General features: G+C 63.0%; 7 protein-coding genes and 1 long non-coding RNA gene across 16 annotated transcripts; 3 read left to right on the top strand and 5 right to left on the bottom strand.

The window, feature by feature from the left end:
- Nucleotides 1–15,072: 15,072 nt before the first annotated feature.
- Nucleotides 15,073–21,437, top strand: CALM3 (calmodulin 3). The gene is made up of 6 exons (XM_062176423.1): nucleotides 15,073–15,202; nucleotides 18,117–18,147; nucleotides 19,399–19,542; nucleotides 19,625–19,731; nucleotides 19,838–19,973; nucleotides 20,074–21,437. The coding sequence occupies exons 1-6, from the start codon at nucleotides 15,200–15,202 to the stop codon at nucleotides 20,100–20,102; spliced, it is 450 nt and encodes a 149-aa protein (XP_062032407.1). The 5' UTR covers nucleotides 15,073–15,199; the 3' UTR covers nucleotides 20,103–21,437.
- Nucleotides 21,438–24,212: 2,775 nt separating this feature from the next.
- On the bottom strand, nucleotides 24,213–27,669 carry PTGIR (prostaglandin I2 receptor). The gene is made up of 2 exons (XM_062176613.1): nucleotides 26,728–27,669; nucleotides 24,213–25,944 (listed from the first exon to the last, which is right to left on the bottom strand). Exons 1-2 carry the CDS (start codon nucleotides 27,493–27,495, stop codon nucleotides 25,579–25,581), a joined length of 1,134 nt encoding a protein of 377 aa, XP_062032597.1. The 5' UTR covers nucleotides 27,496–27,669; the 3' UTR covers nucleotides 24,213–25,578.
- A 1,869-nt stretch (nucleotides 27,670–29,538) lies between these two features.
- LOC133748326 (uncharacterized) lies at nucleotides 29,539–30,471 on the top strand. Its single transcript, XR_009864448.1, has 3 exons — nucleotides 29,539–29,714; nucleotides 29,944–30,057; nucleotides 30,360–30,471. It is a non-coding gene; the product is annotated as an uncharacterized LOC133748326 (long non-coding RNA).
- A 5,444-nt stretch (nucleotides 30,472–35,915) lies between these two features.
- Nucleotides 35,916–53,917, bottom strand: LOC133748325 (guanine nucleotide-binding protein G(I)/G(S)/G(O) subunit gamma-8). Of its 3 annotated transcripts, XM_062177050.1 has the most exons (5): nucleotides 53,653–53,917; nucleotides 49,082–49,178; nucleotides 48,822–48,974; nucleotides 36,410–36,495; nucleotides 35,916–36,075 (listed from the first exon to the last, which is right to left on the bottom strand). In XM_062177050.1, the coding sequence occupies exons 1-5, from the start codon at nucleotides 53,899–53,901 to the stop codon at nucleotides 35,947–35,949; spliced, it is 714 nt and encodes a 237-aa protein (XP_062033034.1). In that variant the 5' UTR covers nucleotides 53,902–53,917; the 3' UTR covers nucleotides 35,916–35,946. The 3 variants fall into 3 exon arrangements, with proteins under 3 accessions (XP_062033034.1, XP_062033035.1, XP_062033032.1); XM_062177048.1 differs by lacking the exons at nucleotides 35,916–36,075; nucleotides 36,410–36,495 and adding an exon at nucleotides 45,623–47,853; XM_062177051.1 differs by lacking the exons at nucleotides 48,822–48,974; nucleotides 49,082–49,178; nucleotides 53,653–53,917 and adding an exon at nucleotides 39,951–40,148.
- A 6,177-nt stretch (nucleotides 53,918–60,094) lies between these two features.
- PRKD2 (protein kinase D2) lies at nucleotides 60,095–87,528 on the bottom strand. The gene is made up of 19 exons (XM_062176813.1): nucleotides 87,497–87,528; nucleotides 86,819–87,173; nucleotides 84,967–85,105; nucleotides 81,561–81,692; nucleotides 79,325–79,479; nucleotides 79,002–79,212; nucleotides 77,412–77,489; nucleotides 77,171–77,336; nucleotides 74,498–74,615; nucleotides 74,049–74,126; nucleotides 73,207–73,465; nucleotides 72,146–72,198; nucleotides 71,988–72,060; nucleotides 70,612–70,718; nucleotides 70,235–70,396; nucleotides 66,723–66,821; nucleotides 62,836–63,103; nucleotides 60,689–60,774; nucleotides 60,095–60,432 (listed from the first exon to the last, which is right to left on the bottom strand). Exons 2-19 carry the CDS (start codon nucleotides 87,050–87,052, stop codon nucleotides 60,235–60,237), a joined length of 2,616 nt encoding a protein of 871 aa, XP_062032797.1. The 5' UTR covers nucleotides 87,053–87,173; nucleotides 87,497–87,528; the 3' UTR covers nucleotides 60,095–60,234.
- Nucleotides 87,529–88,961: 1,433 nt separating this feature from the next.
- On the bottom strand, nucleotides 88,962–110,185 carry STRN4 (striatin 4). 2 transcript variants are annotated; one of them, XM_062176549.1, is made up of 17 exons: nucleotides 109,904–110,185; nucleotides 104,712–104,815; nucleotides 104,301–104,374; nucleotides 102,796–102,874; nucleotides 98,573–98,770; nucleotides 97,173–97,314; nucleotides 95,584–95,740; nucleotides 94,971–95,084; nucleotides 94,515–94,630; nucleotides 93,028–93,203; nucleotides 92,896–92,943; nucleotides 92,509–92,630; nucleotides 91,486–91,653; nucleotides 91,269–91,409; nucleotides 90,885–90,983; nucleotides 90,689–90,775; nucleotides 88,962–90,012 (listed from the first exon to the last, which is right to left on the bottom strand). In XM_062176549.1, exons 1-17 carry the CDS (start codon nucleotides 110,183–110,185, stop codon nucleotides 89,843–89,845), a joined length of 2,277 nt encoding a protein of 758 aa, XP_062032533.1. In that variant the 3' UTR covers nucleotides 88,962–89,842. The 2 variants fall into 2 exon arrangements, with proteins under 2 accessions (XP_062032533.1, XP_062032534.1); XM_062176550.1 differs by having other exon boundaries at nucleotides 94,515–94,609.
- FKRP (fukutin related protein) lies at nucleotides 109,808–117,746 on the top strand. 5 transcript variants are annotated; one of them, XM_062176553.1, is made up of 3 exons: nucleotides 109,808–109,846; nucleotides 111,135–111,422; nucleotides 113,755–117,746. In XM_062176553.1, exon 3 carries the CDS (start codon nucleotides 113,793–113,795, stop codon nucleotides 115,278–115,280), a length of 1,488 nt encoding a protein of 495 aa, XP_062032537.1. In that variant the 5' UTR covers nucleotides 109,808–109,846; nucleotides 111,135–111,422; nucleotides 113,755–113,792; the 3' UTR covers nucleotides 115,281–117,746. The 5 variants fall into 5 exon arrangements, 4 of the variants coding, with proteins under 4 accessions (XP_062032537.1, XP_062032539.1, XP_062032536.1 ...); XM_062176555.1 differs by having other exon boundaries at nucleotides 109,824–109,846; nucleotides 111,361–111,422; XM_062176552.1 differs by lacking the exon at nucleotides 109,808–109,846 and adding an exon at nucleotides 110,364–110,693 and having other exon boundaries at nucleotides 111,361–111,422.
- Nucleotides 117,747–121,937: 4,191 nt separating this feature from the next.
- On the bottom strand, nucleotides 121,938–133,513 carry SLC1A5 (solute carrier family 1 member 5). 2 transcript variants are annotated; one of them, XM_062176557.1, is made up of 9 exons: nucleotides 132,398–133,513; nucleotides 129,512–129,554; nucleotides 129,127–129,174; nucleotides 128,333–128,499; nucleotides 125,690–125,923; nucleotides 125,223–125,417; nucleotides 124,996–125,130; nucleotides 124,194–124,470; nucleotides 121,945–122,467 (listed from the first exon to the last, which is right to left on the bottom strand). In XM_062176557.1, the coding sequence occupies exons 1-8, from the start codon at nucleotides 132,964–132,966 to the stop codon at nucleotides 124,236–124,238; spliced, it is 1,626 nt and encodes a 541-aa protein (XP_062032541.1). In that variant the 5' UTR covers nucleotides 132,967–133,513; the 3' UTR covers nucleotides 121,945–122,467; nucleotides 124,194–124,235. The 2 variants fall into 2 exon arrangements, with proteins under 2 accessions (XP_062032540.1, XP_062032541.1); XM_062176556.1 differs by having other exon boundaries at nucleotides 121,938–124,470.
- Nucleotides 133,514–134,152: the final 639 nt, after the last annotated feature.

The following is a 134,152-nucleotide window of genomic DNA, read 5'->3' as shown; positions in this document are numbered from 1 at the left end:
GCCCCCACCCCCATCTCAGCCTCCCTCTCACCTGCTCCACCCCTGGCTCTGAGAATTAACCTCATCATAGACCTGGAGCCTGCCCACCCCCGCCAGAATGAGACCTCATTCCCCGCCTCCCCCCGTCTGGAGACAGGCCCGTCCCCGTGGGCCGGGGACCATCCCAGGAAACAAACAAGATGCACTCATTGTCAGTGGGCCCCAGAAACCAGTGCTCAGCGCCTTGGCGACACGGGAAGTGGTTGCCTTGGCAACAGTGGTAGCCAATGGAGGAGGGAGGGGCCGGGCCCCGCCCCTGGTGGCTGATGCTGACAGGTGGGTGGACGACACCGTCAGGGATAAGGGGCAGAGGGTGTCCACACTGGACGAGAACAAGAGGGAGAGTTCCTCATTGAAGGGGTCCCCAGCCACTCCGCGGGAGGGGTGGGCACAGCTGCTCCTAGAAGGAGCCATTCCCGCTGGTGCTGGCCGGCTGAGTCCTCAGGCCGCAGGCACAGAGACCTCCCTAGGGACCTTGGACAGCTCCAGGGAGCGTCCCCCCACCCCCACCCCAGCCCTGCCGGGGGAAGACTGCTGCCTCCAGTGGGCCAGCCTCACCTCATCCAGAGCCCCAAGCCCTGCCAGTGTCCTGAACCTCTGGGCCCCACCGGTGGCCTCGCAGGGAGGTGTGGGTGCAGGGCACTGCAGCTGCCGCTGCTGGGTTCCCCCCTGCCCTGAGCCCAGCGCCGAGTGGGCAGCACCATGGCCACAAGCCGTAGGGAGTGGGGGGAGTGGGGGGTGGGAAGACTGGGTGGCGTGGACGTGCACGGGGCCTGGCAACCCAAGGGGGCCCTGCAGAAGCTCCCGCTCTGGAGCCCTGACCGGACTCCATGGAGGACACCTGTCAGGGTGGCCACCTGTAGGGAGACCTCTAGATAAGGACTGAGTGCCGGACACACGAGTCCCTGCTGCTGCGTAAAGACCGCGGGACACACCCACCCCTCCCGCTTCCGAGTCTCAGACCCGGGGTTCTGGGAGGAAGGCAGGGAAGACCCGATCTCCCGGGGGGGGGGGCAGCTGGTGATTCCAGGAGGGGGCATCCGGGTGGCAGAAACAGAGGGGGAGGCAGTGGGCTGACCCAGAAGGGGGCTGAGAGGGGACGGACTGTGCCCTCTTTCTCTCTCTCTAACAAAATAATAAGGGCCAGCGCTGTGGTATAGCGGGTGAAGCTGCCACCTGCAGTGCCGGCATCCCATATGGGCGCCGGTTCAAGTCCCAGCTGCTCCACTTCCGATCCAGCTCTCTGCTGTGGCCTGGGAAAGCAGTGGAAGATGGCCCAAGTCCTTGGGCCCCTACACCCATGTGGGAGACCCGGAAGAAGCTCCAGGCTTCTGGCTTCAGATTGGCTCAGCTCTGGCCATGTGGCCAACTGGGGCGTGAACTAGCGGAGGGAAGACCTCTCTCTCTCTCTTTGCCTCTCCTTCTCTCTCTGTTTAACTCTGACTTTCAAATAAATAACTAAATCTTTAAAAAATAATAACTAACTCTGGGGCCCCTGCTTCCCCAGGCCCGGTCCTTCCAGCCTGCCGTCGCCTCTCCTGCTCTGGGAGATGTTCCCTCCGCCCATTTTCCGTGACTATAACGAATGACTCAAGCCAGGCTGCTCTAAAGAAAAGGGGTTTCTCCAGCTCACAGCCCTGCAGGCCCAGGGTCCGAGCAGCCTGCCCGCCTGCCTGCATTGCTGCTCGTGCTGTGTTCCTGTCCCCCGTCCCTTTCCACATAAAGCGGCCAGAATCCGACCGACCGTGGGGACCCTCCCTCTGACCTCCTCTAACTGCGTCCCTACAGCCTCACCCCTAAACGTCACTGTCGGGTTAGGCTGCTGCCCTCCTAATACCATCCGTGCCCACCTAGGACTGAACTCCAGCCTGAGCTGGGAGCGGCACTCAAACCGCAGCCAACGTCTCCAGTCCTGGGGGCTTCTCTGCCTCTTTTATCGCCTCTGCCCAACCCTCGGTCCCCAGCCCTGGGTCCGGAAGCGTCAGACACCAGAGACACAAGTGGGAGATGGAGGCCGCCTCTCGGCCCCGTTCTGCCTTGTTTGGGGTTCCCTTTCTCAGTTCCTGGTTGCTTCTGCAACCCACCAGTGTTGAGACATAGATAGTGCTGCTTTTAACAGTTAAAAAAATAATTTGAAAAGCAGAGAGAGAGAGAGACAGAGACAGAGGCTGAGATGGAGAGATCTTCCATCCACTGGTTCACTCTCCAAATGCCCGCGAGAGCTGGGGCTGGGCCACTCCAAAGCCAGGAGATTGGAACTCAACCCGGGCCTCTCACAAAGAGGACAGGGTCCCAAATGACCGAGCCATCACCACTGCCTCCCAGGGTGCACCTCGGCAGGAAGTGGGAGCCAGCAGCAGGGCTGGGACTGGCACCTTTCTGCCCTTCCAAGCCTGGTGGCATCAACAGCTCAGCCAGGACCCCCAGTGATACGAAAATGGGCGCCTGGAACCAGGGCACTGCTCTAAGAAAAACCCCTCAACCACGCGAGCTCCCCGCTCCCTGTCAGGCCGCAGGCACGAGGCTGATGGCGGCTGTGGGAAGCCACCTCGGGGTTTTGTCCTTCCTGACAATGTGGGGCACAGCTCACGTGCTTGGGAAGTCTGTCATTTAGGGTGCTTTTCATCTGTTTTTAAGATTTATATATGGAGCCGGCACTGTGGCGTAGTGGGTAGAGCCGCTGCCTGCAGCTCCGGCATCCCATATGGGATGCCTCTCCTTCTCTCTCTGTGTAACAATGACTTTCAAATAAATAAGAGAGGGAGAGGCAGAGAGAGAGGTTCTCCATTCACTGGTTCACTCCCCAAATGGCCACAATGGACAGGGCCGGGCCAGGCCAAAGCCAGGAGCCAGGAGCTTCACCCAGGTCTCCCACATGGGTGCAGGGGCCCAAGCGCTTGTGCCAGCCTCCGCTGCTTTTCCCAGGCACATCTGCAGGGAGCTGGATCAGAAGTGGAGCAGCCGGGACTCGAACCGGACCCCTCCCCATTCATTTTTAATTTGGACTATTTGTCTTCTCATTGTTGAACTGTAAGCTATAGACAACTTTTTTTTTTTGCTATAGACAACTTTTTAATAAATTCTGATTTGAAAATATTTTCTCCCGTGCATTGTCTTTTTACTTTAAAAAAAAAAAAAAGATTTTAGGGGCCAGTGCTGTGATGTAGCAAGTAAAGCCGCCACCTGCAGTGCCGGCATCCCAAATGGGCACTGGTTTGAGTCCCATCTGCTCCACTTCCAATCCAGCTCCCTGCTATGGCCTGGGAAAGCAGTGGAAGATGGCCCAAGTCCTTGGGCCCCTGCACCCGTGTGGGAGACCAGGAAGAAGCTCCTGGCTCCTGGCTTCGGATCAGCACAGCTCCAGCTGTTGTGGCCATCTGGGGGAGTGAACCAGCGGATGGAAGACCTCTCTCTTTCTCTCTCTCTCTCTCTCTCTGCCTCTGCCTCTCTGTAACTCCGCCTTTAAAATAAATAAGATAAACCTTTAAAAGAAGAGTCACGGCTTCACAGCCCTGGCATTCATGGGCTCCCAAAGCTGCGAGCCACGGCCTACCATCCCCCTGCACATCCCTGGGCCTGTGGGTTCTCTGGACAAAGTTGATGGAGCACAGGGGCCCTCCAGGTGCTCACGAGCGGGGAAGACCACGGCCGGATGTCGCCGTGACCTAACCCGGGGAGAAGTCCTGTTAGCCCACCGAGGGCAGGTGACACCTGGGGAGCTGCTAGCGGGTCGAAGATCTCTCTGACTTTCAAATAAACGTTTGTAAGGACCGCTCAGGCTGGGATGCAGAGTGGTCTCCAGCAGAGAGAGCCCCGGGTGCTGGCCCTCGCCTGGACTGCAGACCCGTTTCACAAAGAACCCGTTACTAACCGCGCCAAAGGGCCGTCTGGATATTGAGAGGGTGCTGATAAACGGGTCCATGGCGCCCCCTGGTGGAGGCTGGGCGAAAACGCAGACGGTGACCAGCGTTCCACCTTCGCCGCTGTGTGGCCAGGCTGTTGTCGCAGGCTGCCCAGAGCTCTGTGCGACAGCCAGGCTGGGCACCAAGGCGCTCCAGCTAGGGGTGAGGACACAGAGGTGATGGAGACGAGATGTGCAGTGAGGATCAGCAAGATGTGGGGAAGGCAGGGAAACAGGGGACAGTCTTCCATTGGATGCTTCACTCCCCAGATGCCTGCAACAGCCAGGGCTGGGCCAGGTGGAGCCAGGAGCCAGGAGCTCCATCCAGGTCTGCTATGTGGCAGGCAGGGACCCAAGCACTCGAGCCAGCACCTGCTGCCTCCCAGGGTGCGCGTCAGCTGGAAGCAGAGGATCCGGCACGTAAGCCAAGCACTCTGCTACGGGACTCGGGTGTCCCGAGCACCCTCTTGACTGCTGCATGGAATTCCTACCCTCGGGTTTCCTTGAAGCCCAGAGGAAGGGGCCAGTGTCATGGTGCAGTGGGTTAAACCACTGCTTGCTATGCTGCCATCCCAGATGTGGGTGCTGGCTCCAGTCCCCGCTGCTCCACTTCCAATCAGACTCCCTGCAGTGCACCGGCAGTGGGAGATGGCTCAAGTGCTTGAGCCTTTGCTACCCACATGGGAGACCCGGATGGAGTTCCAGACTCCTGGCTTCAGCTTGGCTCCCAGACCTGGCTCTTGAGACCATACAGAGTGAACCGAGGGGTAGAAGATCCATCTCTCTCTCAAATAAATAAATCTTTAAAAAAAAAAAAAAAAGCTAGGAGCTTCCTCCAGGTCTCCCTGGTGGGTGGCAGGGACCCAGCCCTCACTGCGGCCTCCCAGGGTCAGCATCAGCGGGAGCCGGAGTCAGGAGCGGGAGCCCAGCATCGCGCCCAGGCACTCTGATGTGGGACGCAGGTGTCTCAGATGCCAAATGCATGGCCTGCGCCAGGGCTGCTGCTGGGAGCCACGAGGCTCAGGAGCGCCATGGTGACACTGGCTGCAGGGTACTGAGGGCGCGCTCAGCGGTGCTCGGCTCCACGCTTTGAAACGGTTGAGATGGTTCCATGAGAAAGGACCCCCTACCCCCATGACAAGTGGCCGGCCCTTCCCTGCAACCCCAATGCCCCCGCTCACCCACTGTCTTCTCGGCCACTTCAGATTTTTAAGAACACATTTATTGACTCTTTGAAAGGCAGAGTGACACAGAGAGAGAGAGAGAGAGATAGCACTCTTCCATCTGCTGGTTCACTCCCCAAAAGGCTGGGGCAGGGCCAGGCTGAAGCCAGGAACCAGGAGCTCCATCCGGGTCTCCCATGTGGGTGCAGGGGCCCAGGCACTTGGGCCATCTTCCGTTGCTTTCCCAGGTGCATTAGCAGGGAGCTGGATCGGAAGTGGAGCAGCCGGGACTTGAACCAGTGCTTTGACACGGGACGGTGGCAGGGCAGGCAGTGGCTTAACCCTCCACGCCACAGCGCCAGCCCCTGCAGCCTCGTTGTTTGTTACAACACAGATCCTGGTGCTTCCGTTCAATGTCAGTGTGCTGCTCTTGGTCTATCTGATCGATAAATGGGCCCCTTCAGGGAGCCCGTGGCGCTCCCAGAGGCTGGGCACGGGGGCTGCTCGGCTGCAGGAGAGCTTCCTTCTCTGATCGGTGGGATCCAGGGAGCCACAGAGGAGCCTGGCTGCCCCAGAACCTTCCCAGGTCGGCTTGCAGGAAACGTGGCCCAGGCCTTCCCCGGGCGTCCCCCGCCAGCGCCACCACCATGCAGAGCCACAGGCAGCAGCCGGGTTCCCTGTAGCCAGCAATGCTGTAAATGCTCAGTTTTAAAACTGGGAGATTTGGAGGCAGGTGTTTGGCCTCGATCTTGTTTTTTTTTTTTTTTTAAAGATTTGTTTATTTATTTGAAAGGCAGAATCACAGAGAAGCAGAGAGAGAGGCAGAGAGAGAGAGGTCTTCCATCCGCTGGTTCACTCCCCGGTGCAATGGCCAGAGCTGGGCTGATCCAAAGCCAGGAGCCAGGAGCTTCTTCCGGGTCTCCCACATGGGTGCAGGGGTCCAAGGACTTGACCATCTTCCATTGCTTTCCCAGGCCAGAGCAGAGAGCTGGATCGGAAGTGGAGCTGCTGGGACTCGAACCAGTGCCCATGTGGGATGCCGGCGCTGCAGGTGGAGACGTTACTCACTACGCCACAGTGCCAGACCCTGGCCTAGCTCTCAAGATGCCAGCCGGGGCTCCGCATCAGTTACCAGAGCGGCTGGGTTCCAGCGCTGGCTCTGCCTGCTGAGGCACACCTGGGAGGCAGCAGTGATGGTTGACGTGACCGTGACCGAGGCCCTGCCACTCGGCTGGAAGACCCAGGCTGACTTCCCAGGTCCTCGCGGCCATGCTGCCTGTGGTGACAAGCAAGGAAACTCAAAGCCAGACTATCGGTTTGGTTTGTTGTTGTTTAACCTTTGAAAGTCAGAGGGAGAGAGAGACTCCCACCCACTGGGTCACTTCCCGACTGCCTGGCGCCAGGAATTCAGTCCAGGTCTCCCAGGTGGCCGGCAGGACCCCAGCCTCTTGAGCCAGCACCCGCTGCCTCCCAGGGTGTGCATTCGCAGGAAGCTGGAGTCGGGAGCCAGCGCTGGGGTTTGAACCCAGGTCCTCTGACTGCTAGAATAAATGCCCACCCCAACACAAAACACCACTAGCAAAGACAGGATCAAAAAGAAAGGAAACGTTTCCAAAAAAAAAAAAGTTAAGGAAACTTTTAAAAAATTCAAATGTAAAACAAAGAGAGCTTCTTCCCTCCCTGCAAAGACACAGGCAGAGCTGCCGTTTTGCATACCAAAGCCGTCCAAAGAATCTGGTCCCACCAGATACCAAACAGAACATTCTCAAGGAGGTCTCCCCGGTCCCGTGAGGCCGCCAGGAGCCCGGAGCCCCTGCGTCCCCGTCCCCGGGGCAGCTCAGGACCGTCCCGGGAAGGACACTTGGGAGACCTCATCTCCAGAACACTCCCACCCCCTAGGGAAGGCGGCGCCTCTGATTGGCTGTCTTCCTTGATCCCCCGTTGCCATGGTGACAGCCATCCTCTCTCTCATCCAAAGGAGCACCGGCTCCTGCTGAATCACAAGAGGCTCTTTGGCACAGGGCTGGTGACTGCGCCGCGCGGCTCCTAATAGACGCAGAGTCCTGTGCGGTTTGCAGGAGGCAGAGAGCTCAGCCCCGCACGCAGCCGCTGGTGGGAGAAGGAGACCAGCAGGGCTCTGGGTTCCCGGAGACGGTGCTGAGGGTGGCAGGACAGACTCTGCCCGTCCCGCCCACGCTGTGGGCACCTGCTGTGTGCCAGGCCCCGCACCATGCCCCCCGTGCCCTCCACCCTCACTGCAATCCCTCAAAAAGGAATTATGACCACCACCACCCCTCTCCAAAAACAGAGGCTAAGTCTCCTTCCCAAGCCCGCACAGCCAGGGACTGGAGGAGTAACGCCTGGTTTAAACCCGCGTCTCTCTAAAGGAGGAACCGTGTGGAGGGAGTGAGCCGGGACCCGAGAGGAGCTTGAGAAATTAGTGAATGTGTACGTGAATGAAAATAAACACACAAAATGGAAATGCCAGGGATCAATGAAGCCACGCACAGAGCGACAATCGTAGCTGCAAATGGCACATATCAAAAAGGGGAAAAATCCTCAGGTCAGTCACCTAAATTTCCTTCTTAAAAAACCAGGGGATGGCTGGCGCCGTGGCTTAACAGGCTAATCCTCCGCCTCGCGGCGCCGGCACACTGGGTTCTAGTCCCGGTCAGGGCGCCGGATTCTATCCCGGTTGCCCCTCTTCCAGGTCAGCTCTCTGCTATGGCCCGGGAAGGCAGTGGAGGATGGCCCAAGTGCTTGGGCCCTGCACCCGCATGGGAGACCAGGAGAAGCACCTGGCTCCTGGCTTTGGATCGGCGCGGTGCGCTGGCCGCAGCGGCCATTGGAGGGTGAACCAACGGCAAAAGGAAGACCTTTCTCTCTGTCTCTCTCTCTCACTGTCCACTCTGCCTGTCAAAAAAACAAAACAAAACAAAACAAAACAAAAAAAACCAGGGGATAAAAAGGGCACCAACACCCAAAGGGCAATAACTAATCAGGATTAGAGTGGAAATAAGTAAAGTAGACAATAGAAAAATAATGGAGAGAAAAGCTTGGTTCTTTGAAAAGATCAACAAAGTCTACAAATCTTCAATTAGAACGACCAAGAATTTTAAAAAAAGGGAGCAACGATGTGGATAACTAAAATCAGAGACGGAAGCAGGGACGTCATTCCCAGACCTTACAGAACTAAGGGTTGAATGAAGTCCAGGCAATGAACTAGACAAGCCATGTGAAATGGGAATGTCCCTAGGAAGACATAAACTATCCAAAAGAAATAGAAAATCTAAATAGACCCATAGTAAGGACGGAGATCAAGCTAGCAAGTTTAAAGTTTCCCATACAGAGGCTGGCTTTGTGGTGCCTGCCGTGTCGGCATCCCATGAGCACCGGTTCGGGTCCTGGCTGCTCCGCTTCCGATCCAGCTCCCTGCTCGTGTGCCCAGGAGAGCAGTGGAAGATGGCCCAGGTGCTTGAACACAGGTCCTGGCTCCTGGCTTCATCCTAGCCAAGTTCTGGCTCTAGCAAGCAATTGTGAAATGAACCAGCAGGTGGGAGCTCGCTCTCGCTCTCTCTCTCTCTCTCTCTCTCTCTGCCATTCAAGTATTTTTTTTTAGACACTAACAAGTGTGGCTGAGGGTGTGAAGAAGTTATGAACTCTTGCAGTGCTGTTGGTGATACAACCACAGTTTGATGGTTCCAGAGAGGTGACCCGCACAGATACCGCACCGCCTGGCCGTTCTACTCCTGGGCACATACGCAGCCAAGGCAACCGAAAACATGTCCAACAGAAACTCGGGACCGAGTGTTCACAGCAGCGTTCATGACAGCCCAGAGCGGGAACCAGCCACTGTCTGCCAGCTGGGGAGGGGATACACAAAACGGGGCACTCCCACAGGACGGAATATTACTCAGCTAGGAAAAGGAACGAAGTCCTGACTCACGCTTCGACCTGGGTAAAAGAAGCATGAAAATACTACGCCAAGTGAAAGAAGCCAGCCACAAAAAGGCCACACGCCATACCAGCTGACTTATTTAAAGTGTCCGAAATAGAGATCAGCAGGACAGTGGATCAAAAGCCAAGGCGGGGCCGGCGCCGTGGCTCAACAGGCTAATCCTCCGCCTTGCAGCGCCAGCACACCGGGTTCTAGTTCCGGTCGGGGCACCGATCCTGTCCCGGTTGCCCCTCTTCCAGGCCAGCTCTCTGCTGTGGCCAGGGAGTGCAGTGGAAGATGGCCCAAGTGCTTGGGCCCTGCACCCCATGGGAGACCAGGAGAAGCACCTGGCTCCTGCCATCGGATCAGCGTGGTGCGCCTACTGCGGCGGCCATTGGAGGGTGAACCAATGGCAAAAGGAAGACCTTTCTCTCTGTCTCTCTCTCTCTCTCACTGTCCACTCCGCCTGTCAAAAAAAAAAAAAAAAAAAAAAAAAAAAAGCCAAGGCGGGATTCGATCCCATGTATTCCGATATGGAGTGGGCATTCTGGTGACGCCCCCACACCTCCCCATGTGCTCTGTTTTAAGTCCTTGAGTGTGGGGTCATTTGCTTCAGCAACAATAACAAAGCTATGTTCTCCAGTTTTGAAAAGCAATGTTCTTTTTAGAAAGAAAAATGTTCTTTTTAGAAAGAAAAATGTTCTTTTTAGAAAGAAAAATGTTCTTTTTGCTGTATCTTGTGTGCTTTTATCCTCAGTTATAAATTCTTCATAAAACTTCACTGGAATTGTAAAATCTTCAGATTTCTTCTTAAGCAAGACAGTCGAGGACCAGGAGTTCGGTGTAGCAGTTAAGGTACCCCTTGGGGTGTCTGCATCCCATGTGGGAGGGCCGGGGTCTGCTCAGGACCCCAGCTTCCTATGGGTCTGGCGCTGTGGCGTGGTGGGCTGGCCTCTGCCTGCAGCGCCGGCACCCCAAATGGGCACTGGTTCATGTCCCGGCTGCTCCTCTTCTGATCCAACTCCCTGCTGATGGCCTGGGAATGCAGTGGAAGATGGCCCAAGTGCTTGGGCTCCTGCACCCGTGTGGGACACCCGGGGGAGGTTCTGGGCTCCTGGCTTTGGATTGGCCTGGCTCTGGCCATTGCAGCCACTTGGGGAGTGAATCAGCAGATAGAAGACCTCTCTCTCTCTCTCTCTCTCTCTCTATCTCTCTCTCTCTCTCTCTCTCTCTCTCTCTCGTCTCTGATGATCTGCTTTTCAAATAAATAAATAAATCTTTTTTTTTTTAAATGATACCTTCACCAATTTTGTGGCTTGTTTTTCTTTGTGAAATGCAGACAGAATGCTATCAGTTTCATGACGGGTTACTGCGTAGCACTATGACCACGGACTCGGCAGCTCCACTTAACACGCACTGATGAGTTCACGGCTTCCGCGGGCCAGGAGGCCCCACACGACCTAGTGATGAGGGCCACCGCCAGGGCCACGGCATGAGAAAGCGCTGGGCCCTCAGCCAGTACTGGAGCCAGGCTCCTGCTCCCGGTGCCAGCAGCTGGTTTCCTGCCGCAGAGGGAGACGGGCGCCAATCCCCACCCTGGCCACACACACCCCCACAGGCCTCACTGCCAAACACCATCATGTCAGCATTAGCATTTCTTTAAAATACTAAAAAAAGATTTATTGTTATTCATTTGAGAGACAGAGTTGGGGGTGGGAGGGAAGCGCGCTTCCGCCTGCAGGTTCACTCCCTGGCTGCAGTCACAGGGGCTGGGCCACTAGCAGGAAGCTGGGTCAGAGGCAGAATCAGTGAGACTCCAACAGTAGTTCTGATACGGAGTGCCCGTGTCTCCGGGGGCGGCTTAACCCGCTGCCCAACAGCGCCGGCCCCCAGAGATGTATTTAAGAGCGAAATAACTCAGTCATAGCGAACGTCCATATTCAGTTTGCCTGCAGAGACTGGCAAATCCAGGGGCAGCATTTGGCACAGCTGTTACCACACCGCCCGAGACGCCTGCAGCCCACGTGGGAATGCCTAGATTTGAGTCCTGGGTGCACCTCCGATTTAGTGTCCTGATAATGTGCCCCAGGGGAGGCAGCAGGTGACTCAAGTACTTGAGTCCCTGCCGCCCACGTGGGAGACCTGGCTGCAGCCTGGCCCAAACCCAGCTGTTGCGGCCATCTGGGGAGTGAAGCAAAGGATGGACGGTCACTCTCTGCCTCTCCCTCTCTCTGTCACTTTGCCTTTTAAAATAAATAAATAAATCCTTACACACACACACACACAGGATCTAACCTCACCAAGCTTGTATTCCAGCGAAAGGATCAAGCAATCATTGTAACAAATACAATTATTTTTAAAAGCTTTTTGCTGCTATGAAAAATATCAGACCCAAGTGAAGGAAATCAGAACTGGTGACTGTAGATGGCTCCTGGCTTGGCCATCATGGAAAACGTGTCTTTTGAAGAAACACTTGATGCCAAGGAGGGGCTAAGCCACGCAGGTATTGTGGGGAGAGCCGTGGAAGAGGAAGGATGCACAGGCCCTGAGGCAGGATCTGGACGTGTTCAAAGAACAGCGAAAAGGCCAGTGAGGGAGGCTGGGACCGAGCGGGTGAGGAGTGGGCATAGGGGGAGGAGGCCCTGGAAATCACGGGGGATAGGATTGTTGTGTGGACTTGATGCTTGCGCTGCTACTGGATAGGAACTGGGCTTCCTGCTGTTCCCTGATTACAACGGGCTTAAGCGTTGGCTCACTGGAAATTCTTAGGAAGACTTACGCTATGGGGCTGGTGTGGTGGTGTAGCGGGTTAAGCCTCCACCTGCGGCTCCTGCATCCCATGTGGGTGCCGGCTCCAGTCCCAGCTACTCCACTTCCAGTTAAGCTCCCTTTTAACATGCTTGGGAAAGCAACAGAGGACGGTCCAAGTGCTCAGGACCCTGCACCCACGTGGAAGACCTGGAAGGAGCTCCTGGCTCTTGGCTTTGGCCCAGCCCAACTCCAGCTGTGGCAGCAATTTGGGGAGTAAACCAATGGATGGAAGATTTCTCTCTCTCTGTCTCTCTAACTCTGCCTTTCAAAATAAATAAATAAATCTTTTAAAGACAAGAAAAAAAGAGAAGACTTAAGGTATGACTGGGACACTCCTACAGGAGCCTAGGGAGACCCTGGGAGGTCAGTGACGGCAGGCATCTCCCAGTCCTGGAGAGGCGGGGCGTTGGGACCAGGGCACCCGGAGACAGCAAATAGAAACAAAGAATGCTCCATTGACTCTGAGCTTCAGATAAATAACCACGAAAGGTTTCAGTACAAGTATTTCCCACGCACTCTGGGTGAGAAATATTACACTGAGCAAAAGAAGCCAATCGCGTGTTCTGCGATTCCTTTTCTACAAACTTCTAGAACGTGGTAAACTACAAGGACAGAAGGCAGAACAGTAGCTGCTTGAAGGGGGACAAGTTGACTACAAAGGCGTACAGGGAGCTGACTCTCGGGGTGACGGGCATGTACATGTCCCACTGGCCTTGGACAGTGGCTACCTGGGTGGATGCATTGTCAAAACTCATGGGACTGAATACTTAAGATCTGTGGCATTTTATTTCCTGTAAATTATGCCATACCTGCTAAACTGTGGGTCACATGGCTAACTCTGAGCCAATGGCAGGCAAAGGAGGTAGGCAGGCTATGCTGATTGGCTACGCCTGAGTCCCCTCCCTAAATGGTACCAGAGTCGGGGTGGGTTCCGCAAGAGGAGACACGGACTTGTGTGCTAAGTCTATGCTTGACCCTTGCCCGAATATGACAACAGCTTAAGCAATACACATTTATATCTCTCTTTCGAGTAAAAATTTGACAGCGAAGATGGTGGGCTCTGCCTCAAGGCTCCATCAAGGTCCCAGGTGCCATCCATGTCTCATCCTCTGGGCCAGCATCCAGTCACATGACCACCACTAACCGCAAGGAAGGCTGGGAAATGTAGTTTTGCTCCTGAGTCACAATGTACCTGCAGCTAGAATTCTAATTAAAGATGGGGAGAATGCATATTGGGAGAAAAATACAGCCTCTGCCCCCACCCCCGGAAGCCATCCTAATATTTCAAGAGATTGAGAGTTCAATGTATGTTTAATGTCGTGGGGTGTGCCCACAAATTATTTGGGGTCCACTTCCAACTCAGTCTTCATTGTGCAGCCACGGGCAAGCTGCCTCTATTCTCTATGCTTGATCAAACCTCCCTACCTCCCTGGGCTCTGCGAATCCCAGTGGCAATAAGATAGTTCCGTGCCATGAAAAATTGGAGGTAACAAATCTATAGGGAGGCTGTGAGAATTCAACGAATTTGAAGGCAAGCAAAGTGCTTGGCGCGGTGACCCGGCTAAGAGCAAATGCTCATGGGTGTGAGCTGTATAGTTCTGATTACGTCACAGATTTCAGTAACAGAAGCCAAGCTCCGCCTCACAGACACTGAGACTCGAGAGGAGAGCGGGCACCTGGTGACTGGACACTGGCCGTCTCTGTTCCAGGGTCAGTGGGCAGTGCTGGTGACCAAAGCGGAGCTTGGGCCAGCCCTTATTCCATGAGGAATCCTTTGGTTGCAAGTGACAGAAATAAATTCAAACGAGCTTGAGATAACAGGGAAATTTCAGGGTCTCAGGTAACAAAAACTCCTGCCCGATGGGGTCCGGCTGGGGTCTCGCTGGGGTCCGAAGCGCCGACCCCGGGGGGACTCAATGCAGACAACTCCCCAGCGCCATTGCTCCTCGCCAGCTTCCTCCTCGCCTCCTCTAGACGTCTTCTTCCTTCAGATGCGGGCATGGTGGGAAAACAGCCTCAAACAGCCTCTGTCCTCCGCCACGGCCTTGCTCCCCCATAGAGAAAGGCTTCCAGCTCCACAGCGCCTGATCCAAAAACCCAAGGAAGCATCCTCATTGGCTCAGCCCTCCGTCCGGTCCGGATGGGGCATGCTGATTGGTCCAGCTCGATTCGCCGGCCGATACCTCAGCCAATCACCGTGGTGGGGGCGGGAACAAGTAAGAACTTGGCTCCCAGACTAACGTGAGGCGGGTGGTATAGTTTAAACTCCAGCAAACGAATACTGCAGCCTCAGGGAACCTTCAGTCGGCATTTTCAGGACTGGAACCCTGAAATGCGGAGCGCCGGACCAGATGGCAAAGGGGGTGCTTGTGCCGGGTCTCAGTGAATGAATGAACGGCTGAGTGGATGCCCTGTGCCCAGGGGCCGCCCCGGGACAACCCGCAGCTTCCGCAGGCCCTGAGTAACTCCAGGCCGAAGCGAGCGCGGGCGCCCCGCACCCCTGGGGAGCGCGCCCCAGCCCGCAGCGCCCCAGGACCGACCCTTGGGCGGTGGGCGGAGCCTCGGGGACCCCGCCCCCGCCGAGAGCCCCGCTGGGGGCGGGGCTTCGAACCCAGCACTTTGGCTTGAACCATCATCCACTTGTTAGAGGGGAGAGCCGAGAACGCCCTGCCTCTTTCGCCAGCCCTTGAACCACTCCCCGGCCACAGAAACGATGCACCTTCTTCTATCATGGCCACAGAGTTTCCCTTGTCGCTTCGCAGCCCCTCGCAGCTCCAGGCAGCCACGCATTTGAGCCTTCCCCACCACCACTACGCAGTGGCTCGACCCAGTTTGACGCATTGCAGGGAAGGCCGGACCAATCGGCGCCGCGCTCTCATTTCCGCTGTGGGGCGGGCCCAATAGCGGCGCGGCTCACAGAGGGACGCGTCACGCGCCGTCGAGCGGTGCCCCTCCGCCGGCGAGGAAAGGGAGTGGGCACAGGGGGCGGGGCGCGCGGCCACCGAAAGTAGTCCTCCGCCGGGAGCGCGCGCGCGCGCGCTCTCGACGGCCAAGCCCAGCCGCGCGCGCGCGCGCGGGGGCCGGGACGCGAGGGCCGCGGGCCCGCCGGCGCGGCGCGGGGCGCGGAGGGATCCGCGGGCGCCGCAGTGCGGCGGCGCGCGGGCCGGGCGGGGCGGGGCGCGCGGCGGCCGTTGAGGGACCGTTGGGGCGGGCGGCGGCGGCGGCGGCGGCGCGCGCTGCGGGCAGTGAGTGTGGAGGCGCGGACGCGCGGCGGAGCTCGAGCTGCTGCAGCTGCTGCCGCCGCCGGAGGAACCTTGATCCCCGCGCTCCGGACGCCCGGCCTTCGCCATGGTGAGTGCGGGGCCGAGGGGGCCGCCGCGGCTGGGCGCCGGGAAGCGGGCTCGGCGGGGCCGGACCCCCGAGAGGCCGGGCGAGCCCCGGCCGGTGCCTGCGGAGCCCTCCCTGCCCCGCTCTTGGGGACGCCGGGCCGCAGCAGGGGGCTGTGGGGCTTCCGAAGGCGACTGTGGCACCCACGGGTGTCCGGGTCCCCACGCGGGCATCGGCGCAGTGAGGAGCTGGGCTGGGCCAGGGGCGCCGTCCCGGTGAGGAGGCGGAGCCGGGCTGCTCCCGCAGGGCCGGGGTCCTCATTGGAGGGGCGCTGCACTGGGGGGGGGCGAGGTCGGAAGGTGCTCCCGACCCCCCCCCCCCCGGGACTGAGGCTGCGGCCGGCGGGGCCGGGGCCGGGGGGAGCCGGGGGCTTGTGCGTGGTGGGGGACAGCTGACGGGTTAAGGCTGTTTGGGGGCTGGGAGGAGGTTGGCTTTGCTGGGGCGGGGGTCCCCTGAGAAGATGGGTTTGAAGGTGAGCAGCGGGCAGGTGGGCTTGGGGGGCTGGCGGACTTGAAGGATGTTGAGGGGGATGTGGGGGCCGCCAGGCCCTGGCCCAGGAAGAAAGGGGATTGGGGGAAGGCCCCAGGGCAGTGGGAGCGGGTGGGCGGAGTTGTTCAAGGCCCCGATGGCGCACTGGAGGCGCGTGAAGTGGGGGTGGGGGAGTCAAAGTTTGGGGTGCAGCCGATGAAGCCCGGCAGCCGGCCCCCCGAGCGGGAGTGCGGGTTCCTCCTGGCTGCCAGCGCCAGCGCCAGCGCCAGCGCCGTCTGCAGCTCCTCGCCGGTGCCAGATGACCGTGTGGCGTCGGTGACGATCGGGAGCCCTTTCCCATGCCCTCCGGGTAGGAGCTGCAGAGCCCGGCCAGGGAGGACCCCTGGGGACCCCTTGGTCAGCCCAAGGCGTCCACCGAGCCCGGCTGTGAGAGAAAACCTGCTCCCTGCCGCCCGCGGCCCCCCCAGGCTCAGCCCGGGAGGCGTGCGCAGCCATCCTGCCTGGCACGGCTGCGGCGAGCAGGCGGCCGCCGTGTATCAGATCTCAGACCTGCTGACCCAGACCTGAAGGCTCCGCTTGCCACCACCCGGTGCTCCCCCAGCAGGGCCCCCGCCCCCACCCCAGGACCCCCGCGTTGGCCCCGCCTAGCTTCCCTTTCCCTTGTCATCAGCAAGGTGTGGTTGGGACAGGGCGCTGGGAACCGGCCTTGGACTTTGTCCTGAGCACTGTGGCTCCTGCTTGGCCCTGGTGAGGGGCCCTGGCCCTGGTTTCTGATCTCATCTAACACCGCTCTGGCATCGGCCGGGGGCCGAAATAATACCCTCTTCCCTCCCCCACCCAAGCTGGTTTTTTTTTTCCCTGTCCAGCCCCTTGCTGGAACCCAAGATGGCAGGGCAGCCGGGCTCAGGCTCTGCGGATCTGCAGGTCGAGACAGGGAAGCAGCCCTGAGGGGGACCCAGCCCTGCTCGGGGTCCAGCGAGTGCTTCTCCAGGCTCCGTTCGCGCCAGCAGCCAGGCCTGGGGGCTGCAGCACGAAGCTGGGGCCTTGGCTGGCCCCGGGGGGAGGGGGCTCCTGAGTAGGAAGGGCAGGGTCTGGCGGGCCCTCCCGCGGAGCCACGCCTTTTCTGCAGCAACCCTGGTGTACCACCAGCCCGTCTGCTCCTTGTCTTTGTGGTGGGGACGGCAGGCGCCCGCCCTCGGAGCCACGCCATGCAGCGCCAGGGTCCCTGGTCCCGTCCCCTTTCCTGTGCCAGGCCGGGGCAGCCGCGTCCCAGGCCTGCTCCTCCCTCTGTCTGAAACCAGAAGCCCATCCTGCCTTCTCACTTTCCCAGGCCGCTTCCTGAGGTGTCGGTCAGGCAGAGCGAGGGCCGCGCACAGCCTCGCCGGCCCTCCCCCCGGAGTCTGGACTCTTCCAGAACGGGCATGCGTGCTGTTTTTCCTTCTTCCCCCCCTCAGCCACCTCCCCTGTCATCACTTCGATGTCCCCTCCCATTCTGGGGGGCAGGGGGTTGGCCTCCAGTTCCTCTTCCTTTAGGTTGAAGACAGTGCGGGCCAGTGACGGTTGACAGCTGGGGGTGGTGGGACAGACCTGCGCGTGGAACCTCGGGGTAAAGACTGCAGGTCCAGGTTGGCAGCAGTCTGGGCCCGCAGGGGCGCGCCGGGCGCTGCTGTGACATGGGCCCCTGGCCCCTGTTGCGCAGTCGTCCAGCCCTCTGTGGCCAGGGCTGCTGGGGCCGCCTTGGCACAGCCACGGAAGCCAGAGAAATCTGTGGTGGCCTAAAGCTGAGTGTGGGGGTTGTGCCCCTCCTGGCTCCTCCCCCAAACCCAGGCCAGTCCTGCAGCTCCTGCCCCGCCCCCAGGCCAGCACACCAAGGGCTGCCTGCCCAGAGCTGAGCTGGGAAGGGTTAACTACTGCAGCGCTGCGAGTCTCGTGCGTGGTGCAGCCCCTCCCTGGCCTGCAGCCCCTCCCTGGCCTCCGTCCCCGGCCCCTGTCTGTGGTTGGCTCTTGCGGGCACCCAGTGTCTCGGAGCCACCCGTTTGGAGAATTTTTGCCACTTGGGTCCACCTGGGCCCAGCGCCTGCAAATAGGTGACACAGAAACTAGCAAAGATGGCCCCAGAGGCCTTCCCTCTGCCCTACCCAAGGACGGGCCTGTTTGAGCTGGAGACTTGCAGAACGGCTCGCCTCCCTCAGCCTCGGGGCCCCCAGCCTGGGGCGCCCTGTGGTGCCACCCCGGGGCAGCTGGTCTGGAGCAGGCACTCGTCCTGCCCATGGGTTTAGGCAGCGCCAAGTTTGCCAGCCACCAGGACCCAGCGTCTGAGTGCCCGGACTGCTGGCCCTGGCCCGGGGCGGAGCTGCGCGGCCGCTGACCTCTCCTCCCTCCCTTCCAGGCTGACCAGCTGACCGAGGAGCAGATCGCAGGTGAGTGCGCTGCCCACCTGCGGCCCCTCTGTCACCTCCCCCAGACCAGCTCTCAGCTCCAGCCCAATAGGCTTGGGAGGTGAGCGCCCGCCTCCTGTGGGCGGGGCTGCTGGCCCCCCTCAGGGAGGCACTCCCACCGCGGCCAGCCGAGCTTGGCCTGCTCTGCTTGGCAGTCCCCGCGGTGGCCCTCCTGCACCCCCCATCGCGCCCTCCAGCACTGAGGGCCTGTCTCCCTGTTGTACCCTGTCGCTCGGCTTGTGTTCCTTGCTTTGAGATCGGTTCTGCTGGCCGCTGCTGGGTCTGCAGTGCCTAGCGTGTGGTAGCCTGGGAGACCGGCACGAGGGGGCCGTCAGGGAGTGGGCCCCAGCTCGCCCGTCAGGTTCACCTGGCTGTGTGACAGCCGTGGCGGGGATGGCAGGAGTGCGCACACACACACACAGTCACACCTGCAGCTTCCAAACGCGGCCCAGGCGGCTGCAGTGGCCTTGTTTACCCAGCGTGAGCTCAGGGGACCCCGTGACCCACTCTTGTTCTCCCCACCCCCAGAACAGCAAGCCCTAGGCACAGGGCGGTGCCAGCATCCCTGAGGACGCTCGCCCGTTTCCCTGGGGCTCCAAGGCTCAGGGTCACAGCGGCCGGCTTTGTGTGCCCCCAACACACACACACACTCTCAGAGGCGCATGCGCGTACCCTGTCCCAGCTGCGGGCGCTGCACGTGCGCACGCACTCGTCACCCTGTCCCCATTAGCAAGCTGCCCACACCCTCGGGACGCGCTGCCAGGCGTCTGTTCTCCGAGGGCTGGGGGTAGGGGAGCTCCAGGTGCCAGAATGGGCCCGGTGGGAGGGCGGGAGCCACGTGCTCCTCTCCCGCTGCCGCGCGGCCCCAGCTGCGGCCTTCCCACTCGCACCCCCGGCTCAGCGGCCGTCCCCCACGCACCGTCCGTCAGCCGTGCTCGGCTGCCGACCACCCCCACACCTCACCACGCACAGCGGCGCAGCTCCAGGGAGCCGGCAGGACTCGGCACCTCCTCTCGCCGCTCCTCCCTGCCCGGTCCTGCCCACGCGACCTCCCGAAACCCAGGGGCCAGACGGGGCCTTGGCAGCCCTGCGGCCAGCAGTCAGCCCGCGTCTTGGGGGGCGTCATGGGCGCACGGGGGTGTTGAGTGACTGGAAGGAAGGAAGGGCTCTCCCGGCGCTGGGGTGAGGCCCGGGCTGCCCGCGCCGCCCCACCCGGCCCCTCTCTCCCCACAGAGTTCAAGGAGGCCTTTTCCCTCTTCGACAAGGACGGCGACGGCACCATCACCACTAAGGAGCTGGGGACGGTGATGCGGTCCCTGGGCCAGAACCCCACCGAAGCGGAGCTGCAAGACATGATCAACGAGGTGGACGCCGACGGTGAGCCGGGCCCTCCCCGCCGGGGCTCGGGCGCCGCATCCCAGCGCCCGGCTCAAGGCCGCTCCCCGCCCTCCCCCCACAGGAAACGGGACCATCGACTTCCCCGAGTTCCTGACCATGATGGCCAGAAAGATGAAGGACACAGACAGTGAGGAGGAGATCCGAGAGGCCTTCCGCGTCTTTGACAAGGTAGGCCGTGCTGGGGCCGCGCGAGGGGCCCCTGGCTCTGCTCGCTGCCGGGCGGGGGCGGGGGCGGGCGTGAGGGGGGGGCTGAAAGCTCGGCCCGGCCCCCCAGGACGGGAACGGCTACATCAGCGCGGCCGAGCTGCGTCACGTCATGACGAACCTGGGCGAGAAGCTGACGGACGAGGAGGTGGACGAGATGATCCGAGAGGCCGACATCGACGGGGACGGCCAGGTCAACTACGAAGGTGAGGCGGCGGGGGGGTGGGGCTCTGGCTGGCGGCGCGCGCCTGCACCTGCCTGCACCTGCCCCTGACTCGCGTGCGCTCTGCCCGCCTGTCTCTGCAGAGTTTGTACAGATGATGACCGCGAAGTGAAGGCCCGGGCAGCTGGCGATGCCCGTTCTCGAGCTCTTCCCGCGCGCGCTCTCTTCGACACTCCCCCGCCTACCCCGGTTCTAGCAAACTCCAGTTGATTGACTGAGAATCTGATAAAGCAACAAAAGATTTGTCCCAAGCTGCATGCCTGCTCTCTCCTTCCTCCCTCCACGCCCCCTCCCTCCGCGCCCTCCTGCGGCCTGGGGAGGGGGCTGTCCTCCGTCTTGGTCTGTTTCCTTTTGTTTGTCATCTTGTTTGGGGTGCTGGGGTGGCCGCCAGCCCTGTCCCGGACCTGCTGGGGAGGGGAGCGAGGCCCTCGCCCAGGCGGAAGAGCATGCCCTTGGCTGTTGCATGTGAGCAGCCTGCGTCCGGGTGTCGGGTGCGGATCCCAGCAGCTGAGGGGGCAGGGGTACCAAGAGAGGGTTCCGGAAGGCCTGGGGGAGCTGTGGCGCTGGCTGGATGTGGCCCAGGAGGGGGGCGGGCCCGCGGGAGATGGCCAGGGTGGTGAGCGGTGCTGGGCCCCCTGGCTGCTGTGTGCTGAGGTTGGGCGGTGGGGGGGGAGGGGGCTATGCTGGTGGGCCTGTGTTGGGAAGGGTCTCGGCTGTTCTGTAAATACCTGGTGCTAACATCTCGCGCGCTCCCCCTCGTGCTGCACCCACCCACCCCACCCCAGGGCCCATCCCCGGAGTGGGGGAGTGGGTGTGGGCTGGTCGCTTTGTAATGTGCTGGTCCCTCCCCACCCCCCTTTTTTTTTAATCCCCCTTGTGCCACTTAGAACTTCTATTTCGTCCCGAACCCTGCTGGGCTGGCTGGGGGCGGGGAGAGGCAGGATGCGCCCCACCGCGCTGCCCAGAACGGGCCTGCTGCCCGCTCCCTCACCCCTGTGCTGCCATGCGCCTCTGCCCTGGCCCCTGCCTGCTCCCCCTCCCCAGTGGAGAGCATGACCCCCGCCCTTGCTTCTGGGACAAGTCAGTCAAGGTGGCGCTGTGGCCGCCCGGCTCCCTCCCTCCCTCCCTCCCTCCCTCCCTCCCTCCCTCCCTCCCTCCTCCCTCCCTCCTCCGGTCCCCACCCCCCCAGGTGGATCAAGTCTTTTCCCGGGCCCTGCCCGGCTTTGAGGCCCTTCGCCGCCGCCCTTGGGCACCCAGCCTGCCAGGGCGGGGTGGACAGGGAGGCCCAGCCGAGAGCTGAGGACAAGGGCAGCCGGGCGTGGGGCTGTGGACTTCTGCGGAATGTTTTGGTTTTGTTTTTTCTTAAACCGGGCAATATCGTGTTCAGTTCAAGCTGTGAAGAAAAATATCTATCAATGTTTTCCAATAAAATACACTGACTACCTGACTCGCCTGCCGCTCAGGTCTGTGTGGGGGCCTCAGCCTGAGGGGGGTGCCCACCGTGCTGGAGAGAGGACCCCCCCGCCCTGCGAATCTGGGAACCGAGAAGGGGCGGGCCCGGGCCTGGGGTGGCAGGACTGGGCGAGGCTGTGTGTGGGAGGGAGGGGCCTGTGGGGGCCCCAAGGCAGGGTTACTAGAGGCTGGGTGCGCGCCGGGCGGTGCCAGCAGGGTGCCTGGCACCCTCCTGCCAGCAGTCTTGGCCTCAGCAGGCCAAGTCCAGGCCCAGTTGGAGCTCAGCGCAGCCCGGGAGAGGAGGCTTTGTTTGACGCTTAGCACCACAAGCCCTGAGCACGCAAAGTGCAGAGACCATTGCCTGCTCGCGGCGAGGGGGGGTGGTCTCGAACCCTGGGCGGCTCACACCTCCCAGGGCAGGGCTGGGTGAGCCGGGCAGGACGGACCTGGAGAGGCAGGGCTGCCTCTGCTCATCCTGCCCTGCCTGGGGGGTGGGGCCCGATGGAGGGGCCTCTGCCGGGCCAGGGCCAGAGCCCGGCTCGACGTGGGGAAGTGAAGGCGCTCTTCACGGCCCGGCTTCCGTGTGCACTCCTCCCCAGCCCCTTTTTTTTTTAGATTTATTTATTTGAGAGGCAGAGAGAGGTCTTCTGACTGCTGGTTCACTTCCCAGATATGGCCACAATGGCTGGGGTTGGACCAGACTGAAGCCAGGAACCAGGAGCTTCCTCCAGGTCTCCCACACAGGTGCAATGGCCCAAGGACTTGGGCCATCTTCCACTGCCTTCTCAGGCCACAGCAGAGAGCTGGATCAGAAGTGGAGCAGCCGGGACTCAAACCGGCACCCGTATGGGATGGCGGCACTGCAGGCGGCAGCTTTACCCGCTGCGCCACAGTACCGGCCCCTCCATGTGCACCGCCACCTGGATGCATTGTGGCACTTGGTGGTGCTGTGACCTGTGGTCTTTGGCCACCTGCCCACCTCCGTGTCCTGGGTGCACCCCTTCCTGCCCTCGTGGCTTCAGGCAAATAGGTGACAACATTCCTGGACCTCAGGGATGCTGGCGTAAAATGGGTGCCTCCTGGGGCTGGGTTGAGGGGTGGCCGCTTGGGAAGGTGGGAGGCGCGGTGCGCCCGTACTGCTTGGGCGTGGGGAGCCCACTCTGCAGACCGGGAAACCGGGGCCCAAAGTAGGAAGAGACAGAGCTGGAGCTGAGCCTGGCTGTGAGCCTGAGGCTCTGACGGCTGGGCTGTGCGTGAACGGACTTCTGCAGGCTGCGGCCAGCATCCCCGAGCTGGGGCCAGGGTGGCTGAGCTGAGAAGACTGCGGGACTGGCCTGGCAGCCCACAGACCCAGGCCTCGGGGCCGCCGGCCCCGCTCCCTGTCTGGAGGCACTGGCAGGACTTGGCTCAGCGTCTGCGAGGTGGAGCGTGAACTAAGCTGTAAGCGGCAGTTAAGGTCCCCTGGGCAGGTGTGCAGAGCAGGCCTTGTGCAGGGCACCCGTGGGCGCGGCTGAGGATTCCGGAGCTCTGACAGGAAGGGCCTTGGGCTGCGGGGCTCGAGGCCGCCTCGGCCGCGGCCTCCCCTCCCACCCCCCCAGCTTTTAACCACGCAGCCTGCACTTTCCTGCCGCTGGCATTATTGTCCCCCTTGGGCCCTAGACTGGCTGCCTTATTAAATAGTCATCAGTCCCCGCCTCCATCCTTGATTACCAGAGACATGGAGAGCGCTCAGCTCCCAGTGGCCACAGGGCAAGCACGGAGGGGCGCTGCCTGCACCCAGGCAGGGAAATGCTCCGTGGGACTCCTTTCCAGAGCTGCTGGTGCAGCTGGGCCTGTGACCCGGCCAACGCCCCAGACCCCTCCCTGCCCAGAGGGGAGCCCAGCTTCTGGTGTAGTCGGCTTCTCAGTGTTATTCTCAGCATCACCAGCAGGTGGGGCCGTGGTGCCAGGAGGCCCTGGCAAGCTGCCACTTCAGGTGCCAGCGTGATGGGGGGGGTGTGTGCACGCACGTGTGTTAAGTCCCCTCCCCCCCTGCAGGGGCCCACCCAGTTCTAGCAGGATGGGAATGAATCGATTTTTAAACAAGTTCTCCTTGATGACCACCGCAGGCTAGGGCGGGCGTGCCTGTGTGTGTGCTCACTGACCTGCCCTCCCCGGGCCTCCATGGTGCACAGCCCAGTGTGTAACTAACAGTGATGCGATCCTTCAGTTGTCGCCTGCCCCTTGGTGAGCAGGGAGGGACCAGGTGGTGTCAGTCACGGCTGCATCCCCAGCCTCGGCCAAACGGGCTCGGGGGATGGAGCTCAGTCCTCCCCTCCTCCAGGAAGCCCTCCCTGATGTCGGCCCTAGCCCCCAGCCTTGCCCACATTGAGCAGAAGGCTCTCTTTCCCCGCTCCCAGCTGGGCCGTGAGCCCTGGAGGGCAGGGCAGGCTGCCTGTGGTCCTGTCCGCCCTCAGCCTGTGGAGGCCAGCCCTGGCACACCGCAGGCGTCTTCACAGGCCTGAAGGGGCAGGACAGCTTTGATGGGTGGAGCGGGGGGAGGGTGAACTCCAGCGGAGGTGCAGACGGGGCCTGAGAGGGCCCGGCCTCTGGAGAAACCTCAGCTCTGCGGGCCGTGGGGCCTGGCCCTGCTTCCAGGCAGTGGCGCCCTGGAGCCCGCGCCCGCCCGGGAGAGGAGCCGCTCGGACAGCGGACAGCGTGAGCGTGCTGGGCCAGACGCGGGCCTGGCACGGCTGGGGTCTGAGATGAGCAGCCGGGAGTGAGGCCCCGATTTTTTTTCTTTATTGGGGTAAGATCCCGTGACAGAAAAGTTACCGTTTTAACCACTTCAAACCTACAGTCAGAGGCGTTTAGGATACATACACGGCTGCGCAGCCATCGCCTCTGTCTCGTTCTAGGACATTCCGTGACCTGTCCGCGGGTCTCCTGGGCCTGGGACCTGAGCGTGGTGACTGGGGGGGAGGGGAGAGCCCCAGGGCAAGGTCTGCCTGCAGAGCCATGGGGGAACAACCACAGGGCGCGGTACCAGTGACAGTGACCCTGCCGTGCGGGCTCCCCTCCTGCCCCCGGGTCGTAGGTGGCTTTCCAGAGGGAATGGCTTCACCCTCAGAGCAAGCCCGTGAACCAAGCAGGAGACCAGGCTGCGAAGGAAACCGGGGGACGGGGGTGCCAGGCCCTGCAGGTGCGCAGAAACCCAGCTGCACCACGCAGGCTGTGTGGCCTGGGGCAGGTGAGCACCCTCTCTTGACCTTGAACCCGGCCTCCCAGAACCCCTTTCCCCAGCGGTGAGTGGGAAACAGGAACTGGGGCTCCCGTCCCACTCCCCTGCCCCACCCAATGCCAGCTCACTTCCTTTCACACTGGTCAGCGCCCTCCTAAGCACCCTGGGTCCCTGGCCTCTCCAGGAGTGGGGGAGGGGCAGAGGCAGCTCCCGCTGGGTCTTTCTGTTCAGCGAATGGGTGCATGGCATCAGGAGGTCTCCTGGGACACAAGGTGCAGTCAGGACCCCCAGGGACAACCCCCGGACTTGGATCTGCGATCTGGGTGGCCCGTGTGGGGACAGCCCCCGCACTTGGATCTGCGATCTGGGTGGCCCATGTGGGGTCCGCACGCCCTCGCCCCCGCTGCTCACCTCTCAGGGCGATGTCACCTGCACTAGCTCCCCTTGAGGGGAGGCAGGCGTGCTCCCCAGAACCCCAGGCTCTGCTGGCGCAGGTGGGCCGGCCGGGGCTGCTTGGCGGCTTGGAGGAGGGCAGAGCCGACCCCTGTGGGGCCCCCTTCGTGGACGAGGAGGGGAGCTGGGACTCTGACCCCGGCAGCCCGGAGCGCACAGAAGCCACTGGGAACTCTGCTCCCTTCTAAATATTTGGACAAGCAAGATGGATGGGGCCGGAGGGCCGGAGCGGGCCGCCGGCCGCGGGTTATTTTGAGAGAACCCTTCCTTCTGCGCCAGGATAAACGCCCCCATCTCCTCCCAGAGCCCGTAGCGAGCACCCGCCCGCAACGGGCAGAAATAGCAGCTGGCCGCCCCCCAGAGCTCGGGGGCCGCGGCTCCGACATCTGCAGCCATCAGCCCTGGCCCCGGGTTCTGCCCCCGGAAGTCCAGAGGGCAGGGGACCCCGGGGCCAGCCGAGCTGTCAGCAGAGGGAGCAGGCGATGGCCGCCTCCGCTTTGGACGGCGTTCCCACGGTGCTGCCGCCCGCCGGGGCCGCCGCCCGCCCCTCGGCCGGGGCTGACAGAGGCACCCAGGTCCCCTCCGTGCCCTGGGGGGCAGCGGGGGCCCCGCTCCCGGAGGCGGGCCGGGGCAGCGGTGTTCGCGAGTGTCTGAGCACGGACCGCGGCCACAGGCAGCAAAGCCAGAATTTGAGGCGCTGGAAGACGGCTTTGCGGAACAGGATGAACACCCAGGGGTCCAGGATGGGGTTGAAGGCGTTGAAGCGGAAGGCGAGCAGGTCCCCCATCTCGCTGCTGTCGGGGGCCATGGCCTGGGTGAAGCCGCGGATCTGGGGACAAGGGGAGGGGCGTGAGGGAGCGGCCCCCTCCTCCCCGGCGCTCAGAAGGGGAAGGAAGCCAGATAAGAAAACAGCTGCTGATGCATCTGGGGTGCACAGAGGCCCGGGAGGAGGGAGACGGGCCCGGCCAGGTAAGCCCCTCCTCACTCGGCCTGCCTGCTGCTTGCCAGCCTGAGGTCTCCCCGTCCCGTCCCTGGGAGCACCCCCCCCCCAGGGCTGGGGTCACAGCTCCCAGTGAGCCATGGTAACCCCACCGAGGCTCAAGGCGAAATGCTCCGGCATTTATACAGGCAGAAATTGTAAACCAGTGCCACAGGCGCCGGGCGGGGCCCAGGGTCTCTGCAGAGAGCAGGGGTGGGGTCGGGGCAGGGGAGTGTGGACTGGGGGAAGTGGGGAGCAGTGGGGCTGGGTGGGGGGCTCAGCTCTGGAATGGGGGGACCCAGAGGGCAGCCCTGGTGAGACACGGTGCCTCTTCTGTGTCCTGACTCGGTGTGGTTCCCACAGCATGGGATCAGCTTAGAAAGGGCAGGCAAGCAACCCCTGGGCTCAGTGAGTGCTGGCCGTGGGCTCGTCACAGGGACAGGAGTGCTGGACTTGGGGGACCGGGGATTTAGAAAGGGGGGTGAGCCAGGGGATCAAATAGGGCCCGGGCCGTACTCCCGACAGGGCCCGCCTGACCTCAGCCGAGTCTCAGCCTCCCGATCTGTGAAATGGGCACACTCGGCTGCGGGCAGAGCCGGAGGCCTCCCGCCCCGCTCCCGCAGGGGGACTCACCGTGAGCGGCAGGGAGCACACGGCCATGGTGCCCGTCATGGTGGCCAGCAGGATCAGGTGGTCCACCTCGTCCTCGCGCGCCCGGGGGCCGGGGACCAGCGAGCCCTGGTGGCGCCTCTGCTGGCGGTACATGCGGCAGAGGCTGAGGGTGACGGAGCCGTTGCAGAAGACGATGGCGGCCACCAGCAGGGCCATGAGGCTGGCGTAGGCCAGGGAGAAGGCGCAGCCTCCGGGCTCGGCCGAGCGCAGGCGGATGAAGCACCAGCTGCCGGGGCAGTACTGCTGGTGCTGGCCCGCGCCCAGCAGCGGCAGCGAACAGAAGAGCGTGCAGAAGGCGTAGATGGCGGGCAGCGCCAGGCGGGCACAGCGCGGCCCGTCCAGCTGCGCGTACAGGTAGGGGTGGCTGAGCGCCAGGCAGCGCTCCACGGCCATGGCGAAGAGGATGAGCGTGGAGGCCAGGCCGAAGAAGGTCATGGCGAAGGCGAAGGCGTCGCAGAGCGCGGGGCTGCCCCGGGCCAGGCCCAGCAGCGAGCTGTTGCGGGCGTAGGCCACGAACACGGCGGGGCTCAGGAAGCTGGTGCCCAGCAGGTCGGTCACGGCCAGCCCGGTGACCAGCACGGCGAAAGCCGAGGGCCGGGAGTGCCGCCGGGCGCCCAGGATGCCCAGTGCCAGCCCGTTGCCTATCACGCCAGCCACGAACATGAGCGTGCTGGTGGCCGGCCCCACCGAGCCTCGCACGTAGGTGAGGTTCCGGCAGGAGTCCGCCATCCTGGCCGGGCTTGAGGGCCCCTGGGATGGGGAGGTGGGGGAGCAGGGGGGCCAGGCAGCCCCCGCGGCCCACCTGGACGCCCCTGGCCAGCCCCCGGCCTCACCCTCTCTCTCCGCCCCTGCCTTCTCCAGTCTCTCTCCGGCGATGTCTTCCCTTCTCTGTGTCTTGCAGTCTCACAGTCTCCGTCCCCTCCCGCCCCCGGCCTCCTCCCGGCGCCTGCCCAGCCTCTGCCTCTCCTGTTCCCCCGGCCCCGACTCGCTCCTCCCGTCCCCCTGGCTCTCGCCTCTGTGTCAGCGTCCCCCGCCTCCCGCCTCCCGCCTCATCTTGCCTGCTCACCCCGGCTTTTTCATTTCCTCTCTCTGCCCCGCCCTCCCTCCCCGTGGGCTCCCTCTGCCTCCCTCCCTGGCACACACCCCGGCCCCGCTCAGCTCATCCATCTCCAGCCTCCGCCTCCCCTCCCACCCCACGTCCCCTCTGTGATCCCTGACCGAGCCACCTGCCGCCACCCCGCTCAAGGGTGCCCCCCCTGCTTCCTCCCCAGAGGCTGGGCTCCCTCTCGGACCCTGGCTGGGAGCCTCTGAGTCCCCACCACCAGGGGTGGAGGGCGCAGCTGGCCGCTCCTCGAGGGCTGGGCCGGCCGGGACCCCGGCGGGGTGGCCTTTGGGATCTATTCTGGGCGCGGCCCGGGGTCAGCACATTACCAGGGATTGAGAAATGACCAGGAAATTCCTCCCTGATGCAGTCTTTTCCAGACAACACTGAGACTGCCGGTCCCCGGACGCACTTCATCTTTCCAAAAGGCCGAGGAAAGAGGCGGCCAGGCCAGGGAGGAGAAAGGCCGATCCTTGGAGCCTGCCCTGGGCTTGTTGCTCCCGGCTCGCAGCCGGAGAGCGGAGCCAGGAGGAGGAGCGGGGCCGGCGCCCTCTCCACTCCTCCCTAGCGCTCCCAGGCCCCGGACAAGCTCCGGTGACCTTGACTTCCAAGAGCAGTATTTTAGCCACCGATAGCCATTGTAGGCGCAGGGTGACAGCGTCGCTGCCACACCCCCTATCTTTCCAGGAGCCAGCTTGGGCGTCAAGATTACAAACTCAGGGTTCCCGTCTCGCCTCCACCACCTTCTGGCTGTGCAGGGGTGCTGCCTCAGTCTCCCCATTGCAGGCCAAGGCCGGCAGCCCACCCTAACACCGAGACAGCCTTGCGTGGGGATGCCCTCGTCCCAGGGCTGGATGGCGGGCGGCTGCTCCGCCCCCACTGCCTATCACCCGTGCCCAGCTGCCAGCCCAGTTTCCGCCGGGTGTGCACCCCCCACTGCAGCCACCCTGGGGCCCTCCCAAAGATGGCACACAGCCCCGCCCAGGGGTGCCTTTGCGTGCAGGCCCCAGCCGCCTGGCCGTGTGCCCCCCTCACACTTGCCAGTCCCCAGGAAGAACAGAGCCCAGGAAGTTGGCGCACATTAACGACGGATGGCGCCTGGCGGGCTTATGGCCTGTCCTGGTGTCAGGGGAGTTGGGAGTGGCGGGAGGTGGGGAGCTCTGGTTCCCGGAGCCTCCCTCCCTTTCCCCGCTCCCTCCATCAGCTTCCTGCCCCACCAGGACCGCTAAGCATTCAGGAAGTCCTCTGTGCGCCCAAGTCCGGGGGGGGGGGGGGGGGGGGGCCTCAGACCGGGACCCTGCCCGCCTCCAGGCCTCAGTTTCCCACTGCGTGCCACGAGAGGCCGCTGGCAGCCAGCGTCAGGAGCCCGTGGGCGGCAGGAGCTGTGACTCACTGCTAATGAGGGGACAAAGCGTCCTGGAGTCCTCCCAGCGCTCACCTCCTGGGGATGCCCGGCCTCGGGCCCAGCTGTGGCCCCAGCAGCCAGGGCCTGTGAGCCAAGCCCACAAGGCAAGGGGATCTGCTCCCATCTGGGTGCCGTGCGTGCGGTGAGGGGTTGCCCCTGCTGCTCGGTGGGAGGGGCGGCTTCCGGGGGCGATGGGGAGACGTAGAGGGAACCGCACTGGGCGAGTGAGTCAGCAGCTCTCCTCTCTCCTCTCCTGCAGGGACGGGCCTGAGTCTCCCGGAGGAGTGGGACGACAGCCCAGAGACCACTGAGGCTGTGGCGCTGACTCCGTGTGACACAGCGCCGCAGGGCTGGGGGATGGGAGCCCGGGAGAAGCTGAGTGCCGGGTGCGTGAACATGGGCTGGGAGTCTGGGATTATTGGAACCTGCATGGTGAGCAGGGTGAGCTTGTTGTATTTATTTATTTTGAACATTTATTTACTTGAGATGCAGAGTCACAGAGAGAGGGAGAGACAGCAAGGAAGGTCTCCCATCCCCTGGCTCACTCCCCAAATGGTCACAATGGCTGGAGCTGGGCCAATCCGAAGCCAGGAGCCAGGAGCTTCTTCCAGGTCTCCCACACAGGTGCAGGGGCCCAAGGACTTGGGCCATCCTCCACTGCCTTTCCCAGGCCATAGCAGAGATCGGAAGTGGGGCAGCTGGACTCGAACCAGGCTCTCCAACATGGGACGCCTCGACCTGGGGCACCGCGGTGCCCGCTCCCTGGGTTAGCACCGTTAGCAGGGTGAGTATGCATGTGAGCGCTGGTGAGAAAAGCCATCCATGCATTTCCAAATGTTTTTGCATGGAAATAAACGTAATTTTCCAGGAACTTCCAAAACACCTCCTGCATGTGATGCATGGGCGTGGCCGTGTGTGTGTGTGAGGCTGTGTGCAGCTTGGGCTCCTGGGTGTCTTTGCAGGCACAGGGGCGTCGGCATGGGGGCATTGCTAGTCTGTGTGTACGGAGGTCTCATTGTGTGTCTGTGTGTGTCAGTCACAATAGTGGGAACTCCCTTTTTGAAGATTAATTTATTTATTTGAAAGGCTGAGCTACAGAGACAGAGAGAGAAACCTTCCATCCGCCGGTTCAGGCCCCAAATGCCAGCAAGGACCAGGGCTGGGCAAGGAGCTTCTTCCCGTCTCTCACGAAGGTGCAGGGGCCCAAGCACTTGGGCCATCTTCTGCTGTTTTCCCAAGCGCATTAGCAGGGAGCTGGATCAGAAGTGGAGCAGCTGGGACTCGAACCGGCGCCCACATGGGCCCCAGTAAACGCCCTCTATGGCTGTGTCTGCCCGGATGTGCGTGCATGTGAAGCCCATCTGCACCGCTCACCACTCACTGGCCCGGGACCCTGGGAAAGGGACATCCCCAGGCCAAGCCCAGGGGCCTGGGGACAGAGCAGGGCCCAGGGGACACCACCCAATGGGCGAGTAGAGAGCAGGCGGGCCCTCGGCTGAGTCACCCCACACGGCTGGATGAGTGTCCCCGAGGGACCAGGAAGCGGAGCTGTGATGGGCTCCACACGCCCACCGCCTGCCAGCACCTCCGGCCGCCGGCCCACACGTGCATCTGGACGGCACAGGCCTCTGCTCCCACTGGCCCTGGGCCCGACCCCCACCTGGCCGCCTGGCTGCCCGGCTTCTGTCCTGGGGCGCTGGGTTGCCTCACGGCTTGTGCCCACGCCACCAGCTGCTCTCGCCTGCTTGTCCCCTGTGGCTGTGTGTCCCAGCACCTATGGCCAGAAGCCATTTTTCTCCGCCCATGATGTGGGGGCTTCGCTGGGTCTCCTCCCTCCCTGCCTGTGCCCCTCCCCTGGGGAAACCCTCACGTCCCATCCACCAGGTCCCCCAGTACTCCCAAACCTCTCCTCCACCCTCCAGACCCCCTGGCCAGGTGACTTCACCTCTCTGTAAAATGGGCACAAATGGTCCCCTTGGGGGCTATTTTGAGAATTAAGTGACCTGGAGCTTGCGAGAGGGGCCCCCAGTGAGTGATGGCCGGGATGCCGGCTTGTCCTGGCTCTGGGGTTTCCCCCGCTCGGCTTCGGCACGCAGGTGAGAGCAGACAGGTCTGCGATGGGGAACCTCAGGGCCCACAGAGTCTGGGGCACGAGTGGGAGGGGTTGCCAGGAGCCAACACGTCACCCCCACCCCCGCCACTTTGTGGCCTGGCCCTGACCCCAGCCTGGGCCTGGCCACCAGGGGCTGAACTCATAGCTGGGGGACAGCAGCTGGCGACACTGCCCGGTCCAAGGCTAATCAGATTACTCAGGTCTGTGCTCCTGCTACTCAACGCATGACAGCTGGGCCCCTGCCCTGTCCCTTCTGGCTTCTCCTCCCCACACTCAGTCCTGCAGCCTCCCTGCCCCTCCTCCTCCAGGCAGACCTCCTGCCGGTCCCCTCTGCGCCCCTCTTGCTTCTCCACAGTGCCTGACCTCCGAGACCAGGACCCCAGGGCCTCAGTTTCCCATGATTGGAAGATTCTGGACTTCCAGCCCCCAGAGACCTCCAGGGTCCCGGGTCCCCTTGCGTTCCTGCCTTTAAGCCGCGAGGACTCTGCTCTGTGGATCCTGGGCTCCTCCTGGCTCCTTGCCTTCCACATCCCTCCCCCACCACCCAGCTCCTCCCTGGCTCTCTCCCTGGCCCCCCCATCCCCAGGGGCTCCCCCAGACATAACGCAACCAGGCTGGAGCCTGCAGGGAGGGGGGAGGAGGGGGGGGATAAAATTACAGCAGCTCCTGCCTGGAGCCTCCCGAGTGGGGACCCAGGGGACCCTAATCCGATGCGAATAATGGAGCAATTGCCAGACCCAGGCACGGCGCCCTGGGGAGCTGAGCCCATATCCACCTGCAGCCAGATGCAACGGTCCAGCTTCCCTCAGGCCCAAGCTGAGGCTCCTGGAAGAGGGGTGGGGGTACAGAGAGGAGGGGCTGCCCCTCAGTGGCCCTGGGCCAACCAGGAAGACTCAATGGCCGAACCCCAGCCCTCCCTGTGTGCACCTCCCGGGGCGGGGGGCAATGACCACACAGAAGGTGTTGCTTTGTTTCATTTTGGTTTGGGGTTCTTTGGTTGTTGCGTGTGTTTTTTGTTTGGTCTTTTGGGTTTGTTTGTTTTTTATAGATTTATATTATTTTTATTTGAAAGTCAGAGTTGCAGAGAGAGAGAGATCTTCCATCTGCTGGTTCACTCCTCAAATGGTGGCAGCTGGGGCTGGGCCAGGCCTAAGCTGGGAGCCAGAAACTCCATCCCAGTCTCCCACGTGGGTGCAGGGGCCCGAGCACTTGGGCCATCTTCTGCTGCTTTCCCAGGTGCATTAGCAGGGAGCTGGATGGGAAGTGGAGCAGCCGGGTCTCAGGTGCTTCAATGGGGGACCCCGGCATCATAGGCAGTGGCTAAACCCGTTGTGCCACAACACAGGCACAGAGAAGCAGAGAGAGAGACAGATCCTGATTCCTTTCCCCCAGTACCTGCCACGGCTGGGGCTGGGGCACGGTGAGATCAGGAACCAGGAACTGAATCCAGGGCTCACCTACGTGGGTGGCAGGGAACAACTCCTGTGCCGTCCCCGCGGCCTCTCCGGGTCTGTGTTAGTGCGATGCTGGAATCCGGGGCAGAGCTGGGCCTGGAACCCGGAGCCACTGAGTCGGGGCACAGGCGTCTTCACCGGGGTTGTCACCATTGCGCCGGACGACGGGCCCTCTTTCATCTTTCTTCCTTTCTTTAAAGATTTTTTAAAATTATGGCCGGCGCTGTGGCTCAATAGGTTAATCCTCCTTGCGGCGCCGGCACACCGGGTTCTAGTCCCGGTCGGGGCACTGGATTCTGTCCCGGTTGCCCCTCTTCCAGGCCAGCTCTCTGCTATGGCCTGGGAGTGCAGTGGAGGATGGCCCAAGTGCTTGGGCCCTGCACCCCATGGGAGACCAGGAGAAGTACCTGGCTCCTGCCTTCATATCAGCACGGTGCGCCGGCCATTGGAGGGTGAACCAATGGCAAAAAGAAGACCTTTCTCGGCCGGCGCCGCGGCTCACTAGGCTAATCCTCTGCCTTGCGGCGCCGGCACACCGGGTTCTAGTCCCGGTCGGGGCACCGATCCTGTCCCGGTTGCCCCTCTTCCAGGCCAGCTCTCTGCTGTGGCCAGGGAGTGCAGTGGAGGATGGCCCAAGTCCTTGGGCCCTGCACCCCATGGGAGACCAGGAGAAGCACCTGGCTCCTGCCATCGGAACAGCGCGGTGCGCTGGCCGCAGCGCACCTACCGCGACGGCCATTGGAGGGTGAACCAACGGCAAAAAGGAAGACCTTTCTCTCTGTCTCTCTCTCACTGTCCACTCTGCCTGTCAAAAATTTAAAAAAAAAAAAAAAGAGCTTTCTCTGTCTCTCTCACTGTCCACTCTGCCTGTCAAAAAAAAAAAAAGATTTTTAAAAATTATTTTATTATTTTGAAAGGCGGAGTTGTTAGAGAAAGAGAGAGAGAGGTCTTCCATCTGCTAGGTTCACTCCCTAAATGGCCACAACAGCCAGGGCTGGGCCAGGCTGAAGCCAGGAGCTTCTTCCGGGTCTCCCACATGGGTGCAGGGGCCCCAGCACTTGGGTCATCCTCCACTGCTTTCCGGGGCCACAGCAGAGAGCTGGACAGGAAGAGGAGCCGCTGGGATGCGAATCGGCTTCCATTTGCAATGCCAGTGCTGCAGGCAGAGCCTTAGCCCACGGCACCGCAGCACCAGCCCGGACCCTCAGCTTCCTTAACTGGGAATAGGGCAAGGTGGAGACTGGTGAACTGGAATGCCCAGGTCTCTCCCCTAGCCCATGGTCACCTGTGGGTCACCTGTGGGTCTCTGGCCCTCACACCTCCAGAGAAGCCGGGAACATGGAGTTGCACGAGAAATCCTTCTGCTTTTCAGCTTGGCAACCGAGCCAAGGACATCTGTAAGCAGCACATGGGCCGAAAGCAGTCACAAAATTACAGGACAGGATCTGCGCATGCGCCGGCGGCCACCAGCAAAGCGGGCGCCTCGGCTGTCACGGGACCCCGGGACAAATGCTGCTGGGTGCAGGAATGAGCTCAGGGCCTGCCTGCTCTCTCTTCTCCGCTCGCTTCTCTCCTCTCCACGGCCTGAAGCTTTATTAATATTTTACTTATCTGAGAGACAGAGAGAGTTCCCGTCTGCCAGTTCATTCCCCAAAAGCCCGCAACAGCCGGGCCTGGGCCAAGCCAACACTGGGAGCCAAGAACTCGGCCTGGAGCCATCAGGGCTGCCTCCCAGCGTGAGCACTAGCAGGGACCTGGAATCCGGAGCCAAGCCGGGGCTTGAACCCAGGCACTTGGATACGGGATGAGTGTCCCCAGCGATGTCTTTTTTTTTTTTTTTTTTTTTGACAGGCAGAGTGGATAGTGAGAGAGAGAGACAGAGAGGAAGGTCTTCCTTTTTGCCGTTGGTTCACCCTCCAATGGCCGCTGCGGCCGTCGCATCGTGCTGATCCGAAGCCAGGAGCCAGGTGCTTCTCCTGGTCTCCCATGCGGGTGCAGGGCCCAAGGACTTGGGCCATCCTCCAGTGCCTTCCCGGGCCATAGCAGAGAGCTGGCCTGGAAGAGGGGCAACCAGGATAGAATCCGGCGCCCTAACCAGGACTAGAACCCGGTGTGCCGGCGCCGCAAGGTGGAGGATTAGCCTGTTAAGCCACTGCGCCAGCCCCCAGCGATGGCTTAACCACTACACCAAATGTCCCTAAGTTTCTTTTCTTTTCTTTTTCTTTCTTTCTTTTTTTTTTTTTTTTTTTTTTTGACAGGCAGAGTTAGACAGTGAGAGAGAGACAGAGAGAAAGGTCTTCCTTCCATTGGTTCACCCCCCAAATGGCCACTACAGCCAGCGGGTGCAGGGCCCAAGGACTTGGGCCATCCTCCACTGCCTTCCCGGGCCACAGCAGAGAGCTGGACTGGAAGAGGAGCAACCAGGATAGAATCCGGTGCCCTAACCGGGACTAGAACCCGGGGTGCCGGCGCCGCAGGCGGAGGATTAGCCTAGTGAGCTGCGTCACCGGCCTGTCCCTAGGTTTCAGGAGCGCTCCAGCTGAGCTGCCCAGCCCAGCCCTGCACGTTCGGGGTTGTCCAGATCTGTCTGTCCTGCAGGACTCTGGGCTCCCAGCAGAGCAGGGCCAGGGCTCAGCGACCCCGTGTCCACAGCATCTCCCAGAGCGGGGCTGCAGTGTGTGGAGGAACGAGTGCTGGACATGACTGAACAAAGTCCAGTGACGGAGGACAGACGTGGGCCTGTGGCGGGGGTAGCCAGATACAAAAGGGGGGGGGGTCATTCACTGGGTGTGTGTGCATTTAGAATTCCCAGGCAGCTGGGCGCAGAGGAGCGAGCTGGCGCCCACAGCCCCGCCCCACCACCTCCCACTGGCTCAGTTTCCGCATCTGTAAGAGGAGTCGTGCAAGCAGCCTCTTTCTGGGGTTGTTGGGACAGTCCAATATATTCAGGACAGGCCCTCGCACCCCGCACTCACTCGGGAGCGACGGGAAGGGACACCGCTTTCCCCACGGCGCCCACAAGCTCCACCCCTGCCTCAGTTTCCCAGAAAGCACAGGCACCAGCAGGGTCACCGACTTTATTGGATTCCGACTTGGGCGGGGGGGCTCAGAGCAGCACGCAGAAGAGCCGCTTGTCGCGGAAGGGGTTCTCGGCGGCGGGTACCGGGGTCACCAGCGGGTCGTCCTTGGCGTGGGTCTCACAGAAAGCCAGGAGCTCGGCCGCCGCCTGCGACACCTGCGGGGGCCCCAGCGGAGAAGCTGGCGCCGCGCCCCGCCCCTTGGCCCCACCCACCGAGCCCCGCCCCGCCCGGGCTCCGCCCACTGCGGCGCCTCGCCCCGCCTCCTTGGCTTCGCCCTCACCGATCCCCGCCCCTCCTCCGACCGGGCTCCCGAGGGGCTCCGCCCACTTCCCGCCCCTTGGCCCCACCCTCGCCGAGCCCCGCCCCCGACCGGGCTCCCGAGGGGATCCTCCCACCGGCGGCGCCGGGCTCCTCCCCCAGCGCGGCCCCGGGCAGACCCCAGCCCCAGAGCAGCGCCCCCGCCCCGCTCTTCCTCTCCAGACCCGGCACCTTCATGCGGTCGATGTTCACCTCCAGCTTCAGCTGCTCCACGGTCTTGCGGGCCTCGGCGATCTTGGCCATGTTGTTGGACATGGCTGCGGTGGGGAAGGGGTTAAAAGCCTGGCGGGAGTGGGGGCTGCGGACTGGGACGCGTCTGGGTCCCCAGGTAGGGGTGGTGCTGGTGGGACGCAGGTGGAAGGCCGACGCGGGGAGGGAGGATGGGCCGGGAGGAGGGACCGAGGGGTGCACAGAAGGGAGGGTACCCGAGGCAGGCGGGGGGGGGGGGGGAGCAGACAGGAGCGAGGAGGGTGCACAGATGGGAGGCTGAGAGGCAGGTGCAGGCAGAGGCCCGGCCGGAAAGACGGGGCCACAGGTGCTAGAGCAGGCTCGGGGGCAGAGCAGGAGCCAGGAGGGGGGTCCCTCCCCAGGCCAATTAGCAGAGGCTCCAGGGAGAACCGGGAATTAAGATCGCCGCGGGAGGGGCGCGGAGGGGGCCTCATTAGGGCCATGGCAGCAGCTGCCCCCTCCAGCTCCTCAGGGCTCCCCCCCCCCTTGCACTGGCCTCCTCAAAGGCTCCTCTGCTCGTTAACAGCCAGGGGAGAGGGCTGGGGAGTGTTCAACCCAGCCGCGGCCGATGGACAGAGGGACACATGGACAAGCAGGAGAGGACAAAGTGCTGAAGGAAGACACGGGCACCAGAAGATGAAAGACAGGTGAGGACAGACACGGAGAGGCTGGGGGAGGGCTGAAGGGATGGAGAGAGGAAGAGATGGAGGGGGAGATGGACGCAGAAGTAGGGGGTGGGTCAGTGGGATGGGGGAAGAGACCGAGAGAGGGGGACAGGAACAGAGCAGAGGGGGCAGGGGACAGACAGGACCATGGAGGGGCTAGGGAGAGATGGAGCAAGGTTGGAGGGTGCAGGGACAAAGGGGGAGACAGGTGAGGGAGACACAGAAGTGTAATGCCTCTCATTCATTCACTGATTCATTCATTCCCAGGCCCACAGACCGTGGCCCCAGAGCAGACTGTGGGTACCAGGATGGGAGAGTCCTACCTGTTGCTGCTCGGGGCCAGGATGGCAGGCGGGTGGCAGCGGCTGGGAGGCAGCATCTGGGTCCCCCTCCCCGCTCCGCCCCCTCCCCTGGGGCACAGCCCCCAAGGGCCCGCCTCCTCCTGCCACTGCCACCTCCCGCCACCCCCACGCCTGGGTCTGTCCCTCTACGTCCTCTCTCTGCATCTCGTCCCTTCTCTGTCCCTTGTGTCTCGGTCACTCCTGTGCTTTCCGTGTTGCCCTCGCCACAGGAAAGCCGTCTCTCCGGGTGTCCCCCGTGTCCCCCTGCACTCACTCACAGCCACGCAAACCTCCCACGCGTGTCCCCTAGGCCTCTCAGACTGTCACATGCGGTCACACACACACTCCCGTGCACAACCCCTCTGCGTCGCGCACCACGGCTGATGGCGGCTCGCATGGCATCTCCCAGGTCCCTCAAACGTCCCCTACACTTGCAGTCTACCTAAACTTCTGTTTCAACCCACCACGGTCTCACACACTTCTGGATGTCACACACAACCTCCCTTGTCAAGCACTCGAACACGATGTCGCATGGTGTGACACTGTAACGCAGCCACCGGTCCAGTGACACCCGGATCGAGCCACATGTGCTTATGCACACACCCCCTCCCAGAGGATCGCACACCACCTACCCGGCCTCTGTCTCTCTCACACACACCCGACACGGGCTGCGTCACACACGGTGTCACACACACCACTCGCTGTCTGCGTCACACATGGCTGTCACACGTGCCGTCTCATTCATTATCACGCCTGCCTGCCCCGCACACACACACACACACACATGGGGGCGTCACACAGCCCCTCAGCGTGGCTGACACACACCGTCTCACGCCTGCACACTCGGCCACACCCAGGCTGTGCCCCTGGGGGTCCCCTCCTGCTGCCTGCCCGCGCCCTCTCTCGGTGAATCTCAGCCTAGCCCCTCTGACAGGCAGCCTGCCCGTGTGACACAGCCGGACACGAGTGACACACAGCCAGGAACACTGCCTTACTCACATCCGCCATGGCAGCTTCCTCCCCCCCCACTACCAGTAGGGCTCTCTCCCACCCATTGCCACGCGGGGTCATCCGCAGTCTCGCCGCATCACCGCTGATCTGCCCATGTCACGCAGAAAACACAGTCCCACCGTCTCCTCGCACCACCCGGCGACGGCCCCACGCCAGGGCGCACCTGCACAGAACGCCTAAGGGGTGTGCTCCCCGCCTCGCGGCCGCGCGCACCCACGACGGCCCCCAAGGGTCCCCTGCCGACCCCCGCCCGGCCTCACACACACACTCAGCCTCGGGCGGCTCCCGGCCGCCCCGCCGGACACACGGGGGCGCCCGCAGCCCGCGCGCCGAGAAGCTGCGCGGGCCGGGAGCCCCCCACCGGCCTGCGGGAAGGTGCGGGGACCAGAGGAAGACGCCGGAGGAGGCGGAGACGGGTCGGAGGAGTGGCACCGAGACGCGCAGGCCGAGGGGAAGAGCGAGGCGGGGAGGCACCAGCCGCAGACAGGGACACGGACAGCAGCGGAGCGCGCTGGAGAGCGAGGGACCGAGGGGGACCGGGCCAGGAAGGGGCCTGCAGGGAGACGCGGGCGGGACACCCGGAGGCGGGGCACGGGGAACACGGGGGCGGGGAAGCGCGGACACCCAGAGAACCGGGCGCGCAGAGGGACAAAGAGACCCCGGCGCCTTCCCCTGGGACCGCACGGTGGAGGCGTGGCCCTCGGGGGCGGTCCCGGGGCGGGGCTTGCGGGGGCGTGTCCCGACGCCCCTTCGCGGGGCGTGTCCTGGCCCAGCTGCGCTCCGAGGGGCGGGTCTCGGGGCTCTGGCGCCTGGAGGCCCCGGGAGCCCGCTGCGGGCGGGGCCGAGGTGGGAGCCCCGGGAAGAGGTGGGAGTGGGGGAGGAGCGTCTCTACCGGGCGCTCGGCCCGCTTCAATTCGGTTTTTACCGCCTGAACTGGGAGGGAAGCGAGACACGCGGGGAGGGGACACCGGCCTGGGACCTGGTGGCGGTTGGATTGGGGAGGGGAGGCTACAGGCCCGCAGTGGCTCCCCTTCCCTTCCCCCGCGCGCGCCGCTGGACCAGGTGGGGGAGGGGAAGCGGTTCACATCTGGAAAGCATCAGCGCGCCGGACGTGCCAGGGCCTGGGGCCGGGCTGCGGAAGGAGGGAGGGGAGCCAAGGCACCCCCCCACCCCCGGAGCGGGGTCTGCCGGCGCCGAGGAGGGGCCTGGGCGTGCGCCGAGCCTGCGCCTCCCGCAGCTGGTTTCCATCAGCGGTTCTGGCCTGGGTAGCCCCCAAGGAGGAAACCCAGCTTGGGGTGGGGGCGGGGACAGGGTGACGACCCACTGTCCCCTCGTCTCCCCGACGGCGGCGGCCGGAGATTGGGGGTGGGGCCCGGACCGACGGACGCTGCCCCTGGCGAGCTGCAGACCCCGCCGTCCTCCCACCCCAGGACGGCCCAGGGCTCCGCGATGCTCTTCAGGTCCCACCTTATGGAACAGGAAACGGAGACCCCGGACCCGGGTTCACGTCTGGCTTCATGGTGGATGGCCACGGTGGATTCGAGGCCCAAATGCCCAGGACTGAAGTCCCCACCCAATACCTGGCGGCATCTCCAAGGAAGGCGTCCCAGAAGCTCCTGGGACACCTGACCTTCGGGGTCAGCGGGGCTCAACCCCTTCTCTCTCGCTCGGCAACCGGCCTGGCAGCGCGGCCCGCTGACGGCAGCGCGGAGGCATCTGCGCCAACCCGCGGCTCCCACCTCCCCCGCGCCCGACCTGGCCCGGCCCCCAGAGGACGGCTGCCCCGGCCTCCAAGCTGCGCTCCTCGCCTCAGCCCAGTCCCCGCAGAGCTGTGCGGGAAGGGACCACGGCTAAAACGTGGTCCCCGTAGGCGTCATAGCAAGTGTTGGCAAATACGGGGTCACAGCGGCGGGCACGCAAGTCGGTGCGGGCGGGCGTTCAGCACTGAGGCTGCCGCGTGCCGCTTGGGCTCGCGTGCCGGACGGGAGGGCCTGGGTTCGAGTCCCTGCTCCTCTGCCTGTACTGAGTTCCTGGCTCCTGGCCTCGGGCTGCCGCCCTGCCTTTTGTGCACATCCGGGGAGTGAACAGCAGTAGGAAATGGTCTCTTTCAAATAAAATGGAACGAAAGCATCTGGCCATCGGGCAATTAAACCCATGCGACCCAGCAATTCCACTCGCAGGTAAGACATTCCAGAGAAATGAAAACCCAGGTCATGTCCTCACTCAAACCTGCACCCCAGTGCTCACAGCAACAGGATTCTTCAACTCCTTCTCCTTTTTTTTAAAGATGTATTTGTTTCAAAAGCAGAGTTACAGAGAGGGAGAGGGAGAGAGATGGAGAGAGACGACTTCCACCTGCTGGCTCACTCCCCAAATAGCTGCAACAGCCTGTAAGCCAGGAACCAGAACTCCATCTGGGTCTCCCTCATGGGTGCAGGGCCCAAGTGCTTGGGCCATCTTCCACTGCTTTCCCAGGTGTGTTAGCACAGAGAGGCAGATCGGAAGTGGAGCAGCTGGGACTCGAACTCCAGGCTCTCATGGGAGCCCAGTGCTGGCCCCAGCTGTAGCATTCTTATCAGCCCCAACACGCAAACAGCCCAAGCGTCTGGCATGGGCTGGACTTGAATGGGTGGACACACTTAATCCAGTCAATGGAATATTACTTGGCAATGAAAAGAAACGGGTGGATGCTAAATCAAAGAAGCTGTCCCCAAAGCCACTGTTACGTGTTGGCTTCCATTTATATGCCGTGTCCTGGATTGTCAACGCCACAGAAGACACAAGGAGAGGAGTGGGTGCCAGGGGCGGGGGAGCACTGGAGGGAGACGGTGGGGAGGGGGGCCTAGGAAGGTTCTAAAATTGATCGTGGTGATGTTTGCACAGATCTGGGAATATACTGAAAACCATAGATCTATGCTTCACATGGGGGAATTCTCTGACCATTGAATTGTCTCGATTGAGTCATTAACCACGCCCCCTCAAAAAAATGGTAAGCGCCTCCCTGTTCATAGTTCTCCCATGGTTCCCACCGCACTGGGAGTGAACACCAAGGCTCACGAGGCCCCACACGAGAGGGGGGCCCCTCCCTTGTTCTCTGACACCCCCTCCCCTCCTCACTTGCACTGGTCCGGCCCAACCGGCCTCTTTTGTCGACAATCTGGGGATGGCTTTGGGCCTTGGCACCAGCTGGTCCTGGGATGTTCCACGAACCCCACTCCCCCTGTCTTGAAGGCTGCTCCAATGTCACCATCACTGACCTCACGCTGCTCCCTGTCGTGCCCAGGCCTCCCAGTCACCGCAGAATTTACCTGCTGAGTGATGCGCCTCCTGCCCTGGGAGCAGCTCCTTGCACCTCCCTTTAGAGACCCCGCCTCCAGCAGACAGGCTGTGCAGGGTGGCGTCAGGCACAGGGGTTCTGCAGAAACACAGCCTGAGTTCGAATCCTGGCTCTGCCACTCACCAGCTTCAGATAAGTTTCTTAACCTCTCTGTGTCTCCCGTGTCCATTGGAAAATGGGTGTAACGACCATATTCATGCTCATGAGGTTGTAATGAGGCCACAGACATGGCGTGCTGAGTGAGATGCTGGCTGGTATCCTGCAGGCACCGTGGTCCCACCCAGGAGGCGGGGTCGTGCTGGTTCTACCATGTTGACCTCCAAGTGGTCTGTGTGGCCCTGGACCTGTGTCCCTCCCCCTCCCTGGCCTCCGTGGTCCCTTTTGCAGAACAGAACTGGGGCAAATGTTCCTGGGGGTCTGACAGGCAGTGGCTTTTCCTGGCAGACCTTAACAAACAGCTTTTATTTATTGCTTTTCTAAAATACACACAGGCCTATCTCCCCACGTGCACAAGAATGGGCGCTCCACAGGGCAGGAGCTGTCTTCTGTTCCCTGCTGGGCCCCAGAAGCAGAGGGGAGCCCCACAGGCATGCCCCTCCACCACTCCACAAAGGGACAGAGAAGTGGCCCCACCCATGTGGACACAGAGGGCTAAGCAGCAACCAGGACCCCAGGCGGGGCCTGGACTCTAACTGCCTCTGCCTGGGTGACCAGGGCAAGTCACAGCCTCTCTCTCTGCGACTCCACTTATCTATCCGTGCAATGAATTGTAATGATTGAGTTTACTCACAAAAATGGACGAGGAGTGTGAACAGGCAATTCACAGAAGAGCGCCCGTGAGCACACAAAGCTGTGTGTGTCCTCAGGAAATGGGGGGCGGGGAGAGACATGCTAATTCAGAGTCCATGGACAGGCGCAGGCCTAGCAGTTAAGGTGCTGGAGGCGAGTTATGCCACTGTCTGCAACACTGGCATTCCATATGGGCACTGGTCCGAGTCCTGGCTGCTCCACTTCTGATTCAGCTCCCTGCTAATGCACCTGGGAAAGCAATGGAGGATGGCCCAAGTGCTTGGGCCCCTGCACCCACGTGGGAGACCCAGAAAAAGCTCCTGGCTCCGGACTTTGGCCTTGCTCTGTAACTCCCTCTAACTCTGGCCTTCAAATAAACAACTAAATAAATCTGGTTTGGATGCCCTCTGCATCATTGAGCCTGGGCTCACATCTGGCTCCAGCTTCCTTCTCTTCCCTGGGAGGCAGCAGCGATGGCTCCTTGCCCAGCCAGGAGGATGAGTTCCCAGCCCCTGACCAGTCCCGGCCACTGTAGGCCTTTAGGGAGTGAACCAGTGGGTTGAAGAACTCTGAACTCTCTCTCTCTCTCTTTCTCTCTCTCTCTCTCTCTCAGATCAATTGATCAATAACAATTAGAAAACAGGATACAGCTAGCTCTCTCCCATAAGACTGGCAAAGCAGAAATGATGCACAGCATGTGTTTCTTTGGTGATGGGGAAGAAAATGAGCATCTCACAAACGGCTGGCAGAGATGTGTCGGCAGGGGCCGGTGTTGGTGGGTCAGGCCACAGTCTGAGTGACACCAGCACCCCACGCGAGCACCGGTTCAAGTCCTGGCTGCTTCATTGCCAGTCCAGCTCCCTGCCAATGTGCCTGGGGGAGCATAGGAAGACGGCCCAAGTGCTTGGGACCCTGTCACCCATGTGGGAGACCCAGGTGGAGTTCCGGGCCTCTGGCTTCTGTGGCCCTTTGAGAGTGAACCAGGGGATGGGGAAGATCTCTTTCTGCCTTTCAAATTAAGGTAATACATATTTTTAAATGAGCATGCTATATAATGATCAAGAAATTCTACCTCCAGGAACAGACCCTGCAGTAACACACACATACACAAAAAAGCAAATACAGAGACGGTACTATAGCAAGGCTCATAATAGTGGAAGAATGGGAACACTGACACAATAAGGTCAAATTATGGAAATTCTGGGGCTGGTGATGTGGCTTAGTGGGTAAAGCCGCTGCCTGCAGTGCCAGCATCCCATATGGGCGCTGGTTCTAGTCCCAGCTGCTCCACTTCAGATCCAGCTCCCTGCTATGGCCTGGGAAAGCAGTAGAAGATGGCCCAAGTCCTTGGGCCCCTGCACTCCTGATGGGAGACCCTGAAGAAGCTCTTGGCTCCTGGCTTCAGATCAGCGCAGCTCCAGCCATTGTGGCCCGTTGGGGAGTGAACCAGCGGATGGAAGACCTCTCTCTCTCTCTCTCCTCTGTGTAATTCTTTCAAGTAAATAAATAAATCTTTTTTAAAAAATTATGGAAATTCCCATGATGGAGTCTTATATGCAGCTATTACTTGACAATAATCTAGTGATAGGAAAAGAAATTCTCTAAAGACAGATGAAATGGTAAAATTCCTAGATGAACAGAAATTAGCAAAACTGACAGGAGAAAAAATAGAAAACCTACACAGTGCTACAAGTATCAAAGCAGGGCAATCCTTAACCAAAACTTCCACACAAAGAGATCTCCGAGCACAGATGCGTTCACACACGCACACACACGAGGACAGGGTGCAGGCCCGTGGCCCACCTTCTGGGATGCCCCATTTCCCATCAGGTAGGGCCTGGGTTCAGGACCTGGCTGGAGGTTCCAATCACAGCTTCTCACTGTGCAGACCCTGGGAGGCTGCGGCGATGGCGCAAGTGGTCGGATCCCTGCACCCCATGTGGGAGAGCTGCACTGAGTTCCCAGCTGCCAGCTTTGGCTTGGCCCAGCCCTGTGATTGCAGGCATTTGGGGAGTGAACCAGCAAACAGGAGGAGGACTTTGCCTCTCAAATAAATACATTTTTTAGGCCGGCGCCGTAGCTTAACAGGCTAATCCTCCGCCTTGCGGCGCCGGCACACCGGGTTCTAGTCCTGGTTAGGGCACCGGATTCTATCCCGGTTGCCCCTCTTCCAGGCCAGCTCTCTGCTATGGCCCGGGAAGGCACTGGAGGATGGCCCAAGTGCTTGGGCCCTGCACCCGCATGGGAGACCAGGAGAAGCACCTGGCTCCTGGCTTTGGATCAGCGAGATGCGCCGGCTGCAGCGGCCATTGGAGGGTGAACCAATGGCAAAAAGGAAGACCTTTCTCTCTGTCTCTCTCTCTCACTATCCACTCTGCCTGTCAAAAAAAAAAAATAATAAATACATTTTTTAAAAAAGTGATATGCTACATGTATGTACTTCAGCTTATATGTAGTTTTGCATACAAATGACATACATATGCCTATACATATGAGAAGGTTTCAGAAGTTCACGGGAACATGAAAGGAAAATATGTTATGAATTTTCCACGAGCTTTTGCAAGTCACCTCATTATGTATGGGCACTTGGGGGCTGCCCTATTCCCCATACTGTTCCAACTTTTATTTATTTAGATTTTGTTAGTTATTTTCATCTTATCTGAGAGGCAGAGATCTTCCATTCACTCTGTGCAAAGGCCAGGGCTGGACCAAGTGGAAGCCAGGAGCCTGGAACTCCAGCCGGGTCTCCCGCAAGGGGCACAGGGACCCAAGCACTGGAGCCGTCACCTGCTGCCTTCCAGGGTCAGGAGCAGAGTCGCCAGGGCCAGACACGGGCTGCCAGTGTCCCAGGCAGCGTCTCAGCAGCCGTGCAATGGCCGGTGCCTGACCTCCAATGAACAAACGTGGTCAGCAGTGGGATCACGGAGCAGTGAGCCAGCGGGAGGAGAGGTGTTGAATGCCTCTAGGCACCTTTTCCTCCAAAGAAGAAACACTGTTGCGGCTTCCCCCCACAGACGCAGCCCAGCGTGTATGTAACACTGTGTATTTATTTACAAAGAGGTCAGAGAAACACAGGCAATCCGGCTCCCTGTGGACTGGGGAGTCGCCATCGTCATAATAAATACAGCCATTAAAAAAAAGGAGAAAACAGATACTGGCTTGGACCAGCCGAGGGTCCTCAGGCTCCCCCCACTCCCTCACAGGGGGAGCGCGAGATGGAGACCGTCTTCCTTCCCTCTCCTACCTCCCAAGCTGTCCAGAGAGGGAGGTAGAAGAGTCCTTTCCAGGTGTCGCCAAGTCCTGTTTGACCCTCAAAACCCCCCGGTTGGAGCTCCCGCCCTGCCCACCTGAGTCAGGGCAAGTCCCTGACCAGGATGCCAAGGGGGATCAGCCTGAGGGTCCAGGAACATGGAGGGGCACTTTGTGAATGAGCCAGGGCACAGAAAGGAGGCTGGGGGTGGGGGGGCGGTCAGTGACGGAAGTGACAGGCTAACCGACAGACTAAGCTTCTAAGGTGGGGAGATTCGACCCGAATCACCGCTTCCGCCGACGCGGACACCCATTGTACAGGTGTGGAGAGTGAGGCCTGCGGAGGAGCAATGGCATCCTCGCCCAAGGGCTTCGAAGCCAGAAGTCACCCTGGATGGGACTCTGCCCCCTCCTCCCCGCCCCGTTTCTCCCTGCAGACCCAGACCGCTGTGGCGGGGGGGGGGGGGGGGGGCAGGGGGAGTGAGGAGGGTCTTTGGGGAAAACAAAAACCCGGTGGTCTTTGGAAGGTTCACGTGGGAGGGTCGGCGATCGGGAGTGCGAGGGTGCAGAGGCCGGGAAGGGGGAGTCCCCGGAGTCACACCGTGGTCATGACCTTGAGCGAACCCGAACGGAAACGCAAGATCTTCTTCTTCAGCGCGTGGGACGCCTTGATCTTCACGAAGACTTTGGCAGGGCCCGCGGGCGCCCCGCCGCCCGCCCCGCCTCCAGCCCCGGGGGCCGCGGTGGCCGCCACCAGCTGCTGCGGCCACACGAGGCCCCCGCTGCCGTCCGAGTCGCTGGAGGCCGAGCTGAAGGCGGGCGACTCGCCCTCGCTGGCGCTCGACTCGCTCTCCCCGTAGCCGCCGCCGGCACCTCCCGGGGGCCCGCGGCGGCCGAGGGGCCCCAGGCGTCCCGCCGAGCACTCGGAGTCGCTGCCCGCGCAGCCGTAGAGCAGGCGGCGCGGAGGAACAGACGGCGAGGGGCCGGGCGCGGGGCCGCGCGGCGCGGGGACCCGGGGCCGTCCGCGGCGCCCGTCCGCCGCGTCGATCTCGGCGGTGGAGCGCCAGCGACGGCAGGAGCCGGCGGCCTGGGCCGCGAGCGTGGGCGCTGGGCCGCGGCGGGGTCGCGGCGGCCGGGGCTCCTCCCGCTCGGCCGTGGGGTACTTGGGGGCGCCCGGAGGCACCGCGGCGGCGCGGCCCAGCAGGCTGGTTTCCGACTGCGAGCGCGCGGCCTTGCGCGCCCGGGGCGAGCCCCGACGGCCCGCGGCCTCGGTCATGCGTCCGCGGCGGCCCGCGGCCCGGGGGCGCTCCCGGGGGGGCGACTGCTCCACGCTGCGGCCGCGGGTCAGCGGCGGCGCTTTGCGACGCGCCGCGCGCCCCGGGAGCCCGCGCGTGGCGGCCTGCGCGCCGGGGATGTACTGCGCCTTCACCAGGCGGCCCTCGGCGGGGCTGTCGGGCGGCGAGGGCCCTGCGGGCGGCCCGGCGGGCTCGGGCGCCGCCTCCGGCTCCCACGGAGGGGCCCAGGCGCGGCTCAGGGCGGCGGGGCTGGTGGGGCGGCCCCCGACGCGCTCCACTGGGGCCTCGGGCGCGGGACGCGCGCCTCCGGGGGGCGGGGACGCGTCGGGCGGCCGCTGGCGCACGCTGTTCTGGCGCCGCGGGCCCCCGTCCGCGCCCCCGGGGCTGGTCCGGGGCTGGCCCGCCCCCCGGCGGCGGCGCCTGCGCAGGAGCGCCGAGATGTAGCCGTCCAGGGGCCGCCCGGCGCCCGCCGCCGCGTCGGGCGAGTCGGCGGGAGGGCGGGCGCAGGGCCGCGGGCTGCGCAGCGCCACGGCGTGCAGGGGGCTGGGCGTCAGGAAGGGCCCTGCGCGGGCCCGCCGCTCCGCCGAGGAGCAGGCCTCGGGGCCCGCGGACCCCGCAGCCGTCGGGTAGGGCGCGGAGAAGGACCGCGGCACCGCGGCCCGCACGCCCACCGCCTCCGGAACGCTGGGACTGGCATCTCCTAGGGGAGGGAGGCAAAGGGGGGAAGAGAGTGGAGGGGCTCTCAAAGTCCTTCCTCCTCCGCGGCCTGCGCAGGACGGGAGCCCGCCTCCCTCCCGGCCTCCACACCTTTTGGAAACCTTGCTCTCATACGGATCCACCACACAGTCTTCAAGGGGCCTACGAGACGCTGCACCTCCCCATCTCTTGCTCCTCTCTGCAGTTCTAGGTCTGGAGCCACACTGGCCACCTGGATGCGCCTGCCAGTCGCACTCCTGCCACAGGGCCTTTGCACCTGCCATTCCTGCTTCCTGGATGGCTCTCCCCCCAGACTGCCTGCCTGACCCGCTGCCTCATTTTCTGCAGGGGCCGTGGAGCCCTCCCTGGTCGGATTTTCTAAAATCGCAATTCGAGGACACCCGCAAGTCCCTTTGTGTAGTTTATCTTGTCACAGCATGTCAACGGGGCATTGCAAGAGTTCGTGGGGAGGCGGGCCTTGTAGTGCCGCAGGTTGGCCCCCCATCGTACCCGAGTGCCTGGTTAGAGTCCTGGCTACTCCACACTTTCAACCCAGCTCCCTGCTAAGGCACCTGCAACGCAGCAGAGGATGGCCCAAGTGCTCGGGCCCCTGCCAGCCACGCAGGGGCCCAGATGGAGGTCCAGGCTCCTGGCTCTGTATGTTATCAGCTCTCGCCCAGAAACACCACTGCCAGCGGGCAGAACTTCCCGTTGGGTTCAAGGAATGTCCCTCTCTCCCAGGACAGCGCTAGAGCGGCGCACAGGAGGGCCCCAGGCTGACCGAGTTACTACCCGGGGAGACACCCAGTGCCTCTCATTAACCCGGGCTAACAGCCGGAGAGGCGGAAGCCCGAAAGGAAGAGACAGGCTCAGCAATGGCAGGGAAAGGGGCTGGCTCAGCCAGAACCCGCGTCCAGGGCTGACGCGCTGCCCTCTCCCTGGCCTCAGGGCCCCCAGCCCCACCCACCTTACCTAGGGACTTGGGCCTCTCGCTGGCATAGATGCCGCGGGGTGCAGAGGGACCCAGGCGTCCATAGGAGCCAGATCCAGAGAAGCCACTGTCCCCACAAAAGGTCGAGGACGGCGAGTCTGCACCTGCCGTGGAGCCGGGGTCTTCATAGAAGCCTGGACACCAGGGAGAAGCAGAGAGACAGTCAGGGGTCGCGGCGGGCACGGACTGGGGGCATCCCAGGCACACCCTGCCCCCCGCCCCGCCCCCTGCCCTTGCTCACCCGAGCTGCGCCCGCTCTCCTGCTCCAGGCCCCCGGACTCCAAGCTCAGGTCTCCCAGCTGCTGGCCCAGGTCCCAGATGAGCCCGGGCAGGGCCTCCTGAGGGGCGGGGACAGCAGGGCAGTCAGACCCTCCCCGGCCCTCTCTCTGCCCACCGGGCGCCTTTACCCTGAGCTCCTGGGCAGCCCTATTAGAAAGTCCCACTGGCTGTCTAACTCTGGTGGTTTATGCTGTACCGCATCTCATTCCCCCCTCTGTGCAAGGTTGGGGAGCCTCAGCCCTGCCCCATGCTACTGGCTGATTCTCCCATCTTACTCCTGACCCCCAACCACACTTAGAATGTCCCTCTCTCAGTCCGACTTCCGATTCCCTGCTCTAAGGTGGTGTCCAGGAGCCAGCCGAGCCCTGAGCCCTGGGCCTGTCTTCTCCCAGGCTCGGACCCTTCTTTCTTTGGATGCTGCCAATGCCCCCTGCCACCTCTTGGGAGGAAGTCCTTTTGCAAGTCTGCCTCAAGTCCTTCATGCTGCACACCAGCTCCATCGCTCACAGGGACAAAACGGGAAGTCTTCCTATAACTCTAGCGCTACTGGTACCGCCGCTGTGGTCTCCTGCGTTTCTCTGCTCCGGGGACCGCCTCCTCCACGGAGCCTCCTGGTTCTGTTGCCACCCGGAAGTCCACACCACTCTCTGTCCACGCCACTCACTGCCCCGAGAAAGTTCTGTGAGCCCACCTGGAATGGTTCTCGCTGCAGGAAGACGCCATTTCTTATCAGGTGTGGCAAAATGAGTGGAGTGGGCGTTTGGCACAGTAGCCAGGGCACCATCTGGGACGCCCGCATTCCCCATTGGGGCACTTGGGTTCGAGTCCCAGCTCCGCTCCGAATCCAGCTTCCTGCTGGTGGGCGCCCTGGGAGGCAGCAGGCGAGGCTCACATGCCTGGGTCCCTGCACCCACGTGGGAGACCCGGATGGAGCTCCTGGCTCCTGGCTTCTGCCTGGCCCAGCCCTGGTTATTGCAGCCATTTGGTGTGTGTGTGTGTGTGTGTACCAGCGGTTGGAAGACCTTTCTGCTTTTCAAATAAAATGAAAATAAATAAATAAATTTTAATAATGTTTATTTAAAAAAAAAGGGAGGGTAGGTGTGGGGTGGGGGAAAGAAAACCCTTTTTTGGGAAGTGGCCATGACCTTCTAGACGGTGACAGCGGGGCTGGGACACCCCAGACGCACAGATGGGGTCTCCGGGCCATAGGACAGCCCAGGGCCAGGGCCGCTGTCACGGGGGTCCGAGCGTCTGAGCCCAGCCAGAGGTAGCAGCAGCCCGAGCTGCCGGTTGACCCGCAGACAAAAGCGGCTTGTGTGGAAGGCTGCAGGAGGAGGGCGGGGCGGAGGGGCTGGCAGGGCCGGCACCAGCCCTGCCTATTTAGGGCAGAAAAAAGCCTGGCCGGTTCCCCCGCAGCCACAGCCCCCCTCCCCAGCTCCCGAGTCTCCCGGGCCCCTCCCCCCCTCCCCCAGAACAGAAGCCCCCATCTGGGCCTGTTTATACAAAGAAGGTCAACAAATCATTCCTGTTTGGGCTCCCGCCCTGGGCACGCGAAGATGTTCTGTTCTCGGCAGAGCTCAGAAAAGCCGCTCAACTCTGCGGCCTCGGGGAGTGGCTAAAAAAACCTCCCGGCTCGCCCAGATCCCCCCTGGCAGGGCCCACCGATCACAGGCGCACGCTGGCCCCTGCTCCCTGCTGGACGGGCACCCCTCGCCATGTCCTCCCCCTCCGGCGCCCTCTCTCCCTTCCTTCAGGTGTCTGGATGTGGGATCCCATCCCTGACTCGCTTCCCAAACAGCCGCCCCGCCGTTCTGCGCCCCAATGTCCTGCTTCCTCCCCCACCCCACCCCCACATAGCGGTAATGGCCTCTCATCCGGACTCAATGCGATCTCATTCCTGCAACAGAGATTTGCCCCCGTTCTGTTCTCGCCTACACTGCCCAAGGCTTAGCGCAGACACAAAGGAGTGATGTCCGTCGGGGAGTACTACACAGCCGTGAACATGGACTGAGGCAAGACCCCGCCTGGAATAGAAAGGGCTTGTGGCTCTCACTTCCACCACTCGGGAGCTGGGCCCAGGAAGGCGCACGTCTAGCAAGGTCTGTGTGAGTGCTGCCGGGCAGGGGTCCACACCTTGAGAAACCCCCGGCGTGGTCTCTGAGACCTCGCGCAAGAACCAGGCATCGTGAAAGGCCATTCTGGCCAAAAGCCGAGGAGCCCCGCCATGTGGAATGTTTCCGTGATTAATGCATTGGAAGAGAGGACTGGACAGGCTCAAACCCAAGGTGACAACAGGGGTGACCTCAGGGGTGGCTGGGCGCAGGGGCAGGAGGGGCGGCCGGGATGGTGGGGGAAGCGTGCAGGAAGGTGGAGGCCGCCTCCCCGCCGCTGGGTGTCCACTCCCCGCTGCCACGCCGGGCACGCGCTGCAGCCCCGCAGGACTCCAACCCTTTTGGGGTCTTGTGAGGTTCCGTTCCTTGGAAGCACTTAATCAGTGCTGGCTTGTTATTGCAAGAGAGCCACAGGTCGGCTACAAGGAAAATAGGAAGTCTCCTTTCGCTTGTATAGTTAGAAATAAGTGAGGGAGGCTGGATGTGGGGTTCGTTCTGCACGGCCCGTCTTCGCTCCTGCACTGCAGCGCAGGAGCTAGGGGACGGCCAGGAGGCCCACCAAGTACTTCCCCAGCCTGCACCCCGCCATGAGCAAGTCCGGCCTCATTCCTTCCTGTTGCAAAAGGCTGTGGCTATGGCTCCCTCTGCCCTCAGGACTCCTCACTCTCAGGCAGGCTTCCCAAGGGGGTGGTGGGACCCCCCCCCCAGTCCCCCAGCCCTTGCTTCTCTCCTTAAGTGCCCCTGGCTGGTGCCCTCTCAGCTCTGTTAGGAAGTCCCTCTGCAAGTCTAACTTAAGTCCTCCTTGCTGGAAGGCAACTTTTTCCTTCTTAGATGCAAACAGGACCTAGAGAGGCCCTGGCCCCCACGCTGGGGCTCCGCCCAAGGTCTTCAGCGGGCACCCCATCAATCGGATTGCAAAGTCAGTCCAAGGCTGGCTTCAACCCTGGCACCCCTGGGATGGTGGTGGGGGCAGCGGGGGTCAGGGAAGACCCCATCCCTCCTTAGAAGGACCCAAGAACCCCGACACTGGAGGGGTTTATATTTAGCGCGGCTCTGCTCCTCCCCCCGCCCCCTCCCGCCTGCCTCCGCCTCCTCCCCGAGGCTGGGGCGAGCATTGCTTGGAGACTGGGGGGCCGGGCCCCTCCGCCGCCGCCGCCGCCTCCAGCCGGCCGGGAGCGCGAGGGCCGGGAGCAGGGGCGCCGGAGGAGCCAGAAAAGAGAGCTGAGGGGTACAGGGGGTCCGACCCAGCCAGCCCGGCCTTGGCCTCCCCGCCACCCCGCCCCGCACCGTCGGGGTGGGCGGCGCCTTCGGCAGCCCGGGGGCGGGGGGAGCCGGGGAAGGCCCCCACCCTCCGTCTCTAACTGTGGGAGGGGGTGGGGCCTCCCACAGCTGTTTCTGTTTCCAAAGAATGTGCAGGGTCCCGCTGCCGGCCGGGGGAGGGGCTGGGCTGCGGCCCCGGAGTCTGGCTGCCGCCCCTCTCCCCACTCCCCATCTGGGGAGGGGGCAGCCGAGGTCAGCAGCAGAGAGAGCCCCCTCCCCCGCCACCGCGGCTCAGGTTTCCCCAAACGGGAAGCTCTGACCACACACACAGGCTCGGGGATGGGCTCTGCGGGCTGGGGGGAGGGGAGAGGAGATGGACGTGGGGCAGAGATGCGAGCAGGGCGGACCCGCGAGAGCGAGCCGGGATGGAGAGGCAGAGAGAGTGGCGCGGGGAAGACAGAGTCCCGAAGCCCCGGCAGCGGCCGGGAGAGGGAGGCCGGGTGCTGCTTTGCAATCGTGCTGCAGACCCCGCTCCTCTTCCACCGTGCGAGCCGGGCTCAGCCGGCGGCCCCGGTGGCGCCCAGGAGGGCTGGCACCTGGTAGGAAGGAGGGCAAGCGACGCCCGGGGGTCAGGATCCCCCCAGCAGGGAGCCCTCCCCCCACCGCGCCCCCTGCGGAGATCTCCAAGCGCACCCGGACTTGGGGAAGATGGAACCCCGGGAGTGCGGCCCCAGCCGGGCTTGTCAGACGCCGGCTGTGTGACCTTGGGCCAGTCGCTTCCTCTCTCTGAGCCTCAGTTCCCGGCTCCGTAAAATGGGGACTATCACCCCCCCAGCTCCCCAGCTGCACGAAGTGCTCAGACCAGGGCCTGGCACATCCCTGGCGCCCAAGGATTTTTTTTTGGGGGGGTAGTGGTGGTTGGGGAGCAGCGATTGGGGCCTAAGCAGCTCCCCAGGCCCCGGCGACGGCCGATCTGGGGGCGGGGAGGCCGGGTCCCGCCCGCCGCCCCGACTCCGGGCTCTCCAGCCCTACCCGTTGTCCTCTCTCCTCCCCACCCCCCCAACCCGGGACCGGCGTCCGAGCATCCAACCGAGACAGACAGACGGACGGACAGGCACAGACAGGGGTGGAGGCAGGGACGGACGGACAGGCGGCCCCTCACCAGCTGCTCCTCCAGGGCCGCCGCGGCCCGGCGCGCCGCCGCCGCATCTTCGTCCTCATCGGCGTCCTCCTCGTCCTCGGCCTCGGCGCCCCCCATTCCGGGCTGGGCCAGCCGCAGCGCCTGCTGCACGCGGTACTCCTGCCGCTCCCGGAGCCAATGCAACTCGCAGAGCCCGGCCAGGCTGCCCTCCAGCCAGCCCCGCAGCCGGCCCCGCTCGGGGCTCACCGGGAACGAGAAGGCCCGGATCATGGCTGCGGCCCCCCGCCCCAGCCCGGCCGGGCCCCGCGGCCACCCCTCTCCCGGTCCCACCTCCCCGCCCCAGCAGCCCGCCTGCCCGCTCGCCCGCCCGCCCGCCCGCCCGCTGGCCGGGCTGTCACCGTCTCATCTGCATAGGCGCCCGCCCATTGGGCCGCCCACCCGCGCCTTATCTACATGGCCACGCCTCTAGCGGCCGAGCAACCGCCGCCTATTGGCCGGCTCTCTTCCTTACGAGGACGGTCGGCGGTGCGTTCCGCGCCGCCCAACACGACGCATGCTCGCAGCTACCTACTCGCTCGGCCGACGAGCTGGCTCGCCACGCCCCCCTGCGCGCCGGCCTTTTGGGCCACGGCCACGCCCCCCTCGCGTCACAATGAAACAAGTCCGCCCTTGCTCCAGTGCCATTGGTCCGTGCTACCCCGGCTCCGCAGCTGGTTCCGCCCCCTTGCGGGCGAGCTCCGGCTACCATTGGGCGGTCTGGCTGGAGGGGTGTGGTGATTTATAAATAGAGACTGGGTCCACGTGACAGGTTGGCAGCTGCTGCCAGTCTTTGCTCCCTAACGAGGCTGCGCAGAGCGAGAACCGGGTGCTGATTTCGCCTCCTCTTCCAGGAAGCCTGCCCGGACCCGCGGCTGTACAACCAGACGGGCATGCTCCGATACAATGACCCCTCTGAGTGCGGCCGGCTGCGCGGGCAGGGGGCTCCCTCTGCAAGGCGCTGCCGTGGCTGGCTGGTGTATCGAGAGCCAGGGGCCCAGCAGATGGTGGCTTGCCTCTCAGAGCCCGAATCCTGGGATGGAAGGGCCGACCAGCGCCCAATGTGAGCGCCTTTTGTGCGCGGGGCTCGGCGGTCCACGCGCCCGGGGCCTTTGTCCGCGGCTGTGAGGGGCATTGTTCCCGCGGGCCCGGCGGGGATGCTCGGTTCCCGTCCCTGGGCCTCTGCGAGCTTCGCGGGGGCCGGAGCCCGGACAGAAGGCCGCCGCTCCGAACGCAGACTTGCACGCCAGCGGGCCACGTGTCAGCCGTGCGGCCCTGGCAATCGGGCCGTGCCTCAGTTTCTCCATCTGCACAGTGGGACCATGATGCTTCTGCCTCGCAGAGTCGTTCTGTCCGAGGATCACGTCGTAGGGGCAGTGTCTTTCGGGCCTAAGGATACACAGGATTTGATAAATAAGTAAACTACTACTACTGATCTAGTGAGTGCTAAGGAGAAGAACGAGGTGGACTTTAGTGGACAATGACCTTATCCGCCCCTCCCCCTGCGGACGGACCTAGAGGGTCTCTGCTGTCCACTAACAGGGAGAGAACCAGAGACGGATGACGGGGCAGTGTTGCAGGCTGGCGGGTAAAGCCGGGGCAGCTCTGTGGGCACCTGTTGGGGTCCCAGCTGCTCCACTTCCCATCCAGCTCCCTGCTACTGCGCCTGGGAAAGCAGTAGAAGATGGCGCAAGTGCTTGGGCCCCTGCACCTGCGTGGGAGACCCAGAGGAAGCTCCTGGCTCCTGGCTTCGGATTGGCCCAGCCCTGGCCTTTGCGGCCATGTGGGGAGGGACCTAGCAGGTGGAAGGTCTGTCTCTGTCTCTCCTTCTCTCTGTATATATAACATTTTCAAATAAATAAACCTTAAAAAAAAAAAACCTGTCTGTGAAAGGCAGGGCAGCAGAGAGAGAGATGATAGATATAGATACTCTTCCATCTGCACGGTCACTCCCCAAGTGGTCTCAGTGGCCAGGTTGAAGCCCAGGAGCCAGGAGCTGCATCCGGACCTCCCACTGGCTGGCAGGGGCCTGGGCACTTGGGCCATCTACCGCTGCCTTCCCAGGCGGGTGAGCAGGGTGCTGGCTGGAACGCCAGGACTGGCACAGGCGCTCCGATGTGGGGCGGCGGCATTGCAGGCGGCTGCTCCACCAGCTGCCCCAGACCTCTCTCTTCTCCCGGTGTGGAGTCCAGGTGCGGGCAGGGCTGGCTTCCTGCGAGGCCTCCCTGGCTCGGCTTGGCCAACGGCTGCCTCCCGGCCGCGTCCTCACCCCGTTTCCCCTGTGTGTGCACTCGAGGCCCTGTCCCTGAGGTCCCCTGATACCAGGGGTTAGGACTTCAACAATACAGTTGGGAGGCCAGAAGGCGGCTGTTGAGACCCCAGCAAGGGGGGCGCTGACTCGTCCCGGGGGAGGCGCAGGGCTGGGGTCTTGGGCGAGGGTAAGCTCCATTCTTCAGTGCCCTCGGCAAGCTCCCGTCTGATGTCTACTGGGTCCCCCCAGCTTTCCCTGAGGACGGCCGGCGTGGCCGATCTGTGTGAGCTGGGCGCATCCGCTGCTTGCTCTGGGTTACGGTACCTGTGTCCAGGTAGGGAAGACTCTAGCAAAATGCTGGCGGCAGCCCGTGCGCGTGGGAAAGCGTCGAATCATGGAGAAAGTATGCAGGTTGTCGTTAGTCTGCAATCCTACCCGTGGGGTTTCGGAGGCTGAATGACGTCATTTTTGCCTGTGCACAAATGGGCCTGCAGCAACCTGTCCGCTCGCTTGCCCCAGCGGCCCAGACCTGCGAGTTTGGCCGACGGAGGTCACTTGTTCAAGATAAGGGTTGAATTCCTCTCTTTTTCGATTGAGTTATTTAGGTGGAAGGCAGAGTTACAGAAAGAATGGGAGAGATCGATCTTCCATCCACTGGTTCACTCCCCAAATGTCCGAAACATCCAGTGCTGGGCCGGCCAAAGCCGGGAGCCAGGAGCTTCTTCCAGGTCTCTAATGGAGGTGCAGGGGCCCAAGCAGTTGGGCCATCTTCCACTGCTTTCCCAGAGCAGCCAGGGGGCCGGTGCTGTGGCATAGCGGGTAAAGCTGCCACCTGCAGTGCCGGCATCCCATCTGGGCGCCGGTTCGAGTCCTGGCTGCTCTTCTTCTGATCCAGCTCTCTGCTATGGCCTGGGAAAGCAGAAGATGGCCCAAGTCCTTGGGCCCCTGCACCCACGTGGGAGACCTGGAAGAAGCTCCTGGCTTCGGATCGGCTCAGCTCTGGCTGTTGCAGCCAATTGGGGAGTGAACCAGTGGGTGGAAGACCTCTCTCTCTCCCTCTTTCTCTGTGTTATCTCTGACTTTCAAATAAATAAATAAATCTTAAAAAAAAAAAAAAAGTAGAGCAGCCGGGACTCGAGTTGGCGCTCACATGGAATGCCGGTGCCATGGGCAGCTTAACCCGACGTGGCCATCTTCTGATAGGGACACCAGTCATACTGGCTGAGGGGCCACCCGATTCCAGCGGGACCCTATCTTTGCGAAGTGCATCTGCGAGGGCCCTGTTTTTATAGAAGGCCCTGAGGACATCACCGTACATTTTGGGGAGATAAAATCCAGCCAGGACCGTCCCGGCACCAGCGGAGTTGCCTGCTGGTTCTGGATGAAGGGAAGCTGGTGATGATGCCCACGCCTTCTGTGGGTAGGGTTCCGCCTGCAGGGGCATGGGCACTTCCTGAGCGGCAGACCTGGGAGCTGGCAGTGGTAACCCATCCTCAGGCCCCTGTGTCCTCCATGAGCAAGCACGTGGGGCCCTTAGTGGGCCAGTGCGTGCGTGCTGGCGTGACCCGAGCAGGAGCAGGCAGGGCCTTGCCCACCCACATCCTGGTGTGGACAGGACAGCAGGGAAAACCAAATCTCAGGACTGCCACTTGCGTCACCCCCATCCCATACAGGCGCTGGTTCGAGTCCCAGCTGCTCCTCTTCCAATCCAGCTCTCTGCTATGGCCTGGGAAAGCAGTGAAAGATGGCCCAAGTGCTTGGGCCCCTGCATCAATGTGGGAGATCCAGAGGAAGCTCCTGGCTCCTGGCTTCAGATCGGCACAGCTCCAGCTGTTGCAGCTATTTGGGGAGTGAACCAGAGGATGGAACACTTCTCCCTCTGCCTTTCATGTAGTTAAGTACATCTTTAATTTTTTAAAAAATTTAAAGTCACAGTTCAAGAGAGCGCGCTTCTATCCACTGCTGCCCACCGTGGCTGGGACAGGGTCAGGCTGAAGCCAGGAGCTCAATCTGGGTCTCCCACGTGGGTGGCAAGGGTCTGCATTAGCGCCAGGCTGGAATCGGGAGCCGAGCTGGGACTAAGACCCAGGCACTGTGATAAGGGATGCGAGTGTCCCAACTGGTGTTTTAACCACTGTGTCAATCCCTCCCCAGCACATCTTGAAGATGCGGTCTGTGGCAAGCTGGGTGTTTCAGGGAGGGGCGCATGGGCTGGGGCTGGGGTGCATTTTATACCGGCTGAGAGCTGCCGTTCCGGGTCCGACCAGCAGGGGGCCAAGCGCCCAGCAGGTGGCTTAAGGCGGCCGCAGGAGTCCGGCTTCTAGGGATGACCGAGGTGAGAGAACGGACCAGTTCAGACGCGTGCGCCCAGGCTGCTTGCTCTCAGCGCGGGCAGAGGCCGGCAGAGCGAGGCTGCCGAGCGGACAGCGGGGAGAGAGCGGGACGCGACCCCTCTGCCTGCAACCTCAGGGCCAAGAGAAGCAGAAGCGGTCAGCTCAGAGGTGCACGGCTGCTGCGCCCTGCCCTGTGCACGGCGGGTCAGCGCGGTGTGCGGAATTCATGAGCTGCGGTAACACAGCAAAACATAAACCCGTCCAGGCGGGCGCCGGCACCCCGAGCGTGGCTGGGTTCGAGGGCCAGCTCCGCTCCTGTTCCCAGCTTCCCGCGCGCGTGCATTCCGGGAGGCAGCAGACAGTGGTTGAATAACCGGGCTCCCGCCACCCACGTGGGAGACCTGCACTGCTGGCTCCTGGCTGTGGCCGGGCCCAGCACCAGCTGTTGGCGGGCACTGGGGCCAGGAACTGGGAAATGGAGGCTCTGTCTCTGTGCCTTTAAGAATAATCGTCACCATTACGAATCGTAAGACTGTTGATGGCCCCCGACTTCCTACTGCTCCACTTCCGATGGACTCCGTACTTTCAATTTTGATCTTTTCCAGGACACTCACACAAGGACCCTCTTGTGACACCGGGCAGCTGGAGTCAGCGCAGCTCCCCCTCGGGGCCACAGCCCTGACACCACAGGGTGCTCTCGCCCAGCGTCCGTGCCCAGCAGCCTTGGGACATTAAATGCATTTTTTTTTTTTGACAGGCAGAGTGGACAGTGAGAGAGAGAGACAGAGAGGAAGGTCTTCCTTTTCCGTTGGTTCACCCTCCAATGGCCGCTGCGGCTGGCGCTGCGCTGATCCGAAGCCAGGAGCCAGGTGCTTCTCCTGGTCTCCCATTGGGTGCAGGGCCCAAGGACCTGGGCCATCCTCCACTGCACTCCTTGGCCACAGCAGAGAGCTGGCCTGAAGAGGAGCAACTGGGACAGAATCTGGCGCCCCGACCGGGACTGGAACCCGGGGTGCCGGCGCCGCAGATGGAGAAATGTGTTTTTAAAACTTTGAGGGGCCAGCGCTTATCTGAATGGCACAGCAGGTTAAGCTGCCTCTTGCCACCCCGGCATCCCACATCCGAGCGACGGTTCAAGTCCTGGCCACTCTGCTTCCAACGCAGCTTCCTATTAGTGCACCTGGGGAGGCAGCCACGATGCCCGAGTGGCTGGGCCCCTGCCACCCCGTGGGAGACCCGGATGGAGCTGCAGGCTCCTGGCTTTGACCTGGCCCAGCTCTGGCTGTTGGAGGCATTTGGGGAGTGAACCAAATGGCAGATCTCTCTCTCTCTCTCTCTTGCGGTGCCTTTCAAATAAATCTAACAAATCTTGTTCCCTCCCCAAAGGCACACAGCAGCCAGCGGGGCGGGGCAGGCTGGGGGTGGGGGAGCCTGAAGCTAGGAACTGACCCAGGTCTCCCACCTGAGCGGCAGGAAACCCGATCACTAGAACCGTGGTCCGCAGCAGCAGCAGGAAGCTGGAGCCGGGATTACACCCAGGCACTGATGTGGGCGTGGCCTCCTAACAGCAGCGCCCAGTGCTTGTTTCTTAAAGGCGTCTCCAGCCTAATGATGTTGCCAACTCCCGAAGGGTTTATCAGCCCCTAACCGGCTGTCCGGCAAGGCGCATCTGTCCTCTCCCGGGTCGGGCTCCGGCTTCTCCTGGGGCCTCCCTCCGGGTCCTCACGTCAGCGCCATCACCCAGCCCTCCCACTCCCCCACCTGCCCGCCTCCTTCTCAGGCAGACGAACTCCATCTTGGAGAACAGAGCGTGGTGAGGCCGCAGACCCAGGCCAGGGGCCAGAGAGGAGTCCGTTTTAATTATCGAGGGGCCAGGAGGGGCCTCTGGGGACAGCTCGCCCCACCCCCGCGCCCTGCACGTGTCCCGTCCAGTTTAGGCAGGCGGCCGCTTCCCCGCGAGCAGTTCCCGGTGGGGACACGGCCTCAGAGGACGCTGACGCGCTCGGCCAGGCCTTGCATCTCGTGGTCCTGCGGCACACAGGCGCTGCCCAGCTCCCCGGGGCCCGGCAGGGGCTGCTCCGCCACGAACTGCTCCCAGCGCGCGTCGTCGCTCTCGTGCGTGATGTACCGCTCGCCCATCTTCCCTTCCAGCTCGCGGAGGTCCAGCCACGTCTGGTACTCCTGGGCCCCGGGGACAGAGGACCCGGGTTAGCTTGGGGGCTGCACCGACTGCAGCGGATCCCTTGCGGGGGGAGGGCCTACGAAGGTCAGCCACACCCCCTGCGAGCTGCCCAGCCAATAAGGGTTTAGTCCCACCCCTCCCCACAACCCAGCCAATGAGAAGCTCAGCTATGTTCCGGATCGCCAGTAAGAGAGCCAGTTAGCCCCACCCCTTCCTGCCGCGCAGCCAATGGGCCAGCCGCGCTGCCTGCATCACCTGTAACCAGGAGTGGCTGAGAGATTTGTCCACGCTGTAGCGCTTGCGCATCTTCACCTGCAGCAGGTTGTTGATGAGGTCGATGGCTACACAGCGGGAGAGAGGCAGGGTCCAGCGCGGTCAGGGGCTCACATTCTCCCAGCAGGGCGCCCAGCCTACCTGGCTGCGGCCAAGCCGTCCCTCTAGCTCGGAAACCTCACCAGGGCCCAGTCACCCATGGCGTCACTAAGCGCTAATTTGCTTCCATCCGTGCACCTGCACACTGTTCCTGCTCTTTACAAATGCTACACGCTTTCCCATTTGTCATTTCACAATTTCTGCCCTACACAGGTGTGTATAGGAACACCCAGGTTCTCCTTAACTTGTTATTTTCGTCTTATTTGGGGGGGGGGGGGGGAGAATCTTCTATTGGTTCACTCCCCAAATGCTCACGATAGCCAGGGCTGGGCCAGGCCAAGGCCAGGAGTCCAGAACTTTCTCCAGCCTTCCCACGTGAGTGGCGGGGGCCCAGGCACCTGAGCTATCATCTGTTCCCTCCCAGGCTGCGTGACCAGGAAGCTGGGTCCGGCGTCGGGTAACGGTGACTCGGCTCAGCGCTCTGAGATGGGTGTGGGCATCGCAAGCAGTGGCTTATCCTGGTGGTTAAGGTGCTCACATACCTACCCTACTGGACTTACTGGTAGCAGAAGACGGCCCAAGTGCTTGGGCTCCTGCACTAATGTGGGAGACTTGGAAGAAGCTCCTGGCTTCAGCCTGGCACAGCGCTAGTTATTGTGGCCATCTAAGGAGTGCACTAGCAGATGGAAGACCTCTCTCTCTCTCTTTCTCCCCCTGTCTCTCTGTAACTCCAAAATTCAAAATAAATAAATCAGTCTAAGAAAAAAAGAGACCTGGGTTGAGTTCCCAGTCCTCAACTTTGGCTCAGCCCTGCAGGGACTTGGGAAGGAGCCAGTGGCTGGGAGCAAGTGCTCTGTCTCGCAAATAAATAAATGATTTTTCAAAGATTTATTTCTTTATTTGAAAGGCAGAGTTACAGAGAGGCAGAGAGAGAGAGAGGAGGGGGGGTAGAGGGAGAGAGAGAAAGAGAGAGAGAGGGAGGTCTTCCATCTGCTGGTTCACTCCCAGTTGGCTGCAACAGCTGGAGCTATGCCAATCCAAAGCCAGCAGCCAGGAGCTTCTTCCAGGTCTCCTACCTGAGTGCAGGGGCCCAAGCACTTGGGCCATCTTCTGCTGCTTTCCCAGGCCATAGCAGAGAGCTGGATCAGAAGTGGAGCAGCCAGGACTCGAACCGGCGCCTACATAGGGTGCTGGCACTGCAAGCAGTGGCTTTACCTGCTGCACCACAGCACGGGCCCCACTAAATGACTTTTTACAATGCGAAATGCACTTTTTAAGGTGAAGTCTTGTACTTCAGGTGGGGACTTGATGTCCCCCGCGTCAGTAGAGACCCAGTGATTTCTCGCGGCATCCACAAAAGCGAAATGGAAAACGGACCAGCGGCTCAGGTGGCCGCTGCCACCGCCCCCAGGAGGCCCGGCGGCCATGTCCCCTGCCCTGTGACCAGGGGGACTCCCAAGCCTCAGGCACGGAAGTGGAATATGGCCCAAGTGCTTGGGCCCCTGCACCCATGTAGGAGACCCAGATGGAGGGTCTGGCTCCTGGCTTTAGCCTGGCCCAGGCCTGCCTGGCTGTTTTGGGCATTTGGGGACTGAACCAGCCCATGCACTATGTCTCTGTCCCTGCCTCTGCCTCTCTGTAACTCTGCCTTTCAAATAAAGAAATAAAAGTCTGTACATATTCAGCATGTGTATCCTGAATAGTTTCAATCTGAAGTTGGTAGAACCAGCAAATGCAGACGTCATGGCTAGAGAGGCTGCCGGGACTGGCCCGGTGCACACAGCGGCTGGGCGCTGGTCCACACCCAAGGCTCCTCCTGCATGTCCACCCACACTCCAACTCACTCAAGGCACTGAGTAACCCGCGTCACCCCGGCCCACGCCTCTCGGGCTCGGCCCTAGACCCACTGGGTCTCCCTCCAATGTTCAGCATAGAGTCCCCGCCCACCACGAACAGGACCGCCCCTTCGGCGGCCCCGCCCACAGCACGTGCCAAGCCGAGCCCGCCCCTCCAGCCCCGCCCGCGCTCACCTCCGGCCGAGATGCAGCTCCAGGGGCTGGCCGGGTACATGAAGGCTGCGTTCTGGATCTGGTCGTTGATGTCCTCGTCCTCGTTGAAGGGGAACGTGCCGCTGAGGCTCACGTACATGATCACGCCCACCGACCACATGTCCAGCGAGCGGTTGTAGCCCTGGTTGAGCAGCACCTCGGGCGCCAGGTAGGCCGGCGTGCCCACCACGGAGCGCCGGAAGGACTTCTCGCCGATGATGCGCGCGAAGCCGAAGTCGCACAGCTTCACCTGCGGGCCGACAGGTGGACGGTGCTGGGTGAGCGACCCCGGGCGACTTCCCCTCCCCCCTCTATGTCAGAGGAGGGGAGCAGGTGAGTCAGGGCCCCTGTGGCGCACTGGACACGCCCCAGGCCAGGAGGGCCACCTGCAGCCGCCCGTCTGCCAGCCCCAACAGCTCTCTCATTTCCCGCGGTGGAGATATTGGTCCCTCCCCTCCGGAGCGGCGGCTGCATGGATGATGGATGCAAAGAATAGAAGCATGCAACAGGTAAACCGCAGCGTCTGGCACAGACGGCCTCGGTGGTCTCCGCTTTGTCCTCTGTGTCTGTCTCCTCTTAACTGCCCCAGGATGAAATGGAACCAGGCGTGCAAAGCCCCAAGCACGGTATCCAGAGACAGCAGCAGGTGCGTGTCTGCCGCTCCACCAGGGGCAGCAGCCTAAGGTCACAGGCAGGCCCTGGAGGTCAAGGCCTTGCTCCCCTGCCCACTGCCTGACCCCCAGTTGTGTGCCCTCTCCCTACACAAACCCTTCCTCCGTTCACTGTTGCTCCCAGGAGGCAGCATCCATATCAGAGCCAAAGCTGCCGCCACCTTCAAAGCCAGCCACGTCCCATCCCCAGAGCTGACAGTGTGATGGCCATGCCAGCCTTTCCCAAGATCCTTTCTGTGCTGTTCTTAAAGGTTTATTGGCCGGCGCCGTGGCTCAACAGGCTAATCTTCCGCCTTGCGGCGCCGGCACACCGGGTTCTAGTCCCGGTCGGGGCACCGATCCTGTCCCGGTTGCCCCTCTTCCAGGCCAGCTCTCTGCTGTGGCCAGGGAGTGCAGTGGAGGATGGCCCAAGTGTTTGGGCTCTGCACCCCATGGGAGACCAGGATAAGCACCTGGCTCCTGCCATCGGAACAGCGCGGTGCGCCGGCCGCAGCGCGCTACTGCGGCGGCCATTGGAGGGTGAACCAACGGCAAAAGGAAGACCTTTCTCTCTGTCTCTCTCTCACTGTCCACTCTGCCTGTCAAAAATAAAAAAAAAAAAAAAAAAAAAAAAAAAAAGGTTTATTGGCCGGCGCCGTGGCTCAACAGGCTAATCTTCCGCCTTGCGGCGCCGGCACACCGGGTTCTAGTCCCAGTCGGGGAGCCGGATTCTGTCCCGGTTGCCCTTCTTCCAGCCACAGCTCTCTGCTGTGGCCAGGGAGTGCAGTGGAGGATGGCCCAAGTGCTTGGGCCCTGCACCCAATGGGAGACCAGGAGAAGCACCTGGCTCCTGGCTTTGGATCAGCGCGGTGCGCCGGCTGCAGCACGCTGGCCGTGGTGGCCATTGGAGGGTGAACCAACAGCAAAAGGAAGACCTTTCTCTCTGTCTCTCTCTCTCACTGTCCACTCAGCCTGTCAAAAAAAAAAAAAAAAAAAAGGTTTATTTATTGGGGCTGCTGCCTGCAGTACCGGCATCCCATATGAGCGCCGGTTTGATTCCCCGTTGCCCCTCTTCTGATCCAGCTCTCTGCTGTGGCCTGGGAAAGCAGTAGAAGATGCCCAGGCCCTTGGGCCCCTGCACCCGCATGGGAGACCCAGAGGAAGCTCCTGGCTTTGGATCGGCTCAGCTCCAGCCGTTGCAGTCATTTGGGGAGTGAACCAGCGGATGGAAGACCTCTCTCTCTGTCTCTGCCTCTCTGTATCTTTGCCTTTCAAATAAATAAATAAATCTTTATATAAAAAAAAAGTTTATTGGGGCCGGTGCTGTGGCATAGTGGGCTAAGCCTCCACCTGTGGTGCCAGAATCCCATATGGGCACCAGTTCAAGTCTCAGCTGTTCCTCTTCCAATCCAGCTCTCTGCTAATGGCCTGGGAAAGCAGAAAGGAAGATGGCCCAGGTGCTTGGGCCCCTGCACTGGTGTGAGAGACCTGGAAGCAGCTCTTGGCTTCAGATCGGCCCAGCTCTGGCCGTTGTGGCCACCTGGGGAGTGAACCAGCGGATGGAAGACCTTTCTCTCTGTCTCTCCCTTTCTCTGTCTGTAACTCTACCTCTCAAATAAATAAATAAAATCTTAAAAGAAAAAGCAACTTAAAGCACAGAAGATTTGATCTGGTTGATTTGAAAGGCGCAGTTACAGAAAGGGGAAGAGAGATATCCTGTATCCCTTGTTTAGTTCCCAAATGGCCACAAAGGCCAGGGCTGGGCCAGACAGAAGACAGGAGCCTGGAACTCCATCTGGGACCCATCACAAGAGGCCATTAGCAGGGAACTGGATTGGAAGTGGAGCAGCCGGGACTTGAACTGGTGCCCATATGGGATGCCAGCACTGCAGGCGGCAGCTTAACCCACTACACCACAGCGCCAGCCCCCTTGAAGTCTTTAATATGAAAACAGAGTAGAGAGTAGAATAGCCCATTAACACCTTTTATGTGGAGGTGGGGGCACTTGGCCCAGCGGTGAAGCCCTGGGAGGAGCTGTCGGCAGCCCACATCCCAGTCCCCACTCCAGCTTCCTGCTAATGCGCTCCTTGGGGAGGCAGTGGCCATGGCCCAAGCAGCCGAGTCCTGGCCACCCACACGGGAGACCTGGATTGGGTTTTCCGCTCCCGGCTTCAGCCTGGCCCAGCCCTGGGCACGGTGGCCGTTTGGGGGAGTGAACCAGCAGGTGAGAGTTCTCTCTCTCTCCCCCTCCTCTGTTTGTCCAATGAAGAGAATAGCAGTAACACATCTCATGGGCATTGCATGCTGAATGAATAAGCTGTTTCCTTAAAATCAGCTTCACCGGTGTCTCCTGACTTACGTTGAGGCAGCAGCTGGAGAAGGCGCGCTCCTGACGCCGCTACCACCGCTCTAGCTCAGGAAGCCTCGACCCTGGCCCCGGGGCCTTTTAGGGCCAGGAGCTCCAGGTTGGAGGAGGGTGGAGGTTCCCAAACCCCCGGACACCCGTCGCGACCCTCGCCCCTCAGCGCCGTGACGACCAAGAATATCTCCAGCATCGCCAAGGGCCCACTGTCCCCCAGAGCCGAGAAGCTCCGCTGGAGGTGCCGCTCCACTGGCACAGACATGGTTTGCAGAACACAGAAGAGAAAGCCATAGCTTCTTGGGGGGTGCAGGGACCACAGGAGAACTGGAAAAGGCCCTGGCACACAGCAGGCACTCAGCAAGTCGCAGCTCTTTGTCCACTGCCCAGCCTGATTGCCCCTCACCTCCCCGCCACAGGCTTGTCCCCGACTAGTGGTTCTTCTCTGCTTTCCCTTAATGATAGCCTGTCCCGAGTTAAACGTGTCACCTGGTTTGCGACCACACTAAGAGACTACATTTCCCAGCCTCCCCAGCAGCCAGCCAGCACCATGTGATCAGGCTCGACCAATGGGGTTTGAGAGGAAGTGACGCCTGAACTTTCCCAGAACCCCCCAGGCCAGGAAAGGGGCGTGCCCATTTCCTCCATCTGGGTTCTTTCCACCTGGTCCCGGGAAAGCAGGCGCAGGCGCAGGCGCGGGAGCCATCACGGACCACGAAGGCCACACCAAGAGACGCAGGCAGCGGGCGTTCAGGGGCTTTCAGCCCCGACTGCTCACGCCGGGCTCTCGTGAGAAGTCAGCCGTTCGTCCTGGCCCGTGTCCCCGGATGCCCCGAGGCCAGGCGGCAGACATAACCGACCTGCGGAAACGGGTCCGCCGATGCCAGCAACACGTTCTCTGGCTTCAAGTCGCAGTGGACGATGTTCTTGAAGTGAAGATGTCGCAGAGCCACCAGGATCTGAGGGGAGGGGAGGGGCTGGTGAGAGGGAGAAAGGCAGCCGCCCTCCAAGCCGGCCCGAGCCTTTCCCTGGATCCGGAAAGATGCCCGGGGGCCCGCGCTGCACCCAGGACCCAGTGAACTCCAGAGCCCCGGAAGCGCAGACGCCGGGGGAGAAGGGCCGGATGCGGGATTCTGGAGAGCTGGGCTGGAGCCGAGGGGCTGGGGGCCCTGTAACTGGGCGGGCGCTCGGATTCTAAAACAGCAGTGTTACCGCATAACCAGGTATCTGCGAGAACCTGGTTTTCCCGGATCCTAAGGAGCCCAAGCACAACCCCAACCATAGCAGAACCTGCAGCTGTCATCGCCGCCGCCCACGTTAACCGAGTTTTCTTGGGTTGCAGACTGGGAGACAGAGAAAGAGAGAGAGGTGTACGAGGGTGCTCCAGAAAGCTAATGGAGGGGCAGCCTGAAGCCCGTAGCACCGCACGGGTTCGAGTCCCGGCTGCTCAGCTTCTGCTCCCTGCTGGTGCACCTGGGAAAGCAGCGGAAGATGGCCCAAGTGCTCGGCCCCTGCACCCACGTGGGAGACCTGGAGGAAGCTCCTGGCTCCTGGCTTTGGCCTGGGCCAGCCCCAGCTGTTGGGGCCCTTGGGGGAGTGAACCAGTGGACAGAAGGTCTTTTTCTGTTTGTCATTCCACCTTTCAAATCAATCTTCGGAAACAAGTTTACAGGTGATGGTTTCACCCCGCGATTAAGATGCCAGTTCCGAGGCCCACGTCACACATCTGAACGCCCGGGTTGGAGGCCCAGCTCCCGCCGCTGCAGACCCCGGGGAAGCAGCTGCAAGTACCCAGGCTCCTGTCACCCACAGGGGAGACGTGGATGGAGTTCCGGGCTCCTGCCTGGTCCTGGCTGTCGCAGGCATTTGGGGAGCCAACCAGCAGGTGGAAAGGCTACTGTCCGTCTCTCCCTGTCTCCCAGGCAATGCGGAAGCTTCCATAGCCCCAGGCTCAGACCCTGGCCAGACCCAGCCCCTGTGTGGAGCCGCGTGTGCGGGATGAGACACCACAGCCGCTTCCAGCCTCAGTTATCCTCATCTGTAAGATGGGACTTGTCCCGGTACCTACCTCGGGCCGTGGAGGCAGGGTACAGACGGATCCACGAAGAGAAGGCTGAGCACGGGACTTGGAGGTGAAACAGACAAGAGCCAGAAAGCAGAGGTCTAGAGAGAGAGAGAGAGGGAGGGAGGGAGGAGAGAGCAGCGGAGAGAAGCAAGGGAGAGACGCGGGCTGGAAGAGCGAACTGCTCAGTGTGGGCGTGCTCAGCCCGCCGGGCCTGACCCGGTGAGCTTCCATCCCCACCCACAAGGCAGCCCATGCTCGCGAGGGTGGGGGGCCGGGCCCAGGCAGAGAAATGTAGTGCAGGGGACTGCAGCTCACGGAGACCACGGCCAGACAGGCGGGTCTCCCCAGGAAGGACATGGAACCCAGGGGCCACCACAGGGAACGTTCACCATCTCGGCGCAAAACCACAAACGAAATGTAGGGGCAAGACAGACCAGGATGGGCAGAGGTCAAAGGTCACGCACACAGAGAGAACTCTACAATTCACTAAGAAAAATAACCCAGTGAGCCGGCACTGTGGCCTGTGAAGCCGGCGTCCCATATAGCACAGGTTCGAGTCCAGGCTGCTCCACTTCTGACCCAGCTCCCTGCTAATGCGCCTCAGAAAGCAGAGGATGATGGCCCAAGTGCTTGGGCCCCTGCACCCATGTGGGAGACCCAGAAGAAGCTCCTGGCTCCTGGCTTCAGCCTGGCGCAGCTCTGGCCGTTGGCGGCCAATTGGAAAGTGAACCAGCGGATGGAAGACCTCTCTCTCTCTCTCTCTCTCTGCCTCTCCTCTCTGTGTAACTCTGACTTTCAAGTAAATAAATAAATCTTTTTAAAAAATAATAATAAAATCACAAATGGTACCTAAAACGTAGGCCGATGGGTAGGACAGTTTTTGACCTGCCCGGTAGGGTTAGAGGGTGTGCCCATCTTCTACTGTGTCCCTGGCAGTCCTGTATCCTGCGCTGGTAGAGGGAGAAGCGGGCAGGAGCCAGGATGGGGGGCAGTGCTGAGAACCGCCCAGACCCAGACACAAGCTCTCCTGTCTGAAATGTGTCCCAGTGATGCTGTGCTGCCAGAGCCCCCGGAGCTGTGCGGAGGGTGGGTCCTGGGCAAAAGCGACAGTGACCCGGGAAGGCAGGAAGGGCCGGCTGGCCCGTGCCTCGGGACAGCCAGCCCCCTCCCAGCTGCCTCCCTGCTGGACGCACCAAACTGTTCCCTAAGTAATGCAATGTAACACCGGCAAGCAGGTGCACAGCGCATTCCATTAGGTGTTAGACCTCATCCAGAGATGACTGACAGCACGGGCTGGGCGCGGGCAGTTCAGAGCCCACCCGGATGCCCGCTTCCCGTGCTGGAAGCTTGGGTTTCAGTCCTGGTTCTCTCCTGACCCCAGCTCCCTGCCAGCGTGCCCCCTGGGAGGCAGCAGTGAGGGCTCTAGGGCTGGGTTCCTGTCACCCCCATGCAAGACTGGGATGGAGTGTCAGGCTCCTGGCTTAGCCGGGCCCCGCCCCAGTTAAGGAAGAAAGGTACACAGGAGGATGTTCGTGGGCGCTGCACAAACCCTGACTTCCCAGGCGCGGGCTCCAAGCCTCCCCGGTTCACACCACCCTGGGACGGACCTTCCCACCAGCACTGAGAGACAACCCCACGGGACGCACACCAGGACGCGCACAGGAAATCTGCGTACCACATGAGCTGGTTTGATGCCCAGCTCCCAGGATCAACCCCACTGGCTGCATGACCCCGAGCTGCAGCGCCTTCCACTGTCACGGGGGAGCGAGTGAGTCCAGGGGGCCCGGCTGCAGGCTCCGGGAATGGCCTCCCGGGTCTCGCCCCCCCCCCCAGCCAGCCCTGCCTCTCACGGCGACCCCCGTGACCCCCAGGGTCCTGGTCCCTGCCGTGTGCCCGGTGCTGCCAGCACGCAGTGTTTGTGGAACGACTGAGTGAATGAATTAACGAGAAGGAAAAGGCCCGGGCAGCCGAGTCATCGTCCGCTCTCCTAGGATAACAATACTGTACAGTATTACCACTCGATTCTTTTCCTATCATTGTCCTATTTTCAGTCCTATTATTACTCTATTAAAGTTACTGCCACCATTTTCCCCTATTATTGAAATTATTACTATTCCACTGCTGCTTTTATTGGCAGTTAGGATGCCTGAGGGCGGGGCTTTCCCGGGAAGGCGGAGCTGCCAGGGGTGTGGCTTCTGATGGGGGCGGAGCTGCTAGGAGGGCAGGGCTTCCTGGGAAGGCAGAGCCATAGGGGTGTGGCTTCTGATGGGGGCGGGGCTGCCCGGAGGGCGGGGCGGCCGGGCGCACCTGGGTGATGAGGAACTTGGTGAGGCGCTCGGGCAGCCGGCCCTTCTCGCTGGACAGGATCATCTCCAGCATGTCGCCGTGCAGCTTCTCCATCACCACGAACACCTTCTCTGGCGTCTCAAACATGCACTCCAAGTTCACGATCCCGGGGTGCCGCAGGCTCTGAGGGGTGGAGAGAGGGGTCAGGGGGTGGATCAGCGTGGGCACAGGCCTCGCCGTGGACAAGGGACCCCACCCCTTAAGCCAGGCTCGCGGGGCCCCCTCCCACCGCCTTCCTAGAGGGCCTCACGCCCAGCCCCCACAGCCCCTGGGTCTCCGCCTGCAGGTTCCCTCCTCCCAGAAGCCCCCCGGACTGCCCCGGCCGGGCCCGGCATCACCTGCAGGATGGCCACTTCGTTCCGCAGCTGACTCTCCTGCTTGGTGGGGAAGCGCAGCTTGTCAATGACCTTGACGGCCACGTCCCGGCTGGTCTTCCGGTGCTTCCCTGGGAGTCGGACGGGTGGGAGATGAGGCAGTGAGCGCCCCCGACCCTGGCAGGGGCAGCTGCCCCCAGGAGACACGGGAAAGGGCCGGGCGTAGGCAGGGCGCCGAGGCCGGAGCCAGCAGGGTAACCAGGAATGCAGCCCTGGACCAAAGTGCAGAACGCGCTCTCCCTAGCCAGTCGGAACCTACACAAGGCTCTGTGGCCAATCAGAGGGCAGGATTTACCCTCATTCTCCAATCAGAATCTAGACATAGCTCTGTGGCCAGAGTACAGAATTTACTCCCATTGTCCAATCAGAATCTAGGATCTAGCACCAAGGCCTGCCCCCTCACGATCCAATCAGAATCTAGATGCAGCGTTGTGGCCAATCAGAGGGCAGGATTTACCCTCACTCTCCAATCAGAATCTAGACATAGCTCTGTGGCCAGAGTACAGAATTTACTCCCATTGTCCAATCAGAATCTAGGATCTAGCACCAAGGCCTGCCCCCTCACGATCCAATCAGAATCTAGATGCAGCGTTGTGGCCAGAGGGCAGGATTTACCCTCACTCTCCAACCAGAATCTAGACATAGCTCTGTGGCCTGAGTACAGAACTTACTCCCATTGTCCAATCAGAATCTAGGGTCTAACGCTAAGGCCTGTTCCCCCTCTCCCACTATCCAATCAGAATCTAGATGCAGCGCTGTGGCCAATCAGACTGCAGCACTTACCCGCACTCTCCAATCAGAATCTAGGGTCTAGCGCTAAGGCCTGTTCCCCCTCCCCCACTATCCAATCAGAATCTAGATGCAGCGTTGTGGCCAATCAGAGGGCAGGATTTACCCTCACTCTCCAACCAGAATCTAGACATAGCTCTGTGGCCTGAGTACAGAACTTACTCCCATTGTCCAATCAGAATCTAGGGTCTAGCGCTAAGGCCTGTCCCCCTCACTATCCAATCAGAATCTAGATGCAGCGCTGTGGCCAATCAGACTGCAGCACTTACCCGCACTCTCCAATCAGAATATAGGGTCTAGCGCTAAGGCCTGTCCCCCTCACTATCCAATCAGAATCTAGCTATAGCTCTGTGGCCAATCAGAGGACAGCATTTATTCCCATTGTCCAATCAGAACCTAGGATCTAGATGCAGAATTTCCCCTCCTATCAAGGACAGGAGGAGAATCCACTGGTTTTCCCCAGGAGAAAAGGAGAGGCCACAGGCTCAACCCCAGGCTCTGCTTCCAAGTCAGCAGGCGGTGAGGCCGAGGGCGGGGCCAGGCGTCCTTACCCCCGTAGACCACTCCGAACTGCCCGGAGCCCAGCACCTCGTCGGGGAAGATCTGGTAGACCGCGGCGATGTCCTGCAAGGTGGGCACATGGAGGTCAGGGGCGCGCCCGGAGCGGGGCGGGGCGCGCGGGGGAGGCGGCGCGCGGCTGGGGCCTCACCACGTTCTCCTGGATCTGGCTGTTGGACACCGAGATGCTCAGAGACGCTTGTCCTAGGAGCGAGGAGAGACGGGGCTGAGGGGCGCTGGCCTGGGGGCCAGACCGCCATGGGGGGCTGGGGGCTGCCCCGTGCGCCCCCAGGAGACGGGGCTGCTGGGGGGCACCGGTGAGACCCGCTGCACCCATTTTAGAGAGAAGGAGACTGAGGCTGCCCCACACTGACCCCAGTGACCCAGACACGTCCAAAGTCCGTGTGTCTGAGTGTCTCTCTCGCTCCACCTCCTCACCAGCCCAGTCCGGATCCTGTTCGCTCTCCTCCCCCCAGGTCTCTAACCCCCCAGCCCCACCCCCAGCCCCTTCCCTGGTCTCCTCGCCCAGCCCTACCCCTCCTATTCACCCTAATCCCCGCTGGGGCGAGGGAGCGGACCGGGTCCCTCCCCTGCCCACAAGCCCCCCGGCTCCCGGGTCTAGCCCCTCATTTGCCTGCGACCTGCACCCCTCCCGGGCCGCGCTGCGTTCCTGACACACAGGCCTCCCTGCCGGGCCCCTGTGCACGGGAAGCTCCCGCCTACCTCCTGGCCTTGGCATATGCTGCTCCCTGTGCCAGGAGCCCCCCTTCCCTCATTCCACAGTTGCTAAACCCGCCTCATCCCCAGGCCCGGCTGCAGCGTCACTCCCACGGCCACACAGGATGTCTGCGTCACACTGGCCACCTGCATAGGATGGCGCCCGATGTCCTGCCACCCAGAGTGTGAGCTCCGGGAACGGGCACCAAGTGACTCCCTATTGCCTCCCCTGCTCCACCGTCCTCAGCCTCCAGGTCGCAGACATAGCCTCCTCCAGGAAGCCCTCCTGGACACCCAGCCTGGGTTCCTGCATGGCCCCAGCACTATGTCGCACAGGCTGGGCACAGAGTGGGCACTCAGGAAATGCCACCTGCGATAAGGCCCGGAGAGGGGGCAGGGACACGCCCGAGGCCACACATCCCGTCAAGGTCGTCTCAGACACTTGAGCCGAGCCTCCGTGCCCAGGCCTTCCCCTGGGCGGGAGTGCGGACTCACTGTGGGGCGCGTGGCCGGGGGTGCTGGCCGCGTCCTGGAGGATGACGGGCATTAGGGCCTGCCGGATGGCCGTCTCCCAGCCCCGTGCCGTCTCAGCCCCCTGCCCGTGCGGTGCCCCAGGGGCCCCGCCCGGCGTCTCGCCCACGAAGTAGGTGGCGTTGGCCGTGATGATCTCGAAGCAGTGTGGGTTGGTCCCCGGTGGCACGAGGCTGAAGTTCTGGGCGGGCTCCACCGTGAGGATTTCGGACAGTGGGATTTCCTGGCCGGACACAGAACAGGTGTGGGTGAGGGCACTGGGCAGAGCCTGGCTCTCCCCGCCCCCAACACGCACAAGGACACACAGGAGCCGGGGTCGGCGGGGACAGGTGCGGTCCAGAAAGGCCTCGTGGCAGAAGCACTATTGCTGCAGAGACCAGAAAAGTGAGAGGGACCCAGCTGGAGGGGAGGAGAGGGGCAGCACCAGTGCCTCATGGGAGCAGGTCTCGCACCCAGCAGGTGCTCGCTCGCTAAGAGGCCACGCAAGCTCGTGGGCCCCACGGCGTGGCCCAGGGAGCCACTGCCGGGGCCTGAGCGGGGGGCTTCCCTGGCTGCTTGTGGAGGGGTGGGACGGGATGGAGCCAGGAGGCCAGGAAGGAGGCTGGGGGCGCTCAGGCGGGAGAGGCGGTGCAGGGGCCGAGGTGGGAAGGCGCGGGAGGAGAAAGGAGTCCCGCAGCGAGGCCCGAGCTGCCAGCGTGGCTCAGCTCTGAAGTCCCGCGCAGGGGCAGGGGCAGGGAGAGACAGAGAAGGCGGGGAGGGGCGGGGGCGTGGCCCGCGGGATCTGGCCCGAGCCGCAGGCAGCCCACCTTGTAGTATCTGTTGGTCGTGTCATTCTGGAAGAGTGTGATGCACTTGCAGTCCAGCCGCCAGTAGTGCCGCTTCCTCTGAAGGCAGAGGCCGGAGAGGGTGAGCTGACCCTCCGCCTGCGCACACACAGTCTCCAGCCAGGCCAGGCCAGGCTGCGGCGCTGGGCGCAGGAAGGGGGCGGCAAGCGCACCTGCGCTCCCCAGCCAAGCTCCTCCCCCAACCCTAGCCCCGCCCCTCCCGATCATGCCCCGCCCCTCCTGATCATGCCCCGCCCCTTCCATCCCTGTAAACCCCCCATTCTAACCCGACCTCCACCTCCACGTGACCCCTCTCACACGGATGCCGCCCCTCCCAGTCCTCACTGCAACGCCCCTCCGTGGTGGACTCTGGGGCAGCTGCCCAGACCCGGCCCTCCCTGCCCCACCCCCGCGCGGCCCCGCCCACTCACCAGCGTGTCTTTGCTGCTGTAATGAACCACCCAGCCCTCGCGCAGCGTGGTGCTGGACTTGCGTGTCGTGTGGCGCACCGACTGCACCACCCTCATCAGGGGGATGTAGCCCAGGGAGCTGCAGGGCAGGAGAGAGGAGAGGTCACGGGCAGACGGGCCCACCCCACCTGGGCCCCCGGGGCGGGGTCGGCGGCAGGGACATCCCTGGCCGGCCCAACTCTTACAGCCTACCGCTGTGCTACTGGCCTGGGACAGACCTGGGAGAAAGGGTGACCTCTCCGAGCTCAGTGCGACCTACACACCCTCACACATCTTCCCCTCTACTTCCTGTCCCAGCCCGGACAGAACAAGCTGGGGCCTGCCTCAGGGCCTTTGCACTTGCTGGTCTTCACTCTTATTGTTTTCCTTCAGTCATCACTGATACCTGTCGTCACAGCTGCGTTTGACGAGTGACTACCTCTCCAACAGGGCCGTTAGCTATTTTGTGCATAACTGTCGGAATTAAATTTTGATCGCGGGCCCGGGGACGTGGCCATGCCCCTCTGTATGTGCTGGCCGGTGACGGCTCATATCCTTTGTTTTATTAGTCACTGGCTAATGGCCGGCGCTGTGGCTTAATAGGCTAATCCTCCGCCTTGCGGCACCGGCACACCGGGTTCTAGTCCCGGTTGGGGCACCGGACTCTATCCCGGTTGCCCCTCTTCCAGGCCAGCTCACTGCTATGGCCCAGGAGTACAGTGGAGGATGGCCCAAGTGCTTGGGCCCTGCACCCGCAAGGGAGACCAGGAGAAGCACCTGGCTCCTGCCTTCAGATCAGCTCAATGCGCTGGCCGTGGCGGCCATTGAAGGGTGAACCAACGGCAAAAAGGAAGACCTTCCTCTCTCTCTCTCTCTCTCTCTCACTATCCACTCTGCCTGTCAAAAAAAAAAAATTAAAAATAAAAAAAATTAGTCACTGGCTAAAGCCGCTGAGCTCTGATTCCGGCTCCCAGCGGATCCTCCTGTGCCCTCCGAGTGCTGAGGGCTCAAGACTGCCCCCTGCAGGAGGCTTCGTTTCCACTGAGGGCTTCTCACTGTGGCAAGCTTTCCCCGCATCACGGAATGGGGTTCTGCCAGCCCCCCGTCCATCGGGCGCTCGGAGCCAGCCTGCCGTGGGCACCGGGGCCACAGGCAGGCATCCCCGGCCCCAAGCACTTGAGCTCATTGCAGTTAACAAGCAGGAGCCCTGCGGGTTTGGCACAGTGGAGAAGACCCCACTTGGGACACCCACCTGCCACACCAGAGTGCCTGGGACCGAGTGCCACTCCCTGCGGACACACACCGGGAGCAGCGGATGGTGGCTCGGGCCGTGGGGCCCCTGCCCCCGACGTGGGGCACCCACATGGAGCCCCAGGCTCCCAGCTCTGGCCTGGCCCAGCCTCAGCCCTTGCGAGCATTTGGGGAGTGAACCAGCTCTCTAACTGCCTCTTAATTCTCTTAATTTTTTTTTTTCAAATGTGAGATTAAGTAACAGTTGCTACTGTTTTTATAGGAGTTAGGGGGACCCAGGCACACAGCATTTTAATTCATTTCTTTGTGTTGATTTGGAAAGGAGAGAGAGAGAGAGAGAGATCTTTCTGCTACTAGTTCATTGCCCAAATACCTACAACAGCTGGAGCTGAGCCAGGCCAGAGCCAGGAGCCAGGAGCTCCATCTGAGAATGCTGTGTGGGTGGCGGGACCCCAACTACTGGAGCCCTCACCTGCTGCCTCCAGGGTGTGCATTAGAGGGAGCTGGGATGGGGGGCGGGACTCGAACCCTGGCCATCTCATTGATTTTAGAGCTTCCATGGTAGAAGGAAGTCTGGGCCTGGCAGGTCCTTGGGAACATTTTCTCCTCCCATTTCACAGATGGAAACACTGAGTCATTCCTTCCGTGTGATAAGCGAGAACGCTTATTTAACACATACTGTGTACCAGGCACCATTCCTATGCCCCTAATTCGTATTCGGTCATTCCCTCTTCACAGGGCCAGGATCCTCTGTGTGCCACAGGCTCTGTGTCCGTGGGTAAACCCGCCACCGACCGCAGAGACTTGGAAAAGAAAAGTCCTACCCGTAACTGACCCTGCAGGGGGGGTTTTGTTTTTTCCCCGTTTGCCATCCCCCCAACAAGGCAGTCAACAGGCGCTGTGTGCGGAATGACCAGTGAGCTGCTGAGGCCACAGAGCCCATGGGGAGCTGTGCGGTGCAGCTTCTGGGCAGAGGGACCATCCATGGGGGTCCTGGCGCCAGAGCTGGGTAACCACCCCAGGTCTCGGGCCACACAGCCGCCTGTGGGCACCGGCACTGTGTACCACGGGTTGTTTCCTGTGGCCGGGCTGGGGGGAGGGCAGGGCTCTGAACCACCGCGATGTCCCCCAAGTCCTTGGACCCCTGTCCCCGACATGGGAGACCTGGAGGGAGCTCCTGGCTCCTGGCTCCAGGCTCGTCTAGCCCTGGCTGTTGTGGCCTCTGGGGAGTGAACCAGCAGATCGAAAATCTTTGTCTCTCTCTCTCTCTGCCTTTCAAATAAATGTTTCTTTAAAAAAAAAAAAAAGCTATAGTGGCTTCAACGTTGGGCTGAGGGACCAGGAAAGTTTTAAATTCCAGGGGAAGTCGGCCCGCCCGCTGGTGGCCCCCGGTCCCGTGGGTACCTCTGCGCCTTGCCTCCCTCGCCCTCGTCCTCCTCGCCGGCCTGCAGCGCGCTCTCCGAGTGAGAGCCGGGGACAACGCCCGAGTCCACGCTGGCGTCGTAGGGCTCCTCCGCGAGCACGCTCTTGTCCGCCTCGCCGAAGTCGGTGGCCTCCTCCATGGGCACATCTGGGCGGCAGGGGCGTCAGAGGAGCCTCGGCCCCGCCCCCGGCTGCCCCCGGCCCCGCCCCGGGCGCCCCTTACCTCCGTTGAGCAGCGCCTCGCCCAGGCACTCGTTGGGGACGCGGCTGGCACAGCGCTTGTGGCAGTTAAACTTGCAGTCTGGGGGGGGCGGGCAGAGGGGGCTCCCGTCAGGCCGGGCCCTGGGCCGCGGACCAGCGCCTGGCTCCAGGCTGCTCTTCCCGTGCGCGGCAGAGGGCCAGGCTGCCCTGTCCGTGGTCGTGGGCCCGCACGGAGCTGCCCCAGAGCCGCACAGCCCCGCGCCTCAGATCCGCACGGTGCTGTCTCCCCTAAGCTGGACTCTCGGGCCTGTCCGTCTGTGACACCGGGGCTGGCCATGCTCCGCCGCCGGCTGCCTCCCGCCCTGGCCAAATACTGACCCCCCCCCCCCCCCCGGCAGTGCTCAACACCCTGATGCTCCCATGGTCAAGGACACTACATCAGATTCTGGAGTTTGCTGTAACCTTTTTTTTTTTTTTTTTTTTTTAAGATGGATTTAGGGGCCTGCGCTGTGGCATAGCTGGTAAAGCCACCCTCTGCAGTGCCGGCATCCCATGTGGACACTGGTTCGAGTCCCAGCTGCTCCACTTCTGATCCAGCTCTTTGCTATGGCCTGGGAAGGCAGTAGAGGATGGCCCAAGTCCTTGGGCCCCTGCACCTGTGTGGGAGACCTGGAGGAAGCTCCTGGCTCCTGATTGGCACAGCTCTGGCTGTTGGGGCCAATGGGGGAGTGAACCAGCGGATGGAAGATCTCTCTCTCTCTCTGCCTCTTTGTAACTCTGGCTTCCAAATAAAATAAATGTATCTTTTTTTAAAAAAATATTTATTTGAAAAGGAGAGAGAGAGAGATCTTCCATTTACTCCTCTAATGGCCACAGCGGCCAGGCCAAACCCAGGAGCCCGGAACTGCGTCCAGGTCTCCCACGTGAGTGGCAGGGACCCACGCAATGGATTCATCATGCAGAGCCTTCCAGGAGGCACACACGTCAGCAGGAAGCGGGGTGGGAAGTGGAGGAGCCGGGACTCGAACCAGGCGCTCTGCTATGGGAGTAGGTGTCCCGAGGGGTGACTGAAGCCACTGCACCGAGCGCCTGCCCCTTAGACTTTTCTATGTCCAGAGTCCAAAATCTGGCGACTCTGCACTTCTCCAGTTTGAGACTTCTGATCATCCCAAGGTTCTAGAATATTCTGCACACATCAGATTCCAGAACTTGGCACTTTCATGGCTGGCTGGCTCCAGCCCTCTGAGGTTCTACACCGCCCGATCCAATGACTTCTAGAATTGCATGGCTGTAATTTTTTTTTTATAGATTCAGACGCCCAGTATTCTAGAATCAGATGGTTCAAATTCCTGGAAGTCCTCATTTCCGGGACTACAGGATTTCAGACTCCAATCCGCTGCTTCCCGCACCCACCGTTCCCAAACCCTGTGACCCTAAAATGCTGTCAACAGGCTAAGACTGTCACGTGGCCGCTTATTGTGGTGGGCGGAACTCTGATTCCAGAATTCTTACATCTCCGTTCCCAGTGTTCCCTGCTTCGGGATCGCCACGCCCAGACTCAGGACTCAGGCCCCGCCCCCTCCCACCTCCCGGGGTGGGGGGCGGCGCTAACCTTTGCACTGCAGGCCTTGGCGGAAGAGGCCCTTGAGGAGTTTCTTGCAAGCCTGGCAGACCGTGGGCCGCGTGTAGCTGTGGACAAGGAAGGTGTGCGGCACCTTGACCTTGGACAGCAGCATCTTGTCCAGCTCAATGGGGCGGCCGGTGTAGAATGAGGCAGAGGAGGACGGGGGGCGGCGTGGCAGGAGGTCCGTGGTGCTCCGGCTCTGTGGGACACACCAGGGCGTGTGGGACACACCAGGGCACGGCCTCCGTGCCTGCACCTGCCACTCCCCTCCGCTCACAGCCCCCAACCTGCCCCGCGGCCCGGCTCCTCACCAGCTCCTCAGCCGTGCAGGGCAGGGACTCGGAGCTGCCCAGTCGCACCGAATGGCCACTGGCTAGAGACGTGGACGACAGGCGCCGCTTGCGTGCCCCGCTGCAATTGTTGGGGATGCTGAAGGCACAGCGCTTGTGGTAGTTCAGCCCGCAGCCTGCAGAGGGCGCCAGACAGTCAGACATAGCCCGGTTCGCCCCTCCCAGGCCCGGGACTCCAGAGCGGCTCTGCCCCTCTGCTGGGGTCCAATCCCTGGCAATCAGCAAGCCCCGCCCTCAGGTCCCCCCTCCAACCTGCCCCCAACCCCTCCCCTCTCCAGCAACGTGCACCTCCGAAGCTCAGCCGCAGCCTGGCTCTGTGGTCCGCCGCCTCCTGTCCCCACGCCCCCCAATCCTGCCCGCCTCTCGGGAGACCGGGTTCCCCCCCACCCTGCCTGCTGCCCGCTGTGGCTACTACTCTGCCCTGGACTGGGCCCTCCCTGGTCTCCCCTCCCTCCCTCCCTCCCCAGCCGCGGCCCTCTCTGTAGCTCTGGAACCCAGGGGCTCCCTAGGGCCCCTCTCAATAGTGTGATTAAAATCAACGGAAAATTACAAAAACCCAGCTTGGGCAGAGCTGCTAACGGGCCGGGGCCCTGGGGAAGGAAAGGCTGGGCCGTTCATTCAGGCACAGAACGGTGGGGCAGGTGAGGCGCCAGCGGGGCCAGGGCGGTGGGGAGGGGGCTGCCCCACGGGGCCAGAGGAGGGCGTCCCCCTCCTCCCGTTCAGGCTGTGTGTGCATCCGAGGATCTTTCTTCCGTGGGGACCCCTTCTTCCCTCCCAAGCACTGTGCCTTGTGGGCACTCCACTCCCGAGCCCTGGAGCTCAGCGGGCGGTGGCTCGCTGGATGTCCTGTCCCCTCCCGCCACGCCCTCTGCGCTGACTCCGCATGACCGCAGGTGCGTGCTCTGCAGGCTTCGGAAGCTTCTCTTTGGGAATAAAGGCTGCCTCCCTGCAGAGCACCTGGCGCAGGCTTCTGGCTCCATGCCGTCTCCACGCAGGCGCCATCAGGATCCACGCTGCAGGGCGGCGGAGGCCAGCTCGGGGAATGCCGTGGGTGCTACCGGGCGGCGACGGGGTCTCCGTGTGGCCCTTTAACTGCTCATATGCTTGCTGGAATCTCTCAGCCGCAACTTTGGTCCCGACTGCGAGCATCAAGAGAGTTAAGCCCCCCCTCTGAAGGCTGTGGTGGCATGGAGCGGTCCCCCTTTGCCGCCGCGTGAACTTGGACCATCCTCTGCGATCCTGGCTCAGTGAAGCCCACGGCGAGAGCTTGGTGACCCCGGGACGGTCACATCAGCCGAGGCACGGAGAGTCGGGCGTGCGTGTGGACGGCGGCCAGGGTGACAGCAGCGCCAGACGTGCTGAGCTGGCTTCTCGGGGGCCGACGGTATCCCTGGGGTCTTTCAGCAACGGCGCAATGACATCCGTGAGGTTGATGGGACTTAAGGTAGCAGAGGATCTGGATCCCATCGCGAGCAGGCGGCCTCTGTGCTGGGACCCTCACAGCGGGCGGAGCGTGGGAGCGGCCACCTCTCACCTTGCGCTGCGCAAGGAAGGGCGGTGCTCCGAGACTCAGGACGGCGGCACGGGGTGGAGACAGCGGCACCGCGGGGCTCGGCTTCCTGCACAGGTGGGGCCCTGCCCGCCACTTCTTGCTAGGTAGCCCCAAGGACGGGGCCTGCCCTAGTGCCTGGGCTGAACCGGAGACACGTGTGGGATGGTGCACTCTAGGCGCGGCAGACGCTGACGGTCGGCGTGGTTACTCCAAGCCTAACCTGGGCGCTGGGTGAAGGTGTTTGGTGACTGTGTTGGACGTCCACAGCCCTTGAGGCTTAGGGAGGGAGGGAGACGCCCCCGATGGCCCAGTGTAAAGGACTTGGCAGGACTTCCCAGCTGAAGAACTCCGGAGTGGACATGGCTTTGGTTCACGCTGGGCGGCCAGGCTTGGGGCTGACCCCCACAATCCAGTAAGCTGATTCCTCTTCTATTGCTTCTGCTTTGCTGTCTGATCCCTGACAAAGGTGCCACCTCCCCCCCCCCTGCCCAGCCCCTTCTCTCCTCCCTCAAGCTCCGCCTGGGGACGGAGCCAACATCTCCCAGGCACGCCCCCAGATCAGAGCCCCGCCCCTTCCCTAGGGGGCAGCGCCCAAGCCCCACCTCTAGACCCCAACCCCGCCCCTCCCCAGCTCCGCCCCCTCACCATCGCACTTGAGGCCCTGGCGCACCAGGCCGAAGAGCATCTCCCCACAGTGGTCGCAGAAGGCGGGCGCGCGGTACGAGTGCACGGTCAGGGCGTGGGGGCGGATCTGGAAGTCCTCGAAGGTGGCCGAGGCTGCAGGCGGCAGGGAAGGGTGGGCGGTAAGCTGGGGTCCGACCCCTCCTCCCTCGTCCGCTCTCCGCCACCCTCCGTTCCGCCCGGGCTCAGGCCCCAGCGCCGCAGCTGCACTCCATTTTTCCCAGTGCTGCAGACTGGCCACACAGCAGTGCGAAAGGGCTGAAGACCATGGAACTGCGGGACTTGAAAGTGGCCGGGGCTGGGGGGTGGGGAGGAGTGGGCTGAGTGTGTCAGGTGCAGGTGCGTGGCTAGAGACGGCCTCATGCCACATCTGAGCGCGGGTGGGGCCCCCCGCCCCTCTGTTCCCATCCATCCAACTTCCCCCTAAAGCGCCTGGGAAGGCAACCGATGTTGGCCCCAGTCCTTGGCCCCTGCCACCCATGTGAGGGACCAGGACGGAGCTCCTGGCTTCGGCTGCTGTGGCCATTTGAAAACGGTGAGCCCCCTAGGCGCTGGGGCATCCTAGGCTAAGCCTCGGCCTGCGGCGCTGGCATCCCACATAGGCCCCAGTTCGAGTCCTGGCTGCTCCACTTCCGATCCAGCTCTCTGCTATGGCCTGGGAAAGCAGCAGAAGATGGCCCAAGTCCTTGGGCCCCTGCACCTACATGGGAGACCAGAAGAAGCTCCTGGCTCCTGGCTTTGGGTCAGCCCAGCTCTGGCTGTTGCGGCCATTTGGGGAGTGAACCAGCAGATGGAAGACTGCTGTAACTCTAACTCTCAAGTAAATAAATAAATAAAAATAAACAACCTTGAAGGAAAAAAAGTGAGCCAGCAGATGGAAGCTCTCTCTCTCTCTTTCAAATAAATTAATTTTAAAAAATGTTTAGGCGCAGGTGTTCAGCCCAGCAGGTTGGATGTCCAGGGCTCACAGCTGCGGCTCCGGGCTCCAGCTTCCTGCGAATGGGCACCCTGGGAGGCAGCAGGTGACGACAGCCCCAGTCCTGGCCCCTGCCACCCATGTGGAAGCCGCAGGCAGAGCCCTGGGCTCCTGGCCTCTGCCTGGCATTGCTCCAGCTGCTGTAGGCATATGAGGAGTGAACCACAGGGCAGAAGATCTCTCCCTATCTCTCCCTCTCTCTCTCTCTCTCTCCCCGTCACTCTACCATTCAACTATACATAATACATGGAATGCCAACGGCTTCAGCCCTCTCCTGAGCCCAACGAGGTACGCGAGTTACCATTCCCATTGGCTAGATAAGGAAATTGAACCCGCACAGACCAGCGGGGCAGCTTCCCTAGGGTCACACAGCCAGGCCAGCTGTGGAATTCGAACCTGAACCCAGGCAGCCGGCCCCAGGGCTCACACCTTTATCACTGCTCTCACTGCCTCCTGGACCAGGTGAGGAACAAAACACACAGTTGGTGAGAAGTCAGGAGGGCTTAGGAGGGCAGAGGCTGCAGGGAGGCCGCACCTGGCACAGGTGGGCGGGGGAGGCCTCTTGGGGCAGGTGACAATCAGGCAGAGGCCTGTGAGCCATGCAGGAGCCCAAACAGCACGCCCCACGCTACAACACATCTCCTTGGGGCGCCTGTGAAAGGGTTAAGTGAGGGCCAGCATCGTGGCACAGCGGGTTAAGCCTGCAGCGCCAGCATCCCACATGGGCGCCAGTTGGAGCCCCGGCTGCTCCACTTCCCATCCAGCTCCCTGCTAGTGCATCTGGGAAAGCAGTAGAAGATGGCCCAAGTGCTCGGGCCCCTGCACCCACGTGGGAGACCCGGATGGAGCTCCTGGCTTTGGTCTGGCCCAGCCCTGTGGATTTTCAGAGTGAACCAACTGATGGAAGATCCCTCACTCTCTCTCTCTCTCTGTAACTCTGCCTTTCAAATAAATAAATCTCGAAAAGAAATAGGCTGAATGAATGTTGAAAACTGAAACTTAAAACAGCGCCTGCCACATAGATTGTACACACTAAAACATCAGCTTCTATTCTGAAACCGTTTGCTTTTCAGCCCGTCTCATTCGTCTTTTCCCTCCAAATTTCAGTCCCATATTTAGTGATTTTTCCTATTCCTATGCAGCAGAAAGAGGGCTCCCTTCCGGGCCCCAGGAACACTGGACACACATGGGACAGAGCCACTAACAGGATGCACCCCACTCTCTGGGGGCTGACACCGCTTTGCCGACCGGCAAGAAACACTGCACACAATGCTAGATGCGCCGAAGACAGTGAACCCTTGTGCTACCAGGATATTACGGAGAGCTGACAGCCCCTGGTGCGTGGTCAGGAAAGAACAAGAAGGAGCTAGCTATGAGAAGATCTGGATTGGGAACAGCAAGTGCAAAGGCCCTGGGGTGGGAGGGGCAGACAAGCATGCTGGACCAGAAGGCAGTGCGAAGAGATGCATTCGGGGAACTGGCAGAGGCCCCCCCGCAGACGGCTCCCAGGCCATGTCGGGGGGTTTGCTTTTTATTCCAGGGGGACTGGGGAGCACGGCAGGACCCTGAGCAGCTGCGGGTCACGACCTGACTTACGTGCTACTGCCATTGTCTAGGCTTGGACCAGTGTGGGTGGTGAGAGCTAGACCCAGGCAGGACCCGCAGGCGAGCGGATGAGAGGAGTCAGGAGGTGCCAAGGCTGCTGGAGCCCGAGCACCCGGGGAGGGGGCTGGTGACGCCCCCCAGAGAGAGACAGAAGAGCAGGTGGAGAACCGGGCTTGCACAGGGCCACCTCCCAGTGCCGAAGGGCACTGCGGTCCAGGCCTCTCACAGCACGCGGCTCAGCATTCGAGAGCAGCCAGGAGGGTCCTGGCCGCCGGAACCCGGTCACCAAAGGTGTCCCCGGTGCTTCCAACGGCCGTGCAGCCACGCAGACAACTTGCAGCACCCGGGCCGCCACGCGGCACAGGTGCGCTCCCCGCCCCCCTAATCAGCTGGCGCAGCTCTGGGACTCTGACCTCGCTGTGTGCGCACAGGCCCGGGGCAAGGAACCCCTGTGCTGGGCACACGTCAGAGCACAGGCGCGGGCTGCACGGAGCGTGCGGATGGCCGGCTTCCGGACGGGCACATGGGAGCTCAGAGGAGCCCCCTACGCGCCTCCATCACGTCCTCCCCGGCCCCCGGGGCACCCAGGGAGGAGCTGCCTCTGTTCCAGCCTCAGTCTGAGAGATGCCTCCACGGGCCAGGTGGTTCGCATTTGCAGAGTTGGCCAAGAACCGCGACCCTGGGACCCCAACATTAAAAACAAAACAAACAAACAAGCAAGCTTCTAAGCCCAGCTGCTCCGCGCCACCTCTGCCAGCCAGGTACCCTAAGCCGGCCGCCTCGGCTCACCTGACAGCACCACCTCCACCAGGTCGCCCTCCTGGATGTCTCCGGCGGAGCGCACCAGCTGCAGGAGGTTGGCCGACGTGGGGTCATGCTTGAAGAGCAGGATCTTGTCGTAAAGGCCATAGAAGCCACACTCAGGGAACTGAGGGGCGGGAGACGGATGTGGTGACACAAAAGCCCAGAGCAGCCTGGAGTGCCCCCAGGGACCCTGCAGCCCCTCACTTCCAGCCTGCTCTCCAACCCAGTCCCAGCCGGGCGGGGGCCAGGCATCCAGGTGTGCTGGATGGGGGGGCACCTCGAATGTCCTGGAATTGGGGGGGCCGATTGAGCACCCCTCCCCTCCCCCACCCTGCCCCCAGCTTCCTTCCGGGATTTATTGTCCCTGTTACCTGGCTGCAGCCCAGCACGGGGGCGGGGCGAGCTGGGAGGGGGTGGAGGACTCCCGGCTAGAGGGGGCCTGGGCTGGAGGGAGCGGAGGGTTGGGAGACGCCCAGGGCTCAGAGACCCAGGTGTTGGGTCCCCGGCTTGTGGGGTTGGGGGGGCCGGAAATGAAACCTGGTGGAACTGAAAGTGAAACCAGCCAGGTGGGGCGCAGGGAGGAAGGAATGGAAGGGCCCCCCCGGGCCCCCCCCCTGCACCTGGAGGGGGCGGGCAGAAAAATAAAGGCAGCGTGAGGCCTGGGAGGGGACAGGGCGGGTGGCAGGCTGGGGATTAGAGCCTGGGGGGAATCAGTGTGCCCCCAGCCGGCGTCCCACGGAGCAGGCTGAGCTGTGGATGGGACTGGGGTGGGGGGGTGGGGGGGAAGGCCAAGCTGTTCTCTGCAGTTTATAAGGGCTCCCCAGAAGCCCAGGCCTGGCGGGGGTGGGGGTGGGGGTGGGGGGGGCCCTGCCAGCCTGGGAGTGGGGTGGGTGGGCCTTTCTCTAAGCTCCACCTCCCTGGTACGTAAAGAAGGGGGAGTGGGCCCAGCTCCCAATGTTTCTCTGAAGCCCAAAGGATTTATTTCCAAGAGTCGGAGAAAATTCTGGAATTCGGGTATCTTGGGATTCCAACGGGCTCGCCTTATGGAACTGTACAGTCTAGGCTCTGACGTGTTGTCCCATGTTCTAGGGTTTCGGCCACCGTATTTTCACGTTTGAATATTTAGCATTAAAGGATTTTAACACTTGGACATCCTGGGACCTCTACAGCCTAGGAATCGAATACGACAGCATCTTAATGCTTCAGGATTCCAGCAGCCTGTTTCAAAGATTGGGGCGCCTTGCCGTCAGAGAAACAGAGGTTCCCAACCACTTACGGCTGCGGCTCCAGCAATCCGCCAGCCACTCTGTTAGGGGGGAGCACACTGCCACCTGCTTCCCTCTGGCCATGACCGCCCCCAGCCCCCTACCCTGGGGGGGGGGTGTGCTCTGGTCTCCAAAGCTAAGGGCAGGGTGGGGGCACTGTGATGAGGAGAGAGGCCCCTAGGGGTGCCTGCCTGTCCGGGAGCCTCAGGCTCGGGGGAGGGGCACGGATGGGGCTCAGGGACCTCACCTGCCCCTGGCACCCAGGCGCACATGTCACCGGATCCCCTTGGCCAGCTCGGATGCAGTGTCTACTGTTTCCACCAAATGGGAGGCCCCCGTGTGCCCCCTCCTCCCTCCCCCACACCTGGCGGCCCCTCCCTTCCTCCCAGCCAAACAACAACATGCAGGGACAGGCACTTCGGGGAGGCCTCCGGGGCGCCCCACCCGTGCCCAGGCCTCCTTCAAGCGGGTGGGGAGAGGCAACTGGGGGCCCAGGCTGAGCCCCCGCCCCCCCCCACCTTGGGGAGCCCCTCCCGGCCAGCAGGACTCCGGGGCCCCACGCACGCCCTCACCTTCTGGTCCACGATGGAGCACGCCAGCTGCTTCACGTGGGCCAGCTCGGAGGCAGCGGGCAGTAGCACAAACTCGCGGGTCAGCCCGATCTGGATGTGGAAGGAGACGCCGGGGCCTGGGACCGCGGACAGCAGCGGTGGCGACGACTGCGGGTCCAAGCCGCCGGGGGGCGGAGGAGACCCCGGTCCGGGAAAGCCCGGGAGCCCGGCAGGATGGGAGGGGGCGGCGGCCATAGAGGGGGGTCCAGGACCCGGCGCCCACCGGGGATCCGGCTGGGGCAGCCCCGGAGAACCCGGGTCCTAGGTCCGGGGGATCAGAGAACCCTGGCCGGGCGGGTGCGAGGGAGGCGGTATCCTGGGAACGAGAGAAGGGATCAGAAGGGCGACCCAGCGATCCGGCGCCCCAAGAAACCCGAGAGGACCCCAGTGACTGGGCTGACGGCGAACAGGAGCGCCAGCGACCCCGAGGCCTCTTGGCGAGCGAAGGGCTTGGGAAGGGGGCTGGGGGGCGGGACTCCCACGGAGAAGGGGGCCCAAGAAACCCCCGCCTTGGAGGCGGAGGGCAGTGAGCCGGGGATCGAGTGGATCCCGGGATGGGAAGAGGGGCCCCCAGAGCCGGGGTGGGAAGCAGGGAGTCTCACGGGTCGCGAAAGTTGGAGGAAAGCTCGGGGGCGTTACCGGCGGCGGGGGAGGGTGGGGGCAGGGGAGGGTCGCACGGCGCGGGTGGCTTTTTCCCCCTGCAAAGTTTAAGTCCGCGGCGGCGGCCCAGGAGGAAGTGTCGGGAGAGACAGGGCAGGCGGCCAATCGGCGCGGGCTCCGGTGACGTCATGGGGCGGGGCCTGTGGGGGGCCGGGGCGGAAGGGGAGGGCGGAGCCAGCGCCTCGGAGTCGGGGGCGGGCGGGACGGATTCCGCCCCGCTGCGCACCGGCGTCCGGAAAGCCGGCTCCGCTCGGAGCTGCTCGGGGAGGGGCGAGCCTCCCTCGCCCGCGCCGCAGGTCGCCGCAGCCGGCTGCATCCGGCGCCCACCGCAGGGGAAGGGGTCGGAAACGGGGTGGCAAGTCCCAGGGCTCGGCTCCTGCGCCAGGTCCCGCCACGCCCCCGTCCATCTCCCGGCGAAGTGCACGGAGCCGAGGGGACAGGTTGAGGGGGGGTCTTTCCATCCATCAGCACCCCCCGCCCCGCACACGGGAGCGCCAAAGCCCTGGGGCCCGAGGGAGGACGACCCGGCCACCCCACTAGGAGAGCTGTGTTCTCGGGGGCTTTAGCTGGGGGGCGCCTGGTAGATGGGTCTGTAAGAGGGGACCCCGGGGGGTCGGTGTGGCTGTCACTCGGGATCTCCAGAGGAAGCGCTGGGCACCTGGGACCACCGGGCGTTCAGGGGCCAGCATCTGCGAAGGCCCCCCGCCCCTTTCCGAACAATTCCAACCTGACTCCTCCCAGGCTGTGACCAAGTAGCAGGGAGCTGCACGTTGTCCAAGCCGCCCCCCTGAGCAGGCCGGGCCCAGGGTTGAGTGGCACCGGCATCCTGAGGGAGAGAGGCCACCCCTGGGCCTGGCTGGCGGCCAGCGGGGCAGCCGGGGCAGCAGAGGAGCCCCCGCCCTCGGCACAGGGCTCCGGGGGCAGCTGAAGCCGGCACAGAGCCGGTTGTCACCACATCCGGGCTGGGGCCAGGAAGGAAGGAAGTCTGTGCTGGAGCGAAAACCCAAACCAGCACCTGGGGGAGCAGCCGGAGCCGGGGCATGCGGCAGCCAGGCCACGTGGCGCCCCCGCCCTGGCGGGCACCCCCCAGCGGGCAGCCGGAGTGAGGCAGGGGCTGGCTGGGGACCCCGAGCTGCCCACTCCCAGGGCTCCTCTCCAACCTGCCTCTGAGAACACAGCGAAGCCTGGCCGCCCCCGCCTCACCGCCGCCCACCCCACGTGCCCAGGTGGGGCAGGGCGCACCTGCTTGTCAGGGCTCTGCCCCTGGGGAGGCAGTGGCTGGGGACAGAAAGGAGGGGCAGCAGGAGATGCGGTCCTGTGCCCCCACTTCCGCCCTAGGGCCCTTCTGTCCCCCTCGCCACTCTGCCACAAAACCCCAACCACCATATCCTTCTCCCCCAGCTCCGCCCAGCCAGACCCCAAGACCGCTGACCACCCATCTTACTCCAAAGGGTTTATTGAGACAAGTCTTCACATACAAGTTCGGGGCAGGGGGAGGGCCTTATAAACAGGAACCTGAAGGGGGGACGGAGGGCGCAGGGCGGACCCGAAAGAAGAGTGAAATAAATAGACAAGAGTGGCGGTGGGAGCTGACTATCACACAGTGATAACACGGGGCAGCGCCATTACATCCCATTTATACAGATATACAGGGTGGGGCGGGGGCCTCTCCTCCGGGGCAGGGGGCCCCTCCCCCAGGCAGCTCGGGCCCTGGAGGCCTGGGTTAGTGTCTGGAAAGCAGGGGAGGGGGCTCGGGGATTCTCCCAGTGCGGCTCCCAGCCAGGGTGGGGGATGGCGGGCAGGGCGGGGCCCCAGAGGAGGGAGAGCCTGGCACCTTCTGGCATCTTGGAAAAACATCCCCAAGGACCGCCCACCCCATGCCCGGCTACCCTGCCTTTAGGAAGGCAGTGGGTGTGGGACAGGGCAGGAAGACCCCAGCGGCCGTCCTGGAGGGGCCGGCCCAGGCTGGGGCACGGGGCGGGAGAGCCGAGGGGAGGGGCCCGGGGAAAGGGCCGTTAGCACCACCGGGCTCCACGCAGGCCTCTGGGCCTCGGCACGAGGCGGAGTCCCCTGCAGGAGACGGGGGGGGGACACTGCAGCGTGGCCTCCAGTGCCCGTGCCCCACGGCGGGGTCACCTCAGCAGTTCCAGCACCGGGCACTCGGGCCAAGCAGGCAGTGCCAGCGAGCAGATGTCCGGCCACATCCGGGCCACGTGCGGGCAGGGGTGGGGTTTCTGCCTCCCCATCCAGAGCGCAGAGGGCCCCAGCCCCTCACCTGGGCCCCCTGCCCGGCCCCTCTCCAGCCAGCGCAGCAGCCTGTGGGCATCATACGAAGACCTTGGCCAGGGCGTCGGCGCCAGCGCTGGCGATGAGGGCCTTGCTGGGGTGGCAGGCCACGGCGTGGATGGCCTCCTCGTGCTTCTTGCGGTGGGCCGTGATCTCCTGCACGCACGTCTTGTTGTCCAGGCTCCACAGGCGCAGGGAGCAGTCATGGCCTGCACGGGCAAGGAGCTCTGAGCCCACACCTGGCCTCGTCTGCGGGCCTTGGACATGGCAGGGACTCGACCCACCGCCACCAGTCCCCCTGCTCCATCACCTCCCAACACCCACCCAGACGAGAGCCATCCTTCTGCACACACAGCAGGCTTGGCCCCCTCCGCGGGGTCACCACAGCTCTGAGGTCACGCCCTTCCCGTGGGGACGGGGCCCTGTGCTCAGTCTTCCACGCACCACGCTGGGTGCCGCTGACCGTCCGCACAGCCACCCTCCGAGGCCAGGCTCACTGTGACGACTCGCCAGCAGCGAGAGACCACGTGCTTCAGCCACTCGGCTAGCCCCTGCCTGACAAAGCCCCTTCCCCGAGCCCTGCTCCCCTGGGTTAAGTCCTCGCCCCCCTTCCAAGCCGCTGCCGGATGCGGAGAGCAGGGTGGCCCCGGCGCTCAGGCCCGCGTGGGGTTCCGCCAGCCAGGCCTGGACCGCCGTCCCCGTGTCTGTGACGGGGTATAAGCACCCGCGCCCGCGACAGGCCAAGTGCCTCTGGCGGGCTCCAGGCATGGGGCTGTGCTGCGGCTGCTGCCACTCCGGCGCCCACCCGGCTCCTGCCCTGCTCAGCGTGGCTGCCCACGTGTCCCTCTGCTCTCCCCCAACCCCAGACTGGAGGTCCCAACTTACTTCCTGACATGAGGAAGACGCCATTGGGGTCCACGGCGAGGCAGGTGACAGCATCCAGGTGGGCGACCATGGAGTGCACGGATTTACCTGGGGGAGATGGGGGGAGGCAGGGCCTGGAGAAGATGCTCCCATGTGGGCCCCAGACTGCCCTCTCCCCGCACCGGGCGCTGGGGCCGGCTGGCGGCCAGGCCCTCACCTGTGCGGTTGTCCAGGAAGCGGATGCCCCTGTCGTCATGGGCAGTGATGGAGAGGGGCTGGCTGGGGTGGCTCACCACCTGGTTGATCTGGGTTGGGCCTGCGAAGAAAAGGGGTGGAGAAGAGGGCAGGTGTAGAAGGGAGAACTGGGGAGACCAGACGGAGCGAGAGAGGAACCTGGGGGCTGCCCACTCTCTCGCGCCTCGGTCCATCTGACAGGCGGGCCAGCCAGGCGGCACCGCCACCCCAGAGCCCCGGGCCGGCCCCTCCACGGGCCTCACTTCCTTCCTGCCCCGAACCCGAGGGCACGGGGCAGCCATCTGCAGTGCCAGGCGGCTGGGGCCACAGAGCCACAGGAGGCCCAGACCCATGCCGCCGCCCTTACCGCTGCTCCCCCGGGACTCCAGCGTGAGGAGGGCGCTGCCCGTCTCCAGGTCGTACAGCACGGTGTCCCCGGAGCGGAAGGCGGCCACGATGTGCGCGGGTTCGGTGCTGGTGAAGGCCACAGAGGTGGGGACGTCGTGCCCTGGGGGCAGAGGGCAAAGGCTGCCGACAGGCCGCGCCCGGGAGCAGCGCCCGCCCGGCCAGGGGCCCCCGCTCACCGCTGGCTGCGGGGAAGGTGCACAGGCAGGCCGGGCTGCCGCTGGGGTCCCAGACGCGGACGGTGCCGTCGGCGGAGCAGGAGGCCAGGCGCTGCGAGGCGGGGCTGAAGGCCAGGCCCCACACGGCGTCCCCGTGGCCCTCCAGGACGTGGCTCAGGACGCTGGGGTCTGAGGGCCACAGGCGAGGGGGCGCTCAGGCAGCCGGCCTCCCCCCGCAGGAGGCCTGCAGGGAGCTCTGGCTGCAGAACCCGGGCTGCCCGCAGAGCCGTCCCCGACCGGGCCCTGTGCTGCGGCCCTGAAGCCACGCCTCTGCTCCCCGCCAGCTCCCTGGGCCCGGCGTGCGATGCTTCTCAGGACTCAGCGAGGGGAGGGAGGCATGGCGGGGGCCCTGCGCCCCGACGGCTTCTGCTCGTTGCTGTGGGCCCAGCCCTTGGCCTACAGGGTCTCCTGGACCTGTGTCCCGGTGCGGGAGGCTTTCTGGTCTCCCTGCAGCCCCCTGCCCAGGGCCCTGCCGACAGCCCTGTGGCACACCTGGCTGGGACCGTTCTCGGGGAAGCAGGGGACATGGTCCTCTGACCTCTGACCTCCGCCACAAGATGCAGCACAGCCTCAGAGAGCTGTGGGGGCTGGGGCTGGCCTCCTCCTGACTCTAGGAGGCCCGAGGATGAAGCCCGGAGCGTCCCCACCGGCCCCGGGCCTGCTCTGCTCCCATCTCCACCTCCCCTTTCTCCTCCCAGGCTCCTCTGCTCAACGTGGAGACCTGGGCTGGCGCCCGAGGGCACAACGCTGCCGACCCCAGGTCCACTGCCCCTTCCACCACCGCCAGTCCTGCCTCCTCTCGCCCGCCCCTGGCCCACACTCCATCCTCGGTCCTCGATCCCACTGGTCCACGACCAGCCAGCCGGGAGCCCTCCACACCCCCAGGGCCTACAGCACAGCGCGGGGTGGCGGCACACACGGGAAGAGCCCACCACAGCCCCGGTGCCAGGGCTGAGGGGGAGGCAGGCAGGGAGCCATCCTCACCGTAGCCGTCGTAGGGATCCATGTTGAGGTCTGGAATCTTCCAGCCGTGGATGCGGGCATCTGCGCCCCCACTGTAACAGTACTCGCTGTTGCTGCCCACGGCCACTGCCAACACAGGGCCCCTGGAGGGTAGAGTGGGGCGGAGGGAGCAAGACGAGGTCAAGACCATCTATGGCCACAGGACCTTCAAGTTCTCTGCCAGCGTTTCTCCAGGAAGGACAAAAGGTGCCCAGGCTGTGCCGTGCGGGCCCGCGGCCGGCCCCGCCACCCGCCACCCGCCACCCGCCACCCGCGGGGCTGTGCGGAGAAGCAGGGGCAGGGGACCGACACAGAGCGCGGGGGCTGGTCCCGGGGCGGCAGGGAGCAGCGTTCCACAGTCCTTCCTACCTGTGGGCCCGGAAGGCGTGGATGGGCTCCACGTCCAGGGCGGCATTCCTGCGGGGAGCCAGAGGGGCGTGTCACCAAGCCCGCGCCCCCGCGGCCACCCCGCGCCCCCACGCCCCCGCGGCCCGAGCTCACTTCCTGGCCGCGGCCGCCTTCTGCAGGTTCCAGAGCTTCAGCGTGCCGTCCTCGGAGGCGGTGAGCAGCGCCGACTGGCTGCGGTGGAACGCCAGCGAGCGGATGCCGTCGTAGTGCGAGCGGAGGGTGAACTTGGGGTTCCACGTCTTCTTGAAGGCGTCTTTGCTGTCCGACAGCTGTGGGGGGAGGGCTGCCTCAGCACCCCCTCGCCCGCCCGGCGCTCTCCCCTTCCTCTTTCTGGGCACAGTCCCCGCCCCACTCAACAACCCTCCAGAGGCTGGCTCCTGAAGGGGTCAGGGGTCAACGAGGCTTCCTGAGGGGTAACAGTGAGCAGGCTCAATGAGATGGGGAGGGCAGGCCTGGCGCCACGGCACGGCAGGCTAAGCCACTGCTGCCACCCGGCATTCCACCTGGGTGCTGCTCTGCCTCGGGTCCGGCTCCCTGCTCGTGTGCTGGGAAAGCAGCGGAGGACGGGCCCAGTGCTTGGACCCCTGCACCCACGTGGGAGACCCGGATGGAGCTCCAGGCTCCTGGCTGCGGCCTGGCCATCTGGGGAGTGAACCAGCGGATGCAGGGTCTCTCCCTCCGTCTGTTTACTCTGCCTTTCAAATAAGTACATCTTTTAAAAGAAAAAGATACAGGAGGCAGCACGGGCAAGCCCAGCGCCTAGGAGCCAGGATGGCTGGGACACAGAGAACGAGGGTCCAGGTGGCGGGAGGTAGGACCAGAGAGCTCAGCCGCAGCCAGAAACGCGAGCCACACCCAGGCTCTGCTTCTGCTCAGTGCTCTCGGCCACGCAGGCAGGCTGCTCTGACTGCTTTGACCGCCGCCTGAAAGGCTGCGGCTGGGGCAGGTGGTGGCGGCCGCAGGCGGACAGCTCCAGAGGCCATGACGTCTCCGGGGGGGGGGGGGGGGGCAGGAGAGCAGGCACAGGTTCACGGTGCGGGCTGGGGGCGGTCTAGGAGCCAATCAACAGGCCTCCGTGGGTGAGTCCTAGGGACACCACCCGTGCCCTGATGGCGAGGCGAGCAGACTGCCAGGTGGGCCTCAGCGCCCTGCCCAAGCTGGGCTCGGTCCACCCAAGGCGCCGGGGCCATCACGGCCACCACTCCTTCAGAGCCCGGGGCCACGGGCAGAGCGAGGAGCTCCGCCCAGCCTCGCGGCTGCACCCCCCAGCAGCACCCCTGACCCAGCACTCTGTGCCATGCCAGGGACATCCACGGGCCCGCTCGAGGAGGACTCCAGGCTCGGACGCTGCCCCAGAGGGCCCTCCCCCAGCCCCACTCACCCCACACTGGCCTGGCCCACCTGTATCCTCCCCATCCCAGATCACTGCGGTACCACAAGGAAGTCGCAGGCCCCGAAGTCCCTCCCACCTGCCCGGCTCCCCTCTGTCACCGGGTGAACAGGAGCTGGGTGACCTCACCGCGTCCTCAGACACAGAGGACTGAGCCTGGGCCCGGCACCGGGACGCCCCAGGGACTTACGTCACAGCTGAGGTCGTTGTCGTTGGTGACGGTGAGATCCGCCAAGTCCCCCAGGCTCACCTCCCCGCCCCCGATAGTGTCCATGATGAAGACGTCTGAGGAGAAGCCAAAGGAACCTGGTAGCGGGAGGGGCGGGGCGGAGAGGGCCAGGGCGAGAGAGAGACAGAGAGAGGCAGAGAGAGAGATAAGGGGCCAGCAAGAGAGGCAGGGAGGGCACAAGACCAAGAATCACAGCTGGAAAGGAAGAGACAGAGAGACAGACAGACAGACAGACAGTTGGGGCAGGACAGACAAAAAGAGGGAGACAGACAGACAGACCAACTTTTGGGACAGGGAGGCTGCAGACTGGAGGCTGGGCCTCACCCTGAGGACACGGGAGCCCTGGTCTTAGCTCTGCAGCCTCCCTCTGCCGTGGGCCCCAGGGGACGGGGCAAGGCTCGGGGCAGGGGCTCTTACCTTCATGAGGCCGGGGCTGGGGCGTGCCAGGAGGGGGGCCTGTCACTTTGGGGGGCAGCCCGTCCACATCCCGAAGGTCAGCCAGGATCCCCTGGAGTTTGACCCGACGGCTTTCTGGAGGGACGAGGCAGGGGGCAGGCGTCACCCACCAGTCCCCTGGCCTGGCACAGGAGCGTCCCCACCCCGCGCCTCCCTGCAACTGTAGGGGTGTGGTGCTGAAGTGCTGGCCCCAGGTCGGTAAAGGCAGAGGAAACAAAGGTCAGCTGGGACCTTCAGTGGGGGGAGGAGGCCCCCAACTACCATCCCATGTGACCCCCGAGGGGCTCCAGGCAGGCCAGGGGTCACAGGACAGAGGGAGCCACAGCCCGGCCCCACCAGCCGCTCATCCTGCTCTCCCCTCGAGCCAGGCTACAACTAGACGCCTGCCCACGGCCCACGGGGTTTTCCCAACTGGCCCACGGCTCCTGCCCGCTCTCCTTGGCCCTCTCCTCTAAGGAAGTGTATCCGTCCGGTGGAGACCCTGGGACAGGAAGCAGCTGTAGGTGGCTGCGTGTGGAAGAGGCAGGCAGGCGTGGAAGGTGAGCAAAGGCCAGCCAGGAAGTCGCCCACTCACCCAGCTCATGGGGGTTTCCATCCGCAGCACAGCGCCGAGGGTCTGGGCCCCCCTCCCCGTCCTCGCCTGAGCCCAGGAAGTCGAACTCGTTGATGGCGTCCTCAGAGTCGTCCTCGTCTTCATCCTCTATCTCGGGCGCCAGCGCCTTGGACGGCAACTGCGGCACGGTGAAAACCAGGCTCGGGGGCTTGGACAAAGACCAAGCCCACCAGGTGCAGGGAACACATGGCCGGGCTCCCGCCGCCTGCCTCCCCGCCAGCGCTGACCGTGGTGCGCCCCCTCCTGGCAGGTTTCAGCAGGGGCCTCCCACGGGCGGGCACACAGCGCTGCCCTCCATTGCGGGCTCCTGCTGGCTTTGCCGAGGGTACTCCGCTCCGGATCCCGTGCGCCCACCGAGGGCAGCCGCCGCGGTGACCGCGCTTACCCTCCCCTACTACAGGTGAGGACAGAGCAGCCACCCGCCCCGGGCCATCAGGTGCAACCTGGGCCCCCAGCCTCGGCAGCCTCGGTGGGCGTGGACTCCAGGGAGCCGCTGACACTCCCGGCAGTCAGCCCAAGCTGGGGACTCGGGGCCGACACCCCGTGGGCGCCTGTGAGGGGACCTAGGGGCGGGACATGGGGTGACCTAGGGCCCAGGACCAACCAGCTTGCCCGGAAAGGCAGCGGCTGGTGTCGGCGGGCGTCAGGACAGCACAGAAGCCGGAGCCACCACAGCTGCTCCGTGGGGTGTGTCCGACCACGTCCCCCAGCAGCGCCCGGGACCAGGACCGAGTGCCTCGTGCGGCCGCTAACTAACACGTGCCCCCCAAGGGGTGCAGGGGGCCTGCTCCACGCGGGCTGCAGTCCATCACCCCCTCGCCAATCCAGAGTCAGGGCCCCTTCGCCACACGGGCCGAGTCAGGAAGGGAAGCAGAGACGCCTGGGTCCAAGTCCCACCCGTGGGGGGCGGGGGCCTTTGGGTCTGCCCAGGCTCCTAGCCAGGCCTTCCTCACTGCCTCCCACAGTGTACCGCGAGGAGCCAGCCCACGGGGCACGTGGGACACGCACGGTGACCGACACCAGGGCTAAGGCCATCGAGAGAGGCAGGGATCGCTTCTGACAGGAGAAGCAGAGTGGGAGACGGCTCCCAGAGGAGGCAACGTACAAGCCAAACTTCCAAGAGGGGGCACGGGGTCAGGTGACTAAGCAGACCCCAGGCCGCAGACCCCTGCTCCGGCCTGCCCCTCCCTCTCCTCAGGGCCTCCCCCGAGAGCCTCGCGTGCTGGGCCGACCGCAGCGGCATCCCACGGAGCCCCGGCCCTTGCCCAGCCACACTCGGGTTTCGGGTGTTTACTGAGAGCCTGTGTTGGCCCTTTGCCAGGCACGCGCACGGGCACGGAGGAACAGAAAGACCCTGAAGGCCCTGGCTGGGGAGACCGAGCAGTCACTATGGGGGCGGGTGCCTGTCTGCAGGAGAGCCCAGGAAGCGGAGCTGCAGCTGGGCCGAGCGCTGGGCGCGCAGGCGAAGGCGCCCCGGGGACTCACGGGAGGGCCTGCCCCTGCCCCCCGGCACAGGACACGGCCGGCGGCAGGGCCGGGGCGCGGCGCACCTTCCCGCGCTGCTTCTTGTGCTGCACGCCGCCCAGCTCGTCGTCCTCGTCGCTGTCCTCGTCCTCACAGCTCTGCAGGAAGGGGATCTGCTCCAGCACCGAGCCGGCCAGGCGCTCTTTGCCGTCCTTGCCTGCCGCGTTCCTGCCCACGACAGGGGCCGGGGGGACGTCAGTCCAACAGGGGACACAGCCCAGATGCAACGGCACCCAGGCTTGGTGGCCAAAGGGGGGCCCAGCCTCTGCTCGGTGCTGGAGTCCTCATTCTGGGGACACACGGAGACGCAGCTCCCCCCTCCCCGGGCACGCGCCCCCGCAGGTGCTGAGTGGGAAGGCGCCAGGGACCAGCACCCCCCCCCCCCCATCAGCCTGGCCAGTCCACTGCGCTGGCCGGCGAGAGGCAGACCCGCTCAGTAGGAAAGAGCGACAGCCCGCTCCACAAATGCCTGCTCCCCTGCCCGGCCTGCCATGAGGGGGAGGCGACCCCGCGCTGGGGCAGGCGCAGGCGGCACCCCTCCGGCTAGCTCCTGGCCACCAACCTGCTGAGCCCGAGCAGAGGAGCGGCTGCCAGGGCTGGCTCCAGGGTGCCACAGGTAACCCACACATCGGGCCAACATCCGGGGGACTTCCTGTTAGCCGCCCAGGCACACGGCCCTGCCTTAGCAGGGTTCACGGCCTCCTCTCCTCTGCACGCCCGCCCCTGGGCTCCCTGGGGCGCTCGGAGCTGAGGACCCGGCCTGTCCTCCCCAGCCCAGCCTCCGCGGCTCGGCAGGCGGCCGCTGCGTGTGGGAAGGCCCCTGCTCGGCTCTCCTCCCTGAGCCGTCCCCACTTGCTCCCTCAGTGGACCTGCAGTCACCTCCTCCGTGAAAGGCGTGAAAGGCGAGGGAGGAGCCCAGCCCTGCTCAGGTCCCCGCCTGCCCTCTGCCCCTGGCAGCCTCTCCTAGAAGCACACCAGGTGTGTCAGATCAGAACCACCGGCTTCCCATAAGCCCTGGAGTGCAGCCTCAACTCGCTACGCGCAGGGAGGCCCGCCGGCCTCTGCCTTGCGAGACACGGGCCCCCCCACAGCCCGCAGCCTGCAGCCACGCGGGCCTTGGGCTGCCTCTGCCTAGAGCATTCTCTCCTCGGCCAGTGTCACCTCCACAAGGAGGTCCTCCCGGCCCACCCACCCACAGCAGCAAGCTCCCGCCACCCCGGCACCCCTCCTTCCCTCCTGTTTTCCACCCAGCACCGCCTAACAGGACATCTTTTTCCCTAGGAGGACAACCACAGGAGCGCGATGCTACAGGGTGCAGGCCGGAGTCTGGGGGGAGGGGCTGCGGGGAGCGATGAAGGGCCAGGGGCTCTGGGAGCCGCGAGCCCCCAGCCACTAGGGCAGGGGCAGCCGCCAGGCCAGGGCTCACCTCTTGATCTGCTCCTCGATCTGCCTCACCAGCAGGGACTCGCCGCCGCTGAGCGCCCCGGGGCCCTGCGCGGCCCTGGGGGGGCCCTCGCTCGGCTCCACGGCCCCGTTGAGCTCCAGTGAGCGGCCCAGCAGGGAACGCACGCGCTTGGACCGCATGTCCAGGATGGTGTCCGTGTAGCCCACCTCTTCCAGGTACCTGAGGGGGCAGAGCCAGGGCAGGTCAGACGGTCCCTGAGCCTCTTGTACACATGGGGGCCCACGCGATCTCGAGGGCCGCCCCGGGGCGGACGCCGACTCGGACAGGAGCCTCTACCGCAGTGGCGTGGCTTCCGAGGCTATTTCCAAGGGAAACCTTTGTTCCCGCGATGATGCGACACCAGGAGGGCCAAGGGCGGAGGCAGCCTCCGTGTCCACTGCGGGGGACCCGGTCACCGGGAAGAAAGCAGGCGCCGAGGAGACGGCCGTGGTAAGGTATGAGAATGGCACAGAGGCGTGGCCCCAGCTCACTGCAGTCTCGGATTTTACATCACTACCGCACATGGAAGCCGACAGCACAAGCCGCGCTCCCGAGAGGCCTGGAGACGCACGGGGATCTTAACGGCAGGGCCCTCGGGCATGGAAGCGTGCGATTAGGGACGTTAAGAGGAACCTTGGCAACTCGCTACACTCACTTCTACAAATAGGCATTTTGAAGCCAGCTGAGACTGGCCTAAAGGCTTTTTATTAAAAAAGGAGAACAGGGGGCCGGCGCTGTGCTGTGGCGGGTAAAGCTACCGCCTGCAGCGCTGGCATCCCATATGGGCCCCAGTTCGAGTCCTGGCTGCTCCTCTTCCAATCCAGCTCCCTGCTATGGCCTGGGAAAGCAGTGGAAGATGGCCCAAGTCCTTGGGCCCTTGCACCTGCGTTGGAGACCAGGAAGAAGCTCCTGGCTTTGGATTGGCACAACTCCATAGGTTGTAGCCAACGGGGGAGTGAACCGTCGGCTGGAAGACCTCTCTCTCTCTCTGCCTCTCCTTCTCTCTATGTGTAACTCTTTCAAATAAATAAATAAATATTTTTTGACAGGCAGAGTGGACAGTGAGAGAGAGACAGAGAGAAAGGTCTTCCTTTTGCCGTTGGTTCACCCTCCAATGGCCGCTGTGGTAGGCGCGCACCGCGCTGATCCGATGGCAGGAGCCAGGTGCTTCTCCTGGTCTCCCATGGGGTGCAGGGCCCAAGCACTTGGGCCATCCTCCACTGCACTCCCTGGCCACAGCAGAGAGCTGGCCTGGAAGAGGGGCAACCGGGACAGGATCGGTGCCCCGACCGGGACTAGAACCCGGTGTGCCGGCGCCGCAAGGCGGAGGATTAGCCTAGTGAGCCGCGGTGCCGGCCAAATAAATAAATATTTTTTAAAAAAAGAACAAAAATCAGTTACAGATGAGAGGCAGGGCCAGCACTGCAGCAAGGCGAGTAGGCCGCGGCCTGTGCTCCTGGAGACACCAGCACCCACAGCGGACCAAGTGGGCTCCCAGCCGCTCCACTTCCCATCCTGCTCCCTGGGAAGGCGGTGGATGGTGCCACCCACATGGGAGACCCGGATGGAGTTCCAGGCTTCTGGCTCTGGCCTGGCTCAGACCTGGCTTCCAATCCAACTACCAGCAAATGGAATGGGAAAAGCAGCGGAAGGTGGCCCAAGTCCTTGGGCCCCTGCTACCTAGGTGGGAGACCTGGATGAAACTCCTGGCTTCGATATGGCCCAGCCCCGGCCATTCTGGCCATCTGGGGAGTGAACCAGCAGATGGAAAATCTCCCTCTTTCTTTCTGTAACTCTTGTTTTTTCCTTTCTCTTCTGATCCAGCTCCCTGTTAATAACCTGGGAAAGCAGTGGAAGATGGCCTAGGCCCTTGGGCCCCTGCACCCACGTAGGAGACCTGGAAGAAGCTCCTGATCGGCTTATTCGTTGCAGCCATTTGGGGAATGAACCAGCGGATGGAAGATCTCTCTCTCTCTCTCTCTCTTCCCCACTCTCTCTGTAGTTCTACCTCTCAAATAAATAAATTTAAAAAATTTTTTAAAATTAAAAAAACGCACCAGTAAATGAGAGCCCTCTCCTTTTCTGTCTCACTGCCTTTCAAATACATTTTAAAAATTTAAAAAACAGAGAGGGGCTGGTGTTGTGACTCGGAGGGCTAAGCTGTCACCTGCAATGCTGGCATCCCCTGTGGGCGCCGGTTCAGGCCTGGCTGTTCCACTGTGGCTCCAGCTCCCCGCTAATGCGCCTGGGAGACAGTGAAAGAGGGATCAGGTGGTTGGGCCCCTGCCACCTGTGTGGGAGAGCCAAATGGAGCGCCAGGCGGTCATTTAGGGGAGTAAACCAGTGGATGAAGATCTGTCCCAACCCCGCCAACTCTGCGTTTGAAATAAAATAAAATAAATCTTTAAAAAGCAGAGGGAGGGAGGGAGGGAGGAATGGGCGGGCAGGCACACGTGACGGGGAGGAAGCTGGGCTGTGGGAGCCCGCCCAGATCTCACTCACACCTGCCTAGGTACCAGCGGCTGACCTCATGCAGACAGACCATTCTCTGCATGTCCGCCTCCTCAGCTGTAGTGATGCCGCCCAGGGACTCACACAAGGAGTCAACGTGGAAAATGTTTAGCACGGAGCCAGGCAGCAACAGGCACTGGGTGAGCGTGGATTCTCATCACCTCCACCGTCACCAGCACCGTCTTGGAGCTACTATTCCTGTGCACTTTAAGTTAGCAACTGTGGTTCCAGATATTTAGCATGAGGGAATAGGATGTGCATGAGCAGCCCCTGCTGTCCGCCACACTGGCTACAATACTGAAATACTCGGGGACGGCGCTGGGGGTAGAAGGTTCAGCCTCTGTCTGCAGAGCCGGCATCCCACACGGGCACCAGTTTAAGCCCCAGCTGCTCCGCTTCTGATCCAGCTCCCTGCTAATGCACCTGGGAAGGCAGCAGAGACGGCCCAAGTGCTTGGACTCCCACACTCCTGTGAGAGACTCGGAGGAAGCTCCTGGCTCCAGATCGGCGCAGCTTGGGCCCTTGTGGCCAACTGGGGAGGGAACCAGCGGATGGAAGACCTTTCTCTGCCTCTCCTCTCTCTGTGTAACTCTGGCTTTCAAATAAATAAATCAATCTTTAATAAATAAGTAAAGAGACAAATTTTAAAAAGACAACATAGTTTAAATGAAGACGCTCGCGGCGCCTACAGAAGCAGTGCATTACAAAACGCCCGCGCTGTGACAGAACACGCACGCGGGAGAGCCAGAGTGCTACGTGCCCAAGCGTTCAAGACTGGCAGCACCGGCGCCCACTGTGTACAGGGACAGGACTCCCAGGACGATACCGTGAGTGCCTTCTAGTTTCTTTGTGCTCGCCTATATTTTCCATGTTTTCTAAAATGCACAAATCTTCTAATTAAAAAAAAAAAGGAGTGGGCATTGCGGCACGGTGGGCTAGGCTGCCACTTGGGGTGTCGGCACCCCATTTCAGAGTGCCTGGGTCAAGTCCCTGTCACTCTGCTTCCAGCCCAGCTTCCTAATGCACGGGGGACGGCAGCAGATGACGGATGGCAGTGCTTGGGCCCTGCCACCCAGGGAGCCCCTGGCTCCAGCCTGGCCCAGCCCTGGCGACCGAGAGCGTGTGGGGAGTGAACCAGCAGATGGAAGATCTCTCTCTGCCTCTCCTTTACCACTCTTTCCAATACAGAGATCTTAACAAAGACAGAGGTCCACAGGGGTGAGTGGTGGCACAGCGGGCTGCCTGCTGCCCCACCCGAGTGCTTGCTTCGCGTCCTGCACCCAGCTGCCGGCTAATGCGCCCGGGAGGCAGCAGGTGAGGGCTGGAGCACGTGAGCCCCTGCCACCCACAGGGAGACCCGGATGGAGCTCCTGGCTCTTGGCTTTGGCCCGGCCCCGCCCTGGCTGTTGTGAACATGTGGGGAATGAACCAGCAGATGGGAAACCTCTCTGATGACAAACACTTCTGAGAATAGCTTAACAGTGCCCTTTAAGAACAACGTCACAGAGGCCTTTGGGGCCACGTTCCGGAGAGGGGTCCCCACATGTCTCTGGAGAGGCCAGCACATGGTGACAAGCCATCTCCCTGCGGCTCGGAGTCCCCAGTGGGGACAGGAGGGACCGTGGAGTCTTCGGGCTCATCCCCCCAGCCTCATGTGCTGGTCCCCGGCGGCCCGCCCCCCACCACACACTCACTGTCGGAGAAGCTGTCGCCCCTCCTTCCACGCCAGCGGGCTGTTCTCCAGGGTAACTGACTCCACAGGGCCATTGGAGACTGGCGGGGGAGAGAAAGGAGGGGCCGTCTCACGTGGGGCACACACCCACCTGTCAGGTTGCCGTCCTGGCGTCAGTCACCTCCTGGGCACTGCTCCCCGCCCTGCGCCCAGGACCCTTTGTCCTGACTCACCAGCCCCCGGGGGGGGGGGGTGTTTCTCTGGAGACCCAGGTAGTCCGGTCCTTTCCCACACAGAGCAGGCCTGGCTCTGAGGGGCCGGGCAGACCGGGTTCAAGTGCGGCTCTGCCGCTCCCAAGCTGCGACCTGGAGCAGGTGTGGCGCCCGTTCACTAGCGTGTGGACGCCCTCCGAGGCTCCCAGGCCAGCGGCTTGGTGCCCAGGCAGTGCTATCGGGAGGGGGTCTGGGGCTCCTTAGGACCCCGGCAACTGCCCTTGGAAGGGGGTGCTAGTGGGACCCCTGGCAGTCCTTGGTCGTGACTCCGCGCTCACATAGCCCTGCCATCCCATTCGCCATGGGGCTTCTGGCGAGCGGAGCGGATGCAGGCAGGCGTCTCTGAGCCCCCACAGCTGGCAGCCGGGCAAGCCCGTCGACGCCCTAAGCAGCGTGTCAGGCCCGCGGCTGCCGTGCCGCACCGCTGGCGAACAGCCGCCGAGCCCCCTTCCTGTCTGAGAAGAGGCCAGGGTGACAGCGCTCCCTCCCGGGCGGCGGCGAAAACACACAGCTAATGCGCTTGGTGCTTCATCGCCACGTGTGCAGCAGCCCGCCCTGGGGGCACTGCCTCCGGCCAGCAGTCCGTGACACCGGATGACAACCGTCACGAAGAGGCCACCGGGCCGCCGAGAGCCTGGCCACCTGCCATCGGCCGCTACACCTCCCTCTCATGGCTAATCCCCTCGGTCTCCGCCAGATCGCTCTCTGCCAAAGCTGGCGACAGCGGAAGTGAGGCAGAGCAGACGTTCTGACAGGTCAGGGGGACTCTGGGCTAAGCCGAGGCGCCCACGGTCCCTGGGCGTCCTCCTCACGCCCACACCACCCCCAGTCACTGACTAACACGCCAGGCTCGTCCCCTGCCGAGGGAGCCTGGCCCACGAGGGGCCGGAGGGCGCTGGCCCCGCCACCTCTGCTCTCCGTCATGTCCCTGCTGGGTGGCCCGCCCACAGCCCACAAGGGACACACTCGGGGGCAGGAGTGACTGACAGCCTCGTGCCCACACTGCCTCTTCAGTGAAGTCCTCACAGCGCTCCCACGCTGTCCACGGCACCCTATAAATAGCCCGGCCCCCACTCCTCGCAAGGCACGCAGGGAGCTGCTTGCGTCTCTCAGTTCCACAGAGGGGGCGGGCAGGACAGGCGTAGCACACGAGAGGGGGCCCTGCGACCCCCACCCCCAGCCCAGCCCCCGCCAAAGTGAGAAAGAGGCGCTGCCCACCCCTGCCCATCACAGCCGCGCAGCCAAGTGGGGGTACCTTGTTCTGACAGATCTGGCTTCTTCTCACCCTGGTTCAAGTCTGTCCCGAACTTCAGTTTATGGTATTTGGCCCTAAAAGACAAACACTGTGTGGACAGAGACACGAGGGGAGAGGGGCCCGAGGCCTCACCCACCACTCACCCTCCCTGCTGGAGACGGCGCCCCGGCCGGCACAGGCGGCCTAGGCGGCCAGGCCAGCTCGGGAGGGCCCGGAGCAGCCTCAGCTCCTTAGCGGAAGCGGGGCTGACACCGCCATCTGGCCACGGACCGGACGAAGGGGACGGCGAGGACCCGGCACCCACTCGCATAGCACCCTACAGCCCTGGGCTGATGGGAGGGGATGCCTCATCCCGCGGTCCCCCCGCTGGGAGGTAGGGGGCGCCCCGGAGGCGGGCGGCCCCAGACTCACCTCTCCTGCTTCAGCGCGTACTCCAGCATCTTGATCCGCCGCACCAGGTCCGTCTTCAGATTCTCCTGCCCCTTCCTCTCTCCCTGGAGGAAGGCCACCTGGGCCTGGGGCCGGAGAGCAGCGGGCTCAGGACTCGGCTCCACTGGCGTGCCCCTCGCCCACAAAGGCTCAGCTCCATTCCCGACCCTCAGGGTGCCCCATGGCCACTGCCAGGGCACCCCGGAGAGGGGAGGACCTGCTGCCTCCAGGGGCCCCCACCAGGTCGCCCACAATGAACAATCTCAAGAGGAGTCCGTACCCCCTCTCTGGAGAGCAGCCAGGTGCTGGCCCAGGCGAGCTGCCGGAGGTGGCGCCCCCCTCTTCCCGCCACAGCATCTGTCACTGGCAGGCGCGGGACGACCAGAGGGGGTGGCTGGGCTCAACCACTCCAGCACAAGAAGCCTCAAGGGGCCCCCCACGGGACATCTGCCTGGGGTGTGGGCGCGGCCGGGCACTTCCGCCGTCTGCTGCCTCAGGGGCCAGGCTGGGCAGGTCCTTGCAGACACCGGGCCAGCAGCCTTCGCGGCAGACCCCGGCTGCCGACCACGTCCCGGAGCCCTTCTGCCAAAGCCCTGGCGGCGGCGCCCATAACTGCCTGGGCCCCAGGTCAGCACCCACCTCTGAGCGCTCCCCCTCTAGACACGGGCGGGCCTCTCAGCCCAAGGCCAGCCCAGAGGAAGGGTCGACGGCAGCCGCAGGCTCTCACCACGGTCATCCTCCACCACCTCGGCGGGTCTCCCCGGCAGCGCCAGCTTCCCGGCCCAGCTCCCTGCACACCACGTGCCTGACGAAGGGGCTTCAGCGGCAGCCCCCAGGCCGTGCTCAGGGCCAGCCGGTCTGGGTAGCTCTCGTACGCCCACCCATGCCGCCCACTCTTCCCTGAAGCTCGCCAGCCACCTGCCTGCCCACGCACAGGGAGCAGGGCTCAGCCCTGCTCTCCTCTGTCCTGGCCCAGGGACCAGGTGTCACCCTCGGATCAGCAGAGAACTGAGCACGCACACTGCTGGTGGTCGTAAAGCAGCCCACCCTGCTCAGAGGCCAGCGGGCAACAGCTACAGGACGTCTGGGCGGGCCGAGCCTAACGCTGCACACAGCGCAGCCCACACGGCAGAGCCCAGAGTCAGCGTCCAGCTCCAGCTGGACTCCAGCTCCCTGTTCAGGCAGTGCTGACCACGTCACTGGGCTCCTGCCTCCTCTCCAGGAGAAGGGCTGAGTTCCGGGCTCCCGGCTGCAGCACCGCGGGAACTTGGGAGAACGGGGGCTGGGCACTCTCAGGTTCCTCGTGCCCCATCCTACACACACCGCGCGGTGCTCGGCTGCCTCTTGCCTAAGGGACACGCACGCATCTCGCAGGACAGAGTCCCTCCTTCATCCGGCTGCCCTGCAGACTCTATCAGACAGGGAGGACAGACGCTGAACACCGGGGCCTGCTATGCCCCACATGGGGGCTACAAGCACAAGCGGACGCCGCCCCCAGCTGTGCCATGGAGACGCCCCGTCTGTCCACGGAGAAGGGACTTTTCTCCCTCTTCACGTGTTTGCCAACGCACTCGCCCAGAAACATCAGAGCCAGACAGACCGACCACTCCCAGGCGGGCACCGCCTCTGGACGGAGGTCTCTGTGTCTTCTCAGTGCTGGGAGTCCACTCCGAGTCGTTTTAGAAGCGGAAGAAAGGCCAATCGCAAACACCGGCCCCGCACTTCCTCCCACTGCCCAGCCTGTGGGCCACGCTGCTCACCTGGTGAGCTCGGACCCGGCCGCTGCGTGGTGCCTCCCACCGGGAGCAGGCACCGTGCAACACCCCGGGGCGTCATGGAGAAGCCACGTGACGCCCCCTCCCCTCCCCTGGGGCTCAGGGCAGCGCAAGGCGCAGGCGTGAGCGGTGACTGTTCCCATGCACTGGGACTGTCCCCAGGGCAGGAGGGACAGCTGGATGAGCACCTGAGGCTGGGCAGGACAGTGCTGCCGGCAGAGGACAGGGACAGGAGCTGGCCGTGTGGGGTCAGCAAGGGTGGGAGCACACCCTGACCAGCAGGAGGCGTCAGTCTGACAGCCCAGCAGCCACAGTCTAAGCCCAGAGGCGTCACCAGCGTGGCCTGGTAAAAAGGTGTCTCCAGCCATAAGGTGAACGGATCAGGGTGGGAGGAACAAAGGGGGCGGGCACAGAAACCCCAGGGAGAGACGGCAGTGGCCCCTAGGGGTGGGGTGATGAGTCCCTGTCCCACCTGCCTGGCCTCACTCGCACGGTCTCCCTCCCCTGCACCCTCATCAAAACCTGATCTCCCTCCTAACCGCGACGCCAGCTCTCATCTGCTTTGTCGTCCCTTCCCAGGTCCTCTGGCACACAGAGGAGGAAAGAGAATGTGGTTGGCAGCTGTGCCCCAGGCTGGTGGAACGCCCCCACGCCGGGAAGTGCTGGGGCCAGATCTCCCCGCCGTCTGGCTGGCTAGGGGGCCTCCGAGGGCGGCAGGTGGGGCTGGGAGTGCCTGTGCTCTGCAGCTCACCACGCTCACCCCCAAGACCCCTCGTTCCCCCAGACGCTCTCCCTTTCCAGGTCTGTCCCAGCCTGGACGGCGGTCATGCCAGCCAGCCCTGCTGTCCTCCACTCCCCCCAAGCACAGGGCTCGGGGCAGGGTCAAGTCCCCGGGCTAGGGGCCAGCCCACACCTCGCCTTGGGCATCACCTCACCACGGCATCTCTCCGTGGCTGCTCCACAGGAATATCTGCTTCAGACCCCTCCCCAAAGAGCAGCCCCTCTCAGAGGTGCCAAAAACACAGGCAGAGGGGCCGGCGCTGTGGCACAACAGGTTAAAGCCCTGGGCGCCGGTTTGAGTCCCGGCTGCTCCACTTCCGATCCAGCTCCCTGCTAATGCACCTGGGAAAGCAGCAGACGATGGCCCAAGTGCTTGGGCCCCTGCACCCACATGGGAGAACTGGAAGAAGCTCTTAGCTCCTGGCTTCAGATTGGCTCAGCTCCAACTGTTGTAGCCATTTGGGGAGTGAACCAGCAGATGGAAGACCTCTCTCTCTGTCTCTACCTCTCTCTGTAACACTGTCTTTCAAATAAATAAAATAAATCTAAAAAAAAAAAAAAAAAAAAAAAAAAAAAACAGAGCCCCACCACAGAGAACTCAGCCGTGAGTGCGGGGTGGCCTCCGCGGCCTCCCGCACAAGCCAACCTCCTCTTTCGGCCTGGAAGCTTCTAACGGGCAGAAACAGCGCCAGCTCCGCAGAGCCCTCGCCGAGCCCACCCCTGCTCACTCTCAGACTGCAGCCTTCGGGTCCTGGGCACACACGCCGCGGGCACGGGATGAACGCTCAGCGCTGGAGCTCGGGGAAGGTGCCCCAGGACAGGTGCGTGCCCGTGAGCGGCGCCCCCGATGGCATGGACGGGCAGGGCCCCCGGCAGAGCCATCGCCGCCCCAGACCCTCACTGCCCCTGCACACGCACGCAGGCATGGAAGGCCACCACTGCGGCCGCTTCTGAAGTGGGGAAACCCGGATCTGTCTCAGCACCCAGCAGCAGGGTCAAGCTGAGTGGCTGCAGTGGGCGCTTCCGGCCGCTCCCTGTGGGACAGGAAGGGAATCCCACACACATGGGCACGTGCAAAGTCCCAAAGTGGACATCCAGTGTGCTCCTTCCTGTTACACACACGGCCAAAGGAACGCACCCAGTTCCTCTCGGACCCCAGAGCCGCTGCGAGGTGAGGGGATCAACACAGCCCTTCCTGCTGTGAGTCTCCCAGATGGTAGGGCGCGCGGGTGGGAGGTGCCAGAGACCCGGCTCCAGTGACCTGGGGAGGCCCCGAGCGTCCCCGGCCCAGGGTCCTCACCTAGACTGTGGCAGAGAGCTGGAGAGCACAGACCGGCTCCGTCGCTCACCCCCTCAAAGCCTCCATGTCCACTTCTGATCACCAGACTAAAGGCCGAGTGTGACAGAACAGAGCTGCACATAATACGCACTCAATAAACGGCAGCTCTCCTGGTGCTGAGTTAGATAACCCTGGCCCTGACCACACAATGGGGTGCTGAGAAGACGCGGCTGGGAAAGAGAAGAGAGTGGGACACAAGGCTAGCCCTCAGGGAGGGATTCCGCCCCTCCAGCCCCAAGCCCCTGCTCCCTCCCACTGAGACGGCCAGGGAGCCAGGCTGGAGCACTCCCTCCCGGCCCGGTGCTCAGTGGTTATCCACCCGGGCCCCACTTCAGCGCCAGTGCCGACAGCTCTGCTGAGAACACCCCAGCCAGGCTCTCACCTCCGGGCTCCTGGGGACACCGTGCAGGGGACAGGGGGCTGGCTCCTCAAGGTCACCAACCCAGCCACGCCTCCTCCTGGGGCGCACTCCGGGCCAAACCGCCAGGAGGTCCTTCCCCAAACATGCCGCCCCCACACTGCTCCCGCGGATGCATCGGCTGAGGGTACCCTCCGTCCCTCTTCTTTGTCCCCATTCCGGGTGTCCTCATCTGCCGGACACCCCTACCTGCCACCTGCCACGGCCGCCACACCCCCAAGCTGCGCCTCCACCGCCCAGCTCCGCACCCACGCTCCTCGGGCAGCCCGGTGCCGGCTTCCACCCCAGGACCCCTTTCCCTGCACTCGGCAGCCCCCCAGATGGGGCTCCCCAGATGCCTCCTAAGAGGGGAGGGGGCCCCGGAAACTCTGGGCCACCCCCGGAGTCACGTGTCGGTCCCCCGGCCCAGACGTCCGAGGCTCCCGGACCTCCTCCCCCTACTCCTCCACGCCCCCGGCCGGCCGGCAGCCGAGTCCAAGTGCCCCGGGCGCCCCGTCGGTGCCTCCCGGACTCGGCTCGCAGCCTGCACCTGGTCGGGGACGGGAGACCCGGGGCAGCGGCGACACCACTCAGGTCTTCCTCCGCAGCCCCTCGCCGGAGTCCCCAGGCCCCCCGGAGCCCCCGGCCGAGCGCGCACTGCCTCTCCCCCCTTGAGCCGGCGCCGGCCAAGCTCCGATTCTCGCCGGGCCCCTCCGCGGCCGCCCAGGACCCCCGGCCCCGGCCCCGTCGCGTCCCCGCCCGCAGCCCCCCCCCCCCGGCCGTCCCGGCGGCCATTGCTCCAAGATGGCGGCGGCGGCGGCGGCGGGTGAGGCCGGGCCGGGCCGGGCCGGGCGGGGGGCCGGGGTCCCGGGGTGGCGCTCACCTGCAGCTCGGCGCGCTCGGCCTCCCAGCGGGCCTTCTCGGCCTCGAAGCGCGCCCACTCGTGCTGGATGAAGTGCAGGATCCCCGGCAGGCTGAGGGGCTCCGGGCCCGCTGTGGGCCCGGGGCTGCCTCCGCCGCCGCCGCCCTTCCCTGCCGGGCCAGGCCCGGGGGCAGGGGCAGAAGCCGGGGCCGCCCCCGTCGGGCCGGGACCCGTGCCGGAGCCGAGCGGGCGGCAGGGGGAGGCGGCGGCGGCGACGGCGGCGGCCGCTCGCTCCTCCATCATGGAGGCGCCGGGGCCGGCCCGCGCGCCCGCTCAGCCTCGCGCGCCTGCGCGGCCGCGCCAACCCCCCCCCCGCGCGCGCCCGGCGGGGACCCGGGGGACGGGGGCGAGCGTGAGGCCGGGCGCGAGCCTCGCCCACCCTGGGCGACCCCGAAGGCGCGCGTGCGCGCAGGGCTGGGGGGCGGGGACGCGCGAGCCGAGGAGGGCCCGGAAGACCCCGGCCCCGCGCGCGGCGGTCGCCCTTGCAGGAACGAGCCTGGGGGCAGGGGTCGTGTTCTGTCTCCCTCCTCCCACGTCACCCCAAAGGAAGTCTTACTCTTTCTAGACCCACATACTCCTGCCCGGGACAGTCACTGTCAAGGGCGACCACCAGGGGTGGTGTAAGGGCATCCTTTCTGAGTCCCGGCTTGGCCGGTTGTCATGGTAACCTTTCTCCAGCACGGAGCGTCCCCCCCCCCACCATTATGGTTATGGAGCCCCAAACCCTCTGCACCAGGAGGAGGTTGCTAAGGTAACTTAAGCCCCTGCTGGTCCTGCCCCTACCTTCTTCGGTTACTATGGCAACCCCCTCTCATGTAGCACCCAGGTAAAAAGGACCGAAGCCCCCAAGGACACTAATCTCTTAAGAGAAGCATCTCTTCTTCATCCCCTCCCCTGTAGCCACCCAGCTGGCATTACCATGGTAACCATCTCCCCCTTCCCATCAGTGGGAGGTCCCTGGACCAAACCAACCAGGTGTTTTTATTTAGAGGAGAGACCCTGCTGGAGGGCCAGTTGCCATGGCTACAGGGCCTGGACCATCCCCAGGGAGGTCAGAAACAGGCAAGGCCAAGCCCTGGTTACCATGGTAACAGGGCAGCGCCCCTCCCCTTTCCAGTGACCCTAGGAACCGGGCCTGCTAAGGTAAGGATCCTGGAGGTGTTGTCATGGTGACCGCTTGTGTCCCTTCCAGCCCTGCCTCTTCTGGACACAGTCGTGAGAGAGAGGTGGTTACGGGTTGCCATGGTGGCTGACCTCCCTCCCTGCGCACCCCACTCCTGAGATGCCCCAGGTGGTGCCCGAGCGTATGGGACTTCGGGAGGAAGGACCCCCTGACCTGCTCGCCACCTTGGCCGGCGGGCACAGCCACGCTCTGCTGTGTGGCATTGGCTGAGCCGAGGTTTCTGGTTCTTCCTCAGCTGTGCGGCTGAGCTGGGCTGGCGCCGCCCTCCTGGAACTCCTCCAGCCTGCGACCTAGGAGGTAAGGAGCCCCTGGGTGTCACCAGCACGCGCGCGGAACCTGCCCTTTCCACGTCCCCCGGGCTTGCTCCTGCTCCCGTTCTATGCGTCACCTCCCTTGCCTTCTGCAGCTGCAGGGGCTGAAGCTGAACCCAAGTCAGAGTTCGGGCCCGGGGAACCCCGTCCGAAGGAAATCCGGGCCCACCACACCGTTTCGTGGGAAGTGGAGAGACAAATGAGATCCCGGCTTAGCCGTCCTCCACTTCCCTGTCCGCTCTGTAAAGTGAGCCCTGTTGCTCTCTCGTGCCCCCTGCTGGCCTCCTGACGCACCTGCAGGTTGCTGGCTCTGGTTTTGTCTTCGTCCCGGAGGGCTCGCCGATGCCTACTTTATTCACAACACAGGGCCTGGCGCAGAGGGCACTCGATAAGTATCAGTTTGTTGAGTTAATGAGTTGAATTAATTCATGAATTAATGAATGAATGTGCTTGGCAAACACCTGGCACAGAGGGAGGACAGGAGCTAAGCCCAGTGTCACCAGGGTCCTTCCGGGCGCCGAGAGGGAGCAGGCTGTAGGAGCAGGGGCCGAGGATTCTGTGGCTGGAAAGAGCGAGAGCGGAGCCTCCACCCCACCCTGCAGCATTGGCGCTCCCGGAGGGCTGCTCCCTGTCTCTGTGTCTGTGCTGCCCGTCAGCCAGAGGAGGGGTCAGTGTGAGCCCCAGAAGGCAATTCCAAGGTTGCCTTTGAAAAAAAAAAAGATTTCACTTATTTATTCCAAAGGCGGAGTTCGAGGTGGATCTTGCATCCGCTGGTTCACTCCCCAAGCACCTGCAGCAGCTGCGGCTGGGCCAGGCTGAAGCCTGTTGCCTGGAGCGCCATCTGGGTCTCTCGCGCGTGTGTCAGGGACCCACGCACTTGGGCCATCACCTGCTGTCTCTGAGTGTGCAGAGCATGGTCTCGAACCCAGGTGCTTGCTATGGGATGTGGGCATCTTAGCCACTTGGCAAGCCGAGTCCACCCAGCAGTTACTCATGAAGTGCAACTTGGATTCTTCTCTTATTTTTAATTGATTTGTTAGAGATCCAGACAGAGAGCTTCCATCTGCTGGTTCACCACCTGCCCCCCTGCCCCAGATGCCTGCAACAGCTGGGGCTGGGTTAGTCCAAAGCCAGTAGGCAGGAACTCCTTCCAGCTCTCCCACGCAGGTGGCAGGGACCCTACTCCTTGAGCCACGGGCTGCTCCCTTCCAGGGTATGTCTGGAAGCTGGACTTGGGAGCAGAGCCAGGCCTGAAACCCGGGTACCCGAGGGAGAGAGGGAGAGGGAATATTCGAGAAAGCGAGAAGACCAGGCCAAGGCCTGGGAACATGGCACTAAGACAGAGCTTGGCTCCAGGGGACCTGCGTGGGCTTCACGGACACAGAGAAAGTCCACTCTGGCCATCATGTCATCATCAGGTGCACTCGCAGGGCCGGGCCCTGGGCTAAGGACAGAGGAGAGAGCCCTGGCTGTGCCCTCCAGGGCTTGTGGTCTAGGGAACCAACAGGTCCGTCCCCAGCCAGAGTGGGCAGGGCCGGGAGGGCAGGTTCAGGGCTCTCACCTGCTTCCCCGATGGTGCACAATGGCAAGAAGCTGGAATGAGAAGTGGAGCCAGGGCTGAAACCCGGGCACTCCAAAATGGGCTGCAGGCATCCAGGCGTGCACCTGCTGGACCAACGCCTGCCCCGCGGCAGCTGACATCTCCAAGTTGGAGTTCTGATTTAAAAAAAAAAAATTATACAATTCTGGCTTTTCTTGCCAAACCAAAGTGATCTGGCTGACCACCAGGAAGGTGCTGACCAGACGGCACAGGAAGTGGGGAAGTGAGCAGGAGGCAGGGGGAGAGATGTGGGGGCTGCAGCATGGGCCCCACCCAGGAGCCAGGGTGTGGGAGGGACAAACCAGAGGTGGCTTCCTGGAGGAGGGAATGAGAGGGAGGTGCCAATGGGCTGAAGGAGTGTGGATAGTGGAGGGTGGAACTGAACTCAGGAGAAGGGAAGGGGCCCATCAGAGAACACGGAGCACCCAGTGTGTCCCCGGCTCCGTCCTGGGTGGTGCTGGAAGCTCAGGTCCTGCCCTCCTGGGTGCCACCATGCAGTGATGACTAAAACTCAGACCGGGGTGGAGGAGCCAGGGACCCGAAGGACCCCCGGTGTGCATGGCCCCGCCTGCGAAGTCAGGGAGGGCTTCCCGGAGGAGGGGAAGGCAGAGCTGAACCAAACAGGGGAGTGGGAGCCGAATGGGACAGCGAGGCTAGGGCTTGGGAGTGGTGCGGGTGGACTACCAGCGCCAGTTTCCCCTTTGCTCTCCCTCCCCAGGATGCCCCGCGGCCCAGCGAGGGCCTGACGTCAGCCCCATGCGGCTCACACGCTGCCAGGCTGCGCTGGCAGCCGCCATCACCCTCAACCTGCTGGTCCTCTTCTATGTCTCCTGGCTGCAGCACCAGCCCAGGGCCGCCCGGGGCCGGGGCCCGCGCCGCGCCTCCGCCGCTGGCCCCCGCGTCACCGTCCTGGTGCGGGAATTCGAGGCCTTTGACAACGCCGTGCCGGAGCTGGTGGACTCCTTCCTGCAGCAGGACCCGGCCCAGCCCGTGGTGGTGGTGGCCGACACGCTGCCCTACCCGCCTCTGGCCTTGCCTCGCGTCCCCAATGTTCGGCTGGCGCTGCTCCAGCCCGCTCTGGACCGGCCCGCAGCGGCGGCGCGTCCGGAGACCTACGTGGCCACCGAATTCGTGGCCGTGGTGCCCGATGGGACGCGGGCCGAGACCCCGGGCCAGTTGGAGCGCATGGTGGAGGCTCTCCGGCTGGGGGGCGCGCGCCTGGTGGCCGCCCCGGTCGCCACAGCCAACCCCGCCCGGTGCCTGGCCCTGAACGTCAGCCTGCGTGAGTGGACGGCCCGCTACGGCCCGGCGCCTGCCGCACCCCGCTGCGACGCCCTGGACGGGGACGCGGTGGTGCTCCTGCGCGCCCGCGACCTCTTCAACCTCTCGGCGCCGCTGGCCCGGCCGGTGGGCACCAGCCTCTTCCTGCAGACCGCCCTGCGCGGCTGGCAGGTGCAGCTGCTGCACCTGCGCTTCGCCGCGGCGCGCCAGCCCCCGCTGGCCACGGCGCACGCGCGCTGGAAGGCGGAGCGCGAGGGGCGCGCGCGGCGGGCGGCGCTGCTGCGCGCGCTGGGCGTCCGCCTGGTGAGCTGGGAGGGCGGGCGGCTCGAGTGGTTCGGCTGCAGCAAGGAGACGACGCGCTGCTTCGGGACGGTGGTGGGCGACACGCCGTCCTACCTGTACGAGGGGCGCTGGACGCCCCCGTGCTGCCTGCGCGCGCTGCGGGAGACCGCCCGCTACGTGGTGGGCGTGCTGGAGGCGGCCGGCGTGCGCTACTGGCTGGAGGGCGGCTCGCTGCTGGGGGCGGCGCGCCACGGCGACATCATCCCGTGGGACTACGACGTGGACCTGGGCATCTACCTGGAGGACGTGGGCAGCTGCGAGCAGCTGCGGGGCGCCGAGGCCGGCTCGGTGGTGGACGAGCGGGGCTTCGTATGGGAGAAGGCGGTGGAGGGCGACTTCTTCCGCGTGCAGTACAGCGAGAGCAACCACCTGCACGTGGACCTGTGGCCCTTCTACCCCCGCAACGGGGTCATGACCAAGGACACGTGGCTGGACCACCGGCAGGACGTGGAGTTCCCCGAGCACTTCCTGCAGCCGCTGGTGCCGCTGTCCTTTGCGGGCTTCGTGGCGCAGGCGCCCAACAACTACCGGCGCTTCCTGGAGCTCAAGTTCGGCCCCGGGGTCATCGAGAACCCCGAGTACCCCAACCCAGCGCTCTTGAGCCTGCGGGGAAGCAGCTGAAGCCCCGCGGCCGGGGACGTCTGGGCGCCGGGAGCTGCGTGAAGACGCTTTGCTTGCCAGGTGGTGGGGGCTGTGGGTGTGCGCGCAGAGAGGGGGCGGGGGCCCAGTGGAGAAAGGTGAGCCCGCTTCGGCGGGAGGCAGGTTAGGCCCAAGATCGGGGGCCGCGTCGCGAGGTTCTCCATCTGGGGAGGGGCTTCTTAGTGATTGAGGGGGCCGCTGGCATTTGGTGGACTCCGAGCTGACCTGCAGGACCCAGGGCCATCTCGGACCCTAGAGGTAGGTCCCGCCGGGGACTCCAGGAGCCGGGGCGGAGTTTTGCAGAGACCGGGCGCTTGGGGCCTAGGGCACCACTGACGGCTGTGGGAGCGTTCCCGGGACTCGCGGCGACTGGGTCTCTACCGCCGCTAGGGGGCGCGCCTGTCCTGCTGCCGGGGCCGCGAACGCAGGGCCTCGGAGGCTACGGTCTTCTGTCCAGGCCTCCGTGGGGCCCAGGACGGCGGTGACCACCTCCCTCCCTCGGGGACCTCAGCACGGGAGCAGTGCGGGGCGGTCTCCAAGCTCTAAGGCGCCGCCGCGGTGGGGCCGGGCCCCTGGCATTACATTATTACCTCGTTATTTCAGCTCTGTGCACCTGTTTCCCCGCCGGACAGGAGGGGCACACAGTAGTCACAGCTCACACTTACCGAGCACTCGCTGGGTGCCCGGCACCATTCTCGGCGCTCCACGTGGGTTAAGTGACAGAGGCTTCCGCTGAACCCTGCACAGGGGCCGCTGCTCTTGTTTCCATTTTACAAACACAGGAACCGAGGCCAGAGCGGTGATGAGAGAGCCTAGGAAGGGCAGGCTGGGGCCGCGAACCCCTGCCCCCGAGGGCCGCGGTGGGGGCGGCGGCAGCCTTCTGTCCTGAGCGGGCACCCGGCAGGACAGCGTTGGCCCAGGACTCCAGGGGATGTGTGTTTGCTGACGAATTCTGTGCAGGTACTTAGTCAACGGCTTAAATTATTCAATGTAAAATAAAAAGCAAATATGTACAGACCCGGTCAGGGTCTCTCGCCTCATCCCAGGGGCCTGTCTGTCCATCCCTGAGCATGTGCACCTGGCTTTCAGAGCCGTGGGGTGGGGAGGGGTGGGGCCGGCGCTGTGGCACTGTGGCTTAAGCTGCTGGGTCCTACGTCCGAGCAGTGGCTCGAATCCCATCCAGCTCCCTGCTAGTGCACCCGAGAAGGCAGCAGAGGATGGCCCCAGTCCTTGGGCCCCTGCCACCCACGTGGAGACCCGGATGGGGCTCCAGGCTCCTGGCTTCGGCCTGGCCCAGCTCTGGCTGTTGCGGGCATTTGGGGAGTGAGCCAGCAGATGGAATGTTTCTGTTTCTCCTGTCACTCTGCCTTTCAGATAAATGAAATGGATCTTTTTAAGTTTAAGAAGCACAGGCAGGCATTTGCCCAGTGATTAGGACACAGATTGAGACACCCTTGTCCCGTGGAGAGAGCCCGAGTTTGAGTCCCGGCTCCGGCTGCTGGCTCCAGCTTCCTGCTAACGCAGACCCCGGGAGGCAGCAGGTGGGTGAGGGCTCAAGTGCTGGGGTTCCTGACACCCGCGGGGAGGCCTGGACGGAGCTCCTGGTGCCAACCATGGGCATTTAGAGTGAACCAGCAAATAGGAGCTCTCTGTCTCCCTCTGCCTGTCACATTAAAAAAAAAGAACTAATAATGAATGAAAAGAGCATGGGTTGCTCCAGCTGGGCTGCGGGCACTTCAGTGGTCAAGGGCCCAGAGTAGGGGCTGGGACTGAGTGCTGTCCCGGCCACTCATTTTCTTGAAGACTTAGGCAAGCCGCTGCCCCCCCACCCCAGGCCAAGCCTACTGTAAGCTGGGGCAACTGTACTGTCGCTCAGCGTATGTAAGGCTTTGTCCTGGTAGACCCACGGTTAGTGGAAAATACCCCGTGAGTGCACGTCCACACAGCTTCCCGGCTTCGCCGTCTCAAGAGAGGATTGAGTCCGCGTCAGTAGCCCAAGTATGGTTTCCACTCCGTTAGTATCACTTTCTTGGAAAGATGTGTTTTAATTATTTGAAGGGCAGAGTGACAGAGAGATCTTCCATCTGCTGGTTCGCTTCCTAAATGGCCACAGTGGCCAGGGCTGGGCCAGACCAAAGCCAGGAGCTCCACCCAGGTACTTGAGCCCTCACCTGCTGCCTCCCAGGGCGCATTAGCTGGGAGCCGGATCAGAAGCGGAGCAGCTGGGACTCGAACCCGCTCTCTGATACTGGATGCTGGTGGCTCCACGAGCGGCCATGCAGCCTGCTGGGCCACAGGGCCAGCCCCCAGTGGCCACACTGTGACTCGGAACAGCCCATGGCCCAGAAGAGGAATACACGGTGCCACCTCCTGCGGTTCCTGCTTTCAACCACGGAAGCCGCAGGTGGTCCCGAAAGAGACTGGCAGGCCTCCAGGGACGGGGGGGGGGGGGGGGGGGGGGGGGGAGTGTCCTTGGGGTTAGCCTTGTGCCTGGGCAGGGTGCAGGGGGACACGTGTCTGACCACATGCAGGCCACCCCCCCTCCACTCCGCCAGGCAGCAGCCCTGGCCTCCTTCCCGGGACATTCGGGAAGGAACGGTGATGGCCGAGAAACAGAGCGGTTGGTGCGGCCACGAATCGACACACAGCCATACATGCCTGACATTGAGCATGCCATATGCACACACATTTATATTTTTATTTATTTATTTAATTATTTGCCAAGAACGTAAGTTGAGGCACCTCGTTTTCATGGGGCCGGCGCTGTGGTGCAGCAGGTTAAGCTACCGCCTGCAGCACTAGCAGCCCATACGGGCACTAGTTCGAGTCCCAGCTGCTCCACTTCTGATCCAGCTCCCTGCTAATGCACCTGGAAAAGCAGTGGAGGATGGCCTGAGTCCCTGGACCCCCTGCCATCCATGCAGGAGACCCGGATGGGGTTCCTGGCTCCTGGCTCTGGCCTGGCCCAGCCCAGCCATTGTGGCCACCTGGGGAGGGAACCAGCGGTTGGTGAAATTCTCCATCTCTTTGCGCCCCCTCCTTGTTGCTCTGCTTTTGAAATAAAGATAAATATTATTACAAACAAACAAGTAAATAAGGACTCCTGTTCAGGCTGTTGTAAGGATTTTGTTTTATTCGGAAAGTGTTGGCGCAATGGACGCCAGCAACAGCCTCACCAAAGGCTTCCAGAACCTTCCGGGGGGGGGGGCTCTCTGGGTAACCCGAGGTCTCCATAGAGTAAGAATTTCTCTTATGATTTCCTGTTGTATGGGGAGGGGGCGTCTCCTGTTCTCGCCCATCCTGGACTAGCGGTGAACATATGCAGACCTCTTGTAGCTTTTAGCACGCCGTCTGACGGCTTCCGCGTGAGCTAAGCCGAGAGGCGGCAGCGGAGCCTCCGGCCGGACTTCACCTGACCCTGGGCCGGTTCCGCCCGGCACGTTGTTGAATTCCTTGTGCGCCGGTAAAGCAGCCGGGAGACCCATGCGGCGGGATTTTTGCTGCCAGTGCAGACTTGCCGGATTGCAGCCCGGCCTGGAGGCGGACACCCTGGTCCTCGCTATCTGAGCTCGGCAGCCAGCCCGCAGGCAGCCAGCCCGCAGTCGTAAACACAAAGTCCCCCTGCCGGCTTGCATGGCCGTCGCATTCCCCGGGAAGTGCACCTGCCTGTAAAACGAGGGAAGCTTGTGCCTCTTGTTGTTCAAAACTTGGCCATAAAACTCACGTTGCCCACGGCTCCCGGAAACCACGGGCTCCCGTCCGCTGTGGGTGCCGGGGAGACAGCCCCACGTGTTTGCGTGTTCAAGTGCACGGTCTACCTCACTGTCCGGGGCCATAAGGGTATTGCTTCTAAAATCGTGTGCGAGCGGGTGGCACCGTCCTTGAACTTCATCTCAAGAGAGCGAGGGCACTCTCAGAGCCAGTGTTGGAGCCAGCGCGTGCTCGCTGGTGTGGCCGGGCAAACGGCTAAACCACAAACCCGCGGCACAGAGCTGGTGGAGCAGCCACTTGCAAAGCCCACGCCCAGCGTCGGGTGCTGCGTGGAGTCTCGGCTGCTCCGCTTCCGATCCGGCCACCTGAGAACACACCTGCGCTTCCCTCTCCCAGGGGAGATCCCGAGGGCTCCTGACTACGCCCAGCCCAGCCCCAGCTGTCGTGGGCACTGGGGGAGGGGAGGGAGGAAGGGATGAGTGGCAGGGAGGGGCCTTCCCTCCTGCTCTTACGTAAACTGCTTGGTGGCCTTTGAGTGAGGCACAACCAAGCCATTGTCACCAGCGGGTGAGGCGTGGCTGCCCTCACCCAAGGCCACACAGCTGGCAGCCCCGCCACTCGCCACTCGGCCAGCCACGCAGCCAGGCAGCTCCGAGGCTGGAGCCCCATGTAGTCGTCCATTCTATAAACACGTATTGGGCTCCTACTGTGTGTACTCAGGGCATACAGCAGTGAACATGACATTGCTGGCCCCAGGCAGCGAGCAGGAAGCATAGGAAATCAGTACATATGAGAGGCCTTGTGATCCAGGGCGGGCACCCGGAAGGCCTGCAGCCCACAGGGAGTGCCAGCTCTGGTTCCGGCTGCTCCACCTCCAAGCCAGCACCCGGCTAGCGCACACACTGGGACACAGCAGAAGACGGTCCAAGTGTCTGGGCCTCGGCCACCCAGAGACCTGGATGCAGCTCCTGCCTCCTGGCTGCAGTGAGCAGGTGGGGAGACCCTGCGGGCCGTAGTGAGGACTGGCCGTCTGGACCGGCAAGGCACTGCGCCCACCCGTGGCCAGGCCCCCCGGGGCGAGCACTTTGCTTGGAGGGAGGTCTCGGCGCAGAGGAGCCAGCGCGCCCTCTGGCGGTCGCGTGGGGAACAGACCGAGGAGGCCGGGACTGGGGAAGGCGCTGTGGGATTCCGGGGTGGGAGGCACCCAGAGAACACGGTGCTTCAGACCGACACCCGGCGATGAAGTGAGCCTTGCACCAGCTGGGGCTCGGGCGTCCCAAGGCGGTGGTTCTTCTCTTAGTGTGGCTCCGCGGCGGGGCCCCGCGGGGGGTTCCAGACTCTGAGTCCTGGTGTCTGGGGGTGGCAGAGGGGGGCCCGGCCACCAGGCCCCTCTCCCACCTGAAATCAGTGTGGGTTTCATTTCAAGACAGGCCACCGGCTAGAAGGAATGTTCCCGACCCTTGGTCTACATCGGTCTCCCAAGTCTGGGACGCAGTGGCGGTGCTGGGTGGGGGCCCCGCCATGCCGCCCTGGGCTGGGGCCTGCCTCTCTCTGCTGCTGCCTTGGAAAAGCTTGACTTTGGCAAAATGGTTGCAGTCGCCGTGCCCCACCCCCCGGGGGGAAGCTTAGCACAGGTGCTGCCTGCAGCGGTAACGGTGAGGGACAAGCAGGGGCCTCACTGTCCTGTGTCGTGGCCTGGCAGTGAAGGTCACGTTCCGCCTTGGGGTGCCCACTCCTGCCCAGCGTCCTGCCGACCCAGACCCCGGGAGGCAGTGGGGGGGCTCCAGTGGCCGAGCTCTGTGGGCATTCGTGAGTGATCCGGTGGATGGCAGCTTTCTGCCTTTCAAATAACAAAAATTTAAAAATGAACTGGGAATCAAATATCATAAGAACTTCCTCCCCGTCTCCAAGAGCTATTTTAAAAATAAATATATGCAGGGGGCCGGCGCTGTGGCTACGTGGCAGGTAAAGCCGCCAACTGCAGTGCCAGCATCCCATATGGGCGCAGGTTTGAATCCCGGCTCCTCCACTTCCAATCCAGCTCTGTGCTGTGTCCTGGGGAAGCAGCAGAAGATGGCCCGAGTGCTTAGGCTCCTGCATCCGCGTGGAAGACCCAGAGGAAGCACCTGGCTCCTGATTGGCACAGCCCCGGCCATTCAGGCCATCTGGGGAGTGAACCAGTGGTTAGAAGACCTCTCTGTAACTCTGTCTTTCAAATAAATAAAATATTTTTTTTTATTTGACAGAGTTATAGACAGAGAGACAGAGAAAGGTCTTCCCTCCATTGGTTCACTCCCCAAATGGCTGTTATGGCCAGCGCGCTGCGCCAATCTGAAGCCAGGAGCCAGGTGCTTCCTCCTGGCCTCCCACACAGGTGCAGGGCCCAAGCACTTGGGCCATCCTCCACTGCCTTCCGGGCCACAGCAGAGTTGGATCGGAAGAGGAGCAACCGGGACAGAACCCGGGGTGCTGGTGCTGTAGGCGGAGGATTAGCCAAGTGAACCGCGGTGCCGGCCCCAAATCTAAATAAATAAATAAATAAATGCAGGGCCAGTGTAGTAGATAAAGCTGTCACCTGTGACACCAGCATCCCATACCAGCACCAGTTCAAGTCCCAGCTGCTCTATTCCAATCCTGCTCTCTGCTATGGCCTGGGAAAGCAGCAGAAGATGGCCCAAATCCTTGGGCCCCTGCACCCACATGGGAGACCCAGAGGAAGCTCCTGGCTCCTGGCTTCAGTTTGGCCCAGCCCTGGTCACTGTGGCCATTTGGGGAATGAACCACGGGATGCAAGATCTCTAAAGTAAAATAAATAAATAAATAAATAAATAAATAAATAAAAATGAATGCACGTGCACACCGCTCATCGTGAGAACAATGACTCAGCAGCTGGGCAGGGCTGAGACCGCTCTGGGGCTGAGGGTCCTGTTCACGTGCAGGAGGCTGGAGGTGGTTCCAGGTCTCTGTGTGACCTTGACCAGCACGGTAAGCAAACGGGGGGGGGGGGTGTTTAGCACGATTTTAAAAAGGAATGGGAGAAATGGAGTCAGCACTACTGGGTGGGATGTGTGTCAGTTCCGTGTGCACACACATTGCATGGGCTGTTTATACCAAATTACACGCACAGGTCCACATCTACAGCCAGAGGCCTCCATTTGCCAAAGCTAACCCACTCCAAGGAGTGTGAAACAGCATGTGTTTTTGATAAGCTGCTGTTTTTTAGAAAATTCTTATTTGTTTTCATTTTTAAAAGATTTATTTATTTAAGAGGCAGAGTTACAGAGAGAGGGGGAAAGAAGGGTCTTCCGTCCCCTGGTTCACTCCCCAGATGGCCACAATGGCTGGAGCTGTGCCAATCCGAAGCCAGGAGCCAGGAGCTTCCTCTGGGTCTCCCACGCGGATACAGCCCAAGCACTTGATACCATCTTCCACAGCTTTCCCAGGCCAGCAGCAGGAGACTGGATCAGAAGAGGAGCAGCCTGGACTCAAACCAGCACCCATATGGGATGCCAGCACTGCAGGCAGAGGCTTAGCCAACCACGCCACAGCGCCGGGCTGTTTAGTTTATTTAAAAGGCAGAAAGACGGGGAGCCACAGGGAGAGAGACCTTCCATGCACTGGTTCACTCCCCAAATGCCTGCAAGCCAGGAGCCCAGAACTCTAGCTGGGACCCCACACTGGGTCTCCCGGGCAGGGACCCAGCACGTGAGCTTCCCAGGCAGCTGGGCTCAGGAGCAGAGCGAGGCGCTCCGAGGTGGCATGTGGGTGCCTGAGCAGCGACCCAGCTGCGCACCAGAACCCTCCCCTGGAGAGACCGCCATTTGAAGTCGGGAAAGTAAAGCACTTGCCTGCCTCATCCAATTTCCCTGAGAATTAAAATACCCACAGAGCAGCCCCAGGGTTATTATGCAGCAATAACAAGTTTTTAGAAGCACAACGATGCAATTATTCAATATTTAGCAGACTCATTAGCGGCTCTGTTTGGGCAACACAGAAGCACATTATGCGCCAGGCTCGCCTTCCATCCTGCAGCGACCACGGGGTGTGTGTGTGTGTGTGTGTGTGTGTCTAACCAAACCAGGAGACACCGAATGTGTGCGAGCTCCCGTCCCTAACTGGGCTGGGGTCTGTCCCTAACTGGGCTGGGGTCTGTGGCACCTCCAGGCCTCAGGCAGAAGTCACCCCAGGGGAGGGGACAATGACATCGCACAAGACAGGCGAGAAGGGGCTGCAGACAGGCTCCACCCCCTGGGTCTCCAGAGGACCTCACAGTGGTCGCACAGCGGGTTGCTGAATCCCACAGCCAATCTGGGGCTTCAAAAACAGAGAGCAAGGGGCCGTCATTGTGGTGTAGCAGGTTGAGTTGCTGCCTGCAACTCCGACATCCCCTGGAGCGCGAGTTCGAGTCCCAGCTGCTCTACTTCCAATCCAGCTTCCTGGTAATGCACCTGGGAAAGCAGTGGATGATGGCCCAAGTGCTTGGGCCCCTGCACCCGCGTGGGAGACCCGGATGAAACTCCTAACACCTGGCTTCAGCTTGATCCAGCCCCAACTGGGGAGTGAACCAGCGGATGGAAGCTCTCTCTCTCTCTCTCTCTCTCTCTCCCTGAGCCTTTCAAATCAACAAAAGTAAAATCTGGAAAGGAAGAGAAACTGCCCAGCTGCTTTCCTAGGGACAGGACCGTGCCGTATTCCTGCGATGTCCAAGAATCCACTGGCTCTACCATGTCCGTGCTCAAGGCCTTGTTTTGGCTTTTGGCCATTCCGCGGTGGCGTCTCCCGGTTCCCAAGGGCGTTCCGTGAATGACAGGTGTTGGGCTGTGTTTGCTGTCAGTCAAGTCCTCAAAAACATCTGATGGAGCTACACGCGACACTCGGTTTTATTGCTGAATCGTGGAGGCTACAGCAGCAGCATCCTTGGCCGGCCGCCGGGGCTCCTGGGTGTGTGTGTGCCAGGGCCGGGCTGGGACGTACCGTGGGGAGGAGGGTCAGACACACACACACACACACACACACAGCTGCGGCCAGCCCCAGGCCAGCAGCCTCCAGAAACACCCTTCCCCAGAACTGCACGTGGTCCTGGGGTGTGGGCCGGGACTGGGGACCACGGGGACACGCACGCACGCCGGCAGTGAGACCTCCACGTCTCCTGTCCCCGGGAGCCCGGTGTGTCCGTTTACCCACCTCTGTGGCCCCGGCGTCCAGTGCCCAGCGGCGCAGGGGGCTTCACATGACCGACTCCTTCTCGCAGGCGCCAGCGTCCCCGGCGGCCCCCGGGCTGTGTCTTAGGAGGGGGTTCCCCTCCTCGTTGGAGGCGGGCAGCGAGCCCAGGGGCACCTCACTCTTCACCTGGGTCAGCTCGGGCCCCGAGCTCTGCTGCTCCGTGCGGTCCACGTAGTGCTGCAGGAGCCCCGCCCCGAAGGCGTCACCTTCCACGTTGATGATGGTGCAGGACCGGTCCCTGAGGGGCGGGCAGGGCGTGAGGGGGGAGAGTGGGGCAGGAGCCCAGGCCCCAGCCTCCTGCCTGCCTCCCTCTGGAATCCGAAGGCGCCCACCACCCTCCTTCACGGAGCTCACCCTGCCAAAGCCCCCTTCCTTCTAAACCCCAGGGCCCCCGAAGTCTCCCAGCAGCCAAAAATCCACCCTTCTAAAAGCCCGCTGCAGCTGACTGCCCCGCCGAGGGGCCAGCCACGCCCCGTGCACCCACTCGGGTGGGTTCCCCTAAGAGAGCTGCGTCGGGCGCTCGCAAGTGTCTGGGTGAGCCTCCTTTTCAGCTCTCGCGGGACACGGATCGGAGCACGCCGCCATGGCAGAGGCCTGGCTTCGTTATCCCTGGGGGCCACTCCCTTTCTCGGGTGGCTCTCAGAACCCAAGCAGCCACCCCTCCCTCCTGCCGGGATGCTCAAGACCCCAGCCTTTCCTCTAAAGCTCCACCCACCCCTTCCAAGGGTGCCCCCCCGCACCCCGAATCCCAGCCCACACTCACACCAGCCAGTCCACGGCCAGGATCAAGGAGATCTCGCTGACGGGGAGACTGACCGCTTCGAGGATGATCGCCAGAGTGAGGACGCCTCCCGCCGGGATGCCGGCCGCCCCCACGCTGGACGCCGTGGCCGTGACCCTGGGGAGGACAGAGGGGGCGGGGCGGTCAGGGACTCCGTCCCCACCGCGGGAGGTCCCAGCCGCAGCCCCCCCGCCCCCCACGGCGCTCACAGGATGGTGATGATCTTCACGAAGTCCAGAGATTGCCGGTTGAGCTGCGCAATGAACACGGCGGCCACGCACTGGAACAGCGCCGCGCCGTCCATGTTGACCGTGGCCCCGATGGGCAGCACGAAGCGGCTGATGTGCTTGGCCACGCCGTTCCTCTCCTCCACGCACTTCATCATCAGCGGCAGCGTGGCCGAGCTGCGGGGCACCGGCTGCGGGTCAGCGGCGGCGAGGCTGGTCTGGCCCCGCCCACCGCCGAGGTCCCGCCCACCGTTGGAGCCCCGCCCATCCACCAGACCACCACCACCCCCACGCCTCCCAGCTTCCAGGGGCGGGGATCTGGGGAGATGCTTCTTGGGGCTTTTTGCAGAACCGGAGGAGAGGCTCAGGGACCCCTGATCCTGGCTCCCCAACAGGGGTCTCTTCCAACACCCGGCGGCGCCCACCGCATGCCCCCCGGCTCGGCTCACCTGGAAGAGGTCCCAAAGGCCGTGGCCAGCGGCGTGAGGATGCCCCAGAGGAAGCGGTAGGGGTTCTTGCGGGTGAAGAGGAAGTAGATGAGCGGCAGTACCAGGAGCCCGTGGATGGCGTGGCCCAGCAGGCAGCACAGGATGTATTTGCCCAGGCTGGCGAACAGCATGCCCACGTCGTCCATCTCCACGATCTTGCTGGCCACCAGGAACAAGATGCCCACGGGGGCGTACCTGCCACGCAGGACGCAGACGGCCCTGACCACGTGCCCACGGCGCCTGCCTGCCCACACTCCCCAGGCTGCCCGTGCTCAGGCACAGCCCACAGCAGGTCCTCCAGGCCCTTCGCAGTCACGGGCAGGGCAGCAAGGAGAGAAGCGGCCGGCATCCCACGAGGGCGCCCGTTCGAGTCCCGGCTGCCGCACTTCCAGTCCGGCTCCCTGCCGATGCGCCTGGGAAGGCAGCAGCAGGTGGCCCTAGTGCATGGGCCCCTGCCACTTTCGTGGGAGACTCGGATGCTGGTCCAGGCTCCGGGCTTTGGCCTGGCCCAGCTCTGGCCATTGCAGCTGTTTTGGGGAGTGAACCAGCACGTGGAAGACCTCTCTCTCTGTCTCTACCTCTCTCTGTAACTCTGCCTTTCAAATAAACTGGACAGGAGGGGCTGGTGCTGTGGCTTAGTGGGTAAAGCCACCGCCTGCAGTGCCAGCATCCCATATGGGCGCCAGTTTGTATCCTGGCTGCTCCACTTCCGATCCAGCTCTCTGCTATGGCCTGGGATAGCAGTGGAAGATGGCCCAAGTGCTTGGGCCCCTGCACCCACGTGGGAGACCCAGAAGAAGCTCCTGGCTCCTGGCTTTGGCCCAGCTCCAGCCCTGGCTGTAGCAGCCATTTGGGGAGTGAACCAGTGAATGGAAGACCTCTCTCTCTCTCTCTCTGCCTCTCCCTCTCTGTAACTGCTTTTCAATAAAAATAAATCTTTAAAAAAAAAAAAAAAACTGGACAGGAATAGGTTGGTATGCAGGGACCAGAACACGACCAGGGTAGAACGAGAGCTCACGGGAAATGAGCCACAAGATCTTTGTACACAATAAGTGATCTATAAACCTCAGGGTGGGGGGGTAGTTACCACCCTGTCCTGGAGAAGCTCCCCAGGGGTGCTGATGTCCCTAGGTCAGGACCCCCCCAAGATCGTCTCCACCTGACTGCGCAGAGGCCATGGAAGCCATCTCCTCAGCCCTTCCCATGAGCCTCAGAAGGCACCCCCCCTTTCCCAGCAGCCACCTGTGCATCTGGGTGTGGCAGGTGCACCGAGCCCGCAAATCACACAAGCCAAGCACCTTCAATAAACATTGGCTGTCTCTCTTTACGGTCTCCACGCCACAGGGCAGGCGCTGCCCCAAGGACTGCACAGGCACTAACTCACTAGTGCCTGGCGGCAGCTCCTCCAGACTGGCCCTGTGCACCCTGTTGTCCAGGTGGGGAAACTGAGGCACGAGAAGGCTGAGTAACATGTGGTGCAGCACGCGGCTGGGAAGCAGCAGCATGGGGGGTGGGCACCAGGCAGCCGAGCGCTACTCCCCCACCCCACCCCGGCTTCTCCAGCTGAGCGTGCTGGAGCCCCCCGCCCCCCCCCCCCGTCCCAGCACCATTCCTGATTCCACTGGGAGGTGCAGCCGATGGCTCCGGTACTCAGGAGACCCAGATGGGGTTCTGAGCTCTTGGCTTTGGCTGGGCCCAGTTGTGGCTGCTGCTGGCATTTGGGGAGTGAACCAGAGGGTGGGAGATCTCTCTGTCTCTACCTCCAGCTCTCTGCTTTTGTAACTTTTTAAAAGGGACAAAGAGGAAGGAGCAACCAAAGGCGCTCTCCTGTGTGTGACTCTTTCTAAAGGGAAGTGCTAAGAATCAGGGAGGGGCCAGCGCTGTGGCGTAGCTGCCGCCTGCAGCGCCGGCATCCCATATGGGCGCCAGTTCAAGACCCCCCTGCTCCACTTCTGATCTAGCTTTCTGCTGTGGCCTGGGAAAGCAGTGGAAGATGGCCCAAGTCCTTGGTCCCCTGCACCCGTGTGGGAGACCTGGAAGAAGCTCCTGGCTCCTGGCTCCTGGCTTCGGATCAGCACAGCTCTGGCCATTGCGGCCAACTGGGGAGTGAACCAGTGGATGGAAGATCTCTCTGTCTGTCTCTCCTTCTCTCTCTGTATAACTCCGCCTCTCAAATAAATAAACAAATAAATAAGTCTTTAAAAAAGAAAAATCAGAGACTGAGTGGAGGCGGGGCTGGGGCAGGGGCAGCAGCAGCCTCTACCCATGCGTCCTTCTCACTATCTGGGGTCAGTCACTTAACAGTTGCCACAGTCACCGCTGAGCACGCTCACGGGCCGCAGGCGCCCCACACACCTGCTAAGCCCTTTCGCTGTCCCTCCTTCTCTCCGCACTAGTCTAGGGAGGACTCTGAAATGCGGATGTGTTTATCAGGCGGTGGCCACGCCGTGGCCGTCTTTTGTCACCCCCTCCCCAGTAAGATCCAACAGGTGCCAACATCAGGTTCCTGGCACCCGTGGAACACGGCGTGGCCCTCACGGAGCTGGTGAGTCACTTGCCCACAGCATCCTCACGCTGGCCGCCCGGGCCCCTGCCCCCACCTACCACATGATCCAGGAGACCAGCACCATGGTGGCGTCGTTGAAGGAGTTGAAGAAGCGGATGAGGGGCTCGCCCTCGGGGCCCAGCTTCCGCAGGGCCACGCCGAAGACGATGGCGAACACTACCAGCCCCAGAATGTTCATGCCTTCCACCTCGTGTCCAATGGGCACCTTCGGGGATGTACACGGGGCAGGCAGTCAGCCCACAGTCGCCGAGGCCCATCCCGAGCACTGCCCGGACCCTCAGCTCCCCGGACCCCTTCCTCCCCAAACCCCATACACAGACCGGTCACCAGGGATGATCCTGAGTGGACAGGGCTGGAGCTGGGGAGCCCAAGAAGGAGTGCCAGCTTGGGGAATGAGAAGTCAGAGAGGGCTTCCTGGAGAAAGGGGCATCTGAGCTGAGACTCGGAGGACAGGAGGGGGTGAAGCAGGTAACGAGGGACGCTGGAAGGTTCTGGAGAGGAAACAGAATGTGCAAAGCCTGGAAATGTAGGATAGCTACTGTGGCCACGGAGGAAAGAGCTGGGAAGAGCTACAGATGAGGCTGGGCGGGGGTCCGACCCGCATGGGCTGGGGCCAGGAGCCAGGGCCATGCGGAGGAACAGGAGCAAAGCAGAGACATTTCCCGAAGGCGGGAAGAGCCACAGCTAGGGAAGGAATGACGGCCAGGTTGAAAGCAAATTCCACACTGGAACATTAGGAGGGGAGGCAGACAGTGCTGGGTCCAGAGCCACTGAAAAGCCAGCAACAAGGGGCCCAGGTGGGGGCGTGGGGGGGGCTCTTCCTGGCTCTCACCTTCACCAGGGTCCCATTGAAATTCCTGTCCTCATAGAAGGTGGAGTACTGCATGTGGGACAGAAAGAGGAGAGATGACTGTCACCCAGCGCCCCCGAGGCCCGCCCACAGTACCCTAAACCCACCCGAGCACCCCTTAAACACTGAGCCAGCCCTAGTAACACCCCAATGTCCCAGAGATGGGAGCCGAGGCTGAGAGGGGCAGCGGCACCTGCCCGGAATCACGCAGCCCGGAGTCACACAGCCGGGCTCTGAGGCCACCCGAGGACCCACCAATGTCACCCCTAACATGTGGCCATTTTCCCAGGTACCTCCCCCCCCCAGCCTGTGATTGGCTGCCTCCCTCCTGCCCACCCCACCCCCGCAACCCCTCGGGAGAACTCACAGAACTGAAGGCTGCAGACACCAGGTTGGAGGGAAAGATATTTCTGTGGAAAGAGGCAGTGGGGAGTTATTAGAGCCCACAGGGCAGGCGGGCGGCCCTAGGGGGCGAGGTCCCATGAGCACCCAATCCCACCCCCACCACACCTGAGCCAGGGCCAGATCAGGCAGGGCTGGACCTAAGCCTACACCTTTGCCGGTACGGACCGGCTGAGCCAGCTTCCTCCAGCCCCAAGCCCCCCAGGGGTGGCGGGCGGGCTGGGGATGAGGACAGCCAGCCTCCCAAGGCAGGCTGGGATGGGAGCACGGCAGGCCTCAGCCCCACCCGGGAGCACACTCAACACCCTAGCTGTCTTGCATCAGCTACTTCCTCCTGGAAGGCTGAGAAAAGCCAGGTCCCCAGGTGGCTGGCTGGTGGTCAGAGGGTGTGCGGGAGACCTGGGCTGCGCTGGGCAGCAGTGGGGAGAGGCAGAGAGGGGTGGCAGGGCTGGCTGCTTGCGTGCTGAATGCTGTCTGTGTTTGCACGGCCACGCGGTGTGCCACGAAGTAAAAATAGCAGCTCACCCACCCACCACGCCTGTCTGAGCCAGGCCTGCCGACAGGGGCTTTGTAGAAGCGAACCCACTTAATCCGCCACGCTGGGGATAAACACTACGAGCCCATTTCACAGAAGAAGATGCCGAGGCACAGAGGAGAAATCGGGCCATAGGACACAGCGGAGCTGGGATTCGAACCCAGCCAGGGTAGCCCCAACCGTAGCCCTAAGGGAGACGTCAGCACGCAGCTTGTCAAGTGTGGGGATCTGGCTGGGCTACAGCCGGGACAGCGTCAGGGCTGGCCACGCCATGTGCCCCACGGAGGGGGGAGGGAGCACATTGATGGACGGGTGTGTACTGAAGAGGCGTGGACACACAGGGGTGTGTGTGTGTGTGTGTGTGTGCCAGGCACTTCAAAAGGTTCATGGGCCGGGGCCGGCGTTGTGGAGCAGCAGTTAAAACACTGCCTAGGGGCCGGCGCTGCGGCGAAGCGGGTAAAAGCCCCGACCTGCAGCGCCGGCATCCCATATGGGCGCTGGTTCGAGTCCCGGCTGCTCCACTTCCCATTCAGCTCTCTGCTATGGTCTGGGAAAGCAGGAGATGAGGGCCCAAGTCCTTGGGCCCCTGCACCCCTGTGGGAGACCCAGAAGAAGCTCCTGGCTCCTGGCTTCAGATCAGCGCAGTTCCGGCTGTTGCGGCCAATTGGGGAGTGAACCAGCGGATGGAAGACCTCTCTCTCTCTCTGCCTTTCCTTCTCTCTCTGTGTAACTCCGACTTTCAAATAAACAAATAAATCTAAAAAGAAAGAGAGAAAGCAAGCAAGCAAGCAAGCTTCCTGCTAATGGACACCCTGGGAGGCAGCAGTGACAGCTGGAGCAACCGAGTCCCTGTCACCCATGGGGGAGACTTGGCTGGAGCTCCTCCTGGCTCCAGGCTTTGGCCTGGCCCAGCCCTGGCTACAGTGGGCATCTGGGGAGTGAGGGAGCCAGCGGAGGGAAGACCTGTCTGCCTCTCGCATAAATGAAACATGTTTTAAAAGGTCATGGACTCGCAAGTCAGCTTCTCCAAGTACACTGGTATTGAGCGCTAGAGCGGCTGTGGCACCAGGGAGCAGCTGTGCTAACAAGGGACACGGTGGTGGTGGTGGTGGTGGAAGGGAGGGGACAGCTGGTGTAAAGGCCGTGTGTGTGTGTGTGTGTGTGTGATGTTGCAGCAGCGCCTGAGTGAGCCTAGTGCCTGCGTGTCTCTCATGTCCCTTGGCCATAGGGCGTGTGACAGTGAGATGTTACAGCTCCGCCCCTGAGTGGCCGGCTGTGGGTGACTTACAGCTGTTTTGGAACCCGGAGACAGGGTGGGGACAGCCACGCACATCAGCAGCCCTGGAGTGGGTGTGCCCGCCTGCTGGGCCGGCCCGATAATCTTCCAGGGCCAGGAGCTGCCCACCCACTGCCACCCTGGACACCGGGGCGGCCCAGAGTCCCCCATCTCAGCCATCGCTGCTGCTGCCCCCCCAAGCAGGGAAACCCTACTCTGACTCATCATTTCCTGCCTCGGTTTCCAGGAAGGTCGCCACCAGAGGCGCTGAATCAGAGGTCGCAAAGGCGGGGGCCATGTGCACCCCGCAATCTGCCCACCTCCAAAGAAGGTGGGAAGAAGAAAAACTAGCCTGCTCCCCCTTGCTGATCGCCCTCTCTGGGCAGCCTGCTGGTGGGTGGTCCGGAGCAGGCCGGAGGTGAGCTGAGAAGGGGGGAGGGGGCTGGAAGCTGGGCTGACCTGGGAGACAGAAAGAGGAAGTGGTGGGGCCCCAGAAGCACCCTGCAGGGAAGAGACTGAGAAAAACCCTGGCTGGGCCTGGGGACACGTGGCTTGGCAGCCCTGCGGTGGGGAGAGAGCACAGGGCTACTGGGATCCCCTGGGATCTGGAGGAGGGCTCAAGTCCTCTGATCCCAGCCCCCAGAAGCCCCATCCAGTGAGCAGACGGCTGCTGCCCTGGGCCCACACGCAGCCTTCCCTGTGCCGCTCTCCAGATGGGGGGCGCCAGTTTCTCTCCCCAGATCCCATGAGACCCTCTCCCGCTGCCGCCCTAAGACTCCCTTGCCTACCGCCCTCATTTAGGACCCTGCTGATGTGCCCAAGCCCCCCAAGTTTAGAAGTCCCATCCCCCACGAGTCTTTCTCAACCCTTCCCAGAGGCCAGAGCGCTACATGCAACACCCCCCCCCCCACTGCTGCCGTCCCGTTTACCTAAACACCCCCCAACCCCACTCCGGCCCCAACCACGTGGCCACGGCCACGGCGCCCAACACGCTGCCTCCCTCTCCCCCCCCCCAACCCCCTGCCCGGGCGGAGTCTGACCTTAGAAGATCCAGAAACGAATCCAGCACCTGCTTGCTGGGAGTTTGTTCCACAGCGCCCGTGGCCGAGAGCGAGGCGTTGATGGCGGCGAAGGCGGCGCCGGGCTGCAGCGCCAAAGCCAAGCCCACGCCGAGCGCCGAGGCGAGCAACGTGGTGACCAGGAAAAAGAGCAGCGCCCAGGCGCCCAGGCGGCCGAGCGCGCTGGGGTCCAGGCTGGCGGCGCCGCCCACCAGGCTGCACACCACCAGCGGCAGGATGATCATCTTCAGCAGGCGCAGTAGCAGCTCGCCCGGGAAGGCGAAGGCTATCAGGCGCGCGGGGCCCAGCGCCAGCGCGCCGCCGGCCCCGGACACCGCCAGCCCCAGCGCCACGCCGGCCACCACGGCCGCTACCGTGAGCAGCACCAACAGGTTGGCGCGAAGACAGCGGCGCATCTGGTCCCGGGAGCTACAGCAGCGGCCCGCCGCCGCGCCCGAGTCCTCTAAGGGGTCCTGCGCCGGGGCCCCGTTGGCGGTGGGCTCGGCCGCCGCGAGCCCTTTGGGGTCTCCCTTCGGGGGATCGGCCACCATGATGGGGGCGCACGGGGGCTCCCGAGGGCGCGGAAGCCGAGAGCGCCGGCGGCTCCTTCCCCGGACGTCCCTTCTCCTCCGCGAGTGGAGCAGCAGCGCCCGGAGGCTGGAACTTTGCAACGCCCTTGGCTCCTGGAAGCGGGAGGGTCCGAGGGCCCGAGGTGGGGCGCCGGGGCTCCTCGGCTCTCCGCAGCCGTGCCGGACGCCCGGAAGCTGGGAGCTGGGAGCGCCTGAGTGTCTTGACCCCGAGAGTCGGGAACTCGGGAGTTCCTCAGCCTGGCGCGTGGAGAACTCGGCTGGCTGCCGGGGGGCTGAGGGTGCCCCGAGGGGGCGGCCGTCTGCAGATAGCCTGGTGCCGGTGCCGCAGATCCGGGTCGCCCGGTTCCAGGAGGCGAAGACCCCGCGCGCTTCTGTCCTGGAAACCGAGGGCTGAGGGACCCTGAATCTGGGAAGCTGAGGGCGGCACCCAGGCTTCGGGGTCCTAGAGGGGGGACCCGGGCCCCTGGGCGCGGGAGGCAGCGGCTACTCGGAGAAGCCACCGAGGCGCGACGCGTGGCTCTGAGCCTGCCTAGCGGAAGCGGCCAGGATTAAGGGCGGGAGGCGGGGCTTGGGGAGGCGGGGACCGGTCCGCGGGCGCCGATTGGCTGCGGCGCGGCAGGGCCCCGCCTACGAGCCGGGGCGGGGCGGAGACCCGAGGGGGCCGGGTCACCACAGAGGACCGAATGACAATGCCTACGCCCAGGGGCGTGGCTAGTGTGGGCGTGGCCAGTAGGGGCGGGGCCAGCAGGGCGGGGCGTTGGGAGAGTGCTTTTTCCCGCCAAGGGAATGGAGCAGTTGGCTGGGGCCCTGGACCACCGTGGGAATGGCAGGTGGTCCTGGGTCATACCAGCTGGGAACTCCCCCCCAGCTTTTGTAGCCCCGCAGACCCTCGGCCCGTCAAATGTCAGTTCCTCCCCCACCCACGTGATTGCTCTAAAATGTAAATGAGACGGGTTATTCATTTCAATTAATGAGCAATTGCCGGGATATGAAGATTGTGATTTGCCTCAGTGCACAACGCGCAATCCATCCTGAAAAATTAGAACTCTGTGCAGGGATTATGCTAATGCATTTTACACACTCACCGAATGTTTGGTTCCGTGTTTCACCGTGAAAAATGTCAAACACACAGAAGTTGAGAGGGTTT

This window comes from Lepus europaeus, chromosome 19 (assembly GCF_033115175.1).
Source record: "Lepus europaeus isolate LE1 chromosome 19, mLepTim1.pri, whole genome shotgun sequence".
NCBI lineage: Eukaryota > Metazoa > Chordata > Mammalia > Lagomorpha > Leporidae > Lepus > Lepus europaeus.
Note: the sequence above shows the minus strand (reverse complement) of the source record. Positions and strands in the feature narration are given on the sequence as shown.

Coding starts and splice junctions, on each gene's coding strand:
- CALM3 (XM_062176423.1), top strand. Junction 19,543..19,624: donor CAACGAGGTGGACGCCGACG/GTGAGCCGGGCC, acceptor CTCCCCCCACAG/GAAACGGGACCATCGACTTC. Junction 19,732..19,837: donor CCTTCCGCGTCTTTGACAAG/GTAGGCCGTGCT, acceptor CCGGCCCCCCAG/GACGGGAACGGCTACATCAG.
- PTGIR (XM_062176613.1), bottom strand. CDS start 27,495: ATGGCGGACTCCTGCCGGAACCTCACCTACGTGCGAGGCTCGGTGGGG. Junction 25,945..26,727: donor TGTGCTCCCTGCCGCTCACG/GTGAGTCCCCCT, acceptor CCTTGTCCCCAG/ATCCGCGGCTTCACCCAGGC.
- LOC133748325 (XM_062177048.1), bottom strand. CDS start 53,901: ATGATCCGGGCCTTCTCGTTCCCGGTGAGCCCCGAGCGGGGCCGGCTG. Junction 49,179..53,652: donor CGGCCCTGGAGGAGCAGCTG/GTGAGGGGCCGC, acceptor CCCGCCCCTCAG/GAGGCCCTGCCCGGGCTCAT. Junction 47,854..48,821: donor CGAGAGGCCCAAGTCCCTAG/GTAAGGTGGGTG, acceptor TCCCTCCCCTAG/GAGATGCCAGTCCCAGCGTT.
- PRKD2 (XM_062176813.1), bottom strand. CDS start 87,052: ATGGCCGCCGCCCCCTCCCATCCTGCCGGGCTCCCGGGCTTTCCCGGA. Junction 79,480..81,560: donor CCAGGGCCTCAAGTGCGATG/GTGAGGGGGCGG, acceptor CGCCCTCTGCAG/GCTGCGGGCTGAACTACCAC. Junction 60,775..62,835: donor GAGCTGCATCTCGGCCGGAG/GTGAGCGCGGGC, acceptor CCCGCTGTGTAG/CCATCGACCTCATCAACAAC.
- STRN4 (XM_062176549.1), bottom strand. CDS start 110,185: ATGATGGAGGAGCGAGCGGCCGCCGCCGTCGCCGCCGCCGCCTCCCCC. Junction 98,771..102,795: donor GGGCGACAGCTTCTCCGACA/GTGAGTGTGTGG, acceptor CTGCCCCCTCAG/GTACCTGGAAGAGGTGGGCT. Junction 91,654..92,508: donor GGATCCCTACGACGGCTACG/GTGAGGATGGCT, acceptor TGTGGCCCTCAG/ACCCCAGCGTCCTGAGCCAC.
- FKRP (XM_062176552.1), top strand. CDS start 110,647: ATGGTTATGGAGCCCCAAACCCTCTGCACCAGGAGGAGGTTGCTAAG. Junction 110,694..111,360: donor ACCAGGAGGAGGTTGCTAAG/GTAACTTAAGCC, acceptor GTTCTTCCTCAG/CTGTGCGGCTGAGCTGGGCT. Junction 111,423..113,754: donor TCCAGCCTGCGACCTAGGAG/GTAAGGAGCCCC, acceptor CTCCCTCCCCAG/GATGCCCCGCGGCCCAGCGA.
- SLC1A5 (XM_062176556.1), bottom strand. CDS start 132,966: ATGGTGGCCGATCCCCCGAAGGGAGACCCCAAAGGGCTCGCGGCGGCC. Junction 128,500..129,126: donor TCAATGGGACCCTGGTGAAG/GTGAGAGCCAGG, acceptor ACATCCCCGAAG/GTGCCCATTGGACACGAGGT. Junction 125,418..125,689: donor GCCTTTGGGACCTCTTCCAG/GTGAGCCGAGCC, acceptor GGTGCCCCGCAG/CTCGGCCACGCTGCCGCTGA.